General features: G+C 35.5%; 4 long non-coding RNA genes across 5 annotated transcripts; all 4 read left to right on the top strand.

The window, feature by feature from the left end:
* The first annotated feature begins 4,452 nt into the window (after nt 1-4,452).
* On the top strand, nt 4,453-26,413 carry LOC135299984 (uncharacterized). Its single transcript, XR_010361834.1, has 8 exons — nt 4,453-4,702; nt 8,970-9,093; nt 13,892-13,954; nt 14,688-14,787; nt 15,732-15,909; nt 18,094-18,187; nt 23,134-23,170; nt 24,152-26,413. It is a non-coding gene; the product is annotated as an uncharacterized LOC135299984 (long non-coding RNA).
* A 1,024-nt stretch (nt 26,414-27,437) lies between these two features.
* On the top strand, nt 27,438-62,335 carry LOC135299104 (uncharacterized). The gene is made up of 14 exons (XR_010361153.1): nt 27,438-27,698; nt 32,115-32,234; nt 33,447-33,715; nt 33,902-34,783; nt 38,129-38,200; nt 38,759-38,900; nt 39,537-40,917; nt 48,109-48,267; nt 51,808-51,984; nt 52,460-52,580; nt 56,991-57,183; nt 57,406-57,520; nt 58,839-61,587; nt 61,926-62,335. It is a non-coding gene; the product is annotated as an uncharacterized LOC135299104 (long non-coding RNA).
* Nucleotides 62,336-63,434: 1,099 nt separating this feature from the next.
* On the top strand, nt 63,435-67,500 carry LOC135299985 (uncharacterized). Its single transcript, XR_010361835.1, has 3 exons — nt 63,435-63,557; nt 63,672-63,846; nt 67,421-67,500. It is a non-coding gene; the product is annotated as an uncharacterized LOC135299985 (long non-coding RNA).
* A 53,629-nt stretch (nt 67,501-121,129) lies between these two features.
* LOC135299986 (uncharacterized) lies at nt 121,130-140,190 on the top strand. Of its 2 annotated transcripts, none has more exons than XR_010361837.1 (6): nt 121,130-121,244; nt 127,796-127,855; nt 129,105-129,428; nt 136,422-136,612; nt 136,850-136,961; nt 140,078-140,190. It is a non-coding gene; the product is annotated as an uncharacterized LOC135299986 (long non-coding RNA). The 2 variants fall into 2 exon arrangements; XR_010361836.1 differs by having other exon boundaries at nt 129,373-129,428.
* Nucleotides 140,191-144,179: the final 3,989 nt, after the last annotated feature.

Consider the following 144,179-nt stretch of genomic DNA (forward strand, 5'->3'; position numbering starts at 1 on the left):
ATTATTTTTCAATGTGCATGCACATGGCTGGAACAACTGTATCTGAATGAGAGCAATATCCTTGTAAAGGCACATCATCTAAAGAAAATATGTTTTAAGGATCAGGATTCAGAAAAGATTCGAGTGTCAGAAGTAGTCAGAATCATCACTCCAAATGCTAGTAACTATCTTTGTATGGCGTCAAAAGGAGTACTGCATATAATATGTGGGATTTTATAGGCCCTTGTATGAGTTTGAAATATGTTCATGAGGGCTTGTGTGTCTTAGCATCATAGAATCATTTTGATTGCAAAAGACCTTTAAGCTCCCTTGAATTTATTTCTGGGAGGAGAGAATAAGGTTTTTATAACATTTGTATATATTCTGACTTTCCTTTTAGGGACTGTTATCTCTCCCTAGATAACCCATGATAAGATCTTTATACCCATGAGTGTCAAAACAGATTAAATCTCTTCAGTGCTCCTGTGCAAAATGTGTCCTTCAGAGTCTATTATAATGAAGGCTGGGGTAAACAGTGTGAAGTGTTTTGAACTGTTAAATGGATTTGTTTCAAGCAAGCTTTCTCCTTTTCACGTCTCCTTGCTGTCCAGAGAGTCTGTCAATCCTAAACGTTCGCAGAATGCAAACCCCAAGGTTTCATGCACTGTGAGAAACAGCTGCATTTTCCTTTGAGTTGGACAACACTTGTTGGATATGCCCATAAGTGCATCCAGTTGGGAGTGTATGCAAATATCCTGCAACATAGCTGACCAGTTGCAGCTACACACTGCTTGGAATTTGACAATTTCAGTTAAAAACTAAGATCAATATATGAATCAAATATGGGCATTACATTCACACAAATGGCAGCCTCCTGACAGCTTGTCCTGAGCATGCACTCTGTCAGGATCACTGAACAGACTGTTCTGTAAGAATTACTCAGCAAGCATTTTTCAAAGTACAGAAATATCCAAAACTTTCTTGTACTTGACTGCTAGAAGGTAGCCCAACTTTCTGATCTAATATGATACTGCTCCATGTACGTAGTATGATGCAGATGGTGGCAGATCTCATACATTCATAGCTCTGAAGTTATTGTATGCCCATATTGCAACACTTGTATATTTTGGAGGCTTCTGATCAACTCCAAAGAAGGATTTGTGAAACCTTTGAAGCAAATTTTTGTAATTCTCTATTGGATCTTACTGGAGTGTTTGACAGTATCAAAATAATTTTTTCAATGCCAAGAACTGCTTGGTTTTAGCTTCAGCTGGAGTTTCTCCAGAATGTCTGCTACCTCTGTGGCAACTGGGAATATGCTTGGAAAATATTCAGTGAACTGCAGATTGGTTTTTTTTCCTGCCAAAAAAGTCAAGATCCGCTGAAGCTCTGACAGCTGTACCTTGTTGCAAAGAAAATACTCCAAAGAAAAAACAAATGTCCATTAAACTTGATAGCACATTAGTGCCTAATGATCAGTTATATTTTATAAATCAGTTTTTATCACCTACATATTGCTGTCACAGCTACCCTGAGCAATGACCAGGACTTCATTTCTCTTTGCAAATCACTCCATATCTTGTCTTTTAATTTTAGTCCAAAATTACCATTCAATGTAATAGGAATCTAAGGGGAATTTGTTTGAATAAGGAAAACAGTAAGAGAGTTATTTTGAAAATAATAGTGGACTTGAAATAACTAGGGAAACAGTTGATAGCAAATGGCTTATTAGTACAGTGAAAAGGACCTTGCAATGATTAGCAGTTGTATCTCAATGCCATTATTAACTTTCACACATTGATATGGTGTCTGAGAGCAAATAATTTCATTAACATTTGCAATTACCATTACTAAATATGATTCTTTTCTATGCAGGCTTATTGGGAAATTTTCTTTTGATGTAATAGCATCATGACATGTAGGTTAGCTTCCTTTTTCTGCAGCTATTGAAATGGAACCAATTTCATGATCCATACTGATAATAAACGGAATTCATATAATCCTCCTTCTTCTCTGAAGTGCACTGAATTGAAGAGAAAGTGTTATTCTGAAATACTGGCATGTCTTTGGAGCGAATGCCAGAAATATAACCAAAACTTTTCATGCCAAGTAACTTTATTTGGTTGTCAGATATGCAAGCATGAGGTAAGTGGATGCTGTACTGACATGCCTGTTGGATTAGGAAAATCTGTTGTAGAAAAAGGGTCATGTGAGCATGAGATTTAGAATCTAGATTTAGGAAACCTTAACCTTTGTTGTATTTAAGAAATTATTTTCGCTGTATTTTTTTGCTTCTGACTTTTCACTGCTTCTTGGCTCCACGGTTCTGCCCTTCCCTTTTGCCAGCTTTGGTGCCTGTCAGACATTTTTGGGAGCCAGCTGAGTTCCATAAGCAAGATAAAACACTCTCAACCCCCTTGGGTTTTTTTTTTTTAACTAATTTTCTTCTAGATTAATGCTCCAGATTCTCTTGCATGGAAGGCCCAACAAATGCTGTGGCTGGTTCAACTGATACAAGTACACAGCAACAGCAGCTGAGGTGGTGCAGAGGGAGGAAGTAGTGTTATCACTGCCAGCTAGAGAATGTGAGCTTCTGGATATTAGTATCATCCAACTCTATGTGTTTTTTTCTCGTTGTTTTTGTTTTTTTTTTTTTTTGGTTGTTTTTTTAAGAATGAAGAGTGAGAAACAGTTTTATTAAGTGCTTCCAATTGCCCAAGAAGAACTAAACACTTCTAATAGCTGGCAGCAGCTCCAGTCCTCTGAAGTCAGGGAATAAGTATAAACACTTTACAAGAGGATTTTTTGCTACCTCTCACTTCTCAGCCCTAGAGTCACTGAACCACTGCCATCTCAGGGTACCATTAAAGGAATTTGACAAAAGCTCTGACAAAATAGAGAATAAATTTTCTACTGATTGCCTTAAATATCTGAAACTACAGCTGAAGCAATTTCAGTTGAGTTCAGTCCTTAAATGTATAATGTATAATATGGGGGTGAACAATTAAATCTGTTAAATCTGTTTTAGAAGGTAAGCCTCAGGAGGGAAAGTCAATGATAATGCCAAGTATTAAGATATATTGATAAACAGATACTCCTGCCATTGAATTCCTCTTTATGAACCAATACTGTCTATGTCAGAGAATAGAATGACCTCATACTTCTGACCCAAACAGTCAATTTTAGAGAAGCTTATGGGTTCTTCTCAAGAGGGGAATAAACTGATAATGGAATCATATTTCTTTCATATAATGCTGATAATTTCAAAAAAGGAATTTTCTGTTGTCCTGAACACAGTGTGAAACAAACAATGAAAAATAATTTCCTTTTTCACAGTTCAGAGCATCTTTCTGGCTGGTACTCTATCTAATCTTTTTTCTGGCTGTTTGGTATTTGAATGCAATGGTGTGTTTTTGTGTTTTTTTTTTTTTTCTTTTCTTTTTTCTTTCTTTTTGTAGCTATGTGGTCTATATTCTGTGTCTCATGTTTTAAGAGGTGCCAGAAAGCACACCGTTGTTTTCTAGACTGTTCACCCAGAAAGTTATGTCAGCTGAATCATCTTCTGCAGACAGAAAGTCAAAAGCCTTTCTCCTCAGTAGCTGAATAACCAGGCAGTAAATGCAGTCACAGTTCACTTTTGGGGAGGCTAAGGCAGTGAACAAAATGCTGGTCTCAGTCTTGCTGGCTGCTTAGGTGCATATGATTAAAAATACCTGGTAAGGAAAGCAGAGACCTTAAGTCCTCAGCAGCCTGCTTGAAGACAGAGAGTAAATGCAGCTACAGTTCTCTTGATAGCAGTGAGGTAGCTGTCATTTCAAGCTCCCTGTGCAAAAAGATTTCTTGTGTATTTTCAGTGCTGTGAAAAGCATAGATTTCATGAGAAAGATATTTTTATGAGACTCTCATGCAGATTGGGTATTCCTAGTAATAATGTTAGATGGTATTCAAAGCATACTCTTATGAAGAGGCTGCAATTGGTCACAACCACCATTCCTGTCTTGCACTTAGCCCTCTTCTCATGGAGGATGTTTTCCTCCCTATTTTGTGTGCTTTGTATTTCTTCTTTGCTCTAGGACAGAATTTGAACTGAGATACATCCATATCTTCCATTTTATATGGTCACTAAAAGGGGACAAACTGAATAGTTAATAAATAAACTCAATGTCACATGCAGAATGGATGCAGTCCCTGTATAATGACTGCACTGAACTTGTACTTGTTCCAGTATAATTTTTGTGTCCTGAATAAATCAACATAGTCTCTGAAATTTGCTGCAGGTTCTTGTCTGTTTCAAACAGGGATTAAACTGTTGAAGAGAACTTGTAATAATTTTTTTTAAGCAAGGAAAAAAAACAACCTGTGAGTTAAAAAAAAGGAACACAAAAATGGGAGAAAAAGAAAATGGAGTAGCTGAGACACTTCAGAATATTCTTGCTAGTAATTCTGCTCTTGGTTGTTTTCCAGTATCCCTTGAATAACCTCTTTGATAGTTATAGGGCAAATCCTGCATGAACTGGCTGGAAATTATGTAATGACAATGGTCTGTGAATGCAGTCCTTTATTTTCTAGGAGCTTTGACACTCATCCTAGGCAACTCTTTGGAGAACTGAACTGCTGAGCTCTTTGAAAATTTCTGCTGGACACATGCAAGTGACGGCTTAATTCATGGCTGTAGAACCTGGCTAGATGTAGGTGAACTCAAGTCTTTCAAAAGATGGACAGGGTGAGTGATGACTCCATAGAAAATTTAAAGTTATAAGGCTGAATTTAAATTTGAAGTTTAGTAAGTACTAGAATTTATTACTGTAATAACTAAATGTTTTTTAGCACCTTTCCACCACCATCGCCTCTGAACTCTCTTAAGTTTCTTTACAAATTGTTAACTACATCAAAAGAGGAAGGCTGAATATTAAAAACAAAAATTCCCCAAATCCGTTAGTCTGTGCAGACACCCACCATGGAAAATTTCAGCTAAAATTATAATGTTAATGAAAGTTACAAAAATAAATGAAGACAGACTTATACATGTCTAGAGTTTCTTAGTGCATTAAAATTATTTTCTCAAGCAACATTTCAACACTAAAGAAGCCAGCAAGCATTTTAATGTAACAATAGTGAAAACAATTTCTGAAGACTTCTTTGAAGTATTGTTCTTTTATTAAAGATGTGATCTGTATTACTGGTTTCAGACTGTCCTCCTAGATGTGATTTTGCATCTTTGATACTCTTTAATCAAGGTTTTACCTGTGTGTTATAAAATATACATGCTTACACTTACCTGAGATTTTTTGCTTCTGAAGGAGATTCCTGTAGTGCAGGATGGCAAGGTCTGTGGGCTTAGTTACAGCATTGTTGCTGATAGAAGGACCTGGATATTTGACTGAGTGTTAACTAATACCCATTTTCCATAGAACATTGATTTACTTCATTGCCTGCTTAACAAACTTGAGATTAATCTACTTTATCCTTGTAACTCAATATAGAATATCTGCATTTTGGGCAGAAGAACCAGAAAGGGTTTTATGACAGTAAGAAAGGGAATATCTGGATTGCCCCTAGGTGGCAGTGAGGCATTATTTCTTGACATTCACTGAACTGCCTGTTTAGCTGTCTCTGCAAAGAAAAGCTTGCATAGATACAGGCAGCTCTGTCCAGTTTTCTGACCATTTTGGATAGATCTTGAAATTCTAAACTCTGTATTGCAATAAAATATACATGGTTGCAAATCAGTTAGTCTTGGAAAGGCAGACAAAAGTACTGTGTGATATGTGCTGTGAATCAGCAGGTCTCTGATCCATGCTTTAATGTGACTGTGATCAATGGTAACATTGGGGATCCTCAGCAGATGTTCCTTTTTTCAGAAACCAGTGGCTTCAAATGACTTCTTTGCATTTTTGTATCTTTTGTGTGCTAATGTAGCTGCCTTCCGGCACAAATTACATTCCAGGTGTTTGTAGTGAACCTAGTCTAGTGAAGGACATCCCTGCCCAAGGTAGGGGAGTTGGAACTAGATGACATTTAAGGCCCCTTCTAACAAAAACTATACTATGGTTTTATAATTCTATATTTGGGCTAAGTGCAGTGATGGTATATGTGATATTCTGTTCAGATAAATGACTGCTTTTATCACTTGACCATGAGCAATGGACCACACAAAATGCTGCTAATAAAGGGATCAGAGACCCTTTAGTAAGTCCTTGCTGCCTGACAGTATTAATTGTAATGCTGAGGAGAAAAAAATTGGCTCTGCAGTTGTAATTCAAGCTCTGATTTAACAATGTGTATAAATCAATTGCTTTTAGCATGTGCTTGTGTTGACTGCATTTTAGCAGTGTAGCCACTAACTTTCTTACATCTCATCTGGGGAATGCTTTCATTTTTATGAATGTCCTTATTTTCAACCTAGTAAAGTGCTTTTTGTGCATACACAAGAAAAACCATGTCCTTAAATGCTTTACAAATTGGGATATACATTGCCAGCTTTAATACCGTGGGTTAAGAGAAAGAAGCACAATTTTGAACTGGATGATCAATAGAAAAAATTCTAAAACACTGTTTTGGTTGTGATCAGACCACATGTCCTTTTGAATACCATTGGTGTCATATTCTGCATAAAAATCCAAATGAGTTTTTTATATAAACAAGCACCACTTTTTAACTCTTATGTTTTGCATGGGTAGGACTAACCTCTAATATCCCATCAGGAAAAGCATGGCATTAGACACATGGTGGGTCTCAATTGCTTGAGAGCTGAATGTATCAGTAGAAGTGTTTTGTGAATTGTGCCAACCAAAGGAAAATGTAGAATGAATAATCAATTTTAAACTGACTGAGAAGAAAATGATGTATTTGGGATAGGTTTCTAATGCAATATACTTGGGCATTAAAATTTAAAATTACTCTGAATATATTTCTTTTAGAAAACACTGTGGCAATCAAAGACTTAGCAGCTTGATGGATGTGAATGAATGACTCTCATAAATTGAGATTGCAACTGTGATGGCTGCATTAATAAGAATGAGATTATCATAGTGTTAAATCATCCAGCTATACATTTAAAAGTATGTACTGGGAATAAATGCATATTATGCAATATGTCTCTGTCTTCTGCTCTTAGGCCAGCACTATCATGCTACTCACAAATATGAGCATTGGTAGACTCTGACAGTCTACAGGAGCAGTTTTCAGAGGCAGGTTTATTAAATGGTTGCAAAATTGCTCTTGATACTATTGTCAAAAAACTAGGATTTGGCACAGAATATTCATACCAAAGATGATGTAGAAAATAATACTAGTTTCAGAAAAGTTCAGGTTGTAAACTGTGTTCCATTATAAATGTACTGTGTTTTGAAGATGTGCCACATTTTGCTTGGAAGAGCATCACACTGAGATAGGTATGATTTTGTGATCAAATTCCCAAGTTATTAAAGAAATTTGTGTAAAACTGTATTGTTTTGATTAGTATTGGATTATTTTGCATTGTTCTTGATAAGTTACATTTCTGTCTCAAGGTGTGAGGTTTGCTGTGTGGAGGATTTTCAGAGTTAGGACAGCAGTGGCTTTGTGAACTTCCCAGGGAAGCTCTGTGCACATTGTCACCTCTGGTGATCATAGAACAGACAGTCCTGCAAGTCTCCCTACACAGGGCTCAGTTACAGGCTGAAGCCAAAGTTTCCTTATGGAAATATAGCTAAAAATAATATAATGTCACCTAAAACTGTTCATTATCTCACACTCATGGGTATTTTCTAAATGTGACTTTATCCTGTGTCTGTGCTCAACCTGTTCAGTATCATGTGTGTTCATGAGTTTACAACTTGCCAGTGCTGTCTTCTTAGTAAGTGGTAAAAAAATTACTCTAGCAAGTGTTACTGTAAGGCTTCTTTAAGGATTGGTGAGCTGATCTGAGAGAAGAAAAAAAAAAAATCTCCTGGACATTTACATTGTATTGTGAGAAGGATTTGAATTGGAACCCTCCCAGAAATCCCTTTCCACTCAGTAGGATTGTAAACCAAATTAATGGAATGTTTGTCAATGTTGCTTTAATTAAAGATTGCACTTAGCTGTTTTTGACCTTTCCTTATACACACTTAAATACATATTAACAGATGTGCTACTAAAAAATTAAGATATTGGGATACCAGTTAAAAGATTTTAATTACATATATTGTCTTCAAAATATGCTGCTTCAAGGATATGGGTTAATTCTGATAACATTTGAATATTTTTGGGATTTTAAAGTTCTTTTTTTACTTTTGACCAGAAAAAAGAAAGCAAATGGGAGGAAAGAGAAATACTAGTTAAAATCAAAAATAGCCCCAAATTTGAACTCTTATATTTGGAATATGGACCTTAGGACATAGCATAATAATATTTGAAATGCTTTGCTTTTGTCCCAGTGAAGAACAAAATGCATATTTCTAAACTTAAGCTGACGTGTAATGCTCCTGTCTGCATAAAACTAGATTAAGATTTTTTTTTACATAAATTTGAGTCTGCATATGGGTGTATTCCCTTTAATGTCAGTAACTAGATCCTTAATACTTATGTCAAGAGGTATCTTTTTTTTTCTTTTTCTCTGAAAATTCAGCAAAACTGATGATGCTGAATGATCAGTAACTTCCTGCTTTGGTAAACTTTCAAAGATGGATCAGTCAAATGCTTTCACTGGATATCTGTGTTCCTGACCATTCCTCTCTTCATTACTCACTGTGCCTTATTCTTGTAAACATGTAGGTGCATGAGCAATATCAACTGCTTTGTGCTATTTTTCATTTTTGGATGCCCCAGACTGACAGATGTTTTTTGTTTCATTTTATTAATTTATATAGGGTTTTTTTTTTAATTTAACGTATTGTTTTTATATAAATAAAGGAGTTAGTTCTGAATTAGAAAAAAATTTAAACTCCCTGGGATTCTGAGGATGAGCAATATAGCATTATCTTTGTATTTTTACAGACAAAACATATTCCCATTTTCTTTCTTGCTAGCAAAAGCATTCAACTTTCCTTAAAGGAGTTTACATTCTTCCAAACTAATCCAAGTGGAGTAGATCTTATGAGATGGTGAAGCTGGAAGATCTTGATCCCTATTTAATCTAAATCAGGATCTCAGGTATGGCCTCATGTTCTAGTGTGTATAAAATCAATGCTTTTATAAGAACAGCTTTTCCATCTTTTTTCATGTTTACTATATACTGAATACACTACTGGTGAAACAGCACAATTATATATGTAATGCTCCACTTTATAGCCTATCACCATTGGGTGAGAAGAAAAACGATATTCCATAATATGTGATAAGAAAATCATGGTAGGATTCCCAAGCTGGTTCACCTGTATTGTGTCTGTGTTATGTGAGCTTACTGGTGGCTGTGTCCCTACAGTACACCAAGAAAAACAACAAATTTGCTGTTGCTGATTATTGCCTTACAGTATGTGTCCTGCTTTTTGTTACAGCAGAGACACAAATGGGTCCCTTCTGGGTTTGTGAAAGAGAACAGCTTTACAACACAAACCACTAGTAGCTAACAAAGAGGCAGCTCTGCAAAGATTGTCTCTAGTGAAAGTTGCATTTTGATTCTGTTATTTGAATTGCTTAGTAATGGTTCTACAAAAGTATCTGTTATCTTCCTTGGTATCACCGTAAGCAGCTGGCTGTGCTACAGCTGGTTATTTGTAAGGAAATTCTCCAATGAATAAATTACCAATAGCATTCTTTTCACAGAAAGGAAAACCCTTACCTTCTTCAACTTGGATATTCTGTTCTGATTCTTGAAACTATTGTTCTAAAATCAGTATGTGAGTCCAGGGAAGAGTCTGGAGAAAGGGTAAGGTTCTTTCCTTCTGCAGTTGCAAATAATACAGATGACAAGATGAACAAGTTAAAAAACCCAAAAAAACCCCCAAAACCAAAAGATGACAGAAAAAGCTCTGGAATCCATAAATTGCTATTAAAAAATTTAAATATTTTATGTCAGTGATTTTTTTTTCATTAGCTGTTCTCCAATAACTTGACATGTAGGGCGTTGGCCTATAAGTGCATGGTGATGTGGTTTATAAATTTGTCAAGCTTTATATAAACCATGCCTTTTTCATACTTTAATGAAATATATTTAAAACTGTGTGTATTCATGCCTTTCAGGTATGTCTACTCTCGTAGAGGCTGAAAAGAAGGATAAATTAGTCCTCACTAATCATCATGTCCTTACACAGTACTGACAAGCTAGACTGATCATTTGGAAATTAGTTTGGGCATTTATATATTGCAGGAAGATTGCCAAAGCTTACTGAGAAGGAATTAAAACCTGCCTTTCCCCCTACCTCCTCCGCTTCTTCTTCATTGCTTCAGTAGCTCTGACAGCCTTAGTGTCTGGTTCCCCTCCTGCCTCCCCTCTGCCTTCATCTGTTTCAGGCTGTCTCAGTCCTGGATATCCTCTTGTTCTCATTTTGCACTCTTTGTGGTTTCATATTTTTTTATACCTTGCATAGTGAGTGAGAAAAATGCAATCTCAAGGTACCTGAATAAGCATAGGGCATATGTTTCTCCCTAATTCTGGGATTTCCAGAGTAGCTAAGAAGTTTTCACTGGCCTTTGTCTCCAGACTCCCATGCAGACTCCATGAATGCCTCTTTGTGTGGCATTCACATTCTCTGAAAAAATCCCTTCGCCCAGGATTTTTATCCTGGGAAACTGAGAAGCCTCAGAAAAAGGAAAACAATTCTTACCTCATTTGCTTCTCCTCTGTTTTGCTCCTTGGAAATGTGTTTGGAGATTGTTTACCCACAAGTGATTGTTTCATTGGATTCTGGTGTGAGTTGTTTTGGCTCTTTGGCCAATCAGTGCCAAGCTGTGTCAGGACTCGAGAAAGTCACGAGTTTTCATTATTATCTTTTTAGCATTTAGTAAGTACCTTTTCTGTATTCTTTAGTATAGTATAGTATAGTGTTCTTTAATATAATATAGTATCATAAAGTAATAAATTAGCTTTCTGAGAACATGGAGTCAGATTCATCATTTCTCCCTGCCACAAGGGTCCCTGCAAATACAATACCTTTGTAAGCATCACCTGGAATTTATATGCTCACCTAGTATCCTGTAGTCAGGAAGTCCCTGAAGGACTGTTTCTCCCTGACAAATTGTGCAACTCCTAGTCAGACTTCTACAGGGGTAAAAGTGTTCCCATTCAAACCCCTTCCTCCTTGCCTCAGTTTGATGGTCTCTTAATCGTGCTGCTCTGATTCTGTGTGGAGTCATGCTCCAAAGCAATCTGACTTCAACGTGAACAAACAATCCCCACCATTGAGTTGTCGTACTGCATAATGGCAGGTGAACGCCTCAGGCCTGGAGAGAGCAGGTGTTTTCTTAAAATTGCTTTGGTGTTGGAGAAACTACAATGGAGGACAATATCCGAGGAAGTTTCTCAGCATAAAATGACTGCCTGTGATTGCTATTTAGAAAAGTTCTAGGTACAGGTTAAATTTTCTCTTCACCCCAATGTGTAAAGACAATATATTATATCAAGAGAAACTTGAGGATGTTTTAATTATGCCAGAGGATTCTGACCTGACAGATGTTTATATTAATGCATTTGCAGTGTTGGGCAATGCAATCAGGTTACCTAAAGATTTTTCTGGTTGATAAATCTGGTTAGAATTATGGTAACACAGGCTATATGCAAGAAATGTTGTGGTGATGACATAATATATGTCTGAAATGATGTAGTGTTTCTACAAATCACAAGGAGAAGGGATAGCTTATCTTCAGATTTTAGCACTTGCTACTGCAGTTTGAATTATATTTTTATACTTTACTTCCGTTCTGAAAACTGTTGCCAGTCACATATATTTAATTTAGAAGAAAAGCACGTAAAGTAAATTAGGTTAAAAAGCCAAACTCTGCATTTTGTAATGTTGATTTAATAGTAAGCAGCCCAAAAAGAATATAGTAATGATAGGGCATGAATGTTAGCATTATGTATAAATAAATGTCAAGCATCAGTTTCCTTATAAATTTTTCTCAAGAACTGAGTTAGGATGGATGTCCCTTGTGACAATAAGTACAAGTTAGGATGGATGTCCCTTGTGACAATAACATCTGACAAATGCCTGGCAAACAAGAAGTTTATCAGAAAGCAGGTTATAGGAAATCGTATAACATTCGACACCGATCTCTCTTGAGTAATCTTCCCTCATTTTCCTCCACCAGCTTAGTGCAGATGAGATTGATTGTAATGATGGACATTTTAGGCCCCCTGGAGAGAGAGGGCTGGGAACTGGAGAGAACACACATCTGGGAAGTTTCTAAGGAGCCTGGGGAAAGCTCAGTAAAGCAACAGGGAAAAAGAAAGACCAGATGGTGCCCTGACTGCCAGATTCAGAAAGGGAAGATTTTCTGTTTAAATAAAAGTTCCATTTTTATATCCTGATAAGATCCGTGAAGAAGTTAGAGGTTGCAGTTACTTGATACAAAGTAGATGGATGTCTTGCATATTAATTGTTCCTTTGTCCTTCATCTTAAGAGCTTCAGTGTGGTGACATTCTTGAGATGATTATGATGTGTAAAACCATAAAGAACTAATTTAGTGGTTAAATGTGAGAAGTTGGTACACTATGATTTTCTGATTGAATTATTGTAATAAGTGTACAGGTGACAGTTTTGACAACTCTGGTAAATAGAAAAGTATTATAATATTTTTCATTATCTCATGAACTGTGAAGGTACTTCTTAACTGTAGTTCCCATTTTCTCTTTGAATTATTGTTTAGCTAGACTCAAAAATATATATTCTGGTTAAAGTTATAGTAAGGAAAGAATAAATTATGCTTTTAAATTACAGTAAACCAATATTATGATCAATAATTTAATTTTCAGGTGCCTTAAAGATGTCTGTGAAATATATGTGTTTTCTCCTTCAATTTAATCTGTATTTTTAGGAAATTTTAGAGACTATCACATCACTAAGCATAATGCTTATTGCTCTATCCACTAATAAATGAACATGTGGAAATGTGTTTTTGTGAGGGGTGGCTGCTTTTGTGATTCAGAAAGCTGAACTCTGATAATTTCATATTTACAGGATATATCCTCTTAGGTTTGTGGTCAGAACTGTTAGTGAAAATTGTAGTGTTTGTGTTCGTTATGTGTAGTGGTTATATCTTCTGTACACTCTGTCTTGTGAGCAGGAGGAAAAAGCTGTCCTAGAAGGGAGAGAGAAGCTGAGACAAGGGTCTGCACCACAAGTGCAGTCAGTTGTGTTCAAATCACTGTTTTTGGCAATTGAACACTGGGGTCCTGAGAGCAGCTTTGGGGGCTGCAGCCTCTCCCCTGCCCTGATGACTCTGTATAGTGTTTCTAATTCTTTCACAGAGCTATTAATAGACAAAACCAACCAACCAAAAAGATACTAAGCTAGGTTTGTCATAGTTCATACTTGCCATGCTTTCATAAACATGCCATTTGAGTCTCACAAGAAAGGAAAAGTTTAAGGGCGAGCGGGTGGTGATGGGGTGGCTGTCCTGATGGGTGGCTGGTGAAAAGCTTAAGAACACCTATTAAAATGTATGCTTCTGAGTGCTGCTTACAGCTGGGAAATTTTTAAGATATATTTGAAGTTAGCTGAGTGTGAAATATGATTCTGAGGTGATTCAAATTTTGTGAACCGCAGCAAAAATGGCCAATAAAATGGTAATAATAGTAAGAAAGAAAGTTACAAAATGCTTGTTAAAAGCATAACTCAACCCAAAAAGTGGTTTTTACAAATCTGCAGTTGTCTTCTACATGGTTTTTAGCTGTAATATCTCAGAATAACTAACTCAGAGTATTTTAATATAGTAAAAGAAATACATTATTTCATGATAAACTTGTGGTATTCTACACATTGTTCCAATTTAATTTCTTTCCATTACTAAAAGGAACCTAAAAGAAATCGAAATGGTTTTTGAGACCTCGCTGGATTTATCTGCGCATTGAACCAGGTATGTATGTCTCCAATTCTGTTAATTTTTATGTGAAATAGTTGGTGTGTATATGTTACTTATTAGTACTATACTTCGTAGTGTAGTGAGAAAATGGCATGCCAATATTCTTCTTTCCTTAATTTCTAGTGCTGCAGATCTTCTAGGGAATACAGATAAACAAAAAATTCTTATAAAACCCTGTAGATTCTGGTCGTGGAGATTTGGTTGGTAAATTTTAAATGCCTCTAATATACAGAGTGCAATACCCTGAAATGTCAGTTCTTACCTGCCTTTAGTTCCTGTGGGAAATGTGAATTTCACACAGTGGGTATGGTTTTTTTTTTTTTTTTTTTTTTTTTTTTTTTTGTGCTCAGGCTAAACATCCAGACAATGTGTTCTATGTATTCCAACCGTTGCTTGTATCAATGAAGTTGTGAAGTTTAAATAACAAATACTATGTAAAAAATTACATGCTTTTAGACTAATTTTGTTAGGTGCATTCAACAGAATTAATGGCACCTAAATTGGTAGCATTACTGGTAATTTTATTGTGGTTTAGAATTTGGCAAGCCTGTGAATGCTTCTGCCAGCTGGGCCTTTAGACCAGGCTGTTTAAAGAACAGTCACACACAGGAAAAAGCCAATTTTTTTCTAAACATTTAGTTATGTTTTCTATGAATAGCAAGTTTTTTGTTACAAGTATCAAGAACAAAGAGACTAATTCTTTCTAGTTTTCCCTTTATTAATGCAGCCAATTTTCCAATGGATGGAACTTTCACACAGCCACAGAAAAGTGAAAATTTTTATTTTATTGGAAAACCTGATTTTAAAATTGCAAAGAGATGGCAGAAGTAAGTAGTAAGGGTTTGTTTGTTTTTTTCTCTGTTTGTTTGTTTTGGGTGGGTTGCAGAGGGGCAAGACTTCAGATTCTCAATATTTCAAGTTGGCAGCATCCTGTTAAATTGTTTTGTGAGAGCTGGGAGTTTGCTGGCTGATGAATGCATGCTCTGTACTGTGTGATGCCATGCATATAAAAGGGTTTATTGAGCAAAATAAACAATTCTCCGCAGTCTCCATCAGATAACTCTACATTTCTCTGCAGTCCCATAACTGACAGCTATGACCAGCCAAGTAAACTCTACATGTGTATTTGCAATACCTTCTCTCCATTTCATGTAATTTAACCCTAAATGCCTCCTTAATAGTGCACACCAGCCACTTTTTTTGTTAGTTGGAATTTTTTGATAATCTAATTACTAATCCACTACACATAATTGTGTGTTATGCTACATGTAAAGTGTAAAAAATATTTTACAATATTTACCTGTAAAGCTTAGGCTGTCATAGATCCTCTGCTTATCTGTCTAATATCTCATGTCAAGTGCTTGTTTTTTTCCTAATTAGTGTGCATACAATTTTTCTAACCATTACTTTCAGTTAGCAGGGAGGACTGAGGTAGTGTGCGTTTAGTTGTTGCCTTTAAAGGAACATAATCCATGCAATTTATTGTCATTATCCAGTTTTCTTATTTTTTCTATGCAAAAGTGGCACTTACAGAAACACAGGGACCCTAACTTAAAAACAAGTTATATTCATATTTCAGAATTCATTTTATCCCTGCTAAATACATCCTTTTGTTCAACTTTTACCACTGATTTCATGCTTTTATTTACTTGTGTCAAAATGCATAGGAAGAAAACAGCAGACAGAAGAGATAGCAGAGCCATTGTAATTTCATCTAGTATATCAAACCATCTTTTAAACTTTAACATGGTTTTGTTTTTCTGGTGCTCAGTTATTAACAGGAAAAGATTCTGCAGCCTTCCAGCATCCTTCATTACTGCTAAGTATCCTGAAACGAAAATGAGTAGGACCTGTACCTTGATGATAGGCCTGTGATTCTGTGCTCATTATTTTCAAAATCTGCACAGAGTCAATATTCAGATGGAGATGAGAGGCTGATTAAAATCAAGGTAATGTTTTAAGGTATCCAATATAAACAATAGTCTATTGGCAGTTACTTGGTAATTTTGTGATAATGAAGTAAATTCAGAAGTTAAAAAGAGGTGCACAACGAGGAGCATGTTCAAAGCTGTTGTGTCATTTCTGCAAGGAACCTTTCTGTGTCATTTCTGATCACCTTCACCACTCCTGAAAAGGGAAAACTCTACAAAGAGCTTATCTTATGACTGGTAAATTTGAAAACACTTTGAATAAGGCAGAAGTGGTTTTATTCCTGATCTGCATCTAGGTAATTAATAATCAGACAATTTTTTTGCTTTTAAATGACCTTTTTGAAGACACCCAATGAAAAGAGTAATTTTGTTAAAGAGATACCCAGAGTCCATGTGAAGAGGAGCACTGTGCAGAGGTACAGACAGCGTCATGTGCTTTCCTTTATTGCTTTTGAGGTAGCTGTGTAATGGTATCCTGAATTAGTGATAATAGGAAAATGCCAGCAGGAGACTGGGACACTGTTCTATTTTCCTCATTCTTTAATGGTATCAGGAAGAAAAGCTTCCACACAAAAATATTAAGTAATGAGAGAAACACTTGGGTTTTTGAACATTTACAGTACACTATGTTTTTCCACTAATGAGATATTGAAATTTTATCATTTCCATTTGACAACCTTCTCAGCACCCTCATGAATTAAAATCCAGCTCTACTTCTCTAATAAAATTGTTAATTTATTACTATTGTGAACTTCTATAACATGGATCAATATTTATTTTCTGAATTGGCATCCCACTAATTAAAATAAACAATCTGATCATAGAGAAATATTTATGTTTCAATTGAGTAGGAAGCTGCTTGAGTCTTACTTTGTATTTTCAGAATTTGAGGACTCCAATGAAGACTTAAACAGACTCAGGCCTGCCTAAGGCAATGGGTAATAGTTTTTATGGTTTTTGGTCAAAGGAGTCAGTGTGAGGAGTAAGAATATTTCAGTTGTTCCTGTCACTAAGAGAACAATTAAGCCTTTAAGCAACTCGCTGTTCTTGGCTCCAAAAAGCAAATTATTTAGACCAGTTTTGGATGCTTTTAATCATAGACTATGTAGAGAGAATCAGATTATCTCATGGCACTGAGAGATCAGACTCTGACTGCAATTGATTGTCTGCATGGAAGTGTCTAGCACCATGTGAGGTGCCCTCAGGGTATCGAAGACCTCTGTGAAGAACTGGGAAATATGACACAAGATGAATGGGAGACCTTTTTGGTCTTCTAGACCTTTCGGTCTAGACCTCTAGAAGACCTTTTGGTCTTCTAGAACATCACCTGAAGGCCAAAAAGCCCTAAAACATCTGAAAGGGCACTAGATGCTAGTTGCCAATGCATGGGCAAGTGTATCAACCCCTCCAGACAGGGAATTTAAGAATAAACAGCTCACTGTTCTTATTGGAACCCTAAGTGGATAAATAGTGGTAGTGTGTTTTGAAAATTTTGTTTTCTCATTAACTTGCCTACACTTTCTTTTCCAAGCTTTCTTCTCATTATTGACCCTTTTTCAGTTTTGGGGATTTTAGGGTTTTGGTTTTTTTTATTTGGATGTGGCATTGGCCTTGGCAGATGTAAAGATACATATTAGATTGAGTTTAAAATATTTCTTTTCCTATATTTCCCATTTGTAAATGTTTTCAAAATTCTGGAAGATAGTTTTGTTGGTTTATCTATTAATTGAACATGTATGCTGTCCATAATTGTAAAAGCGAAGAGTGCCCCTTGATGTGTGTTTTCAATGTAATAAGTTAAATAGGCAACATTTGTGAAGCAGCTGTTGGATGTAGTCACGACTGACTGCTCAGAAGCACAAGGTAAAAACACTGATCAGAAGCAAAAGTATGATTTACTGTGGGAGAAAGTTGCTGAAGGAAATTTAAACATTAGCTGGTGCAGTGGAAGGCTGTCTGTTTTATATGGTAATGAATAGCTCTCTCCAAATAGGGTCCTTGCCTTCCCTACAATGAGTGCAGATGTGCCGGCTTCTTAGCTGGAGGAGAGCTGATGACTGTGTCTCCCTAAACCAGTGTTATTTTTTGATCATGCCTTAATATCTTAGTACATTTTCCATAACAGAACATGTAATTTAACAACAAACAAGTTGCAATGAAAATGTTAGCAATGGAAATATTTTATTCCCTCCTCTTTTACAGATTTTCTTTTCTGACATAATTGAAAAGTGCTTATGATAAAGAATTTTGTGTGCATATCTGCAAGAAGAATTTTTAAATCAGCTGGTTTTCTGGGGTAAGGACCTCACATGGGAATTCCATGTGAATTGGTGCTTATTAGAGTTTTCCTGATTTCTAGTGTCACTTTTACAATGTCAGCTGGTGCCAGCACACAACTGGAGAAATGTTGATTCATGCAAGCTCTATGGATTAATCAGTAGGAGAATCAGTACCTCAGAGACTCAGAAATGTATGCAAAGTCTGCTGTTCCAATGCCTAAAAATCTCAGGCAGGTATTTCAACTGAAATTCTTGTGTGGTTTTTTCCCACTGAATGGCTAAGTAGAAAGTCAGAGATTGTGGCAGAAATAAAGGTGGTTTATTTTCAGTGACAGAGGAAGTGGGAAAGGAGGCCATAGGGACTGTTCTAATCTTTCCTGCATGGTTATAAGTGAATACACACATTTTTGTCTTTCTCCTTTTTTTTGGTCTTTTGTCCACCAGAAATAAACAAGTGCTGTATCTATTGTCCAGTAGTTTCCTGAATTGAGACTCTCCTCTATGAATCTCTTACAGCAGATTCAATTAAAAAAAAAAAAAAAAAGAATCCCTGTTGGGAATTACCTTGCTTTTCCCTGATTTTGATTTTTAAGTGAAGGTTATTACACTGATCAGTGCAAAATAAGGAAAATGCTAACATGGGATGTATCTAATAATATGCAGGTGGAACAGATATGTCTGAAATTTACTGTTGTCTGTTTTCTGCTGTTCAAGAGCTGTACATAACAAACATAATAACCATGCAGTTAAGCTGTGTTTGCTTTTTTCCTCATGAGAAGAAGGTGAGGATGCTGGAATATGTAAAGGAATATATTGCTTCACCTGATCTCTCGTACATTTCCCAGTACAGTTATGCACCTCCTGTTACCCTTGGCTTCCTACCATCTCTGTAGACTAGATCTCTTGAAAAGAATTGCTAAGCAAAGAAATATTTATGATTGACAATTCATTTTTCTGCCCTTCTTCAAAATTGAAAGCATTGGTCTTAGTAGACAGGAATAAGAATACAGTTATCTTCTTAGAAGAGACTTGCAAAGTGCTGAACCTTTTCCAGCATGGACATTACTTCATTTTAGTCTCTGTGGGATGAAAAAGGACAGTAGTTACCCCACCCCAAAGCAAGTAGTAGGAGGAAATAGACATAGTACAAGACCTTTGGTTAAAGGTCTCTGAGACTGATGGGGTAAAAAGCCCACTTGTACAAAATCATACTAAACTAAAAATGTAAGTTGTTCAAATTACTTTAATAAAATATTAATGAAAAGGATCTTAACTGGGAAAGAAATTTTATTGTATTGAAGATGTGTTAATCAGTATTAGAAACAAATCGTCTGCATGTTCCAATTCCAACAGTTATATCTATGTTCTTTTACTGGAGAGCTGCCCAAATTCTGGCTTCTTAAAAACCCAGGCATTTTCTGAAATTTTAGCCTGTGTTTACCTTTTGTAAACTGAAAAATAACGTACAAGAGGCTTGTGAGCATTATGATTGTTGGGATGATCATATGAGTTAAACTGTTTGGTGGTTTTTCAACTAATTTTCTTAGGTTGTTAGAAGCCTGCCTGTTTAAATGCCAGTCTAATCCACCAGAGCTGGTTTTCATATGTGCCAGGGACAGCTGAAATCCTTGGAATATTTGAGATAAGTACAAATTATGTAAGAGATTTTTTTATGGTTTTAAAGGAACTATTTTCAAACGAATTTTTTTTGTAACACTCATTTTGTATTCTCAGTGGATTCATTTATATTCAGGGATACTCAGCATAAGTACTTTAAAAGTAGACAAAAAACCCCTCGATGCCTGGCATCTGGAATGCCTATTTTAAGCATGAAATTCATCTTATCCTTATCAGAGGAGCCAGAAGCAAAGCTCCATAAAACACAAAAACCTACTGTTAAGCAAGTGCCCTCTCTTGGTGTGGTGCTGGTCTGTTGCCTGGCCCTTGTTTTTACTGAGTGGTTGTTATGATCCAAAGGCGCGTGGGAACCACGGGTCCTCTTTGTGCTAGGCATAGTACAAACTTGTAAGAAAAGAGACAGACCCTGGATGAAGGGTTCAGGTATGGTTTGCATTGAATTTGTGCTATTTGGATCTAAAAATCTTTTAAATTTTGTGTTTATTTACCTGTGTTGTCTGATAATATACTAAGGAGTCACTGTTCATTATGTTTGGAGTGAGCCATTCATTATCTTTCAGACAAAGTTCATGTTATAGTAGTAGCAGCTGCAAAACTACTGAAATGCAGATAGTATCTGGAGAACCCTATTTGATGCCTGATGATCTGGATCTTGGTTTGGCTTTGTGCTTTGTCTTCAGACTCTTTCAAAGATCTTTTTATTAAAAGGCACACCGAGTGTAAAATACCACTCAAAGTAGGGCTGTAACTATATCTTTGTCCTGCTCTTGGGAAATGTTTTTGTATGATCTTGGTTCCCTTCACTTAAAAAACCCAAAAACTTAAAAAACAACTTTGGCACAAATATCTTTGATAATGATGCTTAATGCTTTTCTCTGGTATAAGAGAAAAATAATGAGGCTACCTCAGGAACCACAGCATTAGCAGCAGAAATACAGCTTCTGTAGAGTTTGCGCTTTGTATTTATGAGGTGCCTTTGGTGGTAATCTTTAAAAATTCATTTTTAGTTCTGTTTTCTTCACCCATACTTTGCTAGGGGCTAAAACCTAAGGTCTGGGATAATCGCTGCTATCCTACACTGATCAGCCTCTTAAAGAAAGAGCTTTTTCGTACAGTCAGACAAAGTCTTGGGGTTGCTTCAAGTTTTGATTAATGTTATTACAGCACTTTTTTCCTCTTTGTTTTCCTGATATATATATATATAATTTATATTTTTTTACTTCATCTCACTTATTATCTTAATAGGATTTAATGCAGCTTGCATTTAACACATCCTTTTCAAGTAAAGAAAGGTCAAGACTTTTCACATATGAACAGATGATATGGATGCCTGCCTGAAACACTTATTCATTCAAATTGTTTGGGAATATAGTGCGAAGAGAATATCAGCTCAGATCTAGTTTAGACACTAGACAGATTTTGATCTGGGTTAAAACATATGTGTTTGAAACTAATGTCAATGGCACTTATCTCAGATTTATATCTATGTAATTGAGAAAGTCATCTGATCCTCCGTGGCTGGTCTGTCCCCTAAGATTTCCTTTACTTGTCTCATGTATCACAGAGATTGTCCCTGTTGTCTCATATATAAGTTGTTAGATACATGTCTGTCTTTGATCAAGTTATGTTTGCCATTTTTGTATCAATCTTTACTAGGCCAACCTTGTTCATTGCTCTAGTTTATCTTAAAATTTTTGAATGATATTCAGAACAAGTGAGAGAAATATCAGGATATTTTCATCTGACTCGTTCAGATTTGAGTACCTATATTCATCACTGCTAAAAAAATGTATGGGTTGGATTGTTATTGTTGTTACCATTCCCATGTTCAAAAACATAAGGAATAGGAGTCAGAAGTCTTCGCAAAATAGGGTGGTATATGAAAGGAGTCCCTTAATGTTGAGAGTCCCCGATGAACATTTCTTTGGTGTCTGAGAGCTACGTAAGCTGTGAGGGGAAGACTGCTCAGCTGCAGACTGCTCCAATCCTTGTTGCCACAGCCTGTTGCTTTGTGTTTTAGTGAATAATTCAGTTATGCTGGAAGGGGTTTTCAAATGAGGTATAAATTATCATTTGCCATGATTTTGCAAGGTTCATCTTGGCAGTAGTGGGGAGCTCGGCTAGGTCTTGCAAGTTGCTGAACCATCTTTCCCTCTTCTGACAAACATGTGATATGGCTTTTATTCATCCATTATGACGTTAAAACAGTTAACCTAAGTATCCTTGTTGCAATAAAATTTTACAACAATTTCACTTGTTACTGGTAAAATTAGTGGAGGAGTATAGCATTTTCAGATTATGACTCAGTTAACTGAATATGTGAACTGTCTTCTGGCCTGTTTATCTCTGTTTTAAACCAGGAGCCCAGACTGACTTGTTTTCTAACCTGAAATAGCCTGAATTCTAGAACTCATGTATCAGTGCTTTGCAGTAAAAAGAGGCTAATTTGATATTCCTTTGTCACATACAAAATGAAGCAAATACTTTTGAAGTTGTGGAGACATCCACATATCTAGGATTGATGGGGCTATTTTCTTCAATTTTAGATCAAGTGCTGGAATTACTTCCTTACTAAAAGATTTTCTTAATATTAATGGTTGTAAAATATTTGGAAATGTAAAACTGAATAATAGATTCTTTTTCTTATTTTATTTTTGTTACCTTTTTTATGTGGAAAAAAGAGTAATTTGCAATACTGTGAATAAGGTGAAGTAATACAAGAGTGGTTTTCAGTACATTGATTTTGCTTTGTGATAAAGGAAGTGCCAAATGGTTCAGTGCTCCTAGGTGTATATGAGTCACACTTCCGTTCATCTCATTTTGAAATGAAATGCTCTGGAAATTGAGTATATGAGCAATGTTGGATAGTCAAGAAGATACTGGTAGAATGAAGTAAGTTGCTTGAAATTCATTATTTGGGAAGTGCTTTGCAAAGCAGAACTGTAAAGGAGATAAAATTTTCAAATGGCTTATTAAAATCTGAGTACTTTATATTAATCAATGAATTAGTGATTAATATCCCATTTTATTTTTGTGTAAAGTACAAGATCTGAAAACTAAAGTACACTTATCTCCAACATACATAGCCTTCAAGTGCTTTGTCCATGAAGATGTACCTTGGTTATTCATTAGGAATTTAATTTATTTTTAACTTTGATTGATTTCACTGTTTTGAGATGCCTGATATTCTGAAAGTTGTGTGTTTTCTAGCTAAAATTAGATCTGTATCCTACATATTTGTCTGCTCTATTTGTCTTCAATTTGCCTTGGAAAATAATTTTCATTTCTCATTTAATTTGTTCCTTCTGTCCCTTCTGTTTTTAAGACATCTGAGTTCGAGCTAAAAGGACAAGTGCACAGAGGTATGATCTTTGATAGCATTGAAGTTCCTTAATGTTTGGATAGGTTGCTTGTGTATTTTAGAGAGATCTGAGTCAACTGAGTCCTTTAATGATTTCTGGCACTGAATATCAAAACACACAAAACAGGCAAAAAACCTGCCCCTTACTATGCTGTCCTCGTGATATTAGACACCAAATGCCATTTTAAAAAAGTAATTTGGCCTCAATGTCATTTTCATTTGTTGTACTCCAAATGCCTCCATAATTTCTGCGATTCAATGTGTGAAAACATATGCTATACATAATACATACTTCTTTTTGTGGAGGCTTTGCACTGGAAGGTTAGCAGGGCTGGAGATGTGGGTTGCTCCCATGGGACTCTTGGTATAGCGCAATAAACAGGCCCATGGGGTGCACTAAGTGTATTTATCCCACATTATTGAAAGTCACAGTCAATGTGAACTGTACACTCAATAAATTTGTCCCTGTAAAAAACAGTGTGTTTCTAGGCCTTAAAAAACCCAAAACCCTAGGGTTAAGCAAGCAACCAGAGCAGGGGATTTCAGCATCATGGTTTGCGTTTGCCTTTGTTCCAGACCATTTTTTGCCTCATGTTTTACCCAGGTACTAGAGTGAGTAGACAAGATCATCTCTGCCACATTTGTCACTTGCATAGTGAAGGGTGTTGTAAGCTGAGGTACCAAACATTTTGGGTGTGCAAATAGCCAGCATTGCCTAAGCCATTACCCCTTCAGGATGTGTAGCAGTAGTGATGCCATTCTGCATGGGGTCATGCTGCTGTGCTGTGATTTGCCCAACTCTGTCTTCATAATCCTGTGGTCCATTTACCCTCTGTAGTAAATTGTGCAGTGCAGTGTGGAGCAGTTGTCTTCAGGAGAAATCATTTTACTCTGAGTCAAATTTAAGTGACTGGTGACAGGAGAAACAGTGGATTCAATCAATAACCTCCCTTTCTCCCCCTTTCCCATTTTCCCTATACAGGGAATGATTCATTGTGTGCCCAGATGCTCTCTGGCACATGTTTCTCAATTAAGAAGCTATGAATTGAAAACTGGCATTGACTTTTCACAATACTGCAAGGTCTAGATCCCCTTGGGCTTTCATCCCTCCTGCAACTGAACACTTCAGCCTTCAAAAATTTGTTTTGGCTTTTGAGGTAGGAATGTCATATCATTTTACAATAGTGAGTGTTTCTTTCCACTTGCAGCTATGTGGAAGTCACCACAGGGACCAAGACTGTTCAAGTGTTCAGCAAGAAAAGCTATATCATGTTCATAAATCTCTAAGTCAAATCTGAAATAAAAGTCATGCAGCAAACCGGAAAATGAATTTTATTTTAAATCGAAACAGGGATCAGCAGATATAGCCTGGGATTTGGAAATGATTAAGTGTAGGATTCAGTTAAGAAGTTTCGCCTCTCAAGAAAATATAAAGCAAACATTCTTATTCCTGACCTATAGATCTTCACTGTGTTCAGAATAATAAAATGACTGATCCAATCACGTATTGATGCAGAAGATCTTGGAGCATTTTTACTGAGATGTGAGTCAATAATAGATTTTGTGGTTTTGGCTTTTCTTTCCTGGTTAAATCATGTTTTACTTTCAGCTCCACTCCCCCTGAATTGTAAGGCCTACTGCTAGATGTTGAAATATGGAGAAGGTTGTATTTCACCTTATCCTTGCTTTCATCAGCGGGAATCTTGTGTAAATTGAGATTGTGGTCCTGAAGGTCCAAGTGTGCTTGCTGTATTTCTTGTCTTTTAGACACATGTTCAGTGAAAAAAAACCAGATTCAGAAGGAAATGTATTGAGCAAAGTATGTAAATCCGATGTCATATATGGATATAATTACAAGACTAAAACAATGGTTTTTCTAATTTATTCAATTCAATGTGTACTTGCAGTTTTCAGCTTTGAATCCTAGAAATATTTTCAAAGCCTGCTTAATCCCGTCTTCTAGAGACTCTTCCCTGCACCAACTATTAACCCAACTTTCCCTTAATTGTCATCTTGTCCCTTACTACCTGGTTTTGAGGTTTGGATCATGGATTTCCCTACCATAGCCAAAATGACTTATAGATCTTTTTCAAATTTAAATGCCACTCTACTGGTAACATTGTTGAATCTTGACTAACGGTATAGATAACTTCGTCATATTCAGTTCCTATTTCTCTTTACTTTGTTGTCTAAGGAAATGACCAATAGTATGACTTAACATAGCTTGTAGGGTACAATGAGATGGTAGGAAAGGTATTTTGAGCACTAACATATAATCCCAAAATATCCCTAATCTCACTGTGCATGAATTATGCATCTGCACAAATTCCATTGGACAATTTGAATTTGAAAAAAAACCTCGATGGAGAGTAACACTTGCCATTTCCTGGTGGTGATGCTCATACTTTTGATGTGAAACTTTGCTCCTCTCTCTCCAAAGAAGAATCTGATAGATTGGAGCACTCTCTTCAGTCTGCTGCAAAAGACAGAAATACTGTTAAAAAATTATTTAACTATTAATCCCAGTGTCCATCTCCCACTGGAGATTTTCACTCACTAGACCCTCCTCAGAAAGAAAATAATAGGGAGCAAAGATTATATTTGTAGATGTATGTACACAGAATGTGTGGGGAAGGTCTTTTTCAAGGGGAGACAGTTTTTTTGACAGTGGTGTCAAGGTCAGGCATTTTGCCCTTTGGGAACAGGAGACAAGATTCCTCCCTGTTCAGAAGATTCATATGCTTTTTCAAAGTTTCTCCATGATCTCTCTCCTGCCTTTATTTTTCCTTTTGTGACGAATTCTTATAAATGGAAACTGCATTTCGTCTGCTGTCATGCCCCACTGAAGGAAAGTACAAGAAAGTTTTTTGCTCATATTTTACCCAGATGCTTGATGGGAAAAATTCTCCTTGCTTTGGCATTTTCCTGTGAATTGGAGCAAGCAATGCTGCAGTTGATATTATTTCCATTAAGCTTCGTAAGATTTAAGAGAGATTCACTGGAGCAGTGACCTCTGACTCTGACAAAATTTTTTTTCAAGTCAAAGCTCTTCCCAAGTGCATGATACACAGATTAGCAGATTTGTCAAAACTGTCTTTAAACCATCATTTGCCTTCCTAAAATTCACTTGTGTGTTATTTACCTTTCATTGACCTATTATAAGTACATCTCCACTGGACAATTATACCAGAATCTAAAATTCAGGAAATAATGATTTTGTTTGTCTTGAGCCTCAACCTAACATCATGAGAAATTAGCTTGGAAACTATTGCTGCTATTTCTGAGATCTAATGTTTTGTCTAGCTGTGTTGAAACAATTTACTGAAACATTGGTGTTTGGAGTTTTGCCTCCAAAATAAAAAGCTAATGTAAAGTAGTATCATAGAAAAGGTAACCAGAGATACTTGTTTTATCTTAATCTGAAAAGTAATAATACTAAAACATCCTGCTGCGTCAATTCTGCTCTTAAGAGACAAGCATCTGGAAATGAAGATGTGGTAGTCCTAAGCTTTTATAATAGAATTTGGATCCTGGAACTGGGAGGATGTGAAAAGATGTGCTTACCTTAGCTTCCTGATGAATAAAGCATTTATTATTAATTAATGCTTGGGAAGATAATGCAGTAGTGATGCCTTGAAAAGATCAAAAGGCATGAATCTTTCAGGTTTCAATTCACATGAAATTTATATACATACTGAACTTTATCTGGAGAAGTAATGCCATGAAACTTAGTACTGATGTTGGATAGGGAATTCTGAAAGTAATTCTGGAGATAATATTTCAAGATAAACTACTGTTTGTATTAAGAAGAAATATGAGTATTATGTTAACCTTGGTTTGCAATGTCTTTCATCAAATTATCAATTTATTACTTTTGCTGCCGGCAGTTTCTTCTTTCATCTATACCCAGATACCCCAGGAGGAATGCTGCTGAAATTGAATTGAACAGCCTGGTCTGAAATAAATTTGACTCCCCAGTCTGAATGGCAGGTTACACCAGAGGGTATCCTGAAATCCCTTCCAACCTGAATTATTCTACCATTCTGTGTTATACTGATGAGAGACCAAAACAAGTAACCAAGGATGTATTTGAAATTTCTGGTGTACTGGAAATGCAAACAGCTGCCACAATGCAAGAAGAAGTAAAATTGTACCTTCTAGCATTAACTGACTTGAATAAAATATCCTGCTTTCCTTAAAAACAAAAGAGAAACAGATGGGAGTGAATTAGGAAGAGAAAAATCTGATGTTGTGATGCTTTAATCCATTGTAATACATGAGCCTGAAATTCCTCCTAAAATAAAGTTTCTGAACTTTTATTACAAATAAAAGTTCAGAGACTTTATTTTAGGAGGAATTAGATGCTAGCAGGTATTTTCTAAGGGTTGAGATGACACTGGCCTGAAGAATGACAGCAGGACAAGTCAGCTCTGGAGTGTTGCATCAGTGATTCTGCACACCACAGCCTAAGCCAGAGCTGCTGAAATGTGTTCTCATGACTGGGAGTCCAGCTGCTCTCTAGGATGCAGGTAAGCTTCAGCTGTGGTTTCATGTCTCATCCTCTTTTTTCCCTATTTCTTTCCTCTTGATGGGTATTGATGCCAAAACTTAGTAAAAGGTAATTCCAGTATTTTCTTTGCTTGGCTTGACTGACTCACTCCTCAGTCAGCAGCCATCAGCACCTGTGCTTTGTGCACTGAACTGAATGACCTTTTCCACCTACTCAGGACAAATACTTTTTTTTCCTTAGCAAAGATAGGCACTTTCTTCACCAAGAGTGAACATGTCAATTTAAAGCTAAGTGGAAAAACTGAATTCTGCCATCCTAATTTCAGCAGACAGCCTTAGTTTACATGCCAGCAAGTTGCATGGCGTTATAACATATTTTTATTCAAACAAAAATGAATAGTTGCCATAGTTACCAAAATATCATAAGTTGCTGTGCAAAACTGGGAAATGAATGCATTATCATTACAGAACACAACTGGCAATGAATAAGAACAGCCCTTTCCTTTTGTTTTAACCAGCTGGGTGGTGACATCATGCCAGTTACTATTATATGCAGTGCAAAATCTGAATTGAGTGAATTCATAAACATATAGCTAGTGCATTTCCAGGTATGCCTTTGATAGGTATATATATATCTATATATCTAAACACTGGAATCTTTGTAGAGACAGTCATTTGGAATGGAACTGCCTTTACTCTTTCTCATGCAAGAGAATGTTTTCTTTCTGTTGGGGAAGATATATCTGATTTTCATTACTTGTTTTGAAAGCATGAAAAGAAAAATTTTCAGCATTCTGGTAGACACATTTTGACTTCATAACCTCTCTTGATCCGCTACATAAATGGCTTGACTCAGCTGAGAATTGCACTGCTGCCAAAATTGGTGAATCCTCAATTTAGCTAAACTTTGGCAATCTAATTAAAGCCATTAGCATGCTTCTGTTAGCTTGTGTTGATGGGAATCAGGTATCTATATATAGCCGCCTCTGCTTGTATGCTTTCTTTCCACAGTTCATGACTGACCTGGATGGTCAAGACATATTGGAGAGTCTACTGCCAGAGTTACAAAAATATTTCTGTAGGCAGAAAGAAAGAAAAAGCTTAGAGATGTGCCTTTTGGTGATTGTCTGAGATGATAATAACTACAAAGAGGATGTAATTCTCATTGTACAGAACTGGTCAGGAGGATGTTTCATATAGTATGGCTTATCACAGACCCATACATTTACTATCATTGTGATCACTGGCAAGGACTCCTTAAATGGTTGTACCTGACAACCATTACAGAAATAAAATAAATGAAAGTATAAATAAATAGAAAAAAGTAAATATCATAAATACTGGTAGCTTAAATATAAAATATTATTCTGCAAGTCAAGGACAAGTGAGAAAAAGCTGGCTAAAGGAACAAAATGAACACAAAATAATTCTTCCAGTGTATTTGGAAAAGAAGCCTACCAGATGGCCTGTACTGTGACAGCCAGACTATAGAAGGAGCATTCAAAGAGCATGAGGCCATTTCAGGGAAGCTCCACGAGTTTCATGCATTCATGTTCATTGTGGAAGAAGCAAAATTGTTTGCACCCTGTAAAGCTCTAACAGGAAAAAAGGGAATCAGCAAAGGATATGTTTAAAACACACAGACTGCAGAAGAGTATGTGGTACAATTAGATGGAAGGAATCCCCCAAAATCATCAGGCTGGTTAATTTTCACATACTAGTTCAAATACAGCTGAAGTATGGAGCACCTTGTGCTTGTAGGCTCCCTTTGGAGCAGCCCTGGTATCCAGAGACAGGAGAATGGCATCTCTTACATCCTAAATAAAAAAAAAAAAAAAAAAAAATTGGTGGGAGCAAAGTGGGAAACATAGGCTGGCCATTCTGAATCCTGTACTGGGCAGACCAGCGGAAGCTTTGGTGAAGGGCAGATTTCAGCACAGCTCTGTTGGCAGAGGTTGTGCCTTTTTATGGCTTTTTAAAGTGCTTTCAGAGCAGTAGCAAGCATATCAATGGGATAATGTGGTCTGCTAAAATAATGTACTGAAGTTTCCAAAAGGCAGACATTCTCCTAGAGCTTTTAAGGCATTGGTGGGGCAAGAGGAAAGATCATAACATGGGCGATTCATTGGCTGAAGATAAACTGATGACTTGGTCACAGACAGTGAGAAGATGTGCAGATGTTACTGTGTTATTCCAGGTACTGAGGGGGTCAGTGGCAGGCAGCACAGACTCATAACATGGCTTTATAAGATCCAGGTATGAATGAAGTGTTAGGCAAAATCTAATACAGACAAATGTAAATTGATCCACTGGGAAAAACAGTCTAAGCTTGCATTAACATGGTAGGCTGTGAGCCTGCCATCTCCCAGCATTTTCCAGTCTGATTGTCTTAGGTTTTGGCAGATTTAAGTGGGATCCATACATGTTTGTAATGAAGGACAGAAAGCAAATCACTTTCTATATGTGCATTTCAGGAGAAAAAGATAATTTTCTCATTCAAGCTGTAGTCATTTTTGAATGAGAGAGGAAGGTCTTGAATCCTACTGTAACCTGTTCCATTAACAGAGTAGCGCAGCAGTTTCCATTTTTAGATCACTTCACAGTGTGCAGCAAGGGAGCAATTTCATTGCCTTCCCAATACAATCTGGGCTTGACTGTGTATATGGCCTTTTTAATTAGCCCTCCCCTCCCCCCCCCCCTGCCCCGTCCCCGCACACATATTTATGCAGGGAAATTTATTCAAGAAAATGCACTTTTGGGTACATTTCCAAGTTTTGTGTGTAAAATAGCATTAGATGTGAAAGAAAGCAGAACCATTTCAAATTATTATGTCACCCAGACAGGAAAGAAAACAACATGATGTAGAAAAAACAAATGATTGAATATTCATGAGAATAAAACCTATTTAAATCAAAGTTGTTACAGTCAGCCATTTAAAAGCAATCCACATGTTGAAATTTTTGTGCCGTATATATTTGATAAGCAACTGGAAATTGTAAACAATGAAGTAAAAGCCAGTCAAATCACAGATTAACTAACAGCAGTGAGAAAATCCCCAGCATTTAAAAGTGCTTTTGTTTCCTGAAATTGTCTGTGCTGCTTTAATATATCACAGGGCTAGAATATAGCCTTGTTTAATAAATATGGGATCTTGTTCTGGAATCCAAATTTCTGACGCCCCTGGGAGTTTATGGTGTTGGCAGGTAACTGTATCACTGGTTATTATAGCAAAAAGTCCTGCTTATGGCTGATACCAGGGACTGGGGATGTACGTGACTCATTTGGAGACATAATCCTGCACTAAAACACCACACATTAATTGCTTACTTGGCACTGCAGTTCTGTCTGAGTGAATGTTGTTGCTTGTCCTGTAAATCATTAAGAAATCCTGTCTGTCTTCTATAGAAAAAAACCCATGACACAGCAAGAAAACCAATGTATATAGAAGCTGTGTTGTCTGTGCTCATGTAGGAGAATCAAAGCTAGAATAGAAATTGCTTGCTTAATTTGTTGGGGTGTAATCTTCTCTCTCACCCTTAGCTCCTTGTAAACAGCTTATGCCCTTCATGTGGCTTAGGAGCTTTCATGGATGGTCATTATCCCTCACATTTCTAACATATCTATCTATGGGCCTATGGCACTAGTACATTAGAGCACTACCTGAAAAATAGTAGCAAATTTGTAATGGGAATAATAATTTAATATCAGAAAATGTGGCAATTGGAAAATGGATATAATGGTAGTAAATGGCAGATAGTCACAGAAATGAGACCTTCTTCTTATTCTGAATTATTTGACTGGAAACATAACTGTAATTTCATGTCACTTAAGGCTTGCTTGGAAAAGTTAAAATCTTTAACAGAAGGCTGTAAATAATATTGCCACACTAGACAGATGTTGTTTCAAGCTGTCCTCCTTGCAAATATAAAGATGTCCTTTTGGTCAGGGATCAGAGACAATGCAGTATAATTGCTCATCTAGCCAGGAGCCTGAGGTAGGGGAGGGTGAATGCTTAGAATGACTAACAGTGTAAGTTCAAGCCAAACTGGAAACAAATTGTTGTTGAATAAAAAAATATAGGTGATGGTGTAAATTTTTTAAACAATATTTTAAAAATACAGAAGACAAATTTGTCTAATCATGCATTATTTGAAGACATAGTACATCTAGCTCTTTGCAAGGTGTGTAACATTGTTGCAAAGTGGTGGGATAGTATTATGATTATTTGGCAAGCCACTAAATCCACCTAACTGTGAAATCTCTTAGATATAAGTGCATTGTGTACCCAAATTGTGCAAAAGTTAACTTCTGCATATAGTGTTTTCAATTATGATTATCCAAAACCAGTGACTAGATAAGATTATCTTTGATTAGGAGGGCTAACTGTAGATACCAAGCTACTATAACTAATTATTGCAATCTTACACTATTTACAGATCTTGGAAGGAAAAGCTCCCAGCTCTTTCCAGTACAGAGCATCTTGGGATCAACAGCTGAAAAAATGAAGCAGGAAATTCATTGCTTGCACCTGAAATGCATTACTTTTCCTTAATAAGGTATTTTTTTTCTTTAGACTTTTTCCATCTTTAAGGATAGAAGTGAATTTCCTAAAGGCAAAAAAACTCTAAATTTATTTGTAGAAATGGTATATTTTATCAGTGTAAGGATCGAAAGAACCTCAGACTCATTGGATCTTGAGATTGCCTTAGGAAGAAGGACAAATAGACTTGGTGCAGATGTTTGAAAACATAAAAATGGGTTTTGAATCAAAAGAAAATTAAAAGCCATACTGATGTTTCAAAGTGTGCACTTGCTGACTGATGAATATGTGTTGATATGCTGAGGTAAACTGTAGAACATCAAATGCACTTACAAAGTAAATTTTGTTGCATTAATTTAAGATCTTCATGCTAAAATAAGAACCATTATTTCAGTAAATTTCATTGAATTATAGCATGTATTCATCTACGCAAGCCAACTGTTAAAGAAGTTTATCTGGTTTATCTGCTGTCTTTATCTGGTTGTAAAGCTTATTTATACCTGAGATCTTTATGTTGTATAATGCTAAAGAAAATGATTGATGAGTGATATGAAATTTCCAATGATACTTTCTGTCTTTGTTTGTCAGTCTCTTAATTTTTGACTATTTTGTTTGTTGAGATGTTCTGCTTTTTAAGAGTCATCAGATGTTTCCTATCTTGTCCAAAGAGGAGAAGTCTAAACTAGGGACATACAAATAACTTTTGTCTTTGTTTAGAAATGGTATTTCCCAATCCAGTTTCCCCTGAAAGCTGTGTGTCACTTGTTCACTTCTGCCTTCCCTTCCCCCTGTGACAGGCTGGAGAGCAGAATTAGAGGCACAAAAATTTAAGATTGAGGGTTTGGGATAAGAACAATTTACTGGAAACAGCAATGAAGTAATAAATGAACAATAGCAGCAAGAATATTAATAATAGATTGTACAAGGGAGGTGAATATTTCCCATGCAAGTGGTCATACCATGTAAAGGCCTATCTTCAGGAATAATCAGTATTAATACACATAAATCTGTTTAATGAAACCTGTAGTAGAAAATAGCACACAGTGGGGATTTTGTTAACTGACATTCTCTTGAAGTATGTGAAAAATTTTGTATGTCATGTAAATGGCACACAGTTAATATAATTCTAAGTGAGAAAAGACACTAGTAAAAAATAAAAGCAAAATATTGAACGATCTACTTTGTTAAAACTTTATCTTGGCCAATACTTTTTCTTATTATATTATAGATAAAATACATGCCTGAAGGACAGCATCCTTTGGTAGTGACCCACACTTTAACCGTTTGTGGAAAACTGTTGCCTGTAGAATGGACTCACATTGGAGACGTTCATGGAGAACTGACTCCCATGGGAGGGACCCCACAGTGCAACATTGTAAGGACTCCTCTTCCTGAGCAGTGGCAGAAACAATGTGTGATGAACTGACCATTACCCTCTGTGCCCTGCCTCCCTGCATCTCTGCTAGGGAGGAGGTAGAGGGGGAGAAGAAGGAAGAGGTAGGGGGAAGATATTTTTAAGATTTATTTTACTTCTAATTATCCTGCTCTGATTTTGTTAGTAATAAATTCAGTGAATATATCCAGATTGAATCTGTTTTGCCCATGACAGTATTTGCTGAGTGATATCTCCTGGACCTTATCTCAACTAATGAATATTTGTTGTATTTTCTCTCCGTTGTCCAGCTGAGAAATGGAGTAATAAAGCAGCTTTGGTGGGTGTCTGGCATCCAGCCAGGGTCAACCCACTCAAATGTCAATGACACTTTGGAAACTCAAAGTCACAGGCACCATATACTACCAAACCTGTGTGTGTGACTTATGGAAATGGATTTGATTGGTGTGCAAGCTAACAAAATAAGACACTTGATTACCGATGATCATGAGTGAAGATATGGAAGAATTAAGATATAGAAAAGTGAAGATGTCAAGTAATGCATAATTAAAGTGACTGATTCATGATCAAAGCACAGTTTTTACTCCCTGCACTTAGGAATCCTTCCCCAAGTATTATTGATTCTTGGTTCAGGCTTTGACTTTGTACAGCTCTGCTTCTCTAATATCTAGAAAGGCAACTACTGCCATTGCATACCAAGGAAACGTCTTGCATCGTGGGTCAAAGGGTGTCAATCAACAGGATCACCTTTGTTGCTATTACAGAGCCCACAGAAAATTTTACCGTCTCCAATAACTCTATGGAAAGAGCACTTCAACCTGCACAGAATAGTGATATAAAACTAAATAATTATCCTGCTAAGATGAAAACAAATGAGGAAGAAGAGTGAAAGCATACATATACACAGGCATAAATCAAACTTTGTCTTTTAGCATATTGATGCATATATTTTTGTGAGGGCTGCAGTCACAAATACTCTGTTGTAATTAATATTGTGCTCCAGTGAATTAGGAATAATTTCTGCAGTAAGTTCAGGGGGCCTGTGTATGACCCTTCTGCAAAGGTGAGTTGAACTCACAGGACTACTGATCACACTCCTGGGAAACTGGGGGACTGCTGGAGGACCATTGTGCTGTTCAAGTTCTAAGAGCCCACCTCTTGAGAACCTAAAGGTATTTTGTTGCCTGTAGATTTCTATAAAATAATAGAGTTTTTTTCTCTAGGGTAACACCATATTTGTTCCAGAAGCACAAAACTAAAAAGTGAACAGTTATTTTTACAAGGGCTAGAAAAGAAACAACAGTCTTCTGAAAAACCCAGGAATACAAAATTATAATTAGTAAAATAAATACAGGTGTGACTTGTTGGCTGATAAGTATCTGCTTTATTATTGGCTTCCTGCTGGCCCATTTGAGGACTGTCTTGCTGCTGTGCTGATTTAATTCCTTTATGGAAAGGTTTTAATGTCCTTTGTTTTGTTTTAATGTCACCTTGCTGCATGACTGACCAAAAAGAAGATATCTGGTGAGGCTGAGGCTATGAGAACTTGGGCCTTAGTAATGTGTTTTGTACACAGTGTAACTTTGAAAATGACAATTCATAAAAGATCAGATTATCGTTTAGTCTATGATTTGTGGGATATTTCCAAGTAGAAAAACATGCCAGGGACAATTTTTTGAATACAGACATTATTATTGACTACTGTGCAAAAACCATTTGGTGGTCTGTGATTTCCACTGTGGTATTTCCTGCCAGCTTGCTAGAAGTTGCATCAGTTTACAAAATATGCATTTTTCTTCTTATAAAGCAGACTTCATGGGAATGCATTTACTATTTTTTAAATCCTTTAATAGCAGATATAGCTTGTCAAGGATAAAAAAAAAATCTCGTAAATATGTGATCATTTGTTTATTCATTCACAATTGTATCTTACGAGATGCATTGTGTATTCCAGGGGCTTTGAAGATATTTTATCTGCTAACTCTTTAGGCAATCAAAACAATTTAAATAAGTGGAGTAAATTTCCGCTTATTTGTATTTCTAAAAGTATTTTAAAAAAATCTAGTTATGACTAACAGGCTGAACATATTTTGTAAATGTTTTATAATTTTTTTTTCTAAAATGATTGTGAAGTACATAATTAGGTGTAATGTATACCAACAGGCAAGCTATAACTGCTGAATGTTAAACAGTTTCTCATTTTTAGTTACACTTTTGGCATTTAATTGACCTTTCTAAAAAGAAAGAACGCATGCAGATATGTACCTAAAGTGTACTTGGAGTAATGATTTTTTCCCAGCCTTCATTGTATTTAGAGATATAAAGTCAGCAAATTTTTCTTTCCTTTTATGAGTTTGTTAATTAATGGTACTCTTTGGGTGTTTTTTTTCACTTTTTAATTTTTTTCCCCTTTATTTGTTAGAGACAAAATTATGGGAGGAAAATGATTTTTAAGAAAAGCTAGGGGCCATTCTTGGAAGCTATATGCACTTCCTGGGTGTGTCTGGGCAATTTCTCTTTGAGCTCTGGGCAGGCACATGGATTGTAAAATTCATGTTTATGCACAAAATATGAGGTCTGGATTAATATAATAATCATCTTGTTTAGAAATCGGGTACTGTAGCTGGAGTTTGGGGAGAAAACATGCTGAGATTGATAGCTGAGCTATCCAAGTACGTTTTGCATCTCAATACAACTAAGACTGCATATCTCAGTTTGTACTGAGTTGTTTGTAGGGAGGCAGTATTGTGTATCACACTTTTAGAAGTTATCTTATCCACTTAAGACATCTGACTGCTTTATATAGATCTCTAAATGCTTTATGGTTCTGTACTCTTAGTGTCATGCAAAGTTTTCATCTTTCTAGGGGGAAAATGATGTAGCATCTCTTGACCATTGCTCCCAATCCTTACATGCTGTTTAGGAATTGTGTCCTTCTGGGGGTTTTGCATGAAGTGTCCCAATTACCTAGGGATACATGTTCTAGTCATAGATTTCAATAAATGCCTTCTGGTTCTTAGCCTGGAACTCTTGAACCTTGTCTCTTCCTACAGTCTTTCTTCCACCTATCAGTATTTTCATTCTGGAGAGGTTTTTACTTCTCTTTACATTTAATCTATAAAACTAGATGAGACCACTCTTCACTGGTCAGTGAGGTTTCTGTTTCTGCTACTCCCTTTCTTTGTCTACCTACACTGTAAACCTTATTTGAAATATAAACTTTTGAAGTTAGGAAACAATCAGGTTGTATTACATTTGGTAATAAAATGGGCAGAGAAACAGGAATGCAAAACTTTTCTGTTGTTGAAGAGAACAGAGAATATAGGAATGACCCTGTTAAATTGTTTTCAATATTAGTTCCATTATTGCAGTTGACAGCTGATTCTCTGGTGCTACCTTTTTGTTTTTCCTGTTTAGTATGTGGAACTGGGAAATATTTCAACATTTTCCATAGAGAACATAGACTTTTTAGTAGTTTAAACATATCAGACAATTCACATACATGTATATGTTGCCTAAATGTGCATATTTTTGTTTCCATATTTTTAAAATTTTATGCTATGTTTACCTGAGGACATGAGTGTGTGTGTGTGTATATATACACACACATATATATACCAACATATATTTATATAATCTTCAGTTTTATTTTTTTGTTAGTTGTCTTTTACAGCCACTTTTAATTTGAAGGTTTTATGTTAACAAATTTTTCATGTACTCTATTAAATATTTTTTAAATACAGTGTCCCAGATTGCAAGCAATTTGGTGAAATGTTTACAATGTTTTACAGTGATCTCCAGTAAAATTGAAGGAACCTGATATTAATGCTCTTTAGTTACAACCCTTATGTAGAAATGGTGAAAGAGGTGGTTTACTGTTGATCATAGCAAGATTTATGAATTTTGATTTTTTTTTCTAGTGTACACTACAGAAAAAGTTCTTGGAGAAGCCTGTGTCTCTACCTGTGTGCATGAAAGAGAGGACTAGTCTAATTCCTGTGTCTGGCTGAATTAATCGGTCCTTTTTCTCTTCAAAATGTAAACCTTTTGACAGAAGTTGTTGATCCAGACATTTTTCATAGGAGTATATAGTTCTTGTCTCTCATTTGGACCAAGAGTTTGAGTTTCATGGCCTGAAAATACGCTGAGCATCCGTAGTACACGATAGTGTCTCATCCTGGTGTGGTCAAGAATATCTTGGAGTCACAGGATGTTTATTTCTGGCACAAGATTTTGCAATCTTTTCTTCTGAAGAGCTTCTATTTTAAAAAATTGTCATTTTGCTTTGAAAATGTCCTGATCAGGTCTAATCTTGCATCATTTAGAAATTATTAAAACATCTTTGACTGAAAACCAAAAAATGTTTGTTACAAATTGTTATAATTGTGAAACAAGTGAACTTGGCAGTAATATCTGGACTAAAGATTTAAACATATTATCAGTATATAATGGTTAATTAATTGCAAAATTGTCATCCTTTTTATTTACTTTGATGTATGTTTCATTCCTGCTCACAGAAATTGATATTCCAGAGGAAATTGGCAACTGCAAGCATGAAGCTGTCTAAAGAAAAAACTACATCAGCTGAGGTAAGATAATCAGCTAAGATACATACTTTTTAAAAATAGATTTTTGCACCAATTATTAGAAGGGCAACCTCTGGCTGGACTCCTAATCAGCTCATAACCTCTCTCTCTCTCTCTCCTGAAAATGAGAAAGAGAGGAAGATACTCATTCAGCAGGCTAGAAATGTTTTTCAAAAATATTAAAATAGTTGTGGCTAACCTTCTCACATATACCTATTATCAAAGACCTAACATTTTGACGCTAGCAGTATTTAAATGCTGTCCTGGTTTGTTTTTCTCTATGTGAAGTTTAGGAGGGTTTTCCACATGGTTTGTTTTAAAACGTGTTTTATGTGGGAGGCTTACTTGCATTTTTCACTGCAATAAACTGTGCTCTAAAACTACAAAACATACTGCTGTATGAAAAAATGCTGTATGAAAAAATATTTTTCTGTGTAGGCATTTTTTGAAGATATTGTTTTTGTGTAATGATGTAAACTTAAGAATTATACTGACTTATTTAAAGAGATATCAATCTGTTTATGTGACTGCAATCATTATTGATATTTGTCTCTTTTTTAGAGTGTGATGCAAGACTGAAACCATTCCTTTCACTATCATATGGCAAGGACCAGGGATGCTCCATTGAAGCATCCAGTTTTCTACATAGATTATATGAAAAGAAAAATTCTGCTTAAATGTAAAACTTCAGAATTAAAATTCTGTAAGATATTCTAGAAGTAATTTTAACTATTGTGACTAAGACTATTTTATAATACTAAAAAATCATCAAAACAGGAAGTCATTTGTCCTGCTCTACACATAAAATGGATATTCTGCAAATGGCTGGGATAGGAATTCTAACCTCTGTCTAAAAGAAAGCAGAGTAAGATTTTTCTTATCGTATCTTTTTTTAAAGTGTATCTGTGACTACAAAACTGTATTCACAACACAGACGATGAACACAGGTATAATGGTACTTTTAATGTCAGTCTAGATTTCTCAAGAATTAAATCTAAGTTGTTTAAAAATTAATATATAGCAATTAATTTGTTCTGCATAATGATTTAGCAGCAGATGGAAAGTGGTGAAAAATTCCTTGTTTTGCGTGGCTTTTGATTTACTAATTAACTTGTTTTAACCCATGAGATTTCTCACTTTGACTCTTCCAGTTCTGTCCCCCATCCCTCCAGTGGAGTGAGTGTAGTGACAGGTTGCTAGCTGGGGTTAAGCCATGACACCATCTGAGCAGGAAAGTGACATGTGCAGAACAAACTACCCTGAAAGGCTTAGAAGAAATGGTAACAGGAGAATGAACTATGCTTAAAACTAACCCTAGTTTTGTTATTTCTATCTTTAGTTGGTTTGCACAAGGCTATGTTTCCTCTGCTCTTTTCTACATTAAAAACAAGACAAACACCAAGATGGAAGCCAAGCCAAATCCAGGACATTGTTAAATGTATCTATTTTCAATTTCCATGAAAGAAGGGGAGCCCCTCCCCTCTCAGGTCACTTCTTTTTTGTCTTAAACCTTCATTTAGGAAAAATTTGTAATAACTATTGTATATTTAAAATCAAGTTAATTTCAGAGGTCAAGAGGGAAGCAGTCTTTGTGCACTGGCTGAAAAATTCTCTCCCTCCCGGCCTGTTATTCTGATGTTCTCTGTACTGAAGCTGTGCTTTCATGCTCCTGTGGTCTAGACCTTAAAAACATCTTTTTTTAAAGCCCTGAAGTATTATGTCTGTATTAACCTTATCAGTGAACTATTTCAATAACAACATTCTGAGTATCTCTCCTAATAAATAGTACAGGGAGAAGCAGCTCTGCTAAAAATCCACCATTGGGCTCTAAGCAATTAGTGAGAAGCAATCAAAGTACAAGAGGATGAGCTTAGTCATCATTGCCCCATTTGTCAGTGGTTGCCCTGCAGTCTTTATATACCATAACTGAACTTGTAGACCCTAGGAACTACTGGGATTAACTTTTGGTCCTAAAGATGGGGGTTAACCATCCCCTTCCCCTTCATCAGAGATGTCCAGGAAAGGCATCTGCAGTGAGGGCTGGCAAAGAGAAGATGTATGCCCAGGGCTTCCAACAGCTACATCAGCTCAGATGGAGGGCTAGCAGGCTCCAGTTTGAATTACTGGCTCCCATTCATACCTTAAAACTGCCTTTTCTAAGCAAAGCACTTAGATTTAGTGCATGACAGCTCAACCTAACACTCTAGGAGAGGTAACTTGTCACACATAGACTATATCACTACCACAAAATTTGGCTGCTTTTTTGTCTTAGTATGAAATTCAGGTTGCCAGAGTCCTTCCTCCCAAAAATGGTAATGTGTAATGAGTCAACCAGCCTGCAAATCTTACCACAGATTATACAGTTTTCTCAAGTGCTCTTCATTTCTCTGCATCCCATCTGTCCAGTTTGCTGAAATTAGAACAAAATAAGGACAAATAACCTTCTAGATATTTATATTTTTTAATTTTTTTTTTTTTGTTTGTTTTTAGGTAAATAATATTAGGAAGATATACAGGGGACTGTACAGACAGTTGTGTGAAAAATTTGTGATTAATTTATGGTGTTTTTTTAAATTTTTATTTTTAAATTTTTTTGTTTCCCAGCTGCACATCTATTTCACTTTGAGTGCCTGTGCTTTCAGACTTCCAATAAATTCAAGAGTTTTCTTCATGCATATAAATATACCTCAGAATGGCAGAGCCATTAATTTATATAATGGGTAAGTGATTTGACAGAAAGTTGCCTAATGGTAAGGAGAACATAAACCATTGGATAAAAGCTAAACAGCAAAGTTAAAGCATTCAGTTGTTAAACATAATTGTCCTGAAATCTCAGAATACTGCTCTGCTTATAGAACAGAGCTGTTATAACATTCCTTGCCTTCTTTAAGTCCAAGCTGCTTTAATTTTATCACATGAAATCCTGTATCATATCTGTCTGCAGTCTTACTCTACACGTGATAAAAAAATTATGTCTTTTTTTGTGATGAATCTTTGAGTCTACATCTTTATTTTGTTACTTGAGCTTTGATGTTCCTGTGAGCAAAAGTCAAAAGAGACTTCTCAGGAAATTGTGCTTTTGCTTATAAAGCAATTTAATATAAAAGTAATCTAAAATTTGTTCTATTCACTAATTACATGTAGCTGCCTTTTGGCTAGTCAGAACAAGATTAAATTGCTAGGCAAGGGTCCTGTCAGTGTGAGTGATGGCAATGTACTTGAGATTGTCACTGTATGTATCTGTTTATCTGTCATGAATACCAGGATGAACTATAAATTCAGGTTCTAATAAAGTAGCCACAAAATAAATGAGGAAGGACAACAAAATGGAGAAGAAGGAAAAAACCCCAACTTTCATTCACACTATTCACGAATGTCAGAGGTGTTTTTCATTTCAAATGGCAGGTTGGCAATCTGTAGTTCATTGCTGACAAGCAAATTTGCTAGAGTTTTAAAAATAGGCAGGTTTTGATATTGTTGATTCTTTCTAAAACTCAGTCTGATTTGTTTGTAGCACTGAATAAATTAATTATTTACTGCTAAAAACCATGTAGACTGACAGTTATTTTTATCCAAGAAAGCTACATCAGAGAAAGTGAGTGTTACCCTTACCATCTGGCTTTTTAAATACTGGAAAGTAAGAGATGCAATAAATGCCCTACGGGCAAAATCCAGGAGTTTTTTAATGGTACAGGGGATAGTTGGTGTAACCTGAATTGTAGGGCATAGTAAGAGAGAAGAATTAAAGACTAAAGGTTAGCAACGGTGTTTTGTGGCACTTCCTGTTGACAGATGCTTTAGGGCAGAAGAAGAAGGTCATTGATCTAAAGGTCAGCCTCAAATAGGCATGTCTGTATTTTTCTATCACTTGCTTGTGCAAGATTTGGCATTTTCCTTCTCCTGCAAATCTAGCCTCCTAGCGGAAGTCAATACCCAACATGGATATAGTTATGAATATAACCATATGATTCAAATATTGCTTTACATAGGATATGTAATAAAACTATCAGAGATATGTATGTATAATATTCAAAGTACAAACATGTTATTTTATTTACCTGAATTAATTAGAAAACAATGGAATTTGCTGCACAACTTCCTTTAAAAAAGGATATGTATTAATATATTGTTGTTACATGATTATTTATGCAACAACACATTGGCTTTATAGTTCTTGGTACGGTAACCACATGAAGACTTTTACCTCTGCCTCCTGCTGTGATCTTAGATTAGAAGCAAAGGGAAGATGAAGCATACGTGAAAGTAACTTGTGGGACAGGTTTCAATAGAGTGATGCTATTTGCTGTAAAATCTGGTAGAAGAAGGACGGATGCAATTTGTAAACTTTTAGTTTGTAACCTCAGGACTGAAAAGAGTGATTTCATAAAAAAAAAAAAGAAGTAAAAAGAAGACAAAATTATTTTGAGGTATTGTATATAGAAATTTGCCTCAAAATAATTGACACCTGTTTTAAAAGCTCTGAGAAAAAGACAAAGACTGAAGGAGCATAGTCTTTCTGGCTCCAAATCAATATATTTATTTTGGTTTCTGTTTATTATTTTGTCAAAATGATGCTGATAACATGGTCAATTTTCTCTTCAGCCTATGGGCAGCTGTGATCTTCCTCCTTCCTTCTTTCAGGCTTTCCAGTAGGTACACATCTGTTCCTTAGTTTCATCTTCCCTGGGGCAGCTCTTGAATTATATTCAAGAAGTGGCAGAATTTCTAAGCTGCAGAGCTTCATGGAATGTCTGTTTTGTATTTTCCTGCTCTACCCATGGTAGTATTGGATCTGTGTTCTGGAATGTGCAAAGACTCATGACTTGTTTCTACATTGAATTTACATATTTTGTTTTAGGAATGCAACTTCCTGGAAGGTACACATTAAAAAAATCCACTTGGGAAACTAAGATTTCCAAAAGCAGATATGGAAATATTTAGGGAAATTAATAGTTTGTTGTTAATTTTTCTGAGTTGGCTCATCATTGATGAAGAAAAGTAAGTCATGTATGATCCATTAGTAAGAATATTTAAAGTTTGTAGAATCACGGCTGTTCTTTACTTGTCCCATTGATTTTTACAATCTTTTAAATTTGTGGTGCTCTGATACCTTTGACTGTCATTCTCCCTGTTGAGAGTATGGATATCAAAGACTATGGGTATATCAGTCACAGCACCCCACCAATTTTGTCTCAGTTTCTCTCTTCCCTCTTCATTACTGGCTGGCAATATTTCCTGCTTAATTTTTGATCATACTTTATACCTCAGACTTGATGAGAGAGAAACTTTTGCTAGGTCATATGACATTTCATCATATATGTTTAGGCAAAACAGTGATTTTGTCCTTCTATCTAGTAAAAATACATAGTGAAATTTTTGTGATGGTGGTATCACCAACAGTTATGTATCTTCAAACCTAGTATTCTCATATTGTTTCACTGTCACTGAGATTAGCTATTTTTCTTGTGTCACCTGGGTGTTTTTTCTAGATAGAGGCTTTAAAACTCTCCATATTAAAATGCAAGAAAAAATATTGTTAATCAAAATATGTTCTCATATTCAGTACCTTCAAAACGCAAGCAATGCTTTTATTTACCCCCAAATCTGTAACCTGAATAACAGTGAAGAAGAAAGTAGGTCATGCTGTCTTACCATTGTTTCTTTAGCAGGTGTGTTTTGTGCCTCATTAATATGAGTACGTGTCATCGTCTGCTGCTATTTCTAATTATATTTGATGGATCACAACATCCTTTCATTGCAGCTGAAGCTGATGAAGAATAACTTTTGATTCTGAATCTGGGAATGCACCCCTACTTCAAATTCTTTAAAAATGATTCAGTAGATTAAATCACTATTCTGAGGTGAGCTGACAGACATTCATGCAGACGTAAGAGAAAGACGTGCCTGTGGAGTCTGTGGGTTGCACAAGCCTTTCTTCCACAGGCTATCATGGTAAAAATGAATTGCATGCATAAACATATTGTGAATGACTGTTGTTCAGCTCTCAACATACAGCAGTGTATTATTCTATGAGCAACAACAGCAACTCGGGTACTAAAGAGGTTTTAAAAAAACCGCTCCATTAAAAAACTGGACTGAATTTCAATGTCCAGTGTATCAACAAAAGCAGATCTTTTATGCTTACTTTTCTCTGAGAAAGAGATCCCACTGTTTTAGGAAAAAAGGGGCATGTGCACATGACCCTTCTTGCTGGGACAAAGAATCTGTTTGCAGTTTCTTGTATCTGTGGCAGCCTCTTTTTTCCCATTCCTTTGCAGATCTTTAAAGCAAGACCTAGCTTCCAATTATGTATTTTTGCAATCAAAATGATATGTCAGAGCAACAGACAAATGCACACGTGGATTGATTTTTCTGAGGGGAGAGGGAATAAATTTATTCAGTTACTTGTAAAATGCCCTCCTCCCAAGAAAGTTTGACATTTTGCTATTTTCCCCCTTAATTGAATGAGAACTCTGCATTTTTGAGTGGAGAAATATTATGAACTGTGGAAGGTAAGGAGACTAAATTAGGTTTGGGGACTTCAGAAAATAATTATTTTATTCAAAAAAAAGTTTAAAAATATTTTTACCTTTCTCGAAACAGTGTAATTTACCATTTGGAGACAAATAACAGAGCTATACCTCTAGAAGAGGAAGTACAACTCTGAAAAGGTAGTTGATTAATTTCAGACTTCTGAGGCACTTCAACCATTCTATCACATTTTTATTACTAAATAAACTACTTTTTAAAGCATATTGCTGTCAAAGACAGTATATCCAGTTAACTTGTGCAATCATGAACAATTATACCTAAGCCCTTGAGGTGTAAATCTTTATGCCACTAATGGAAATCTTGTTCTGAGAAATCATTATTAATGTTTTGTTTAACTCATAAAGAAACGGCCAATAAAATAGGCCCATAAAATAGGACTGAAAGTATAAAAGGCTTTCTGGCATCATTTGAACATTGTATTCACCACAAAGAGAAATTTCTGAAAGGCTTATCTAACATGATGATAGTAAGTAATCTAGATTGTTGTTATCTGCTTTATATTTCTCTGGTGAGCCAGACCCTATAGGAGCTGTGAACAATGTCAACAAGTCATGGATCTCAGCCCATTTGTATAAGTAAAAAATCTAGTGAATAGAAAAGCATCTATCTTGATTGTGTGAACAAGAATAGCACACTGAAGTCAGTGAAATTGTATTGTAGAATTCTTAAATTTATGGTAGAAGGATGACACTTCCACACATAGCTAAACAATAGAAGAAATTTCAGTACAATTAAAAATGTACTACCTGATTGTGTAAGTAATGCTGTTAACTGCAAGGAAAAATCTATTCACAACTAACTGAAATAACTCTTCCTGAAACCTGGCTATCTCCACAACAAACAAAAGCCCCAAACCAAACTAGCCCAACAACAACAATAACAAAAACTAAACAAAGAAGAGACTCTCCTAGTCTTATTTAACAATATAATTAGAGAAACATATATTTTAAGAATTTTTCATGACATAGGCCAAGAAGTCAGAGAAAAAAGTTGGTAAGGGTGTGATGCAGATTTACAAATAGACTGGAAATATAATATGGATTGTAAAAGAAAGATGAAGGGAATAGTGACATTTTAAAAGCTAAATTTGAGTGGCAATCTGTAAAGAACAAAGAGAACACTGATTAGCATTACTGGTGTTTTTAAGAGCATATTTATTTGAGTAGTCTGGTTTTCTGTGTGTGTTGTCTGTAATAGATTCAAGGAATGTAATGAAGCAGATACTGCAAGTACAATCAAGTACAATCAAGAAATAATATTAGGTTGAAAGAGCATAAATGTGTTTGTAACTCAAGAAAATAGGCACTGTTTCACCCTCTTTCACCATTTTAGACTTTATCTGTTCTGTTACAGAACATGAATACTGCTCTAGTTTATTTGTTTAAATTCAAGTTGTGATAATGAAAGTGAAAATGCAGTTAACTATTTTTCTGCAAACCCTTTCTGACATCCAAGCTACATTGAGATTTATGTTGTTGTAGTGAATATTTACAGCAATAAAAGAACAGATGTGTTTCTTCTGAGAGATTTGAAAATGTTAGCATTTTACTTAAATTATCACATGAATAATTGTGCATTTAATTAAACCACCTCTATAGAAAGATCAACAATTAATTGAGTGATGGCTAAGCTATGTCCTTATTGTCTTTGTAAGGAATGCTCTCAGTATTATTACTGAAAAGTAGAAACATAAAGAAAAAAAGTTCAAAGTTGATCTTAAGCACAGCAGTAAAACATAAAAAATCTCACTTTGACTACACTGGAAACAGCTGATCTATTTTCATTATTGTTAGTAATTATTATTATGATTATTGATAACATATACTTTGCAGTCAGAATGTTTCTGCAGCCTATAAACAACTTATTCCTTCTCATTAACATGTTTCCATGCTGCTATAAGAAATACTGCAAAATTTTTGTGTGAAGTCAGGTACATTATGTAAACCTGTCTGAATGTGTTCTGGTAAAGCTAGAATGCAGAATCCTGCAAATAACAGCATAAATATTGCTTGCCATGTTTCAGACATTCTTATTTAGCCACACATTTGCCAGGATATATATTCCTTTTTCACTTGAAGAATTCTCTCGCTCACATTTGTGTGTTGCTTTGTGTGACAGTGCTTTGGTCTGTTTATTTCTTTTTCTTTTTTTTTTTTTTTAGTATTTTATTTTCTTTCTCTGTGAGATTTTGTTTCGATTAATGTCTGGAAAGAAGGTATTCAATTAAGAAAAGAAAAAAAGGGGATCTGAAAATAGTTTATAAGCTGACTGGTTCTAGTAGCTTAAATCTGCTGTTATTAAAGATATAAAACCTCTGCATCTTCTGTGTGTGTGTGTGTATTCCTTCCTTACATGTTTACAGAAGTGATTAACAGTAAGCTATTTTTACATTGGTTGTACTGTGGCAACATGAGAGTATACTGATAATGCTATTATTTTTTAAAAGACCTTAAGCAATCTAATTACACTGGCACAATTTCTATGCTAATTTACTGCCACTACAGGCATGAAATTGTTCTACCAGTTATCTTAGGATTTTTTTATAACTTTGGGAGTAGTCACATTGGTGGTCACATCAGATGTGATCAATTTAATAGACAATACAGTCTTGTTAAAGGCTCATTTTAATAAAATGCCAGTAGATTGGCCTAGATATTTATTGAATCTTATACACACTGCAAGGTCAGCAATATCTCATATTGTTTGCTGTTTTCAATCTGTTTTCAATGCCTCCAGTAATTATGCTGTGCATTTGGTGTTATTTCTGTATCTTCATCTGCTGATCATTGCCATTAAAATTGCATTTTGTATTGACATTTCTTCTGAGCATATTAAAATTTAACATAGATATTTTTTCTGATATAGGGTCACCAAATTGATAGTAAATATTATTGTTACTTAGTTTTAAACAGTACTTGCATGGTAACTTCCTCAATAATGCCTGCTGCTTTTTCTCAGATGCATTTTTATTTTTCTTCTGCCAGATTAAATTACAATAAAAATGTTTTTAGTAAGAAGAAGGTTTTTTTTTCAGAGTAATTTCTTTCCTTTTCAGATATTTCAACATGCTGAAGTTCCTGTATGAGGAAAGAAATATAATATTAAAAAAAACTAGTGGTAATACATACTTGAATAGTGAAAAAAAAGCGCCTTTTTTAATAATTTATGCACCAAAATTTTCTGATACTACTCAATAGTATTAAAGATACCTATTTTACTTTAAATAAGAGTTCTGAATGGGACAGAATTCCTAATTTTGGGAGTATATATTTTTTAATTACTACTCTGCCTTTAATATGTGAAGGTATTCCACAAAGGAAGAATTATTCTTTCTCTTTTCATTGGTTTATTGGAGACAGGCCTGAGAAACAAACATTTCAAACCTACTGTACTTAGGTGGGCTTTGTATGGTACTGAAGAAATCAATTTCAATTCTGAGACAATGCGTCTGAGTTTTACAAGGGGGCACATGAATGAAGACTTGAGAATACAGCTAAAGGAAAAATCTTCTGTTCAAGGTGAGAATAGTAAAAACAATCCTTCACATTATGTTAAAGGGTTTCCAAGAAGGAAGCAATTTAATTTTCAAATAGAAAATATAGTAGGTAAAATATAGAAACTGAGTCCTGCAGAAATTTGTTTATTGTGTTCTACATTCTGGAGATGTGAAGAGAAACTGATAGTTTATTTCAGTTTCTTATTTATTTTTTCCCAGTGGTTTGAGAGAAAGTCCTCCAATAAGACATCAGTTATTCTCATAATTTTGATGCATCACAACTAAGTGGAAATGAAAATTTTTCTCTTAGCTACTTGGCACATTCAGTTGTATAAAGTCACTTTTAACTACCTGGGATGATCAGCTCCAAAGAGTTAATCTTAATTTGATTAACTGTGTAGGTAGAAAATTGTCCAATTCAGTATTGAGAGCTAATTAATGCAATCATGAAGGATGCAGTAAATACAGGAAAAAAAAAAAGGTATTTCAGTATTTCTTCTTTTTCCATGACATGGGGAGTCTGCTCTACTCCAAAAATAGTGAGATACCATCTGTCCCCATGAGCCACGAACTTTGGCAAAAATTATTGCACAATTATTTTCTGACTCTAATTTATAATGTTAGACAGCATGGTAGTTTACTTTGATCAGACAGGTGGTTTGATGTCTGTGACTCTATTTTATGCAAAGATTCTGGTGTTTTCTATGAGTATGGGACAGACAGTAAATGCATTATTTTGGACATCATACAAGTGCTGCAGTGTCTGAATATAAAATATTCTGAACTTTGATCCAGTTTGGAATGTCAGCCTTTTGGACCGGTGAGATTCAAATCTTGTTTGTTTTTTTGTTTTAGTGAAAACTTGAGACATCAAAGCAGGTCTGTGGCTGTTACATTGAACATTTACACAAGGAGCAGGACTCAACAGGCAAGGTGGTGGGAAACTGGGAACTCTTTGGGGCAGGCTGCCAGGCCACTAGCTGTAGTACAGTGACTTTTGAGTTACTGTCCTTCCATGTGTGAGACTCCAATAAAAATTAAAGTCATCTTGACAAAGGTGTACTGCCAATCTTGTATCTAAATTATTTTTCTGTATTGTGACCATATTTCCATCACAAATGCTGCTGCTACACTTAGCTTTGTCTTTTTTAATCCAATAAATTTCAAGAATTGGTGGAAGTAAAAGCGCTCCACTCAAGTACTGAAATACAAAAAAAGTCACTGTTATACCCTTGACCTGAATTCTTTGTACAATTCTAGTCATCTAGATGAAGTCTAGACAGCAGCTGCTGGAGTAATCAGAAAAGTAGGGAGTTCATTTTACCAGACTGCTGAAAAATTCTGTCTTTTTCCATCTAGCTCATAGATCATATAATTGCTTGCTAGAAATTTATCAAAAGAAGAACAGTGCTGGTCAAATGCCGCAGAGAAATCATCCCAGTCAAAGAGCAAATGCCCACGAATCAAAAGACCAAGGACAATAGAAACAAATCCAGCAAACATTAGAAGAGTAGGGCTCTGGTAGCCATAAGAATTAGATTTTGAAATAGGCTTTCTTTTAAGTCTGTTTTGGCTATGTCCAATTTGATAAGAGAGCACTTCTCAAAGGGACTGGGCTGTACGATACACATTGCCTCAGAGAACAAGGAGTTAGACATGATGACAATGGAAGTTTTTTTCGTTGTTTTATTTGTAAAAGAGTATCTTAAGCACCTTGTACCATGCATAGGTATTATTTATAGGTGTCTGCTCCGATTCTCTTTCAGCTCAAATATATAGCATGCCTTATATACAGAAAAATTCTAGATGTTGTCAATGTGGTTGCATTATATTGCTTTGGGGCTTATCTTGCTCCAAAAGCTTGTAATTCAGGCTGGTATGTTCAGAATGGTTTAGGATTTGGGTGTCTAAATCACACTGATGTCAGACATAAATAATCATCAGGAGTTAGATATATTGGTTTGAAGTCTGCACTCCTTAGCTGTAAATAGATTTGTGACTTAACAGTGCAGTTAGGGATTTTGAAAAATGGCTGTCTGATCTTAGTTCTGTATTTCATTTATATTTCTATGTAAAATTAGAATTGCCCATTAATTAACATAAATAAATGATGTATGACCACACTGATCTTACTGCTTTTCCTGTAAACTAGGGAGTTTGTTCATGAATTTGTCACATTTTGGCAAGAGTGAACCAGTTTTCCCCTAAAGTTGTTCCAGCTAATTGGTATGAAAGGGTCAGGATTCAATGCATTAGTTCTTTGCAATTGTCATTACCTTTCATGTTGTTTTTTAAAAATTTTTTTCCTATTTCATGACCCCAAAATCTTGTTTCATTTTAAGAGGTTCTGAATTTAATATGGTATTTCTGGTATAAAGCATATAAAATATAAAAGTATATATTTACCAGAATAAGGTTCTTACAAAAGTAATCTCTTTGACTTGAGTAAGATTATTTAATTGAATGACTGCTATTTATAATCAGTAACATGGATCACTTTAATTCTATTTTCCAGAGAAATATGCTGTTATCATGGAAAGTTGCTATGATTGTATAAACAAAATTATTAACAACTTTTTTTTAATGTTTACTGTTTTTCATATTTATACAGAAAAAACGTGAGCTAAAGAAGAATCTGACAGCTAGAATGAAAGTTGTCTGCTGACATAAGAGATTAATATTTTTTCAAGGAGATATGTATTCTAGTTTCAATTAACTTTAATTTCAGTATCTGTTCTCTAAAGTGCTTTATTTTCTAATGTCAAAAGGGGTTAATGAACTGTATTTTCACTTAAGTTAATTGCTCTTTCATACAGTTTCTTGAACACTTTGATATAAAAGAATTCAGGATGAGTCCCTGCACTTAGTAGGTAAAAGGGCAGAGATCCTGGTCATTATTTTAATTCTTGTAAATTAATTTGTCTTGAAGAATTTCTGTCTGTGCAGCCTTTAGGCTGAAGTTAATTGTAAGAGTTTCTAATTGATCTTCCTGTGAAGACTAAAATGACTTTTCTCTGTTTCCTAAAGGGAAGAGAGTGTTTGCCCACTTGCTATTCTCTGTGCCCATGTGTAAGATGTTTTTCTACAGCTTTTTTCACTTGATGAATGTTCTACCTCCTCCACATGTGCTCGGTGGTAGGATGGATCATGCTGGTTTGGCAGAGAGCAGCTCCAGCTGCCCTTTTCTCCATGCTTCTTACCAAGGCCAGTGTGGACTCCTTGGCAAGTCCTGTCTCTTCTCTGCAAACCTTTGTGACTCCCACCATTTAATCAGCACAGGTTTTCTTATTTAGTTTTGTTTCATGGATAAACATATCACATATTTTTGGAATTAGTGTTAATCCATATGTAGTGCGGTTAGCAGTGTAGGAGTGCACATATAGCCACAATTGATGAATATTTCTGATTAAGGTTGTTTTTGAACAGGTGATGTGCTTTTAATGTATTCTGTACAGCTGCTTTGGATTCAGTACTGCATGATACTTAGGCAGGCAGCTATCAGAATCTACATAACTCATAGTAGGGTGTTTGTTAAATAGACCTTTTTTTTCTTTTCTTGTAGTCTTTTGCAGATACTCAGATCTTCAGGGACTTAGCCACACTTGTGCTAATATTCCTTAGATTTTTGTACTCTAAATCAACCAGTAAAGAATGTGATCATCTTTGTGATTTTACTTATAAGTAAAACCAATCACAGTTTTGACCCAAGAAGCTTTCTTCTCAGGAAGCAGCACTGAAGGTAAAGGTCTATAAAACCTCATCTTCATTATTTTTGCCCACATAAATAAGATATAATTCTGGATGAACTCTTTTTTTAAAGCACTGAGAATCCTGTTATGCCTATGTGGTATAAGCCAAAATATAGTAATGTTATTGCAATTGAGGCAGTGATAAAGAATCTGAAAGTGGCAAAGATGAAAAGCCCATCAAGCCGCATAACTTTTCTGTCATTCCCTGGAAACATCTGTATATATTTCTGCCTGTGTGTCTATATTTCTTTATATGTGATTGTGTATATACATAAATTATTGTCTGGATATTTGTATGTGTGCAAGTGTACTAAATATCCTACAATTTGTTTTTCTTTTTTCCCCTTTTCACTTACCCAGGACACTTTCAGATTATTTTATCTATTTTCTCTTTTCAGTTTCTTGTTTGATTATGCCACAAATCTTCCATAGATCTAATCCTTGCTCTTTAATAACTGCTTGCAGAACAGTACGCTTCTCTGAGAATGTGTAAGTACCTTCAAATAATCCAAAAGCAAGAAGAAATCAGAATAACTTTAGAATAGCTCTACATATGTGTAGAAGTGGTTGCAAAAACGTTTCTCAGGTAAGTAAGAATTCTTTTGCTGTTAACTCTAGGTAGTCTCTCTGTATGAATTTGAGCTACATCAACTAAACCCACATTTACATACTGTTCACTTTAGTTAGAACTCTGAGTTTAAGTTGCCTTTGAGAGAGCAAATGGCACCTAATCCAGGAGGAAAAAAACTACAAAATGCAAAGACTTCTGAGCAATTATTAGGTCATAAATTGTTTGCATTAGCTCACTATATTGGGAAAAATTTCTTCTCACAATCAATATTTTTTTTTGCTAGATGAAATAATCTAGGAAACAGAAATGGCATTAGAATTTCTTGTACTTCTAAAATATAATAGATTACTAACAAGATCAAGTTTGGTAAATGGATTATGTTATTCATGTGACAACAGGAAATGTGCATTTGAGTAAAAGCCAAATTGCTGGATACTGGAAATATAACATTTACCTTTCTCCTCAAAGAGAAAAATTGTATAGAAGTTTTATATGGCCTTGGTAATTTTTCCAATAATGTTGAGCAAATATGATTCAAGTCTAGAAATGCTTGTTTGCAATATCTGTGTATGAATTTGCAATTAATATTATAGAAATGAAAGACTTGTAGCATATCCTAATTGAACGAATTACCTTCTAGACATTATTGCCTCCTAGGCTATAGTTTAAAACCTGATTTTAAAAAAATCCAATAAATAATAAAAAATTTGTGTATTTGCTGTATTTGCAAAAATTTTTTAAAAACCAAAATATTTTTCTAAATCCTCAACATTTTATATTTCTATTTCTAATTCCTATAGCAATTTTTTATAGAAACAAAAAGTGAATCCTGAGTTTTCATTTATCATAATAAAAGTTTATTATGAAAATGTTGTATGTAAACTTGGAAAAATCTTAAGAGGACTTGTACAGGACTGAGGCTTTTTTCTGATTTAAATGAGGCTACAAAATGAGAGCAGAGATAAAGAATTTTTAGTATTATGAACTGCTTAACATTGGAGTTCATAAAGTTGCTTGAGTCAAAACACTATAATTGAAAGGCTACAGTCTGAGAAACTAATGCAAAGAGTCACACATCTAAGGCAGAAGGAAAATAACTGGTAACATCAAAAGGGCTCAAAGAAAGAGACATTGACAGGGGACCAGTAAAAGAGCATAGGCTAGCCATGGTTTATTATTAATGAATGCTGCAGGCAATACAAATTTTGCAACATATTTAGGCAGTTGTACATTAAAAAAGATGCCTTCCATATTTGTGTAGCTCCAGAAAGAATCTGATTTCTTGCTAGAGTATTAGAATAATGCATTTGTTGCCACGAGACTTTAGTAAAATTACAGTCTTACTGAGGGATAAGAGGCAAAGCTGTTTGTGTGGTTAAGCACAATTATACTTTCTGGATAGATTGGAAGTAATTCCTTGTGGTTCAAGACAGTAAGGCAAATATTTTTGAAGACATATTCTCTTAAGAAGTTATCATGTGCTTATCAAGTATTATTAAATATTGTCCTTCTTTTGCTACACTCAGTACTGACCACTGTTGAAGACAGAACACCAAATTAGAAAGTCAATGTGGCTAATCTGTTCTTAATGTGCCCATTACACAGCTATTTTCTGCAAACACATTAATGTGTTTACACAGAAGCCAGTCTTGATTATAATCTAGAACACTGAAGGGGAAAAGAAAAGAAAAAAAAAAAAAGAAATATTTTCTTCATATGATTGTAGAAAGTGTATTTAGCTATTTATTAGTTTTATAGGTTGCTCCTTCAAAAAGAAGCATAGAAGAAATTAGAAGAAATTGCTTTAGTATTTTAGGTGATTTACTGATCCTGGTAAGGTCCATTAAATACTAGAAAAAAATCAACCTGATTCATTAGATTAAATTTCTGTAAATGTAATTAAATCCTGTCCTAGATTTGTTCATGTATCAGTAAACTAATTCCGTTTAGTCAAACATTTGCTTTGAGTCTGAACAGAATTAATTTCCCTAGCTGTGAACTATAGAAAAGCAGCATATAGTCAATTGTTCAAGCATTGAGGTTATTGACTTAAAAGGCAGAGTTACAGCAGAAATGTTGATATATTCAGTAAAAGGAGTCATTAGAATAATTACATTTAATTTGAGGAGCAATTAATTTTTATTACATAAAACAAAGTAGAAGAGTAAAAGAATTCTTAGTTCTTTCTGCCTCTTGGGGTTTTATTACAAAAAACCTGGAATTTTTTCCTCAAATTCCTCAGTACTGTTGATGGGGTGAGACTAAGATGAATCAGAGTTTGACAGAACAAACACATCCTTTTTTGCCACTGTATAAGTGAAAACATTTCATTGGAAGGCATCTGAGAGGACTGGGACAAGTCGTATTGCCTACACAGCAGAAAGGTTTCAAATAGCTGTCGTAAGACTGCTCAAGGGTCTTGACTCAGAAAGGGTTTGTGAATGGAGAAGGACAAATAAAAAATATTTGGAACAGATTTTGAGCACAATCCTGATCCATTTTCAGTAGAGATTTGCATCTAGAACAGGAACAAGCCAAGTTTTGTCTACAGTCTCCTTCCTGTTTTACTTCTGCTGTAAGCCAGGAAGAGGACCCATGAGCAAGCCCAGTGCAGAGCTGAGCTTGCCCTGCAGTTGTTTCCCAGGGACAGGAGCTCAGCACCGCTGGGTAGGTGGGTCCCAGCTCCTCACTCACAATATTCAGTGGAGTTTCTCTCTGGGATTATGTGAGCTTGATAGAGGTGAAAGAATGCACAGTACAGAAACATGAAAGAGGCTCGTGTCTGATTTCATGATTAAGACATCCATTAAGAGATGAGGATTCTAGGGTAATTTTAATTATTGATATAATGCCATAAAAAAGACTGAGAACATCATTTTCCTCTGAGTACCCTGCATTTGTGAAAGCCTGAACTCAGATACTTCCCCTCTGCACAGAGTACCTCTTGAGGTCCTGCGACAGCTATTCCTGTTCTCCTTCCAGTAATGTGAATCTCAGCCCTCTATTCCTTTGTTTTGCCTACAAGTCAGTTAGAAACGAAAAAAATCAGGGAAAGATTCAGAAATTATCCTGATATGATCTTAGATGATTTTTTTTAAATACTGCAAAAAAGCGCATTTTTTCATACAACCATATTTTAATTAAGTGCAAAGAATATCTGGCTAAGTTTCTGAACTAGAGGAAGACTTATTTTCCCTGAGTCTCTGATCTGAGCATTTTAAGATGTAATCATAATTTCCTGTTACTTTGAATAAAAGGGATACACCCATGAATGCTAGACATGAATAGAGAATTCATTTTCAAAATGCAAATCCCACATCCTCACTGAATTTATCTTTAAACTACTTTATTACTGGTATCCTCAGGCTGGCTTCTTCATGCTTCTTGTTCTTGTATGTATGGGGGAGTTTAATATTCACAGCACCCATTCAACTAAATATTATCACAGAAGGACTGCCAACATCACCACTATTCTGTTCTGTGCACATTTAATTGCACCAAATCATAGACAGAATAAAATATGGGGAGACACTTCAGTACTAAACTCTACTTGTGTAATGTTTAAAGAAAACCTTGTAAGCAGGATTAACTGCAGAGCAATGTCCAGTTTAGAACATCAGATAAAACACTAAGAAGCATGTGTGAAGATCTGGCTGATATGCAGAATTACAGGCAGATTAAGCAGAAGTAGAAACAAAAAGAGTTTATCACAACACATTGTCTTTTGGCACTTACTAACTGTGTCATCACACGAGTACTGAAAGGCTTATTTGAAATTGTAACTTAAAGAAAATGCCGGAACAAATTTTTGCTTATGAAAGCTAAAAGCTGTAACTGATTATGAAATACAGTAAATCATAGTTGTACAATTCATATAAGGTTTAGAGTCTTTCAGTTTATTTGCATCAGTATTATATGTCATACTTATTTAAGCTGCATAATTTATGATACAAAAAAAGTAAATAGTTGATTCACACCTGGATGAAAAAATGCATATAAAATTGATATCCATAAGGAAAAAAACTTATGTGGGTCAATTTACATTGGTCACTGCTTTTTTTTCTAAAGACAAAATCAATTTAATATACTACAACATAAATTTGTAAGAATAAAATACTTTTCTTTTGCCAGAGCCAGACCATCCAGTTCAGCCTGTAAGGATATTTAATTTATTTCAGCTACACTGCTCTATTTTTCACTCTACAGATATTAGGACAGAACTCTTGAGAAGCTGTTTCCTTATAGTTTCCTACAGTGTTAATAGACTTAGTGTGTATCAGCTAAAATGCTTTTTTACCAATTTGTTATGGATTAAAATAGTCCGTTACTGTAAAAAAAGTAGTATGAAGAAAATAAAATCCTAGAAGGAAAACCAGGATCCTCTACCAATTTTAGTAATTTATATTGTGGGGTTTTTTTCCTTAGCAAAGCAGAACAGTATGCCAGCAATTCTTGTTCAGAAAGAAAAAAGCTTTCAGTAAGACTTGAAAAGCCACAAGAAAGATAGAAACCAAGCCAGAAAGGACAGAAGACTGACAGAAAAAACATAACAGAACTCTAGTAGCCTGAGAACAGAATGTGTGAATGAGGCTGTGAGGTGAAAGACACAGCTGAGGCTGTAAGTACTGCAGAGAGTCTGCTGAAGTTAACTTTGCATAAACTATGCAGCAAATATAAAATGGAAAAAAATATAGCTGAGAAAAGGGTCACTTTAGAATCTGTTTAGCAAATTCTGGGACTGAGTAACTAAATGAAAATAGCATTAAAGTGATGTGGGCTATAAGAAATGTCATTGCAAAAACAATTCAGTCCTCCATCTACTCTACTATTCTCTTTTTAGCAGTGACTCTCAGTGCCATAATGTGTTTTAAAGAAAGCTGCAAGAAGACATGTGCTAAGCAATTATAAAATCTGCCCTGAGGAAAAAGTTCCTTTCTTCAAGCCATCAGTTAGAGGTTTGTTTATGCCTTTAGGCATGAGTTTTAATATTTCTTCCAAGTGCTTTTGTTTCATAAGATTTATCATTTTTCATAAAATGTTCATTATTATTATTATTATTATTATTATTATTATTATTATTATTATTGCTACTGACCCTCAGGAAGCCAAGGATGTCTGCAACATAAATTCTACCATATAGTTGTTTATTTATGTGATAGAAATATATTTATGACTCTAAAGGGCAGCTGAAATAAGTTTGTGCTTCCAAAGACTTACTGAGGTCATCACTGACAAAACAGAAAGGTGAGAAGAGTTAAAAAATCAAACGGTATTTAGAGAAGAAATGAGATGGACTGAAAATAGCTGAAACAACAGCAGCTTCAACAGACAGTTATCATTCATATAGTCCTTGTGACTGCCAAAAGTAAATGTGATAGAAATAACCAGTTGTTACTTAAAATTGTTTAAATTGCACTTACCCAAACTTTCTTAGGGTCAGCAAGACTATGTATTCACCAAACTTCATTTATTCATCCAAGTCTTTGTAAACTGTGGTAGTATCTACAATGAAAATGCCCCTATGAAGAGACATTTACAAAGGTTTTTTTGGTACTGCTTTGGGAAACTATATGCAAGACAGTTCAAAATGGCCACTATAGTGCTGATAGGGCACTAAGGATTAAATAAAGCCTCACAAATTTTCGTTTTTTTAAAAAACCCACAATATGCAAGTATTTGTGTTTCCCTTTCACTCTCTGAACTCTTTAGAGGTACTTGAGTTTTTGTAGTAGACAGGAAATTCTCATATTTTCTATTTGTAAAATGAACAATATGATTAATAAATAACATAAAATATGTGTGTAAAGAACAGAAACCTTAGATAAGTATCAAGTCTCACAGGAGTTCTGGAGAAAAAAACCAAAACAATGTAAGACCAAGTAATTCTATGGTGACCCACGCCAATCTATTTTGAAATACATGTTGGTTGCAAAAATCCCTCCTAGCCCAAATCTTCTGCATCTTTAAAAAGCAAAGTGAGAGAAAGAACAGGTCAGAAGAGGATGGATGTTAAAGACAGGTCGGAGGAAACAATAATACAATGACAAATAAAGGTCTTAGCTGGGGTGTTTAACCACAGAACTCCAGTGGATGTAATGAAAAGCTATCTTGCTTCTGGTGATGCTTAGGGAGCAATTAGATAAAGATAACCTTCTTGAGTTCCTGATGCCAAAGAGCTCTATTGCTGATGGCAGTCTTTTAAATAGCCTGTGTGGCCTTCAAGCTTATGACCTAAGAAGAAAAATCTTTATTCCTTGTGTCCGCTTTCTGCAGCACTGCCCATCCCCTGGCTCCTCAAAGAAGAAGTCCTTCCTTTATTCAAGATATAAATAGCTATCACAGGAGACACTCAGAGGAAGAAGAGCTAAGAAAAAGTTAAAGTATTGAGTTACTCTACATCCTTCCCTCCAGTTCCCACTTTATCCAGTATTTCAGAACCAGAGATACTTCCAATTCTCTTTGCCATTCTGTTTTTCTTTCCTATGCCAAAATCAGGACTGCAGACTGGCTGGTAAGATCTTGTAGTTTAGGCTGTTGTGGTAGGTGAAGTACTTGCATGTAAACTGATCCTTATTCTATTTTTACTTACCCTGGTAACAAATAGCACTGAAATGTGTGTAATATGGGTTCTTTTGTGCCTGTTTTTTAGTTTTCTATTTTTCACTCTAGTGACTTGATCAAATATTTTCTGCTGATTACATGACAGCTGGGAGAATTTGCCATTTTCTTTGTTTGTATAAAATTACAAAGAACTACAACAAGTAGCTAACATTTTATTCCTTTAATTGTAGCACTCATTTAACTCTAGTTATATTAACAGTTTCAATTATAATAGATGTAAATGTGATCTGAGCCTTGTAATGGGTAGACTATTTGTTTTACCTCACATTTTATACAGCATTGGGTTTCGCTCTGGATATGCCAGAAAAGGTTTAACTATGGAAGCAGTGAAAGTGAACAAGACAGACTATATTCTAAGTCTGATAGATATCCAGTCATGAGCTATTGGCTTCTGACTTCAACTTGCATTGAAGCAAATTCATTTCTAACCTTGAGACCTCTTTGGCACCTGCATCTAATCATACCTCCAAGACCCTCTTACAGTCAACTCTGTTCTCATAAACATAGGGGGAATACCTTAGTGCAATACAGAACTACACAGGGGGAGGTCAGGACTTTTTCTTCTTTTATCATCCTGCAATATGCATTTCTCTTACTGTTTGTCTGCAATTGACATATGTAGGTTTTCACACATATCTGAATTTCTTGATGCAATAGAATAAATGTTTTTCCCCAGGTAGGTTGTCTACATTTTTATTTTGAATAAAACTGATGAGTAAAATTTCAGTCAAGCTTGCCCTAAAATGTCAGAGAAAGTTAGATAAATTGGGGAGCTTTGAAACACATTTGTTCTGCCCATATATTGCAGCCTTCCAGCTCAGGTGTAGGAACTGACCTCTTGCTGACTGGCTGTAACTCATCTGGCCAATGTAATAATGCTGTGGTTTAGGGTTGAAGAGGTGTGGAATATTGTAAGCAACTAGGTGTACTTGCAATGAAATTTCTTAAAAGCTTTTAAAAGGAATGCAGACTTTTTTTCTTGGACATTGTGTGCACACAAGACAGAATGGATCACGAGAATATTTTTGAGGTAATACATGGACTTACAGAACTACAAAAGTAAATGTGATCTCTAAATGCCATTCATCAGAGTGGATGAATGGCATTTAGACAGACAATGTGCAGGGCCTGCTGCTGTCTGTGCAGTGGGAAGTGTCACTCAAGTGGTAACTCAACCTTTCTTTGGCAAAATTAGCCAAAGTAGCAGGGTGCTTTGGTGTGTAGTCACTTTCACATGTAAGAGCACCTTCTAGTATTTTGCCCTTCTAGTCTCCTTGGGCATTGTTGCCTCTGTGGTGGACATGTGGCCCTTCTTAACAGAAGTGATGCCATCAATTGAAGTGCTTGTATCAGCTTTCTGAGAAAAGCACATTACTCTCATCCCACCCATGTGTGGGTTTCACCACTTGCATAATTACCAAGCTTTCTTCCTCTTCTTTTCCTAAAGAGAGAAATAACAGTGCATCATAATTTTTTGCCTGCTCACATTCTCTATTGAAGTTGGAGAACTTACACATTAACCCTTGATTGAAATCTGCTGTATCAGAACAGCAGCCTGTTAGCATTGTAAATATGAATGCTCTTAGGCATTAATAAGCTTCATAAGAAGGGTGTTTTTGAACTTCATTAAAATAATTTTCAGTCAATTTTCAACAAATGCCAGAGATTTTTAAATAGTCATAAATATGGCATCTAGGGCCATAAAAACATGACCATCTCTAGCAGCAGGACTCAGCCTTCCTTGAAATAGTGATTTGGAGACTGTGAGAGAGATGTTGTGATTGCAGTAAAAATTGAATTCTGCTTGGGTTTAAGACTGTGTCAATAGTAATATAATCCACAATGTCTGTAAAGTGCTGCTTATTATGCTACCATCAGCTGCCACTTTGCAGAATACCATTAGAGAGTGATATTTACTATAAGAAAATATTCTCAGGAAGCAGAGTAAGCTGCAAAATAAAATCAATGATAGCTCAATTTCTTTAGATGAGTCCAGTTTTGAGATGCAATTGTATCTGTTTTCACTGGAATTAGCTGTGGACAGGGAGCATTCACTGTATATGGGTTTGCCTTAGGATATTGTACAATAAAATATAGTTGGGCTGGAATGCATGAGAATATTGGTACAATGCTTAAACAGATAATAACATTGGCAGATCTTTGGGGCTATGGTTTAGGTGCTGTATTTGTTTCTTCTGTGCAGTAATTTCTGACCACTAGATGGGACTGTGCAACCTCATGCAATTGTATTAACAACAATATTTGAGAGGTTTTTTTACTTTCAATTAATACTTTTCTTTCTCCCACTGAAAGAGTGCTTTGTCCCCAACCTTTGAAAAGAACTAAACCAGCAGAACCTCTAGTAAACAAGGATCTCTGTAATTCTGGTGAGAGCAAAAAGGTAACAAACATTAAAGTCCATCCAAAGATCTATAAAAAAATCCAGCATGCATTAAAAACCAATTTTAAAATTGCAACAAATAATCTTATCATCTTGAATCTGCACTACTACTGCATATTTAGTCTTCATCATATTTCTCCTTGGTATTCAATTATCTTGCCTGTTAACAGCTAAGCCTGACTCTCTAAACTATGCCTTATACACATTTCTTTCTAATCTTAGGCTCAGCCAGGGTTCTGGGATACTTTATTCAGATTAAGACACTGTAAGGAGTAAAATAAATGAAAACCGGTTATCTTTTCTCAGCTAATTCATTGAATTCTTCTTTTGTTTCCCAGTGATTAGATTCACAGTGATCTGGAGGCTGTAGCAGTAAAGCACTTTCTACTTTGATGAACTCAGCAAGTTTTATTTCCTTTTGAAACAACTTATGGCAGATGGAAAACTGATTTTGGTTGTCTATTATGATTTTAATGATTTTTTCCTTCCAAAATATTTTTGTTGGTTTGAGGGGTTTTTTTTTCCTTTTTTTTGGTCCCCTTTATTTTTTTTTTGCTTGTTCTCCATCTGAGAATAGTAATTGCCCCATGGCTCTTTTCATTTGATGTCTAAAGAGGTTGACTTTCAACAGCATAGAATAACACACTTAAATCCCAAGGCTATTTTAATCTGGAATGTTCAGGAAAGGTCTTTACCTTGTAATAGGGGTTGTTGCTGAATTTATTTTGTTTCTTGTTGAAAATGTAGCTTTCAAACTCTGTGACTGTATTTAAAAAATATAAATAAAAGGAAACAAAGTGAAACTTTATTTTTTGTTTGTGTGTCTGGAATATTTGATAACAGCATCTGAAGCAAACTTAGAGATTTAGGGCTAACTCTAGCGATTTTACTCATCCAGTCCTTTTTGTGGCATATACTGTCTAATATACTCATATGTCCACAATGCATATCTAGCTTATCTTTCACTATTTATGTTCAGGCTCTAAAAGCCATCTAATTTTTGGTTTATTGTTTCCCACAATTTCTACTTTGAGAATTCATACTTTGAAATAACAAGCCAAAGGTTAAAAACATTATTATTCCATTTTACCTAGACAGCACAGAATAGTGACAATACCATTAATGTACTAAAATAACTTCCAGCTGACATGAATATACATTGTAGAACAGTGGCTCCTCATGAAAATGACATTTTGGTAGATGAGCCCACCATGGTTGCTGAGATACTCTCAACAAGATGAATTCCCATGTTCCAGTAAATGTCCTTTCCTTCTAGGGTCCAGACATGTCTCAGAAATGCCTTATAGTTATTAACACAGAGAGCCAGAAACAGAGGAGGCAGATTGAGCAGGTTGTATTTTACCGTTGCCAGGAAGACAATAATAATTAATAAGACAATGTAATTAATATGGTTTCTTTTTCTTACTGCTGTGTAAATGATGTGTGCATGACTGTATGCCATAGATAACTGGATAAAAACATGTATTCTGTTTATTTAATGACAAACTAAGTGTGGTTGCAATATATTTATTTATATTTGAAACTAACTTTTTAAATCTTGACTGATACTCTAGTTTCCTTGTGGTTGAGGAAATCTGACTAGCAGGTTCTTTGGCATCTTCAAAGATCTACAGGAATGTCTGACTCAGCAGAGCTTAAGAGTTGTGTGAATACAGAAAAAAATACAGGCTGTTCTGTGTGCATTATAGAAAGAGAGCATGGATGGTACATGGGTGTGTGTGTAAATATATATGTTTGTGTTTGTGGGCACGCTTTCACAGGTGCATATTGAAAGCTACTTCTCCTGTCATTGCCCCAGGTGTATTTAGAAAATTTCCTGGCGTGTCAAAGATACCTTGAAAAACTGACAGAACTCTTCCAGCAGTGGCACCCTTTTGTTGGTCAGCTCTGCATATCCTGCCTCATAATTGGCTTTGAAGGCTTGCTTTCCAGCCATACCCCACAAATTGGTATGCACCAGTGGAGAAGAAAGAATATAAAACAGCTGCTATTTCCTAAGCAGAGGTGCCTGGAATTGCAACATGTGCTTACCTGTTTTCCATTTTCTTATCACTGACTGACAGTGGGAGGAAGGAGGTCTCCTTTGTGTGTGAAAAGGGATGACTACAGGGTGAGATTTTTTCACATCTGAACATGGACAGAATCAAGTCTACCTGAACTCCTCGGATGCAGGAAGCCAGACCTGGCTTGACAAGTGTCAAGAATATTCTTCAATCTTTCCCTGAGCTCATGAAGCAGGTATGTGGAAAAAAAATAAAAATCAAACTTTCTCCCACTTTAAAACACCCTTTTTAGAAAATTTTTACAGTTCTTTTCTTCAAACAATAGCTTAGAGTTTTTTCAGTTTCCTCCACAGAGAGAGATTATGACTGCTGCTCCTGTTGTTTAACTAAAGTAGAATGCAAGCACTGCTGCTGATTTGGAAATTGGAGACCTATTTTTCCTTATCCTTTATGTTTGCAAATGCCTGGCTGTTTTATTTAGCCTTGTTGCTAGAGAGAAAATTCTGTCTTTAGACAGACCTGCTTTTGCATTAGAAATCTTGATTTTCAGAAAACACACGATTACTGTTGCTTCTTAGAAATCACATATTTTTATGAGTAAAGCTGAAACATTATCTTTTTCCATTTGTGCATGCAAGCTTGAGGTACATGACATTCTATGCAAATTTTTTTGAGGTTACATGACATTTATGACATTGTTGATTAAGGCGAAAGCTGTATTTTGAGTACCACCCACCCCAAATATTCATGTGGAGGTTATTTCACAGGGTGAAGTTAGTTACTCCTACTCATCAAGTTTATGCAGTGTCTAGGGGTCTAGCAGGGACATTACCTGCAATATGCTTGTGGCATCCAGCTTGTCTCCACTGAGGGTGCTGAGCAGGTGTTTTAGCCCATCAGTAACATGGGGTATGGATGAGAGCTGCTTCCAAACACCAGCACTACAGTCTGAGGGGCCAACAGCTGTAATCCTTTCTTTAAGGGAGGGAAGTAGCTTATTCATTTTATCTTAAACAGAGCAAGATAATGAAAAGTGTTTGGTAGCAGTAGTTTAGATGAAAGTAACTGGGTTAACAAGGTTGGTTCACCTTTGTAATGGTTTATACTTTAAAACCTTACCTGATTGCAAGATTTAAATAAGTATCTAGAGATGTGAATGTGGACTTGGACAAAGGAAGGAAGAATTTTGAGATTTGTTTGTATTGTAAGTGGATTAACCATGGATTTAATTAATTTTTATAGTTTCAGAACCTATAACACTGAACCTTATCTGATGGTTTGGATTTTATAGAGAAATACTTATTTGACTTGAGTTACAGGCTAAGTGAAGCAAATATCAATATGTTGTATTCTCTGGGGCGTGTAATCATTATAAATTGGGTACCACTCAGAGACACCAAAACACTAACACATTTCTTCAAAAGGGTAAAAGGGTACATCTTCCCATTAGCTGCCTGAGCCTGTTTGGAAGTTTGCAGTGAAAGAAAAAAAAATGGTACTTGATAGCCTGTGTCAGCCAGGAATGATTTTTGGACTTGCAAGTCCTGCAGGGTTTTATAACGTGTTATGTTTTGTAACTGCTTCAAGGCTAAAAATATAAGACTCTTAAGAATGTATCAATATGTGTGGTCTCACTGGAGACTAAGAAAACCAAAATGGTTGAGGAAATGTTTGGGGATATCCCAGTGGACATAGAACTTCTAAACTGTGTGTAGCACAGAATCCGCAAAAAGTAAAATTGAGGTGTGATTCATGCCCCTAAAACAGTTCTTTTAATCTTTATGCAGAGAAAAAAAATCCCCAAACAAACAAGAAAAAAAACAAAACCACAAACAAAACCCAAGCAAACCAAAATAATCCAACCCGAAAACGTGGATAGCTCAGAAAATAATCAATAGCAGAACTGTCAGACAAGATGCATTCTTTGTGGCTGTAGGAAAAAACAGATTAAAAAAAATAAAGATATATATAAGAACTGTATAAGTGCCAACAAGACGAGAAGACTGATACTGATATAGGGAGGGTTATGTTTGTTTGTTTTGGTGTGGGGGTGGTTTTTTGGGGGGGGAATTGGTTTAGGGTTTTTTGTGTGGTGGTGTTGTTGTGGTTGTTTTATTATTATTGTGATACCATCACGTTTGCAGCAGATTCCTTTAGGAATAAAAAAACTTAGTACATGCTCTCATTCATGTAGTCATTCAGAGTGCATTTTAGGAGACACTGTTCTCTCAGGCTACCACTGGTCATCTTAAGGCTTAGCCAAGAAAATGCTAAATTGTGTAGATGTCTGAATGTGATGAAAGAAGTGTAGAAAAGCATGACTCCAGACTCAGTGCAGCTGTAGAAGATGTAGACCCGATATGTTAAAGCATACTAAGAAAAATGTTAAGTTGAAATGAAGATTACACACTTGGAAAATCCTGTAGATAAAAGCGAGCATACAGGCCACATTTAACAGACCAGGTCTGTAGTTACAGATTTCTGTAAGGAACTTGGTTGGTACAGTCCTTTTCTCATATGAAAACCCTGGAGATGTGTGTCCTATGCATCACCATCACAAATGAAAATTAAACAAAGAAATGTCTTTGGCCTTAGACTCTGAGAACAAAAAATAGTTTCATTTTTTTTATTTAGAGAAGGTGACGCTTAGATGAAACTCACTCTAAGGCACTTATTGCATTGCCAAAAGGTGCCTGGCAAACAGGATCTAGTGAAGAGAAGCATCATTTTCAGAAGCAAATGCATGTTTTTCCAGAAAACAAGATTTGAGGAAAAGTTGGGTAGTTTGAGATACAGATTCTGAGGCTGCTTGATAAAGGTGGGTGGGTAGTACCCCAGAGGTTCTATAGGTTCTCTATCTGCACATTTCATACAAAGCAGGCAAACAGACCTGCTCTGGAAAGGGAAAATGAGGGGTCATTCTAGTACCATGATGTCTCATAGGTGGTAAAACAAGGCTCTTATCCTCAGACAATCAAATTTGTAGTAACGAAGATTCTGTAGAAAGATAGCTGAAGAGCTGCAGAAGAATATATTAACAGGGGAAAAACAAGGTGATGCAGAGCTAAAAAACATTCTAAAAAATTTATTTTATACACCAAGAACATTGATATGAAAGAATTCATAAGGAGTTTTTTTTTTTTTCCATGCATCAAGAATAGGGGATAGTTAAAGTAATTTAAGAAGAACAGTTCTTATAAATAGCTCCAGGAAAGTGGCTGCTGAAGTAATGGATGCACAGAGGCATTTGCACTTAGGAAAAAATTATTAAACGTCCGTCTCCACTTTCCATTCATTTTGGGCAGCTGTTCTCTCTTTCCTGTTAGAAATATGTACTCACATAAGTCTGGGCTGTGCAAATCAAATGCCTCTTCATCAGATATTAACTATATTATGTAATAGTTCATAATGGAGTTTAGGAGATATGAGACAAGCCATTTCCTCTCTATTTATAAGGTCTATTCATCCTTCCTTGTTTTCCTTGGCATTGTGAAATTGCAGAACAACAGAAAAGGTGTGTGTGTTGTTATCTGTTGGCAATTTTATCAATCTAAAAGTGCAAAGTAGAACACCTTACCTTGTTAAGTGATATCAGACCACTTAAAGATCTGCAGTTAAAGGTGCAGATAAAGCAGGTGTGGAGATATGGAAGCTGCTGGAACAATCTCTCATGGTCACAGAGCTTATCAATCCAGAACTGAATTCCGAGCTTCATAACAGAATTTCTGTGGAAGAACCAGACTAATAAGGTACTGAGAGCCTTTTCTTTTTCCTAAATAAGATGGGATGAATTTTTTGTATCCCACAAGCCTTTTGAGATGTTCTGGCCATCCTCTTAGAAGAGCGGCAAGAAGATGGACTGTTGGCCATGTTTGGCACAAAACCAGGTACTCAGCAAATCTTCTCTAAAAGCTTGTTTACCTATAGCCCCTAAATGAATGCAAACTTTTTCTTTGGTAACATAAATTTTCTTCCTGCTCTTTCCAAAATGACAGGCTTAGGCTGATAAATTGTTAGATGAGCTCTTGCAGCTCTTTCCTTAGAGGAACTGGATAATAGCTGGAAGTCGGGGGGTACTCTATTTTATGATTGCCAGGCTGCAGGGAGCATCCCTAAGGAAGTCTTGAAAAATTGTGTACTGTCAAGCATTGCGAGCCTGCCTGTGGTTGTCATATTTTGATAATGGCAGATAGCTGAACCAAGCTTCCCAGGGGAAGGCAGGTCTCTTCTCTGGGGAGGGTGTGCACAGAACACCTGCAGCTCACACATCTTTCTCTAAGGAATCCTTCATAGCAAGACAGTTTTGTACTAAATGCCCAGACCATCCTAAAAGGGACATTGCATAGGGTGATTGATAAACAGAAGTGAAGGTGGAGGATGACACTAAATACCAAGGGCATCTGATGGGCATAGACTGCAGGCTTCTGCTGTATGCATCCCAGAGCCACAGGCAGACTGTCCTGTGACAATCCCAATTGACTTTCTGTTTGTTTTTCCACATGATCACAGCCAGGGCTGCACAGTCCTGTGGGAGCACAAAGAGACCAACATGGTCAGAGACTTCTGGCTGACATCTCAGATACAGCGACATGTAGCTAGGGAGAAGAGTTGCCACAGCCATGTGGCTTTAGAGAGGAACACATGCATGGTTCTGACAAGTGATGTTGGCTGGACCTCATTACACCAAAGTCTTCCAGGTTGCTTATTTCCAGAGGAATATTTTATTTTGTGGCTGAGAAAGCTGGACTTGCAGTCTAAGCAGAGGGGAATGCTGTCTGCAGACTCCAAAGAGCTTGATAGATCTATAAGTGCAGATGTGTGGCTCCACCCCTGTCATCTTCTGGTTTTAGGTGAGAGGCAAAATGTTGCTGTGCTCATTTTGTGCTATTGTGGCAGTAGGGCAGGGGTAGTGATATTGGTGTGTGTAGTCATACTGGGCTGTCTTGTGAAGTATGTCTTGAGAAATATAAATTGTTCCTAGTGCAGGGAGTGATCAAAGTGCCAGGAGTACTCCTCCACAGCATAATTTAAAGGACTAAGTCCTAACTAACATTCACGCTCAGGCATACCAGGATGCACTGAAAGACCCCACTGTAGATGAGAGATTTGGCAGTACAGACACAGCAGGCTTGGTCTAACGAAGTAGTATATATGCAAGGTGTAGCACAGCTAGAGTGTGAAAAGAGAACTGGTGAGCCGAAGGATGCCAGAACTGTGAGTGTTAAAGAGAAAAAAAACCCCCAAATTTGCTTAAAAACCTGAATGTTTGAAATTAGAGGCTGCAGTTCCAAGATATTAAAAAAAAAAATTACATGCACTGGCTAGAATTTCTCAGTTTTGGCTTTTTTCTAAGAAAGTAGGTGAAATTTATGTTGACTTGATTTATCCTCAGTGCAGCCCAAAGCACAGTATTGCACTTCATCAGGTACATAATGTTTTCAGCAAAGCAAAAGTGAAGCATATTTGTGTTATGAAAAGCACTGCAAAGTTGAAATGATTTATTTGAAAATGCTGACACAATACTGTCCACCTTCTTGATTATTTAAAAAAAAATTATAAAATATTATTCATTTGAATAATACTACAGGCATTCTTTCATCTTGTTCAGTTCTGCATATTTTGATGAAAAAAATGAACCAAATATGGAAACTTGCCTATACATTTATAGAACCACAGAATCATTTAGGTTGGAAAAAACCTCTAAGATTGAGTCTAACCATAGTCCTCACACAGTCAAACTCACCATTAAACCATGTCTCCAGGTGCCACATTCCACATTCAGGAATGGCGACTCAACCACTTCCCTGGGAAGCCTGTTTCAATGCTTGGTAACACTTCCAGTGAAATTTTTATTTGTTAATATCTAACCTAAAGCTCCCTGGTGCGACTTGAGGCCATTTCCTCTTGTCTTATTGCTCGTTACTTGGAGAAGAGACCAACGCCCACCTCATCCTAACCTCCTAGAGACTGACAAAGTCTTCCCTAAGCCTCCTTTTCTCTAGGCTAAATAACCCCAGCTCTCTCAGCTGCTCCTTATCAGACATACTCCAGACCCTTCACCAGCCCTCTTGTCCTTCTCTGGACACACAGGAACCCCTCACTGTCTTTCTTGTAGTGAGGGGCCCAGAATTGAACACAGGATTTGAGATGCAACCTCACCAGTGTTGAGCAAAAGGGGACAATCACTGCCTTGGTCCTGCTGGCCATGCTTTTGCTGATCCAGGCCAGGATGTCATTGGCCTTCTTGGCCACCTGGGCACACGCTGGATCATGTCCAGCTGCTGTTAACCAGCACTCCCAGGTCCTTTTCCATTTGGAAGCTTTCCACTCTTTCCCCAGCCTGTAGTGCTGCATGGGGTTGTTGTGACCCAAGAACGGAATCTGTTGCTTCACATTTTGAACCTCTTGCAACTGGCCTCAGTTCATCAATCCAGCCTGTACAGATCCCTCTGTAAAGCCTCCCTGCCCTCTAGGAGATCAATGCTCCCAACCTGGTGTTGACTGCAAACTGACTGAGAGTGTATTCAATCCTTTCTACCAGATCATTGGTAAAGTTATTAAACAGGACCATCTCCAATACTGAGCCCTGGGGAACAACACTAGTGACTGGCCACCATCTGAATTAAACTCCATTTACCACATCATCATTTGATCCTAGGATCATTTTAAAATTTGAATTGAGATTGCTTAATAACTTGCCTCATCTGTGAAAATTTTATGTTAAAAATCCTGTGCAGCCAATACTTAACAGGAGACTTATGCAGTCTTGTGTCGAGGACAATGTGCTCCAAGGGTATAAATGAAAAAAGAAAGGGTGATGAAAAGAAGAAAGGATTATTTGTTTGTTAGTCTGGTCATCTTGCTTGCTGTAGACAAGTTATATTTATTTTGCTCTGACCTAAAGCAATTTCTGTGGTAATCAACACCGAGAAAAGAGCGTAAGGCAACCATGAGCGCAGGATTCATGTGGTAGCACAGATGCCATTCCCAGCAGGTTTTCAGTGAGTGAAAATTCTGCTCATCTTTTATATCCAAGAGCAATCTTCTCTAGATTTGCCACTCAGACATTTGCTCTCACAGTGTCTTACATAGCAAAATAATGACTATGATGGTTAAGGAGTATAATCAAAAATTCTCTGAATTGGCAGATTTTATTATTTTTGAAAGAGCTTACACATTTTCTGTTCAATACTGAAACCATAACAGCTGCTTTTAAGGAAGTAATTTATCACTGAGAAAAATGATATATTTTTTTGTGTTTTATGTGTGTTCTTAATCAAAGTTCAAATTTGACGGAAAACTAATGCTTAGCCCTGTGCTTCATAATGAAGGTGAAATGACACCTAAAACCTGCTTTTTTGAATTCACACAAGTTAAGTTTTTTGGGAGGGATTTCAAATAGAATAGAATAGTTCATTTCTAAAATCAAGAATTTTTCTTTAATGGCTTGATTATAGCCCTTGATGGCTCCTGGGATAGAATTCTAACATAGCTAGGTTTGTCCTTAATGCATTCAAACCTCATCAATGTTGCTTAAATTATATTCAAGCATGAATGTTAACTAGTAGAACTGTAGTCTTTGGATTGTTATAGTTACTCTGGAATCATGGTGGAAAAATGAAGATGAGATTCTTTTATGGTTCTGACTGCACTGTTCAGCTGGGACATTGTGCAAATCACTTGAGTAATAGAGACTGAATCTGTACTAAGTAAAAAGAAGTCTCCCAATGAACCTTTTTAGCATATAAAGGAGGGTAGTTTATTTGCTATGATACTGAGTTTTCATTAGCAATATTGTCTCCTCACTGTCTCTTACACAAAATAGCACAGAATTTCAGGAAAACCAGAAAGGCGTGTATTGTTGGCAAGTAGCACAGCTTTATCTTTTTTATCATCAAAGAAGGAACTGTCTCAAGATCAGTCCAGAGAAGGGAGCCAGCCAGTGCATGGGTTGTTATCCACATATGACTTCTATTCTGATGTATATTTGTACATTCACATGGCTTGTTATATATTTGGTGAAACTTAAAACATGTCACTGCAGTGAGTTCTGTGTAGTGTTGTGTGATTTATGGGTGTGGGGGGGTTCTCTGTGAGAGATCAGTAGGAAGAGCTTCTCAATACTTTGAGCTAGAAAAGTCTCAAGATCAAATGCATCCTCTGTTTTTGACATGTTTTTGCTCTTTTGAGTGGTTGATCTTTTTGTCTTGCTTTTTTCATAGTTGATAATCTGTCCATAAGCTGCCAGCCTTTTTATTAGACTTTCCCCCTTCTTTTACAATAGCTTGACCTTACATAGTTTTTAGTTCTAGACACTTTTGCAACAGCTGAGTTCAAAGAGTGCTTCTCTGCGTCCCTGCTGCTCTCCTGAGGCACATCTTTTAGTGTGTAAGTCGCCCTGCAGCTTTACTTCCCTTTGTGGTATACTGTGGAGGGTGCCAGGTCTGAGGTGCTTGAAGCCTCAGAGACTTGCTTATTCCCAGGAAAAATATGTTTGATCAAGAATGATGATTACTGAGCTACTCAATTTGAGTTTAAATTATACCATCCAAGGATAGGTTAAGATGCAGGCAACTTGCTTTCCCTGCAGCAGTTTAGCATCTCAGTCTAAATCTTTATTCACTATTAGTTAATGACTGGAAACCAATGCATTGATTGTGTTGCTACCATGATATAAAGGCCTCCTTTTTTTCTTGTACTGTTACTTATATAATCTAAATAATTTCCTAACTTGGCTGATATAATTAGACAAAGCAGTTTGAGTCATGAGTTCTGACTAGAAAAAATTCAGCAAAAGAAGAAAACTACAGGATATGGCATAATATTTTTTTACATTATGTCTTATTGATGACAGAATTGAAATAAAATTATATGGAGAATATTACATTAAAAGTTGAAAACATATACATAAAAGACCCAACCCCAAATTTGTAAAGGAGAATTCTGTGAGAAAAGATGGAAGAGATAGTGAAGGAAAAGTCAGGTCTCAATATATAAATAAAGAGACCTATGTTTAAAAAGGGCAGGAAATCAAGAGAAGATTTTCATATGCCCCTTTCTGGGCAGTAGGTTTTTATCTCAGATGTGTAATATCTTGAAGTCAATGACACTGAGACTAACATAGATGCACATCTGAAATTACACTCTACCACATTGTCTTGGGTATAACTTCAAACTTCTCAATCTTAAAATGCCATGGGCTAAATTGTAGTTTATTATGTTTCAATACATCTAGAAAAAGCACTCAAATTCAAAGAAATTATAGTGGCTACTAACCAAAGATCAACATTATAAAATGAAATAAAAAAACTGACAGTTCAGAATACAGGAAAGCACTGAAAGTGAAATCCTAAACCCTTGTTTTTTATTACCAAAGAGAATCTATGAATGCTGTTCTGATAGTCATTAAATGAGTAAGAAAATGCACCTGAGAATATAATTATTCTGTTTTGGTTAAACACAAACCTTTGACCTTGCCGCATTATTCACTCTTTGAAATTGAGGAATTCAGAAATATTACATTATATATTATGCTACTCTTTTAATTTTTATTAGCACTTTTCTCCCAATATTATTGTAAAGTCAACACAGCTAACAAAATGCTTAGTTATTAATAATTGTTTTTATTGCATATTTGTGTCAAAACGAAATGCTGTTAGAGATGTTATTTGAATAGTTGTTGTTGTTTACTGTGTTTTTCTTCAAATTTGCTGGAGGTCTTTTTTCACAGGGGAAAAAGCTTACTAAGTATTAAGTTTAACTAATATGGAAAAGAGAAGCAGATACAAAATTTGTTGTGAAAATTGTGCATGATAAACTCACTGCTTTCCAGCCATAGTGTCAGAATTAGTTGCTGTGAATGTGATATTGCAGGGCAAACCATGTCAGAAGCCTTTTTTTTTAACCAAAACACTGGATAGAGTTTGTTTCTTACAGCAATGTAATCCAGGCTTACTTTTTACAAATTTAAAAATTTAGACCAAAATCCCCATCTTTCAGGACTTCAGCTGGTGTTAGAAAAAGAACAAATATTATGATTGTCAATATGATTGTCAGTACCTTCCTTTGGGAATGGGAAGAAAATGCATACTTTTCTAAACTCATGAAAATGTACTATTCATTAATGATAAAGCAAAAGATACTGCTGCTGTCCACATTTCTTTTCCTTGCAATCTGAACTTCATTAAAAATGAACAACAATATAAAATAAAATGAAAGCTCAGCACATATTCCATATTGTATTTTCATCATTTTACTATTTGAGAAATAAGTTCAGGACTGGATTCAGATTTCATATACTTAATAAAGTAACTGTCACAAAATTTGAAAATGTAAACAATATTTGGCATTTCACCCATTATTTGAATAAGGGCTGACATTAGCTTTGGAATGCTGATTTTCCCATATAGTCAAAGCTCTTCTTTTGAGATGCAAATTTCTTTTCAGTTTTACTTAGGTGTGAAATTTCCTTGACAGTCATGAACTCTCTCCTGTCTTTCAGAGCAGTCATATGAAAATGGATAAAAACTATGACCACTGGAAGAATGCACCAAATGGCAGTGAAACACCAGGCAAGACTTATATTAGAGTACAAACAATAACATAATCATCATTCTGGATGCAAGGTATTCTCTACTGCCAGTAGAGTCTATAAAGGTGGAGAACTATGAGGAGTTCTCCAAATTTGGACCACCAATGGTGCCCCATCCCAGCAATTTAATTGAATTTAAATTGCTTTTCAAATGTATTGAACAAGTGTAAATCATACTGACAAAATGATAGCTCTTTCTTAGTTAGGTTAACACACATCCAGTACCAATATATTTAAATTATATCTGGTTTTGAGATTTAAGTTCAACTAGGTAGTTTTAGTCATGTTCCTCAGAAATACCAAATTTAATTCCTAATTGCCAAATTCAAAGGAGACAACCTTCTTCAAATAGCTAATATCCTCTTTAGACAATTCTTTGATTCAAAGAATCATAAGGAGTATTAAGTGCATACTTCAAAGTGCTGAGTAAATGAATGAGGACTAAATATGAAATTTATCTAATAATATTATAGATGGTAAATTTGATGTACTTTGCTTCCCTATATCTTTAAAATTGAGAAAGTCAAGTATGTGATCGATTTATTTATGATTCAGTCTTGAACATACTGGAATAACTATAATTCGGTTAATTTCAGTCATTCTCTGATTTTACTAAAGGCTATTTGAAAGTCATTTCAGAAATTCCAGAGCAGAATTTTGGTCTGGACAACTTGGAAAAAGTGGCATAGATTCTTTTCTATGTTTAATAATTTAATGACGACTAATGCACAGGTAACCTGAACTTCAATGGAGCCTCTGCACAGTTGTGCAAAACAGCTATTACTGACAGGCCACCAAAAGTGCTTTAGGTGTTGTTCCAGTAGTTAAGAACAGGTGGTCAATAACATTTTCCACAGTTTCTAAACAAATTTAGTAGCTGCTGCTTGTGTAAAACACAAGTGTATCAAACACTGATATACTAGTTTATAAAATGACTTTGTGATGGCATAAGGACAAAAAATGATTAGGGGAAGAAACTGATCTTGGCAACATAATACTATTCCATTGAAGACATTAGGTACTCTGGATTTACAGCAGGATAGAAGATATCATTTAACCTACAATTCATAACTATTGATTTTGATTATTAAAGAGAATGAAGGTCTCAGTCCAGATGCTCCAGAAATATTCTCCACCATAATTTACATTCATAATCAACTTTTTCTGCATACTTTTGCTCCTGGTTCCTTCTCCCACCCACTTCACTAACAGCTGAGCTTGCATTGGTGAAGAAGAAATGCTGCAGACTTGCATAGATCTAGCTGTGCTTCTCAATTAGATCAATGCATTCTCACCCAATTAATTTTAGAGCTTTTGGTATCATTGGTACCTCCAGATACTACAGTGAGGCAGGTTCTGTGTGTTCCACATCTGTGAGTAAGTGACAAATTAAGGGAGATGTCTGCAGCAATGCTGAGTTTTGAAGAACTTGATTTTTAGTATCTTGTCTTTGTCACAGAATCTCTACATTCTCAGATTAGTGTAAAGTTGTTCAATGCAGGGTTATAGGAACCTGTATATTTAACATTTTCAAATTCTTAAACTACCCTTAAGAAATGCTTAAATAAAGCATGTCTATTTAAATAACTTTTTAATTTTTATCTGTAAATGCCTCCTTTTACACACAGATGTTGCATTTTTGTATTCTAAAAGCCAATGTCTATACATTTTCATTTGCAGAAAAAAAATGTTCTGTGCCTAGCAGCTCAGAAGATAGCAAATACAAAATTTGAGAGATGAGAGGGTATGAATCTTCAAGTACTTCATGGGCAGGTGGATGTGGGGAGAAACCTAGAGTTCTGTTTAATGGTTTGATTGCTATAGGAGAGGTTAAAAGGCTCTACAAGCAACATTCACAGCTGACTGCATTTCTTGATTCTGGCAGAATTCAGTGCAAATTTAGTCAGATTTTCATTTGGTATAGCTCTCTGCTTAAACCACTTCACTGGCTATTACAGACCTGAAACACCTAAGTTCATTAAGCAATTTAGTAATTAGAAAGTTGTGATTTCATTAGGCATTTCCTCAGCAGAATTTAGAACTATATATATGAGTGTCTTTTTGTAGTTTTGTCTGTGTTGCTTCATTGTCTAGGAAGAGCCTTCCAGAGGCCACTGTATGGAGATGAACTGGCAGCTGTAGCTCGTTCAGCTGTTAGTACACAAAACTGCAGCCAATACTTTCAAAGTAGGTGAGGCATATATAAGGAAAAAAAGTCCCATTGAGGTTCTGTAATCCAGGGTGGTTGTGACATTCTTCATTTCTTCCTCCAGGAAGATTCTGGGCAAAGGGTGGAAAGGGGAATTGAATTGGCTTTGTCTCTATTATGAGCTTATGACTTACTCTTTATTATGAGTATTGACAAATAAAAATGAGACTAAATGATGAAGTAAGGAGACGCCTCCCCTTCCCTTTTTTAAAAGAAAGCAAACAAAATTAATATTTAAAACTGGTTTTGGCTAAATATGGAGTATCAGTTGAGTCTGACACAAATTATCCACCCTTAGGAGCTCTGTACAGACTTAGTAAATCTTCAGTATCTAATGGCATCCAATCCATCAAAAGGATGGAGTGGTGTTAATGGCAATCATGATAATTACATCCAAGGGGTTAAAATCTATTTCAGTGATGCTTTCTGGTTAATGGAATTGATCTTGACCCTTCTCTTGCAGATATCCCTACACAGATTTCTATATAAAGTCAATGCTGTTCTCAGCATGTGTTTTGGTTAATTCTCCAGCAGAACATATACCCCTGCTGATATATTTGAAGCAGTACATGTATAGATAGGGAGTTCTAACACAATAAGCTGTGGTAAGACAAACATAAATTGCTTCTATGTGTGTCTGTATAAACCTCTGCCTTCTGTTTTTTCCAGTAAAATCTCTGAAACCCAAACCCACACAAATCTGCAACCCTCTGTGGAAGACACACCTGATTTAGAGCTAGTCCTTGTTGAGTAACACCTCATTTTTTCTATCACCTACATGATTTGTCTGTGGAATACCAAAGGCACCTTATACTATAGAACAAATATAACTTCTTCGTTGTACTCAACAACTGGGCTGTGTGCTGTATGCAAGTTCTTACTATTTTGTTCATTTCCATGGGTATAAAATAGTTGTGTACAAAAAATGGGGATTTTATCTTGGATGTAGTTGTTGGCAAAATATTTTTTTCCATGATAAAAAGCAAAGGGTCATCTCACAGGCTCTATCTTCTATTACTTTTGGCTTATTTTTTGATTTTAGACCATGTTTCTGATTCATGCCACATTTACTTAAGTACAGCTAAAAAACAATTGTTAAATACATCACACTGCAGGTGAAAAGGTAAAACAGTAAAGTGGTGCCTAATAAAACTAGTAGAGCAAGGTAAGGCTAACCTGTACATTGTGCACTAATAGAACTAAGAAAATGAGAAATATACACAGTGACATTTTTCTATTCATGATTTACTGTAGTATCTTTAATTTCATTTTAAGCTGATGGAGGCAAATCAAAGGAGAAAAATGTTGTTTCAGTCAAGCTAGGAAAGAGACCTAGGGACCCTGAAAATGTTGCGAGATTTGCAACAAACTCTTGTCTCAAAAAATATTTCACCTACCCCTTCAACTTCAAAAATATTTTTATTGTTCTATTTGTTGTGCAAAATGCATCACTGTTTTCAGTGACAGTGTTAAATAACAGTCTACAAAAACCATTTAGAACATGAATGTTAATGTGCTACTGTCATGACTCTGAATTATTGTGATCTTTCATTTTACTTATCTTATGTGTTGTTAGAATGCTTTAGTATAACCAAGACATAAAGAGTGCTGAAACCACATTGATTTCAAATGAAGGGATGGTGACAATTCCTGCAGCTATGAGTTACTTTTCTGCATGGGAGTTTCTAGCTGGTGAGCTGGAAAAAGAATATTACAAGTGATAAATAATGAGCCAGAGAACCACTCATCCATCACTATATTTTGCAGTGATAATTTTCTAATAAGTAGGAGTCTGTAATGCTTCTGAATTCTTCCCCAAGTTCCTTAAGACATCTAATTATTCAGTATGATACTTTATTCAGACACAGCTGAATTTAAATATGAAGATTTGTTTTGAGACTGTGAAATACAGTAATAATCTTATCCCTTAATTTTCTGAATTTCACTTCATTTACTTATTAGCTTCTTAAAAAAAAAAGGATTTTTAAACAGTCATTGTAATTATACATAATTTGAAAGCTGCAGTCAGAAAAGTAGTCCTTTGTAGTAGATAACACTGAAGTACAAAACTAAAACTAAGTCCAGAGACTTTTCATTATGAAATTCGAAGAGGAGGGAAAATAAAATAAGTAGAAGTGTCTGAAATATCGTAAGATCAAGATCTGAAAGAGGAGATATATATTTTTTTATTTTAGAAACTACTACATAATTCTAGTACAAAGAATTGTGATAACATTCTACACCTTGTGTATTGGAGCTGTTTTGAAGCTGGAGTTGATGCCCACTGCTTTCTCTATCCATCTTTTCCTGTCCTCTGGCCAGTGGAACATAGGAAGGGAGAGTAGAAACCAGAATCTAGGCAACAGACAGTTATCTTTCACAGCCTAGTAAATACAACTTTTGCCATTGTTAATTTAACAGGCTTTTTATTGACCTGACAGGACTTAGGTCTGAACTGATTTTAACTTCTTTCAACAATTTTCTAGAGTTGACTCTTGGTTATCTGCTTAAACTTAACCACATCTTTTTGATATCTGACACATGTAAAGGGAGTAAATTAACAGGTCTAGCATACCAGGTATTGTGGTAGTCCAGCAAACAGCCCTTTCTGCCAGCTGAGACAGTGGCAGGTTATTCTGCAGCTTTCAAAATTCATCTGAAAACCAGTGTGGATGGCATAAGAGAGGGGAAATACTGTGATTAGAAAATAATTAAAAACAGATTCAAGGGAATCCAAGAGTGAGGAGTAAAAGACCCTGTCAGCAGCATTGTGGTGCTCCTGGTGGACATTTATGAATTTTGGTAACTCACAGTGACATGCCAGAGGACAACTCTGCCTGGAGAAGACCAGGAGCCACCAATCTTCTTACTTAGAAGGATATTGGTAAGGAGACTATGACATGAGAGAAATTCGGTGGATAATATTTTTTCTTTCATTACAGTTTTAAGACCTTTTTATTATTATTATTAGACTTATTATTAGATCTTATTGTATCTAAATTAATGAGAAGTATTATACTTTGATTGAATAATTTATATGCTATCTGAGCTAACAGTAAATTTTTGGTTCCACTTAAAAAGTGTGTTCTGCTTTTACCAACAGTACTTAAACCATAAGAAACACTTTTGGTAAAGCCTTTGTGGAGACAATGTTATCCTGAGCCATGCTGAAAAATATTTCCCCCCCAATTTTTTTTCCCTTCCAAGGTTATGACTTGGGGAAAGCAGTGGGTATACCGGGCTGAGAAGAAGTGTGTGGTGTAAGAGATTCCAAAGTTAGAGAGAGACTTGGGTGCTGCAGTGATGTGAGGAACAGTTCTTGTTGTTAGACAAGCCTCCTGGTATGGACAGTGAGATTCAGACACATTTAAATTGCTCTAAGATACACAGAACGCCTGTGAAAATATGGTTTTGTAGAAGGTTGTACTTTGTATCCAGGAATTAGAGAAAACACAAGAGATTTTGGGGTAAGACATTGGAAGGCTGAGGAACAGGGTTGCATTGTTTTCATTCTTGGTTTGGGAAGATGCAGAAATGGGGCACAGGGAAGGCAGGAGAATGTAGTTTTATGCTATAGGGATTTGCACTGTAGTTACTAGAGCCTTGAAATTTGACCAGTTGAATGGCATAATTTTTTGCCCCCAACTGTTTTCTGGTTAAAAAAAATATTAACAAAAGTCACATTCATTTCTTTGCAAGTCTGGAAAACCAAAAAGTCTTTAAATGCTTGTACTCCACTTAGTTTATCTTTACATTTGTGTAGGAATCTGGGACTGAACACCTTTTGCTTGTTTCTTGCTACTCCTTCTACATGTGTAACAGTCCTTTGCTTTTGAACTTTTTGCATTTCTCAAAGGAGAATCCTACATTCACAGGTCTTTGTTCTAGGAATTCAAGCATGCCAAATTGCAGTTGTCAACCCTCTCCACACCACTACATTTTCTCCTGAATGTCTTTCATTTTCAGTGATGTAGTCAGCCCTGACTGGTAATCAGTGCTTTCCAGGTGGAAGGGGAGCAACACATCCAGCGGTCAGTATCACTTATCTCTTTAAAGTCCGTACAGCTCAATCACTTTCTGTTAAATTGTTCAAAGTAGCATTCTCAGGAGGATGCACCCAAGTCTGTGACTCCATCCACCATGAAATCTGAATGTACTCAGATACATGTGTACTGCAGACTGTACTTGGTTATCTGCCAGGAGCAAAATTTCATAGATGTACCTAAGATACTGTAATCACAATAAATACCCTTGAGCTGTGTGACTGTGAGGTGCTAGAAATCCATCTGCCTGGTTTGTGTACATGCAGGTATTTTGAATCTTTCTACCAAGGGAGCATTTAACATATGTTGTTTTAGGGACCTCTACCCTCCACTGAAATATTTTCAGATTTTCTTCCTAAGGGATCATCTCCAGGTACTACCATATGTAACCATCACACAGCTGGTCTTATGGATTAGTGGAAAGGAGCGTGTCATGGTAAACTCTTTATAATAGGGTTTAATTTGAATTTATTCAAATTGGTACGCTATTATTATTCATCATCTTTAGATGTGGAAAAGTTTGACATGGTAAGAATAGCTATGTAAAATTTAAAAACAGGCTTAGAAAATGTATCTCTTGTCAACATCTAACTTGGTTTAAAAACAGCTGTAGTCCAGCTGGATTGCTATATATTTTTAAAACATTGTGGTCTGGTATTGTTACATTTTGAACAACTGAACTGGACCAGAACTTAATTTTTTTGTTTGTTTGGATTTTTAAAAATTTTGTGTTATGAAAGATACTTTTAATGTAAGAGTCCTACATGAGACTTTCATTTCATGGAGATGTTGGAAGGTATAGAAGTCTTTTTTCACTGACTCACAAAACTCAAGTAACATATTCTTCCATGTCAGACCACCCCAGAGGACACAGAGCAATATGCCTTCCTGACTTCTTTGTGTACATTTGTCTCTTCAACAACAGTTTTCCTGAGCAGAAAATGCTCACATGAGCTCTTAAGATCCAGTTTTTAGTTATGGTGAAGAAATCTGAATCCCCATGAAATCTGAATTTGTGGATCTAGAATTCCTGAGTTCAAGTGGAATGAGAAAAGGCAACCATTTTAAATCAGTAAGTAGTTCAATAATGTACTTCCACTGACAGAAGTATGTGAAATAGGGTCCAGATCCTGTTAGATTGTTGCATCAGCAAAAATGAATTCTAGTTTTCTCATTGTATTTATTGAAATCCAGATACATATTTTCAACATTTCACTCTTGGAAAATACTTTTCTGGGGTTTTGCTCTCAGTTTTGACCCGAGTTGGATAGACATTTGTGTATACATAACTGCAGAGAAATTTTTGAACCTTAAACAATTCTTTAAAATAGTAACTATTAATTTTGCACTTCTGAAATTTTGCACTTCTGTAAGTTTTTTAGAACTATACTAAAACCAGCCCTATAAACACTTTCCAGAATGAAGGATCCAATGCAGAATTTCAGCCATGATTAAATCTTCTGGAAAGGAGTGTTTGTTATGGAAATGCTGACGCAACATTAACAGTAAAAGCGTGTGTAGACAAAATGAACAGTTTGATAATGGGACTTAAAATGAGTTACAAAGTTTTTTGTGCAGTAGCAGTGATGGTGGTGGCATTACTAATTTATTTAACCTTTATAACTGTCGATTAGCATGTACATTTGTTCAGCTGTTAAAATTCACTTACAATTGTTTTAGTTTTCTAAAATAAAATGTGTTTCTATTCCAAAGTTATAATGGGCCTGCTAATGGGGTATTGACTACTGCTTCTTGTCATCCATCTCCTGATAGAAAGGTGATCATTACTTTTCACTGAACAATTCTCAGTCTTCTACACATTCACATAAAATTCCTTTTACAAGGACTTAATTCCACTTGCATTTCAAGATAGCTCCAGCTAGTGTTTAATACTCATTTGCTGTATAGTATAAAAATATATTTTCAGGGATTTTCGAGGATTAAGAACTGTTTTCTTAACTTTTTCAGATTTGTGAACCATATGCATGTCTTCAGACTTGAAATTTGGGTGCTGTCAATTAAATTTCTTTTCAAATAAGGAAAATCTTATATAATATTGATTTTTAAAAATATGTTCTGGTGGAATGTTTCATTGAAATGAACTGTTGAGAAATTCTTGAGAAAGAGTGAAGTTGAAACTATACTTCTTTATTTGCATTTCTACATTCTTGAAATAGAAGCCAAAGAGAAGTTCCCAAGCATTTGGTTCTATCAAGCTCAGCACAAGAAGCAGAAAATGTAAGAAAACTTCATTTCCCCACTGTTTCAGTAGGTCCTTGGGATACTTTCTGCATTTATAAGGGGTCATATTGCCTTCTGTTTCCTGGACAATCTAAAAAATCTTGAAAAATCTACCCACCTTAAATGTATGTGCATGTGTATGGTTGAATCACCAATGACTAAAGTTACACTTTCTAAAGCTGCACTTTTTAAAATGATGCTTTAGGACTCCCTGGGGTTAAAATACTAATTCCCTGTAATTCTACTATTTTCCTGAGTTCAATTGCATAAAATCTCTGCTTCAGTTAGCAAAGAAGGGCTGAGCACAGAGACACAATTATTTTATAATATTTTTAGATCCTCATGATGTATACTGGAAGAGCATTGCCAGAAAATTTTAACAGTCCAGTTCATATTCTGCTTAAACTCCCCTTTAGCTTTTTGAGGAGCAGCTTTCAGCAGGGCTGTAAAAGAAAGGATGAGAATAGAGAGTAGAGGTTTTAAAGGTTCAGTTATAGAGAGAATCTGTTCAGTGTTCAGAAATTTTCCAGATTTCTAGACAGGGTGTAGAACCTGTAACCAAACCAAAGAAGACTCTCTGTCATGCAAGTTTAAAGTTAGCTTTATCTATGATCCTCCACTTAAAAACATTCCCGGTTCCTGACCTCAGTTCCCATGGCAATCCGTGGCAACTCCAAGTGAAGAGTTAAAAGCTTTGTGTGCACGCTTTAAACGTGAGTGTTCAGCTATGAGATACTCTTCATAGGGACTGGCCTTTATTTTGTTACAGTTCTCATCTTCTGAGTTTTCTCAGCAATTATGGATGTAAGAACTGGACATATTACATAAAAAGTGAACTTGCTAAATAGATATATTCTTTTTCTTCTCTTTTTTCTGTCTAGGGATTGTCTGAGACTTTGGTGTAGTCTTCCAGCCTGCCTCTATGGTAAGCTTTTACAGATTTCTTTTCCCCACTTAAGGAATTTCTTTCATGTCAGAATATAATGAAAGGAGTCATGATGTGGTGCAAATGATAGTTCCTTATGTTTAATCAGCTGTAATCAAGTAATTCTAGTCAATACTGAGAAACAGACTTAACAGTGGTTACCATGCACTACTACCTGAGAAACAGTGAAAAGATGCTAAAATCTGTATTCAAACCTTACCATGTAAGTAGACACTAATGTTATAATTTTCTGATTGTCTCTTCTTATGAGTCCACGTAATAAACACATGTAAATATAAAATTTAAGGCACAGACAATTATGGACAGCAAGAGCAAACAAAATTAGCCATCTACTAGAGAGTTTTTCAAAGACATTAATTTAGAATTGAGTAATTGATTTCTTGCAAAAGGTCATTGTGCCAGCAAGTTTATAATAACTGGGAAGATGAAATAGAAATTATCCAATGAATGAAATTTATTTTTAGATACACTTTTTTTTAAAAAAAGCCAAACTGCTAAAAATGTGGCATTTCACTTGCATTACATAAATCAAAGCTATTGATATATGTCTGATCTTTTACTCCCCCTGAGCAAAAGTCATCAGTACAGTACTTTGAAATTCACAGTGTGCTACTCTCTAAAGAGATCTTGTTGCAGAAAATCTAATATACCTCCTCCATATGAAATTATTTTCATAGCTAATTGCAAGACTCTCATTTGACCTCCTGAGATCAGTCAACCATTGGGGTGGGGTCTTAGTCAGCATCAGAGGTGGTAAAATTTCCTAGCACCCAAGTTTTCTGCTTTTAATCTGTCAGGGTACACCTGAAAAAAGGTGAGAGATTCTCAGGCATTAATTGTAAGTTGTGTGGTCCCATATACTCATGCAAGGCATAAGGAAACTGAAAGGAGCACAGCAAGAAAGGCAAAGGTTCTCCTACCTTATCTTGCCACTCTGGAGAGAGATCCAAGCAGGGGGAAACCCTGCAAAGCATGAACTGTGTGGGGATGTCTGGTTACCCTGTGCATTATTTCCCTAAGATTTATAATTCTTGTGGCAGTAGGCTTTACTACTCTAATAAGGTACAAGTTACTCTGTATAACTTATTTTGCTGCATGTTAAATACATCACCTACATCCCAAAATGACTCACCATACAGAACTATCTAACCATGAGGCAGATTCTGAAGAAATGTGGAAATGATTCAATTATCCTTGTCTGCTCTTGTATTAAGAACTTTTTATTCAATTACTCCAAAACTTGCTCTCTTTCTTGATTAACTTTTAAGAGCAAATGGTGCAGTAGAACAGCAGTGTCATCACAAAATTTATTCAAACCTTAGGGACTGAAGATGAAGATTTGATTTTATGGAAATAACTGAAAATGCTCTGTAAATGTTCCATGGACTACGATACTACAATGCTTCTACAGTATACACAGATTTTTAAATTAATCTTATTTTCTGTAAGAGGAAGAAAATTATCATTCCATTTACATTCTAGCAAAGAGAAGAATGTAGTAAGGTTCAATAATGCTGTGTATTTGCTCCCAACAAAAAGTGATGTAATTGCTCATTGGAATGTTAACAAAAATTATTATCACAGTTGTCATTTTTAATAGGAACAATATCTAGGTCTTTGATCTGTAACACAGAATAGAAAATATTGTTTGCTTACTCTGCTAGAAAAATTAATAATGCATGTTATGGCACAGCATGTAGTACTGCAGAAAGAGATTATTTTGACAACCATTTTGGTCATCTGCTTAAGTAGCTGCACTTTATGTTTTGATGATCCACCTTTGTCCATGGTCTTTTCCTGCGCATTGTTACCTGCAAGAGTTAAATCTTACTTGCTTTGATGCTTGTATTTTTCTCGGTCTCTACTAACCTGATTTTCACAAGCACTACAAATTTATGCTGTCTCTGGACAGAGCACTCCTTCTGCACCTCTGCTATCTTGTACCTGTACCCACAGTGATGCCTGAAGACAGCAGACCAGTTCTGCAGTGCAGAGGGCAGGACTCCATGGTACACTTGAGGGAAGCACTTCATCTTATACCACATAAGGTCCAGAAAAATCTGCTTTTTAAAATATAGTTCACATTCCCGCTGGGACTGCAGAACAAACAGATGTTGGAGTGTTTTATTTGTAGAAAACACGTTGAGTACCCAGAGAAATGTATATATATTCTCATAAACTTTATCATCTGCCTAGTGTTTTTCATCATTGTATATTATTCTTCAAACATTGGGAAAAACTTGTGCACTATTAAGAGAGAGCTAAGTTCCTTGAAGGTGGTCAGATGTTTGTAGCTTCCAGTATTGGCAAAAAAAAAAAAAAAGAGCAAGAACAATACCAGATCTGTAGATCAGTTTACTTCCCAAGCCTCAGGTACAGAGAGGAGTTTTAGACTGAATCTTTGTTTGAGAGGAAAATATTTATAATAACATCTAGTCTGTCATTCCTATTTCGTTAGTTCATCTGGATCTTTACACAGAAGGGCCTCTATGTGGTATAGGATTGTGTGGTTTACAGATAAAAATATGTTTGAAATTAAAGAAGGTGCAGCATATAGTATGATTGGGGAACACCTTTTACATTTATTTATAAGCAGTGTCATTTCAGTAGTCAATTATCTCCTGTGTATCAGAACTCTGAGGAACATAAATTGTATCAAATTTTATGAGGTTCAGTTTGGGAAGTCTCAGCCTGTTCCACCTGGCCGTGGAACAAAGGTTTTTAAAGCCACTACTTCAAAAATTTGGTTTATTGTGGTTATTCTTTTAAAGTGATTGTGGTGAGATGATGAAAATATCCAGACATTTCTATCAAAGAAATTATATGTGCCTTGTTGGTTCTGTGATGAGAGAAACAATGCAGGTCTGGGCAGATCAAACCGTTCTGAAGTCAGACTTTACACAAAGTCTTTGCACATTTCAAAGCAACAGGGAGATCATCTAAGTAAGATGTTGGGGCAGGAACAGACAAAGTATTGGTATAATCCTATAGAGTCCATGGAATATTTGCAAAGCATTTTCTCAGTTGTTTTGCATGAAAAACAAGCCTTCCTTCAGATCCTCCAATGTCAGTATTTCTGTAACTCTTGTGTTAGCACTGCTGCTCTAGTGCTCTCAAAATCTGGATAGTACAGCTTCATGACTGACAAGTGCAGAAGAAAGATGCCAGAGGCAAATTTCTTGCTGCTCAAAGAAGAAATTTGTGTTTCCACATTAGAACTGTCAGCCATGAGCTGTTAAGATACAGAAGAACCAGATACAACACTGCTGCACGTATCCTGTTCCTTTATAATACTTGAACAGATCATCCAGGCACCTAACCACTCACACAGCTTCCAGCTACCAGGGGAAGTAACCATACTCACCAGATAGATTGTTCAGACATCACAAGATATTAACACAATTTTACAATATATCTAAGCCATTATATATCTAAGCTGTTAATTGGCCACATAAGAAGTTTATTTAGATCCACAATGCGTGAAAACACTTTGCAACTTAGTAAAGAGCCAAAATTAAGGAAGTTGAATTTCTCTAGGGCTTGTGGTTTTGTATGTTCTGTATTTTATTTTATATGTTTAGAACTAAGTTGAATACTGAGAAAAATGTACAAATCCTACTGCTTACTTCCATCTAAGCATCACTGAGTTCTACCCACTATCATCACACAACCAGAATAATTTGAGCTCCTAGAAAATCTTGAGGAATCACTCTTGTAATCTGTACCTATGGATGAAGGTCTCCTGTTTCCTCTGAATAAGTAGAAGAAGGAATGCCAGGGTGAGGAAACCTGTCAAAGTGATCAAAAAGAGAAATAACATTTCAACACTGTGAGACAAAATTAAACTTAGAATATATGTGTCCCATGTGCTGGTAATTTAGTTTGGTTAGAATTACCCTGATGCTATTGAGTACTAAGAAGGATTTTATCTGACCAGAAATGTTCCCCTTCATGTTTTACAGTACCTGAGACAGCTTTGCATCTAATGTTATTGAGCTCAGAAGCACACAAAATTGTTACTGCTGTCATTACATGAGTTAGGGTGAGGCAATGATGGTTGTTTTATTTCTATTGTTAGAGGACATTGTATTAAAGGATATAGAAAAGTGTGTGAGTTTTTAATACAGTATTTTATTGATGTTTCATACAGCAAAGTCTGGTACCTGAACAGACTTTATAGAATTAGAAATCTAGAAAGCAGTCTTCCCTCATTCTCACTTTTATTTGTGTTCTATATATGTGGAGAGATTTCAGGCCAGCCTAATGCATTACTCACTGAAGAATCTTTCCAAGAAATAAATTCAATAATGAAGTAGTTGGAAGCCCTGTATATTCACATTCGTGAATGGGAAAAGTATCAGCAAAGGCATGTTGTTATTGATTTTGTAATAAGCTGCACTAATTAACTAACTAATAGGCCAGCTGGAAGTCAAAATGGAATTTTTTTTTCCCTGCACAGGTTGAGAGAAGCAACATTACCACTGGAAGTATTGGAATTTTGTTTTATTTCAAAGGCATGAGCTGGGAAAATAAATGAGTCCAAAGCAATTGTGTAGTGGGGTTTTCCAAAGAGGAAATAAATAAACTGAACCACTACAAAAAAACTTTTCTCTGAAAAAACATACATGTTTTTACCTGACTTGCTTAAATTAGTTTTGTTTACCGGGAGTGCCATCCATTATTTTGATATGTTTTATGGTGAGTGAGTATCCTTGATTGCAACTACATACCAAAAGAAGGCATTTTGCCACTTTTTAAAAAAACCATCTTCAGAAATGTCAGACACCATTTTAATGTCATTGCTTGAGAAAGTACTCCAAGAATGCTCCAAAATGAGCTTTTTTTGGGATGTCAGCTATTGAATTAATAATACTAACAATAATATTAGTCTAACCATATTGGAATCCCGTATTTACAAGTGTTCTTGTAGGCAAATAAGAAATATATTAGTCATGTGCTCAAAGCCAGTGTGCCCCATAAGTATGAACATTGGAACATTTCTCACAGAGAGAAATTCTTACTTCCAAGTAAGATTAATTGGACTGATTTCAGTTTGGCTGGTTTCTCATGGACAGAAAAATAGGACACAAGAATTGCTGTAGTCTCTTTGCTTCTTTTTACTGAAATTTCTAATAGAAAACTCTAGTACTCTGAAGCACAGGTGCTGAATCTCCATTACTTTGTAAAGTGTATAGTTTACTAGGCATTTTGGAAAAGTAACAGAAAATTACATGATTGTTTTGTATTGTGGTATGAATTCGTATATTATTCTGGAGACCTCAGCAAAATTTTAAATGTTTCTTTATTAGTGTTTAGGTGTTTCAGTTCATGAGTTTTGAGGTGAGATGTTGGAACCACCATGGTCATCCTGTTCCTTTGCACAGAAGCTATCGAACTTCTGTGTGTGATATCTGACTGGAAGATGCACAGTGTTCAGTAGTCATTGGTTGTAGATAAAAACCCCAAGCCTTGAATATCTTACTTTTAATGATAAACAATGCTTATTAAGTTATACCAATGGCTAATTTTGGTCTGTTATAAAGATGGCAAAATTTTCTATATTTAATTCATTAACCTTTAAGTCTACAAATTGTACACATCTCATTGTATCTTAATTTGGGAAACAGAGGAGATAGAATTAAAGGTCTGCTTTCTTTGTCTTTTATATCCAGGTTGTGTGCTCTTTTGCAATGTACTACATTGAATTCACTTCCTAACTTGCCTATTATTCAAAGATTATGATTCTTTGAATGTCTATGGAAGTTTATCTTTTTTTCCCGATTTATTGATATTCTTCGTAAAATCTGAAGGCCATACCTGGATATAATATTCTAATAGTGGTCATATCATTAGCACAGTATACCCAGAGATAATGTAATCTTTATTCTTCTGCCATGGCCTACATGATAATAAAGTGAGTAAATAATCTCAGGATGCAAACTCTTTGTGCCACAGCCCTGCAAGCTCACTCTGTGATGTGATGTCTTCAGAAGTGAAGAGTTGTGCCTCATAAATCCATTCCCTGTTTTTCAGAAAATTCACTTATATTCAGGAACCTGTGTTAGTGGACATTAAGATATTTCCTTCCTCCGAGACACTTAGATGAATCCTTCAAAATGCCCTGAGCCCTCCTCAAGCTCCCGAGAAATGGTGAGAGCAACAATTATAGGCAAGCAGCTGATCTTAAGGAAGCAATAGGCTTCCTGGTAGCACAGTGCAGAGATCCTCCAAGCTAGCTGGGGTTTTGTGCTTCAAGCCAATTCTATGAATATCTAAAATCATCAAAAGTATCTAAATCATGAGTAATTATATCTCAGTATCTAATATCTAAGTATCATATCATGAGTATCTAAATCACCAAAATACTCTGTGGCAAAATGATCTGCGCTGAAATGGTGATGTACTTGCAGAGCAGGGGCATCCACCTCCAGTCACAGCTCTGGCAGTGACGGCACAGTAGTGTCAGTTTGTTTTGTTTTGGTTTGTTTTTGTTTGTCCTTTTAAAATTATATTTAAAATTGAAATAGTCTAGCTATATCCTATGATACGGTATATCATAAGATGTAATCTATACATAATTAAGATGTAATCACTACCAAAGGGTAGTGAGCTGAATAAGAGAATTTCAAAAAGTCTCTAAACCTGACACTTTATTTTCTTAATTAATGTAATTTCTGGACTTCAAAGTTTTTTTAATAATCCCTATTATTACACCTCAGCATGAAATCAAAACCTGCCTGAAAAAAAATGTTTCTGACCATGCTTATATTTTATGCTGTTGGCACTTTCTCAGAGAGTGAGAGTGCATGTTGCTGTGTTAGACTTTGTAATTACTCACCTCATAGCAAGCAACAAACCTCCAACTGACGATGATGATTTATCTCTAATACTTTGTTGTTTTATTTTGGCTGGTGAATGTCATTTTTATATCTACACTTTGCTTCTATTTGACCCTACTCCAAATGTAGTGAAATCTGCTTACAATTTTCTGCTGCACAACAGAGCATGAAATATGAAATATATGTCAGGAGTTAAATATGAAGTGAAGAAAAATGTCTAATTGTTTTACAGGTCAAGACTCTGCATCATAGTGTTTACTTTTATTCCCACCATTATTGTAAACTCTGTTGCCTTTCTGCTTTGGGGATGACAAGGTAATAAGATGCAAGTGTTGACTTTTGCCTACCAAAATTTCCTATGCTGAAGTCCTGACAATATAAACTGAAAGTGATATAATGAAAGAACAGGAAAAATATGCCTTCTCTGGCAGAGGTTAATTGAATTTGTCCTTTCTGCTTTGCTCTATCTAGTTTTCCGTTTTGTGTTTCCTTCCTTCTTCCCAAGAAGGTAGGAGTATTTGTGGGCAGGCTGCAGTGCCATCCTTCATCATTTTTCAGAATACATTTTCATTTCACATGTTACTTCCATCTTGTGTGGTCTTTGTGTCCTGCAAGGGTGTGGAATGTTATTAGGGATTTCTGCATGCTTCATATTTCTTGAGAGTATATTTCTTCTGTATGAACTCTATTGTAGGCTTTATTGATCTTAATATTTTATCTTCAATAATTCAGCTGGAAAATATTAAGAAAGAATGAAAATTGCATTATAGGCAGAGCAATCCAACTTATCAGGTTTATAGTAAACTTCTTTTTCACAAAGTACTTTCAACTAATTTTTTCAGGATTTTCAATTTTTTTTTTAAATTTTATATATTTCTTTTTTGGTAATAAGAATCTCATAGCTTGAGTCAAGAATGTTTTCTTTCTGTGGGAAAACATTCCTTACTGCACTGGAGTTTAATTTGGCTTGGTTTGCAATATTTTATGATTCTACTGGCCAGAAAATTGGTATACCTACATCTTAGATGTGTTTTCAGAGGTGTTTAACACCACAGGTGTGTCAATAACTTTTTTCTCCCAGTTTAGATGTGTGTTATTACTGTACTTTTCATCATTTGTACAATCTCAAAACCACTCAGTAGTGCCTCTGAGTAGGTAAAGGAAACCTTCTAAGGATAAAGGGAAAACCCATCAACTTCTTGTAGAACAAGACTATAGTGAATTGTCAAACTGGATCTTGCAGTCTCTAAGTTAAACTGGTTGTAATTGTTACAGGTATATTGTCTTTAGAAAACACTTGATATCAGTTTTGCTCTTCTGATAACAAGGATGCTAAAGATGCTAAGACTTTTTGAGCTAGAGCTTGCAGCAAATACCTGTTTGCATGATGCCCAGTTCTCACAACACCAGCACACTTTACTGACATGACTCTGGCAATTACCTCACCATGTATGGTGTCAGTCATTCACCATAGACAGTTTTTAGCAGAAGGATGAAATGAAGCACTGACCCTACTTCCAGTTGCATAAAATCTGGGACAATTCAGATAATTTCCTTACCTTCTGTCCTTCCCTTCACATGCAAAATTTATATTTGTTCTCAGTCAGTACTAGATAAGTACAACAGTAAAAGCTGTGAATGTCTTTAGTCATTATTGTTTGAGTGTGTCAAAGGTTTACAGACCCTGCTGAGTGGTGATAGAATAAAAGATGGATCATTAATGTTCTTAATAATATATAACTTGTCATATTTGCTTTCTAAAGTTCAGCCAGTTTTCATCTGTCTTTTTGCTTTTCTGTCAGCTCTGACATAGTTCTGCATTCTTATGTCACTTTTCATTTTGTTATTCAGCTTGGCTATAATTTATAATTAAAAAGCCCCCCAGTATTGATTCACTGACTTATTGATCTGTTCACCAAATAGTTCAAATGAAGTCATTACCCTATTGACCTCTGCATTTGCTATTTGCTTTCTTTCATTTTAGTAGTCTGGATACTGCAAAGTTTTATTTTTAAGAGGTGTGAAAACAATAGGATTTGCAAATTGTAAGCATGCTTCTCATTTATGCATTTAAAATTTTTCTCCCTCCAGGATAGCTATGTTGGAAGAGATTGTTGATTTTGTACAAGTGATATAGTATCAAAGCTCTCCTAGAGATTAGTATCACACCAACTTTGTATAGGTGTTCAGCTCCTCTGTAGCAAAAATTTCCCTTTCATATTTGGAAGGTTGGCAAAGATTTTTTTTTCTTGTTTATATTGGTAGAAAGGTAATGAGGTAAATAATTCTATGTACTCCCTGACAAGGTAAAAAAAACTTTTTTTGTTTCTTTTTCTAAAGGAGAAACAAATATACTTCTTTGGTCTTCACTCATGTTTCTCCATCAGAAATGACCACAAGTCTGAGTTCTCAGTTTTGCCTGTTAGTCTTGGAAGAACGTAATTTCTTTCAGATGAAACTGCATGATAACCTGCAGTTTCTGAGCAAGCCCCTTTAGAACACCACAAGTCACTAATTGCTCTGCAAATATAGATCAAAATGAGACAAAATATAGATTTAAATCAGATTCTCTGACTAAAACAAGGAACAAAAAGGTACCTATTTATTATGACAGCAGTTTTAAAAAATAAGTGTAATTCTTTGTAAAAAATTGAATAATTTTGAAAACCAATGAGCTTAATTGGGACTTTTGCTTGCTTGCTAATATTTTTTAAATGTGAATACTGTACTTTTCCCAGTCTATTTTTTTGGAGGAAAAGTATGCTATAGTAAAATCTGTGAAAGAAATACAAATGAGAAATTACCAAAAAAAGAAATCTCTCCATATGCATAGATGTCAGATACTTTCTGAACTTTTATTACTTCTTGTCCATTTCACAGGGAAAAAGGATTTGACAAACCACTCCATCATATTTGCGTCAGTGCCTGAAGTTAGATACACACTGTTATTGTGTATCTGAAAATGCTAATACATCTACAAATGCTAGAGAGAGCAAGGAAAGATGGATGAAAATTTTTGAGGACCTTAGAGCATCCTGTTGTGCTTGTCAGGTTGTTTCAGCAGGAATTTTGATACCAGCAAATTATCAAGAAACTTATAGATATGTTTTTTAGCCCAGTATTAATGCAGCCCTGGGAGAGTTGGATGTGACATATGCGAGGAGATAATAATTTTAATACATTTCCTCAGGGCAGTAAAGACATAAACAACTCATAAGTCTGTCCATTGGGCTAGTGTGTCAGCAATCTTAGATAACACTTCGTAATTTGTAATGAAAGTGTCATTTGCCTTAAACCCAGTGTAAAGATTTGGCATTTCCTGGTCATTTGTTAACATACGTAGGAGAGAATATGTGGGTGTTTCTTTCACTTTCTGTTCTCCTAGGTCAGTTTTATAATTTTGTAGCCTAATTGACTAAAAAATAGTTATTTTTTATTTACAGCTCTGTTAGTCAAAGAACAATCAGTGTTGTAATTTTAATTTTTTAAAAATTATTTTTTAATTTAAGACTTCTTGTATCAGCATGATAAATCTGTAAGTGATTTGTGCTTGGGTATATGCACTGGGGAGAAAAGGGCTTGGCATTTTCAGAGGTGATTTGTAGTCTGGAGTAAATAAATCTAAGTCTCTGCATTGTCTAAAGTCCCGATGAGACCACATGGGAAGACGTAAAAAGTTAATACAGGGCCAACTTAAAATTTCAGATAAAGCACAGTGGGAGAACTGTAGCTCATTTGATTATTACTGGGGATGAGAACCCAGCAGGTTTCTCTATGATTTGAAAGGGTCAGATAAGAAATTACAGAAAAAAAAATTCATTGCTGATCACTGTACCAGTTGCCTGTGTGTGAGAAACAATGAGCATACAAAACTCTCCACAGAATAATCCTTTCCCCTTGATATGTACTCTATTCAAGTGCAAGGTGAAACTATATCATCTGTACAATTTTTTGTACAGACAGCCTGAAATGCTGAAAAGGAGTGATCTGGTTTCAACAGGGGTAGAATTAATTTCTTCTCAGTAGCTGCTGCAGTGTTGTGTTTTGGATTCAGAATGAGAATGGTGATAACATGCTGGTGTTTTGATTTTTGTTAAATCGTGTTTGTTCTAAATCAAGGATTTTTTTTTCCTTGTGTCATGGTGTGCAAGTGAGGAGGCACACAAAAAACCAACAAGGAACTCCAACAAAATAACCACCACCACCAAAAAAAACCCACCCTGAAAAAAACCTCGGGGGGGGGGGGGTTCATAGGTGGGACACATTACCTGAACTGATCAATGGGGTATTTCCCACCACAAAATATCATACCTGCTATATAAACCAGGGGAGTTACCTGGAAGGAGAAGCCAGGATTTGGGAAGCAGGGGGTCTGACATCAGTTAAAGGGTGGTGAGCAACTACATTGTGCATAATTGGAATTTAAAAATACATTATTTATTATTATCATTATTATTATTATTATAAATTATTATTGTATTTTGCCTTATTTTCAATTATTACTCTCTTCTAATCTCAACATACAAGTTTTACTTTGATTCTCCTCCCCATTCCATCAGAGTGTGGGGAAGAGCTTGAGTGAATGGCTGCATGTGTTTCATCTCCAGCTGGGTTTAAATCATGACAGGGAAAAGTATTTTTCTCAGTGCCACAGCTCTTGAAATTTAACTTGATTGTCTATACTGAAAGCAAGAAAACTGGTTGCCTTTCAGCTTCTGCAAGGAATCTGTCTTATGAGTTCTGTGTTTTGGCAAACTTTTCTGCCTTTAACAATGCATTATCAGGTGATATCTCATTTCCTACTTAAATACTTTCAGATATGTTTGACAGTGGAAGTAGTTTATAGTACTTATTACGTGCATGAATTATACCTTTAGCTGTACCTAGAAATCTAGATGCTTCTTTAATTAAAGTTTCTGTCAGGCTCAGGGCCAAGATTTGATTTGTATCACTAGTCTGCATCTTAGATGAATATCCTTCATGCCATGCAGTTGAATGTACTGGCATGAGTTGCTTTCAATCTATCCTTTATAATTAATTAAGTATCCATAGGTTCAAAGAGTAGCTCTACTTACCTGGAATATGCCAGAATCAACTAAATCCATACTCACCTGCTTCAGTGCAGATGCATGAATCTGAGCAGTCCTTGCTTTGGTTTGATGTATGTAGAGAGCTTGGTCTAAGCAGAAGCTCTTCCATGTAACAGTATACTTTTTTATTCCTTTTTAATTTTGCAGTGGAAAAAGGCACTTGTATTCAGGAAAGTTCCGTGTACCTGTAAGTACTGCTGTGCCACACTTGTAATTGTCAGTGATCAATAGCAGTTTTCCTTGCTTTGGTTTTGATGTCACAGATATGCTGACAAAAGCATTTGGTTATGTAAAAAGCAGAGAGGAAAGAAAACCATGGGAGTATATTCAAACCATGGTTAAGTTAGGCAGCTCTCCCTATCCTTCCTGCACCATTGGGGCTTGTTCTTCATTTCTCCAGATGTTCAAGACAGGAGATTCCTTTTTTTTTCTCTGAATTGCACAAACGATAGCCTTCTTTTCTCCAGGGTCTGCTATCTAAATCTAAGGAGACTATTATATTAGCTTCAGCCTAAGATAGATTGTTCAAGTTATAATATGTGAATATTCATAATGTCAATGTGTAAATTCCTCTTACTTTCTGTTTCAGTGCCTAGAAAACAGAAGACTTTAAAGGGGAATCAATATGTTACTCAACTATGGGCGGTAATGACCTATAAAATTACACATAAAAATATTTGTTCTTGGTAGGATACTTTTGGCTGACTTTGGGATATTTACCTGCCCCTATGTGAGGTGTTGAAATGCAAGATATATTTGTTTTTATTTGTTATATTTCATTCACCTTGAGTGACTGCTCATATAATTAAACAGAATGAAATCCTGTGTCTGATTAAATTTTGAGAATCTCATTTCATTTGGAAAATAATACTGCATTGGTTTACTCTGAGAAAAATGCAAGATTAAATCCTAACAGGTGTTTCCTTAAGGGGGAAGGTTTTGCAGCCCCGTTGAGTCCTCAGGTTATACAGAGCACTCTGTGTTTCTCAGGCAGAAATAATATTTTCTTTCCCACAGTAGAGGAAATCAAGTTTTTCAAACTCTCAAGTTTGTTTTAGTGTTTTAACTACTGAGCAGTGCTTTTTTCCAAAATATTTCTTTAAATTGAAGGGAGGTCAGGTATAGATGTAGTTTTATATGTTGAGATGTCTAAACTACCTGAAAATTTAGAAATTTTTATTTTATCATCATCCAGTTATTGAGACTATGCACAGACTTGGTCAAAATACAAGCAGTACAGGCGTTAAAACATTTAAAATAAATTATTGCATGGGAATTAGATTAGTGTGGATAGATAGAAGGTAGGAGAATAGAGATAGTGGTGAAGATAATCTCACCCCTAAGGAGTTACAGCTGCGCCAGCATTAAGAACAAGCCTGCCCTTAATAGGCCACAGCTGGATCCAATTAAGAGGGGTATTATAAAAGAGCAGGTTGGCTGGTCAAGATGGAGTTTGTTGGCTGTGCTGAGAAGAAGATAGAGTCAGTATGGTGAGGAGCTGCCCATGAGCTATCACTGAGAAGGTATGAAACCTTTGCAATAAGATGGCAACAATTGGTGACCCCGACGTGATCAAGGACCCAGAAGGGTGCTGGGTTCCCCCGAATGGCAATGTGTGCAGCAGGACACAAGCTGTGTGACAGAAGTGGCAAATGGCATGGCCACAGCAGCAGGGGGTGCCTCAGAACTATCATGGGCCCCAAGGAGTATGGGGGAAGGTTTGCGAAGTCACTGCAACACAAGCACTGGAACAACAGCAGCATGGAGCTCTGAGAGGCAGAGTCAGAGCTGCACAGATAACATGTAAGAAAAGCCTTCAAAAATTGTATAGTGGCCATCTCCACAGTAACCTGATGTGATTGGGAGTGGGTTGCAGGGCAAGGTGCAGCCGGAGATGGAGCCCAGCGTAGCAATTAGAGCAGCAGGGGAAGCTGCCTGGTCCAGACCTGACAGATTTTGACACCTGAAGTACAGGTGAGCTGCTGGAAACACAATGAGAAATAACATATCGAGTGCCGAACAGATTGTTTGATATAAGTGGAAAGAAATGTAAAAAAAGACTGTGAAATATAGTGTCAAAAAGGGGGCAAGGCAGCTGCAGATTGGGCTGCCACCTGGAAATCACTTTATAAGACTTTAAAAGAATGGAAAACAGAGCGAGACAAGAGACGCTTGTAATGATCAACTAATACAACAAAATCTGTAGAAGGAAGAAGAGAATTATTAAAACAGCAGTGGGGACTGGGTAAAGAGTAACTCTTATTTATTATGGTGTATTTGTTTGATGATGAAACATGTGCATTTTGTTTGTGAATTGCAACTATGAATCTTTGATTAGGCATAAGTTTAAAAGTTTATATTCCATAAGTGTAGGTACACTTGACAGATGCTGGATCAATACTGTTCAATGTTCTGTGGCTGTTGATAAAGTTATGTGGCTGTTGATTTGTTGCTATCTTTATAGGTAGCCTTTAACTTATTCTTGTGAGTTGCCTTATGAAATTGTATAGCTCTTGATATTGTCAATATTCTAGAGATATATGTATAAAGGTTACTGATAATATATAATGTAAATTTGGGTAATGATATGTAATGTAGGTTTGGGTAAGTATTTCAGAAGTATAAGGTTTTCTGATAATATGTAATGTAAGTTTGGGTAACAAATCAAGGTCAGCACAAACACATTCCAAAGTTAAATAGAAATTACTCAAAAGATGATTGTACTGGGTTTACTATCTTTTGCAAAGGGCCCTGCAAAAGATAGTAAACACAACATTAGTTTAATTCATTCTTGTGAGTTAATCTTTGATTAGGCAATTAGACATAGATCTAAAGATTTTGATGATAAGTACTCTGAATTTAGAGAATGAATCAAGTCTATACTGTGAAAAAGCAAAACTGAACTAGAATTTAGAAATGTATACTTTCACTGTGATATAGAAGTCTAAGCACAAGGGCTTTTGGTGATGAGCCTTAAGTTGATGTCCTAGATTTTGAAAAGCAAAACAAAATCAGAACTTAGAAACATATGTTTTTACTGTGGTATGTTGCCTGAACATTCATGTAACTGTTAGTCCCAGGTAATATATGTGAATATGTTATAGTGTCAGTTTACTTGAACATAACTTTCTAGAGATACTGCAACTTTGTAATTAAAAGAAAAGGGGGAATTGTGGATAGATAGAAGGTAGGATAATAGAGATAGTGGTGAAGGTAATCTCACCCCTAAGGAGTTACAGCTGTGCCAATTATCAAGCATTAAGAACAAGCCTGCCCTTAATAGGCCACAGCTGGATCCAATTAAGAGGGGTACTATAAAAGAGCAGGTTGGCTGCTCGAGATGTGAGATGGAGTTTGTTGGCTGTGCAGAGCAGGAGAAGAAGGAGTCAGTGCTGTGAGGAGCTGCCCATGAGATATCACTGAGAAGGTACGAAACCTTTGCAATAAGATAGCAACAGATTAGATTCCATGTCAGAAGATTTACTTACATATAAAATGGCATTTTAGTTAGAAAGCAGTAGAAATTTTATTGGGATCCAACACCAGTGCCACAAACAATTAACAAGCATTCTTCTTATTTCTGTAATTTACTTTTTGTGTGTTTATCCAGAATCATGAAACTCTCTAGGAAAATATTTCTGAGCAGAAGAGGGGTTATGTGTGCTTGTGTATGTGTGTTGGGAGGAATGAGAAGCTAGGAAAGGGGAGACAGGTGAAAATAGATGAGAACATCAGTATGGCTAGGGAGTGCTAAAGGATCTCATATCCATTTTTGCACTGTAAATGCCACACTGGACATTGTAAAAAGCTGCTCTATCTGCAAATACCTTAGCAAATGGTTCATTGAAATCCACTGTCCTTTGTAACTCTGCCTTGTTTGTAAGCTCCTATCATTTATCATGGGAGCAGCTGTCACAGCAGGGCTATAGGCTGAGACAACCTGAGATGCTGCTGGTTTATGCTTCTGTGAAATTTAGCTTAGATTTTTCATACCTGGTCAGGATGGAATCCATTCAGCATGGAAAATAGTGTTAACAAGAAGAAAGTGCTGGGAAAGGATCAACAATATATTTGTAAAACAAAGGGAAATGGATTCAGCAAATCAAGATTGTGTAGGACTTGGTGAAAGCCAGTGAAGTCTGAGAGGAATTGAATTTGCAGAGGAATTTCCATCTACAGTCCCTAGGTTTTACTGGAAAAGTCATCCTGATGTATGAAAGCAGGCAAAGTCAGCAATTTTTGCTTTGCAAAAAATAAGATACTTTAAAAAATTATGTCTATCCAAGACCCATCTTAAAAAAAAAATCTAATTCCTAGATTATAGACAGGGAATTTTGTTGTTGGTCATGTATGAGAGGAAGCTAGAACTTTTTAGACTGCCTCAGAACCACAGTCTCCCTGAAAGCATACAAGTTTGTCAGACAAACACTTTGGGTGTCAACTTCTCCTGAACCAACTAGCAAAAAACTATCATCTAGATTCAAATGCTTTTACTTAAATAAAAAGAATTAGTATAATTATGTTCTTTCCTGTAATAAGGTAAGTGTGCCTTTCTCCCTTCACGCTGTTACTTATCCTATTTCCTCTTTGCAAATTGTTTGAGGTAACACTAGCAAATGTGCAGTGGGAAGCAAAAAACCCAAAAGGAATAATGTTTATTTTGCAGAGCTTCACTGATTCAAATAGAGTGAAACCTGTGCTATCCTTTTTTTCTAGACATGTGCATTTTAAGTTCACCATAAATTAGTTGTTTTAAGACCAATGAGATATTTTAGGTTACTGATATGCAGCCAGTGTCATAAAAGATGCACAGAGTGAGGGGTCAGGGCATTTCTCCAATTCACCTCACAAGAGCTGGGAAGCAGTCTAGAGTGATGCAATTGGAAGCAATATTTTGATTGAGGTCCTTTTTTCATACAAACTCTTTAAAGCCACATGATCTCGCATAACAGCTGGAGGTAGTAACTAGGCCTGCTACTTTCACTAAAATGAAGAAATTGTCATTAGCTAAAAGATGTGTTTTGTGGAAAAAAATAGAATATAGGAGAAAGAATAGAAGACATAAATCTAGCATATGGGGTTTTGGTCACGTAATGGCTAGAACTAGTCCAAGAGCTAGCAGTGAATAGGATAGAAGTGAAGTAAATCAAAGAAGATGGTTGAAGTTACTACATTTGCAGTTATTTATAACCTTAGAAAATAGAGAACCTAAAAACTTGGCTGGAAATCTAGATGTATAGCTTAAGTTTTTAGTGTGATGTACCTCACCTCTGAAATCAATGTTTAACAGCTGATATTGTAGAATAAAATGATAGAGGTGGGAAAAATATTTGCAACTTCTCTGTGCCCAGGCTCTTAGTGAACTCTTGTCATATTAAAACTTGTTGTTGATTACGTGCATCAACGTATTTGTATTCATTGCTATATTTCCTTGCTGCAGGAAAACTGGTTATTAAACTAAAAAAAAAGTGCTCTACTAAGTATCAAATATTTCACTTATCGAAAACTCAAAAGTTATATATTTTCTAATATTTATTATTAAGTATAAAACTTGTACCTTTATAACCAGGGTTTTTTTTTGCTTTAAAGAATAGGTTAAAAAATATCTTTCTATGCACATGGGACTGGTAGTTTTAAAGCACAGTAGTTCAGTAGTATTACAAGCTTCTTAAAAGAATCTTCCATGTTTCTGTCACCTACAACCTGAGTGTTGTCTGTTGTGGAGTGCTCAGTGGGAAAGGAAATTTTACTCTTCCTTGCAAAGCCCTTCATTTTTCTGGCTGTACTATCTCTCTGCAGGTAAGAATCTTTATTTATATGCATCACAAAGCAGAAAAACATGATTTTGTAAATCTGAAAGGCTGATAAACTGAATGTCTAACTACACTTGTTCATCATGAGTTTTGAATGATTCAAAAGGGCAAGTGATTTTCCTCTACTGGCTTTAGTTTGTACTCTGGTCTTACTGAAATCTAAAGCTTCTCATCTAGTAAGCACAGACTCCACATTCAGTGGGGGTTTGGAAGAAAAGATTCGTTTGAACTGCCATCCTCCTTGACCAGTTGAGTTCTGGAGGGATGGAAAATGAGAAAATAATTTATGTAACCAGACTTTTCTAATTGACTTTTACAGCTCTACCATGGTAGAGGAAACAGTATGAGGCTCTTTTATCATCATTAATAGCAATAGCTCATCCTTCAGAGAAGATGGCTACAATCGAAACCATCTGTATCTTTTCACATTGCCAGGAGAAGCCAAATCCTAGACCGAGGAGGGCATATGCTCAGGAATCTCACACGGAGAAAATCATCTGCCTTTAAGTCAGTGGTGCAACTGTGAGTTTCTCCTAAATGCTATTACCTACAGATAATTACTAATTTGAATGAGCTGTCAGAGACCAAGGGGAGAGAAGACCAATATATGAGAAAAGATTTGTTAGGAAATAATGTCTTTGTTCTGTTCTGTCTTTCACCATAAAACTGACAAGAAAGGTATATGCTAAGATGAAAGTTTACTGAACATTTAGGAGGTGATTCTGTTTTGCTCTGCTTTGTTCTGGTGAGACCCCACCTGAATATTGCATCCATCTCTGGAGTCCCCAGCTTAGGAAGGACACTGACCTGTTGGAGCAAGTCTAGAGGAAGGCCAAAAAGACAATTAGAGGGATGAAGTACCACTCTTATGAGGAAAGGCTAAGGCAATTTAGAGTGTTCAGCCTGGGAAAGAGAAGACTTCAGGGTGACCTCATTGCAGTCTTCTAGTACCTGAAGGGAGCTGACAAGAAATAGAGATGATTTACAGGGGCCTGTAGTGAAAGAACTAGGGGAAATGGCTTCAAATGGAAAAAGAGGAGGTTTAGGTTAGATATTAGGAGGAAGCTCTTTACTGTGAGGGTGGTGAGGCTCTAGAACACTTTGCTCAGAGAAGGTATAGAAGGGTTCAGTGCCAGGTTGGATGCGGCCCTGGGCAACCTGGTTAAGTGAAAGATGCCCCTGTGCACAGCAAAGGGGTTAGAATTAGATGGTCTTTAAGGTACTTTCCAACCCAAGCCATTCTGTGATTCCATGATTTATGAGCTATTTATAAAAACATCCTAGCCAAAACCAGAAACAGTGGTTTGTATAGTTCTAAATATATAAACTGTTTGGATATTGTTTTCCCTTGTTCTTATGTCAGAAAGACATGGTCTTCTGTGATGCAAAAAAATTAAAATAGGGTAAAGAAAGGGCTTTCAAAAAGGTCAATAGATCATTTTGGTGGAAGATATGGCAGCAGAGAAGACAAGTATGACTTCTCAGTGACAATGCCTTGCCACAAGTACTGACAATGACACCTTTGCAGATGGCATTGATGGAGGAGTTTTCATGTGTTTCCAGATAGGTGGAGTACGCTGCCCTGTATGTAAAGGTACCTCTAGTGGTTTAGTTTAAAGCATTAGCTTTGTGGCAGCATGAGATTCTGTTTTGCCTAATTTTCCTTGCTAAGAAGACAGATGAATCTGAACTCAGTATTGTGCTGCAGCCGGTGCACACTGCTGAATAAGACATCCCTGGACTCTCTGCAGGACATCACACGTGCTGTAATCTTGTATTTTCCCTTCATCAGGCCTGGGCTGAATAACTTTGGGAATGCATACTGTTATTACTGTGTATGTGCATGCATGTGCAGATATGAAAGTATCACTGAGGCATTCCTTGTATGACTTGTCATAACTAGAAATGAAAGTCAGGACAAAAGTACTGGTTCAGCTGAAGCAATTCTTAGTTCATAGCAATAACACAGATGCTCTTTATTGCAGGATGTTAGGCTTAGGTCGTTGCTTTTAGCATTACCTGTGCACTTCCAGGTATTGTCAAATTTCACACAGACAATAGCATATTTCCTTTTCTTCCATTGATGTTACTCTGCAAACTTTTTACCCAGGATAACAGAATAAGAATACAATTGGAAGATGATTTGTCACTGCTGTTAGTGCAATTTTTGAGGGCTTTTGCAGTCATTCTGAAAAATTTGGGATAACAGCACTTTGGGATGGTTGGCCAAAGGTTAAAATTCATTGAAATATGTGTTGTTCTTATACAGCTCAAAAATGTCAACTATTGTTATAAGGAAAACATGCATGTGAGAATTTTTTATTGGCTCTTTTCCTATTTCAGCTTTCAACGCCTAGTAGTGAATTAGATCTATATTATGCCCAGCTGAGACTTTTAAAATTAAGTCTATAACTTGGTACACAATGTATTAGATATATTTATAATCTTAAGTCCTACTTATATATCAATGCAAAAACTTGACGTACCAATAGTAAAATAAAATATCATTAGTTCCAAGGGGAAGTGAGAGCAGTGTTTTTGATAATGTCTAAATAAAAATAGTACCAATTACTTATGAGAATATTGTTGTACAAGCTGTAAGAAAGCACCTCTTTACTTGAACTGTTATGTGTAGACTCTGTCCTATAAATATACATTTTATTTCCACTATATTCTTTGTAATAAGAAACCAGCAAATTTAACAAATTTTGCATCTTTGGGTTTGATATTTTTTCAGTTGAATTTGAAATGTGCATTAAAATGACACACTTTGTCTTAGAAAATTCCCTTTAAATTCTGACATAAAGTGAGGGAGTGCCATTCTAATCTCACAGTTCTTAATTATCTTTGGTGGATAAAAGAGAAGTGGAATTTATACCATATTTGAAATATGTGTATATAAATACACACACACATATATATATTTATATATATATAAATGCATGAAATTGCAGAAGATAGAAGCCAGCCTCACTCAGAAATTGCTGCTAAAGGAGTGGGATGAAATGCACTAAAAGTATTGTGCTTGGTCAAACAATTAAATGTCACAGTTTAGATGCAGGAAAACAGATGTGCAAGATGGGCTAGCCAAATGGTAACAGGTTCGTGAATATATTTTTTGGGAAGAAACCACAAAAATTCTCCCCAAATAAACAGCTTAATTTTTACTAAATATGTGCTATTTTTTATTTCCATGCCACCAATAGCAATAATTCTGTCTCCTACCCTGCTTCTTCCTGCAAGAATTTCCTTCAATTTCTACCAAAAGTTATTAATTTTCCAACCTGTATCTGATTAAGCAAATGGGGAGGAAAGAAACTAAGCTAGTAGACAAAAAATACTGTTCCGCATAAGGCTCTGTTTTTATTTGGATTTTCTGTTGAAATACCCAATGTTTGTCAACTTAGGCTACAAAATGTTTCAAGAGCCATTTTTCTCTTATGTGCCCTGGCCAGCTTTAAATTGTTTACCTGGCAACTATCTATCTATCATCTATCTTTCCTACCTTCTGTCTAGCTGTCTTAGCTAGAGAATGTACAGTATGGTGGTCTGCAAATAATTTTGTTGAGGTTTTACTTTCATTATGTCCAGTGAATGAAACACTTTTGGCTAATATTAGGGAGTTACCCAATGACTGGTTTGCACCCACATGAAAACAAAAAGCCATTTTCTAATGGTATGAATCTGATGCAACTTCCAAAAAAGTATTTATAATTTCAGCTCTGGTAACTCTCTCGCTGGCATAACTAGAAGGAAATAAATGAGTGTCCTTAATTTTACTTTTTTTTTTGAAGTGATCTTCAATGTATGCCATGTCATTGCCCTAGCTGGACAATCCACCTCAAACTGAGAGTTCACTTCTCAGATGAAGGCTAGAACATGAGAAATGTCACCCCATGAAATATTAGGAGCCTTCATGTGAGAAAACTGGAGAATATGCAAGTAAAGTTCCTAAGCCAGAGGCACAATAATAATTCTTAATAAAAAAAGGACCAAATAGAATAGTTAAAACAATTTATGATAGAATTGTCTATAAAAGAGCCATTAAATCTGGACAAAAAAACCCTCAGCTCAGAAGCCTGGGTTTACCCTAATAGAAGCACTAAATAATGACCTCCTCCACTGAAAAAAAAAAAGTGAACTTTTGGAAAAAGACTAGTATTAAAATGTTATATTGCAAATGCAAATACCTTTGATTTTATTCTTTAATAGCGGTATATCAGACAAGCCACGACAAATGACATTATCAGGAAAACAAAACAGATCATTAACAGGATAGTAACTTTGCCTTGTAAAGGACACTCTGGCAGTCTTTGGTACTGCTTGAACTCCAGCTGACATTGCTGCAGGAACTATTAAAAGGTTTTATACTCAGTACCATCTCTGCTACTGGAAGGAGATGATGGTAGTCAAGGCAATTCCCCTGCTTAGCCAGCCATAAGAACATTTCCTATCCCCTCAAGCCATGTATTTTGCATATGATCTGATGAAGATTTTTTTAAACTAGTTTCTGTCTTCTACCTTTATACATAGATTTATGAATTGCAGCCTCTGAAAGGATAAAATCATACTGCCATGCCACAAACTTATCCCATTTATTTTCGTTGATTCAATTCAAATATCAAGAAAAACTCTCATTAAATTCTGGAAGGACAAATGTCACTTAAGGTTTTCAAGCACAAGCTAAAAATTTTAAATCTGCAGCTGATTAAACTCCTTGTGAATTTAACTAAGTCCTTAACCCTTTTTTTTTTTTTTTTTTTTTTTTTTGTTAATACTGATACTTTCCTGGGATCAGGTTACTTGTATTGATTAAGGATGAGATCTGGTTTTTCATTATAGAGAAAAAAAAAGCCAGTAAGACTGGAAGATGATTTGCTTCATTCATTTAAGTATAAACATGGGAAATATAGTGACTTCTACACTTCTTCAGTATGGAGTAAGAGTTTTGCTTAAATCTGAATGTAGGAGAAAAATGTGTATCGTTTATTTGGTCTTCAGTGTTTCAGCTGAGACACCAGAAAGCAGTATCTGCTGTAATATCAATTTCTACTTTGTTTAGTCTTATGTGACATTATTGACACCTTTATGATACCTAGATGGTCCTGAATTCATAACAATGATAGAATTATTTAGAGTTTTACTTTAATGAATTGTGGCTGATACCAAAATAATTTCTCTGCAAGATACTTATTACTGTCAATCCCTTTTGCACTGAACTCTAGGATACCAAACATATAAAACCCTTTCAGCAGTTATCAAAAAGGCATTTAGTGAAATATGGGTCTCAAAATGCTAAATGTATCAGCGGGCCACAACCAAAGGGATCGGAAAGAAAATGTAGGAGAAGCCAAATTTTGTGGGGAATCATTGCCCCTTGAAAGAAAGAAAAAGAACAGTGTCAAAATTCAAGTATTCAGGGGCTTTTGAACACGTCTCTTTTTAATTTTTGTGGGTTTTTTCCCCCACTACTTCAAATATATGCAAAGACATCATAGATTTTCAAATAAACTAGCAAATATTCCTCAAGAGATAGTTTTCAAGTGCTGTAGACATCAGCTAGGATTAATGGTCTAGAAAGCAGCCTGCCCCTCTAGTAACTCTCTCCACTGATCTAAACTCTCTGGAATTAATTTTTTATGGTCAGATTAGAAAGATTAAAATAAAACAGAGCTGAGTGTTGAGTGGTATAATCATTGTAATATAAAAGAGAATATTTGAGCTCTTTCGTTTCCCTAAACCACCTATGCAAACACAGTTTTAATGGCAAATATGATAGAAGTGTTCTGTCCTTTTTGTAAAAGAATTCTGTCCTCCTAATGTAGAGCCTCAGTTCATCTGAGGCAGCTCTCAGACCTTTACTGAAAGGATTACCTCTTTGAATTTGCAGTCTCTTTCAGAGCTGGACTGGTTGTTACACAGCTGGCACTGTTATTGCACAGCCCCATTTTGGTAATCTGTAATAGCCATCTGTGCACTCTCAAAACCCTTCCAGATAAAACCCAAGCATTTCTACAGTCCAAAGGTGTATGCTAATATTTCAGGGTGGATTTAGGATGAGTATTTAATGGGAACATAAAATTATGCTATAAGGAGAATATTGATTGTTTCTATGTATTGAAAAAAAAGATCCAGACCTTCATATTAACCAATTTGGCCTTTTTTTAGTCCAAACAGATTTTATTTCGAACTGCTAAAAATCAGCCTATCCTTACATTGGAATGGCTTCTTGAGCCTCTTTAAAGAAGAGGCTTTATAATTTCTTATGGACTAAGATGATTCATTGGATAGTTAATTGAGCTTCAAGATATAGAAGTTTTAGAAGGAAATGGAAAGTTTTATCCTCTATGTCTTTTATAAACCTTTTTCTAAATGGAGATTGGGGGAGATATAATTGATAGCTGTTTACCACAAGTAATCTAGTTTATTTTCATTCAGGTATAAAAGATGAATCAGCAACAAGTATGGACTGAACTTACTGTTTGGGCTCTTTTTTTTTTTTCTTTTAGTCATTATTTTCTTTTCTAAACTAAAAGGAATTTTAACTTAAAAGGTGGGGGAAAAAAAAAAGGAACACATTTGCACAATTCTATTAAGCGTTGTGTATTTTGCTCATAGGTGAACTTTGTACTGTACACAATAAATTTCTATATTCTTTAATTTGGTTTGCAGGATAATGCTGAAAAATGGTATAAAATAGAGTTAGAGATGCTTGCTTCTTGTCACAAGCTAAACATTTGGAATAGAGGACTCTAGTGTGAAGTTGGTTATTTAGATTCTTTTATACACAAAAAAGTAAAAGAAATTCCATTGCAGATTTAACTTAAACAATTGCTGACCCAAATTTTACCTAAATTATGACTTTACTTGGAGACCAAGATCTGCTTTTGTTGCTCAGATCAGTGGGTAAATCTAAAACTGCATTCCCACTGAAAGCTGTCAAAGCCAATAAAAATGTTTTTTAGAACATTTTTCTGCAGTGGATGATGATAGCAAGCTTTGTACGAACAGTTTCCTCAGGGGAAGACAGTAAAAGGAGAGGGGAATTGTCCTTGCCCCTTCCCTGTGTTTTACTACCTCTTTGTCTCAGGCTATTCCAGCACAATTGCAGACTCTGCAGGGAGAGAACAGGATGGTAAGGGAAATATGAAGCGTCTTAGATCCTTCTACACTTGTTCATAAAGGAGGAATTTGGTTTTTTTTCCTCCAGACAGGTAGATGTGTTGTTACCTGCTGAAGCTTCTGTTTTCAGAGTGCTCTTTTCTGCATTTTCAGAATAGCAGGCCTTGAAGAAGTCTTTCCACATGTTATGCAAAGTAAACAACCCAGTCTATTTGAATCTGAGTGGTGGGTTATTTTAAAGTATTAGTTGAGTTCCAGAAATTCAGTAGTTCAGAAAGTAAAATATGATTGCTATATCTGGATGAAGTAGTCCTGAATCCTTTGCATGGTTTTTAATGTCTTTTCACATAGTAGTGAACCCAGAGAAGTTAATTTCTGTTGCACATCATATTGTGACAGTGTATCATGCACGTATGTTTGCTTCTATGGCTAAAGATCCAAATATCTATACATCATAGAAGTGACAACAAAGATTTTAATATTCATATCTACTTCTGTTTTCAGAAGTGAATGAACAATCAGTTCTTAAAATTCTCTTTTCTTGTAGCTTGACCATAAACCTAGAAAAAAATATTGGCAGCTAAAGATGTTATCGCAAACAGAAACTACTGAATCTGTTTTCTGAGCTTAGTTACATAATAGAACAGACAAGGTTTTCAGAGTAGACAACCCATATAGCTATATGGAAGCTCAGGTCAAGGAAAGCCTCAAAGATGTGTGAAGAGTCTAATTTCTTTTGGAAACTCTGATCCTGCCATTAAACCCTGTGACACTCTCAAATAATGTGATGTTGTAAAAGCCTTTCTTCCAATCACAGTAACAATGTTAGAGTGATAGTAACTTTCTGTGCAGTAATAAAAAGTCCTGTTTAATATATTTTTTAATCAGTCATTTGAAGTGTCATTTATTTTAATCCCTCTAAAAGATAACCCTATTTAAGGATTGCAACAGGATTGGAATAATATTCAGAGAGAGAAATGAAATTTCTATTTTACCATAAAATATTTGTTGCAACTCCTATTATACTATTTCAGTACCAAAATTAAAAAGTGACTCTGCCTATACTGGTTTGCTTGATTATAGATCTTTATGTATTTGAAATGAAAAGAAAATGAAATAGGGAATGAAATTTAACAAGATGAAAATTTATTAGCAATACACATCTTCATTAAGATTTCTGTATCAAAAGATTTGTGGTCCATATATTCAGTAAGAAGCTAGAAAAAATAAATCACTCTGTTTTCAGAACATTTTGATTTTACTGTTCTGGGAATTATCAGCCTTATTTATAGGTAGTATTCAATTTGATTTATATAATGATTCTACAAAGAATGTTTTACAGTGCAATAAAATCATAGAGCTTAACACTAAGGTGACCTTCATCTGAAATATGCATATGAAAATACTGAGGTCTTGTAAGGATAACTGTTATTATTTTTTAGCTACACTAAATAATCATTTCCATTTATACAGCAGATATTGCTGATCTGCCCCAATAACTTGCCCAATAGTTTGTTGTCTAACTTGGTGGTAAAATCAAAAATCTAAACCATGGAATGATTGTCATATGGCTTTAATGATTTGATGAATCAGTATTGAAACAGATGAGAAAAATAGTTTCCTGTCACTGAGATTGTCCTTCTGAAACTTCTAAGTTCTTTTTATTTCACTCTATTTTGCAATTTCATCTGGTTTTTTGCTGCCTATTTTGGACATATTTGGGAATGAATATATTATCTGATTTTTTTACATCACTACACAACAACAAAATTTATGATAATCATTAGCACTGAGAATTCCACTGTTATCTACTCTTCATTCATAAAATGGTAAGTCATGAAAAAGAAGTTTTTGGGGGAACTAGAGCATAAATCTTTAGATCTGGTGCTGTAGAGGTCAGGAAAACTGTGACAAAAGTCAATACTGTTATGTAACAAAATAAGTCCCAACAGAGAAAAGAGGAAAAAAAAAGTTGAGAAATAGCACGATGAATTGAAAAAAGAAAAAAAAGGGAGAAAAATCTATGAAAGAGTTTGGTATTCAAATCCTCAAATATTTCCTCTGGAGAAACACTGCTCTGAGTATCCCTTTGTCTTTTCCTGTGCTCTGAACTAGGTATCGTTGTAGGAACACTCCAACTTTACTTACCCTGAGGCAAATTACACAGGCTGGCAAAGACGGCTATTTTTGACTTTTATGCTTTATTGTTTGGAAATGCAAAGATCAGTTCCTACTATTATTTACATGTGCAAAATGTAGGTATTGCTTCATTTGCTTTAGAGAAAATGTATCTACAGATGTCCCTTCCAACCCTAACTATCCTTACTTATGATGTAATAGGCAATACTTTGATAAAGTCTGTGTTTTCACCCCTTGGAAAATGCTGAGGTACTGAACATAGAAATAATGACTGTTAATTAATTTTTTGTAGTGTCTTTTTTTCAAACAAGCCTTTCAACATAGGAAGATGCTGCACACTTTTTGAAAACATGCTCTCTTTTTGATGGAGACTGTAGGCAGAATGATAATATTTTTAGTGAGTGAATCAAAACATTTTATATCGTTAAAGTATGATTTTTAAAATCTCTATTCTTTTAGAGGCCTATTTTCACTTAGAGTAGATATGTATATTTATATACCTCTGAGCCTTATTTTCTGATTGTATAGGCTTTTAGTCTTTGTGCTAGTTTTTTTACAATGTAGTAGTGGCTTTCTAGTTTCACCACATTGATTATGAAAAGATGTCATCATTTCAGATACAAAGTAATTTCTATCAATTGTGCTGTAGGGAGATTTGACTCACCATGTACAAAGAATCTTTCTTTAGAATTTTATATGAAGATACTGGGAATGTTTGCCAGGTTAAAAAAAAGGGGGCCCAACAACCCACAAACAAAAAAACCCTCAAAATGCAACAAAAACTATTTTTTAAGGAACTGAAATCTCTCTTCAGTGGTTGTCAGGACAAATTGCTAGGCAGCACCTGGTCAGCATATTGCATATTGTTGGTATACACATGAGATCATATGGAAGCTTGTTAGTTCTACCTGTAGTGTAACATCAACATTGGGGACCCAGCAGAAGTAGAACCCTGGTGTTCTGCTTCTGGGCAGGAGGTTAATTCTTAGAAATGATGGAAATTTAGCCTATTTGTGCAGCATGGATTTATCAGCCACAAGCCTTGCTTCCAGGTTTCCATTTCTCTCATTCTTTCCCCTGCTCTGTGAGTATACATGAATTTACAAGAGTTCATAGATGGCTTTCTAGCAAAAGCTTCCTTTGTGAATAAGACTAGCAAGAACTTGTTTGGGCAGGGCACAAGGTACAGTAATAAGAGAAGGCAGCTATGTAAAGAGTGTAGGGTAAAGAAGGTCTCTTAATCAGTCTAAGTATTAATATAGAGCCAATTACAAATGCAGTAAGAACCTTCCAGTACTTGTACTCAACCTGGGATGCAACTGATAGCAACATCACTTTTTTCAATACTAAAATAAAGTGCTTATTTAATAGTTAATCAACATAGAGCTAGATTTAATAGGAAGCAATGAATCATGCTACAGTCAACACTTTAATACCTATAATTATTAAAGAAATAAAATTACTAAGTAAGTCAGAATCACTTCCCCCCCCTTAGCCTAATTAAATTCTTTCATTTATGTATAGAGAAAACTCTTCCAGAAATAGAATAGATTTGCCTTTGATCATACTATTGCATGAGAGAAAGCCCCAGTCAATGAAAACTGTAGAGAAAAGAGCATTGATAAAAATAGAGTCGAGCAACAATAAAATGTAAAGAATAAGAAAGAAATTGCCAAATATTTGTGTACCAGAAGTATTTTCTTTATGAACCCAGACAGTGAAGTAATTATAGGGAATAAAAATTGTATTAAGGCAAGAATTTTCTTGTGCACTCTGCTGTTGCAAAAAAGATGAATATTATATAACTTTGGCATGCCCATAATTTAAGACACTCATTCTCTTCTCATAATCTGCTGAAGCCTTATGTGCTCATCTTTTGCCTTCAATTCATTGTATTTGGGTTATTGTGTAATCCCAACAAATAACCAATTATATGAATTTGGTCTGTTATATTTTGTTTCCATTTAACATATTTTGGGCCTCTGGTGTCTAACTTTGCCAGCAGTAATCTCATTGCTTTGTTTAATTAATTTAATTTGTCATACTTTTATGAAAATAATTAAACAAGGATTTTGTGCATTCTCTATAGTATTTACTTTACCTTTCACTGAGCTGTTTAGACTTAGATTCAAAGTGCTCCATCTTTGCTTTCTTCTTATAATGAAAGAAATTTGAAGAAGTACTATTAGCACCTTCTTTTAGTGTAGTTGTTTTTAATTGGGGGTGACCTTTGCTAACTCAAGTAGGAGTCTATCTACTAGCAAACATTTTGCTTATAAGTATTTTGCTTATAGGACCTGTTTTAGGATCTCCAAATTCTACTTCTCTTTCACAGCTACCTTAAATATCTCAAGACTGTTGTTATAACCCAGTCTTATGCGTCCCAGAAATAAACGATGTTCTAACAGTCAATGAAAAATGTTATGTGGAGAAGTGTGCTAGCTCCTATAGAAGGCTGTAGAAAATCTCCTATAAGGATTTAGCACCTACAGAAGACTGGAAGAAACAGTGTATACCCAGTCATACCTAAACTGTGGCCCATGAAAAGAAAAAAAAATTGACAGATGTGTATGTAGGTTATGTGAATTGAAACTAGAATAATAGGAAATTTTACAGAATCACAGAATATTCTGAGATGGAAATTGCAATTCCAATTCTTATGTAGCCATCAGGAAGCTGAAAAAGATATTCTAGGCAATGCAGCTCAGGTACAGTGCCCATATCTCTTGACATTAGGGATTCCCATTCAGGAGACATTCCCACTCAGGATTAGGGAAGACTGGAAACATGGGAACATATGTGGGATACATATTGACTCAAATTTGGCCAGTTTAGTCACTGTACCTATCCAGTGTACCACAGCTTGTCCTGCTCTTTCTGTGCCAGCAGAACTGTAAACCTGGCAGAAGGTTTCATAGCTGTTTCAAAGACCAAGCACAGCTTTCCTACCCATGGAAACCAAGGCGAGAAAGGACACATTCAGAATTTTGATGTGTGTTTCTCCTGCCCAGCCATGCTGGGCTCTGTTTCTAAATATTTTATGTTAGACATAAATTTAAAATTATATAGAGGGAAGTCAACATTTTTATTATATGTTGAAAGATAACTCCATTTACTTTTAAGAATGGTTAAAATTTATTTTCAGCAGTTTTTAGCAAACACAAGAAGAATTTTCACAAAAAGTCATTACCTTTTAATTTAGGTCAGTAAAAATAGATGTGTTTGCATTACAGGACACATTAAAGACCCTGGAGAAGCAGTTCCTGTATACTGGAAAGCTATCACATATATTCAGTTTGACATTAAAATATTTTTTTAAATGCAGAGTCCAGCAGCATGCATCAGATTAAAAAGCAACAATCCAGATTACATATTTTAACCATATTAGTAACAATTTTCTCTTTTTTTGCAAAGTTTCAGAAGTCCAGAATGGAATCTGTTAGAATATTAAAACTTTGAGATAGTCAAGTCTGAAATTTTAAATTGACAATCAAAAGAGTTTCAAACAAAACCCATTTCCTCCTTTGTCAAGAACAATAGCAGTTTAATATGGGACCCTTATTTGTTCCTGTTACTGCACTAAAATAATTAAATGTGATTGTGGGCCATGGAGACTAGGTCTTTGCTGTTAATCCTCTAATGAGGGTGACATGATACCCTGCAAATCTTCCTTTCAGGAAAGAGAATGAAATCTTGAAATCAGAGAACAAAGTGTAACAAACACTCTGGCAAGGAGATATGATAAAATAAAATGCAATTGAAAAAACCCCGTAAAATTTGGAAATGGAGTGACTACAACCAAATGAACTGAGATGAAATGAGGTACAGTAAAAAGGACCAAAAGGAAGAAAGTAAACAGAGAGGAGAAGAAATTAAAGAAATTAAATGCTAAAAAAGAGAAAATTCTGAAATGAATTGCAAACAAGAAAAATGAATGGGATGACATGAAATGCGGGAAAATGGACTGAAGCTTGCCCAACTGATTCTCATTGAAATCACAAGATTTCATTCCCTTTCCTGAAAGAAATCAGAACAGTGTAGATTCACATAAATACACAGACTTGTGCAATGGGTTTTCAAAATAAAATACATAAAAAATATGACCCATAGAAATTCCTATTTGTCTAAATATATACCTGTGTTTCTAATTTTATTTTACATCTCTCTGAACTATTTCATTACAGAATTCTTTCTCAATCCAAGAACTTGCCATCAGAAAAAGATACTTTTGACATTGTGCCTATGTGAAATGCACTATATTGGTTGAAGCATTCTTTTTAAAACTTGTTTTATTTATCTTTTATTTATCTTTTTATTTATTTATCTTTTATTTATCTTTTTAAAACTCATTTTATTGCTGAAATAATAGTAAACATTTGTGATTGTACTAGCAGAAATAATAAAAGAAATATAAAAAATGAGATACAATTATTCCTTCTTGATTTATTTAAATCCTGCTGCCATAGTGATCTTCTAACCATGCTTCTGAGGTAGTTTTATTGCAGGCTCTTTCTGGATTTATTTGCTTTCAGGTTCTAGCTCTGCTGTTATGTTCTTTCCTTGTAAGCACCTGCAAAAACCCTGCAGTTATAAAGTGTTATTTGTTATTCATCCTGTTTTCTGGGGCAAGTGGGAGACAAGAAGGACCATAGGTCACCATAAACTTTTCAGGTCAAGCAGTTTGGATTTCAGAATCTCTCATAGCTGTCATTCTCCTGCTTTCTGAACAGCTAACACCATATCACAAAATGTCAGTAGTTTTGGTGTCAAGAAAGGAGTAAAAAAGCAAATCCAGAAAATAAATGTAATTCCTGTTTAATCTGAACAAAGGTCCTGAATATTGTTACAGTTCGGCAGGAGTTTCTGAAATTTATTTTCCAGTTGGCCTTTACAACAGTCTCTTAAGATATGTGGGGAGATCCTTGCTGACTAGAATGCAATACCATCGATGTTCAACAAAAAATGTTGCAGTTTATTGCCAGCTTGTATTTTGCCATGTGTTTTCATTGTATGTTTGTTTGTGAGTAGCATCCTTTACCTGTTTAGTGACTGCTCTCAAAGTCCACAAAAGCAAGAAAGAAAAGGAAACTGTAATAATTCTGAAAAATATCAAACACTAGATAGGCATTTCTAAGGTAAGGTGTAGAAGTAATTTGTAAAGGTAAAATCCTTCCTGCTGTATCTTCTGTCAGCCTTCATATGGATGAATTTTCGCTATTGTTAAGGACAGAGAGGTTCAACACAGAAAATAAGATTGCAGTGTAGGACTCTAAACTTGTTCATATTGGAGAGTTTTTTGTCAGTCTTCAGCAATGTGCCTTTTTTTCTGTACACCAATTTCAGCCACATTTTTTACATGATGTCCAAGCTAAAGCAGAAGTCTGTGAAATACCAGCTGCTGATATTTTTGCAGTTGCATGGGGGAATTTGAGCCTTTTGTAAAATGTGTCCAGCAGGTTATAGGAAAACTGGGGGAGAAAGGGCAGTTTTGAACAAAAATGCAAATATCTTGCTATTTTTCATGGCAGCTAACAGAGATCTAGTTTCTTTTGCCTTCAATGATAGATTCTACTTTAGTAGAATTTTAGAGCAGTAAATTAGCTTCTGGCATTTTGTATACTGGACAGCTGCAATGCTCAGAGCCACAGAGATGACAATTAGAAAAGAAATTTCATGAATAGCATGATAAACTGAAGGGGAGAGAAAGAGTTGTCTTAGTCCAGATCATTTTTTGCAGTTGAAAAGATTTCATCAGGCTAATGTCAAACAATGTTCAAAGGAAATGTGCTTTCTCTTTCCATGAAAAAACCCTTGCTGAATTTTCATCTGTTCTGGGCATATTTGCCCTATGTGCTATGTTTTCCATCTTATCCCAGGTTAAAGTAAATTAATCACCATTATTTATCGACTAAGGTAGAAAAGTAATTTTTTCTCCTGTAAACACTATAAGATGCTATAGCTTCTTGAAAGAAATTAATTTAAAAAGTAATTAAATTATGTGTTAGTGCTTTTTTTTAAAGTATCTTTAGGGAAAAAAAAATTTCTTATACAATTGCATGAACTGTTAAATCTATTATACCCTGAATTTGTTCATACTCTTTTAGAGAGGAATTTTTGGTTTGAGTTGTGGCACTGTATTATATAAACAGTGTTTTTGCACTACTACTTCTTTTTCTCCATTTGCTTTTGGAAAATTAGAAATGCTACTTCATTAGTCTTTAATGGTAAAAAAAGTAATTATTTCAATACTTCGATTTGACTTCAATTTCCAATAGATAGAGAATACGGCAAGAAAGAATGATTGCCTGGATATCTTTGATAATTATTGTACTGAAGAAGTCAGTTATTAGGCCAAAAAACCCATTTTTGCTTGACTTTCCTTCTGTTTCATTAAAACTGCACACTATTTCTTTACAGTGGTTTATGTCTCAGTTTCCATAAATTAGTTTGTGCAATCTGTCCCTGTGACCCCAGGAACGATTCTCCTTCTGTTTGTGTGAGGCTCATGAACAGGGATGCTGAGACTGGAAAACTTAGTAGAGCTGATAATTGATTATTTGCCCTGGAAAGTAAACATCAGCTGTGGCTAGCATTGAGTTGGATGGGTAACTTTCCTGTATCACAGCCTCAAACATCACCACACAGCAGGAGGGAAGGGAAACTTGTCAGCTGCTCACAGATTAGAGGAAAGAAGGGTTTTTTCTCCTTGTCAGACTAGCAAATTGTAATGAATTTCTAGCACTGAGTGTGAGATAGAGACTGATGTGCTCCTGTTGGTTCCTTCTGTAGCACTGACCTCCTAATATCAAACCAAATCTGAGAGAGCACACATGTATGGGAGTGAGGAAGGGTTGGTGATTAACATTACAGATTGTGGATACAACTAGAAAAGGAGATGTGAAAAGGTGATATAAGGAACAAAGATAGAGTGGGCTTCTTGAGTTACTTGAGGCTCTGCTCCCTTCCCTACTCTTACATTTTCACATATATTTATGTTACTTAATATCTACCTCGCCCTCATAACAGTTAATAAAATGCTTTTCAATGCACTTTGATAAACCTGAGATCTGCAGGAAGAGGCAAAAGCATAAACTGTAATTTTCCACAAGATTAAAGCAGAAGAGATCAGACATTCAAACATCAGTTCTATTCCTGCAATCCTTACCTTTGAGGTAAAAAGATGGCTAGGAAAGGCTTTCTGTTTGGCTCCATGATCCCTTGCCAGGTTTTCTCTAATTTGCAAAAAACGTGAGTGCTCCCTCCACAATTTAATTTCCATTTTAGAAGGTCTTTCTGTGAAGGCCAGGAAAGTACACTTCTTTTCTATTAAGTTATTACAAGCAGAATTTATTTTAGCATGACCATAGGCAGTTACTTTTCATAACTGAAATAATTCTTCTTTCATCTTAATATTTGTTCCTGTTCCTTCAATATTTGCAGACTTTATCAGCTTCCTTTTTATCTTTTACTTCTGTAAACTAAACAAGCCAGATTCTTTTAATCTATTTTTCAACTAAAGAAAAAAAATTCCAGTCATCTAATAATTTTATAAGTCCTGCTATGAAATCCATTCCAATTTAAATTAACATTTCTAGAAAAAAAAATAATAAAAAGGGACCAGAAACACATGCAATATTCTGAGGTTTTTCCAGTTTGGCAACTGATTCTCAGTTAATTTACCAGTAGCTTTAAAACACTAAGGGTCGTAGCCTTTCTTGTGTTTGTTAAGTTATGGAATTACCTCTAATTCCTTTCTTGGCATTTCATGTCATAAAAAAGTAATCACAAAAGCATTTGGTCCCCTATTATAATTAATTTTTGTTTTCTTTCATTTTGTGTGAGGTTTTTTTAATCTAATTTATAATAATAAATAACCCAACTGGTGTTGGCTTTGGTAAAAGGTGTCATCACATGCCATCACAACCAGAGAGTATATTATAGTGTAAATATAGTGTATAGTAAAAAAAACTTACTGTGAGCATAAATGTGGTATTTGCTTGTCTCCTTTTAAATATTACAAGTAACTTTGAAAATAAATGCCAAGGTTTCCTGTGTCTATAAAATGTGCTAAATGTTACATATAAACACAGCTGAGAATATGCTACTGCAATAAAATATTTTTCTTTGTTATCCAAATAGAGTAATGTTATACCAGTGGAATATTTATTTTAAAAAAATCAATACAGCTGGTATATCAAGTGTTTTATACTGATCTGATACTCCCTGTGGATTTAAGCATGTTGCCTGTGGCCATCCTGCAGCTTTAGAGGAAAATACCTAGAGGTTATAAAGCTGACTGTGATGCTGTACCTTTATTGAGTAAGACTGAGCAAACAAGAATGGGAAAGAGCAGATATTTGATCAAAGTAAGTTGAGCTTCTATTATACTTATTTTTCTTGCCAGTTTAAGAGTTAACAGAAGAAAAGCAATATAATGAAAACATGAACACATAAGGTAACAACGTATTCATAGACATTCTTGAAAGAAAAGATAACACATAACACAATGCAATTGCAGCAACTGTTAGAGAAAATGACATGGTATGTATAGAAGATAAGATGTAAACTCCAAGCTTAGGCTTTGATCATGTTTCCTTTGGGATCAGCAGTTCATTCCATGAGGCAGATACAAGTGGAAACGGGAGGGAGATATAAACCGTTTTCACCTATGAAGTATTTACTAGTCATGATGACAGGTTTCTTATTGCTACTGACAGGAACGCTTTTCAAGATATTGCTAATGCTTTCCTTTTGCTCCCCTGTCAAATACCAAGCCTGCCTATTTAAGCATTTTGTTTGATCATTGTTGTTGGATGCCCTTGGTCCTAGATTATCCCACTATATGAATTACCATGAAAAATCCTATATTTATTTTTCAGAAAAGTACATATCTAAATATACAGAGAGATAGATTGGCAGGGCGTGGTGGGCTGAAGAATTTTCATTTCTACAGAGGGTTATAAAAGACCACTTAGGTTATAGTGATATTTTGAGTGGGACTCAATTCATAGACTTTGTTGACCTGTTGAATTTTATTTAGGCAGTGCAGATCTGTAAAAAAAGGGTCAAGAACAACATAATTTAATATTAAGAAACCATACGCAGATACGATATGTTCAGTGGATCTTTGCTTCACCAGAAGAATTCCAGTGCCTAAAATACCAGGTTTAAATTCAGTCCCAAGCATTTGAATTGCAGTCTTATTTGTGTCAGAGAATCACAGAACCATTGGGCCTGTGTCTGTCATAGAATCACAGAATGATTTATGTTGGAAAGGACCTTAAAGATCATTTAGTTCCAACCCCCCACTACCATGGGAAGAGACACCTTCCATTAGACCAGGTTCCTTAATGACCCATTGAACTTGGCCTTGAGCATGTCCAGGGATGCAGCAATTTTCTGCTGCCTGTTGTGCTTCATATCCAGTCAGTTGTGTAAAAAAATAAATCCAGAAATGCTAATTAGCTGAAGGTAATGACAACAGAATGTGTCACTAACCACTGAAATATAGTCTGTGAATTAAAAAAAAAATCAATAAATCATCAGACTTTGTTAAATCAAATCAGTCACTATAATAAACCAATGACAATGCAGTGATGTATAGAAAATATTGAGTGCAAAATATCACCTATCATTGTACCCTAGACCATAATTCACCAGCAGTTAAGATAGAATGTAGTTTAATAAAGTCTGTCAGCAGGTGCCATTATACCGAAGAAGACTGACTTGATAGAGTCTATGCATCCAGTGAAACTCCTATTGCTTCTTGAGGCAATTGAATCTTTTGCTGCTTGCAGTCCTTTAATTGGAGTTTCCCTCCATTTTTGGGACTATCCCTGTTGAAAACTGAATTATGCAAAAAACAGGAATAGCTTTTTCTTAATATATTCTTTTGCAAATATGTAGATACTTTGGCTTCTAACATGATGCTTTTCCCCACCCCCACAATAGTCTGATAAATAACTCTTCAGTATTTTTAATTATCAGAATCAAATGTTGGTGGTTCTTCATTCACTATGGGTTTTGCCTATTTGTTTTGCTATTATTTGATTTTTTCCATGTACATAAAGAAAAAAATAATTTTTGAAATTGATTCATGACTAACTGCAATCATGACAGTGTAACTTTTATTTCTTCAGAATGGAGTGAATAACTGCTATATTACTTTTTAATTTACAAGCTGGATGTCCAGGGAGCACAAGGAGGTAAAACATATTTTAGAACTTAAACACTGGATGTTTATGAGTACAGTAATAATAGTAAGGTAAGAAATAATAAATCGGGTAAGGAACAATATAAATAACTCTAAATTTAACCTGAGGATGGTAAGACTATATGTGACAGGTCTAAGAATGCAACAGTCTTGCAAGCTGTTACTGCTGTGACAACATAGATTTTGTCAAGAACACAGCCAAACTAGGTGTTGTACACATTCATTAGCAGAACAAAAGTGGCTAATGTGTAATGCTTGTTTTTGTGACATCTGTGACACTGTTGGTGTCCCTTAGCAGTCTGCCTTGTACACAACAGGAAAGTATATTTGCAACAGAAGATCGAAAGATCACCTCTCCTGTCCTCCTGGAAATCTGTGTCCAACAAGGTAAGCCTGCAGTTTGGTCCTTTCCATTTTACTCTTATTTTGTGTCGAGGGATTTCCTATATTAAAAAAAAAAAGAAAAATATGTGAGTAATAAAATTGGGTACACTTCTATCAGCTCTGAAAAACCTGTGTTGGTTGAATTCAGTGCAGTGATTAATTTAAAAACAAAATGCAAATCAGGCAATGCTGCTCAGCTGTCTTCTGTAGAAATATTTCTGTAAGATCTAAAAAATATTTGTAGCATTTTTAAATTTCATAATGAGACAGGCAGTGGCATGGCAGCAAAGGGCAACTTCCAGCTATGATGTTCCTTTTCAGTGGTCATCTTAGTTCTGAAGGAATGAGGTGTAAGCCAGCAGTGCTGTCATGCTGTTGGGCCCCGCCAGCATGGGGGGGGAACATAGTTAAACAAGTGGCTGGTTTATGAGACCAGTGGGAGAGGTTGCTAAGCACTGAACTCTCTAGTTTAAGATAATAGTTTAGGTCTGGAAATTAACATGATGTGTCTTGGATTATTTTAATGTATAAATAACTAAAATGAGAATCCTCACTCTCTGCTGGCTCTTGCTGAAACTTGAAGCTCCTGATACTTCTTTCTGGATTTCTACTGTTTTGTTTAGTTTTGTTTTGTATGTGATAATCATCCTAAACAATGATGAGTCTGAATGGTTATTCTGGCTGCTTTGATTAGGTACCAACTACTACGAAGTTAATGTGTAATTTTATGGTTTGGTGTACTCTTGAGTATCCTTGCATCCAATAGGACTTTCCAATATTTCTACTATTTCTGTTTCTGACTGCAGGAGTTGGGTTTCTGTAAATATTCCTAGGAATCTGCCTATAACATAATTTTTCAGTGTAAGGGAAACACCTTTGTAGACTCATCCTGCATTTCTTGTCCATTCAGACTTTCAAAAGCATATGCTTTTGGTCCTGAAGTTCAATTGAAGAAATAGCATGACTAATATGAGGTATTTTGCTGTCTTCAATACCTTAAAAATAGTCACTCCTCTACCCTGACAGCACCGATTTACTGATTAATGGCCCATCATCTTGCCTTTGTATGAAGCAATTGCACTCAGCTCCTGCTGAATTACCAAAGGAGCTGTATAACAGCCTGCTGCACGCTATAAATGTTTCTATCATTCAAAACTCAGTGAGAACCACCAAATAATATTAGGACAGCAATTCCAGTCTCCTGATGTGCTCCTGAGGCAGTTGACCTATTGTTCCCAATAAGGACAATTTGGTAGCTTGAGACTGTACACATCAGTAGCCTCCACTGGACTGATCTGTGCCTCACTTATATAGTGTATTCACACTTTCAGCTTTCATTTCTGTTGTGGGGCCCCCACTGAGAAACCAGCTTAAAAGGATTTTCACAGCTCTTAGGCCCTCTTTATTTCCACTGAAACTCAAAGTAGATCTTAACTAGTGAGTAGTTAATTCAGTTGACCTAAATCAGTTGTCTGCAGGCCTGGTGTCTGGGACGGAGAAACTGTAAGTGTCTTGGAAATGGAGATGGCAGAATACAATTCTAGTTGCTACTGAAAGACTCCTAGAAGCAGGGTGGAAACATGAGGTTCTGGAGGTGTCATATCCTTTCCAAACCCTTCTGTTAGATCTGTAGTGTTCATGCCACCTTGGCTCTTGCGAGTATATTTGTTTTATGGACAAAGCATTCACTCATCACCTGAATTACCACAAGCTACAGTTGTTTGGAGTTTGTTTTCAAAGAATATTTTGTTCTTCTTTCCCTGCACTTTTTTTAGGTAGACAGCTGGTGCACCTTGCCCACCTGTTTCACTACGGCTGCCTTGGCTGTAAATTCCTCCTCTGATTTTTGCCTTCCTAAATTATAGTAGTTGTGGAGAATATAAGATGCTGCTTTCTATGTCTTCTGCAGCACTCTTAACTTTTTTTTTTTAAATTCTTCTCATTTGTATCCCAAAGGTAATAGCATTTGTTGGGAGGAAAGAATTCAAAGTGGAAGAATGACAAGGAGGATATTGGATTTACTCAAGTGACTTGTTGCTGGGAATGCTAAATCCTGGCACACAACAGTGAGCAACCATATATTATGCTTAGTGTTGCTTATCCTGTGTTTTGAGAAGTAGAATTTCTGTGTAGAGATAACATAGGTGTTCATAGAGTTTTGGAGGCCCTCTCCAACACATGCTTGAGCTTCCTGTCTTAGCAGTCAAAGCAGAGGTCATAAAAAGCACAGAGAAAATAATGGAGGTAAATTGTGCATGTGCCAGATCCTTTGATATGTTGAGGCTGGGGAATAAGTCACACATGCTTTATGCCCCTGCTAAGATGGAATGAGCTTTGCAGTGTATGTGCCCCAGCTTGCTCGTGAAATCCTCCAGCCAGCAAGGTGGTGGAATCAATCTATTCTTATCACTTCAGCTGTGGGTCAAGGTCACCTTGGTTATTTGCATCTATGTTCACACAGTATTATATTTTATAATTAATGTTGATAAATTCAATAGCACTTGTGGCTGATATCCAAAACTGTCTTTTCTTAAGGCTGGAGCTAGAAATTATCAAGTGTCTAGCTAGCTTTCTGACCCTGAAGTTTGTATTTCACTCCTGCCAGCACTGTGTTTCTTTATATGTGCACATGTCACCATTTGACATATAGCTTGTAAGGTCTTCAAGATATATGTCAACAAGTTAATCAGTTAGAGAGAAGGTTCATTAACTGAATAAGAACAGATGTGTGCATAAGGTAACTTATTCCTCATTAAAGGAGAATGTGTATGACCTTTGGAGCACTTAAGCCTCAAATAACTGATAGGTAGATGGTATGGAATATTATCTTTCTTTGAGGATTTTGTCTGAGCCATTTGGTGTTAGTTTATGTTACACATAGCAGCTAATGCTCAATAAATCTTTGTCATACTGTAAAGTGTGTGATAGATTCTGACAGAACCTAGCTGATATAAATAATATATTTGTTATAAGTAAATGGTTTACCATGTTTATCTTTTGAAATTTTTTATGGCCATGAAGTAGAGATTTAGAGGACTCCACTGCTACAACTATGCCTTAAATTAGCTTTTACTCTCACTATTAAATAGAGACTTGGATAAAGAGCAGGAATCAACAAGATTGGATTTGTTGGAAATTGTCCTCAGTGACTATTTGCCATTTGATTACTGACTGATGGTGATTTACCTGCCCTCTTCCTAGGCCACTTCTCAGCAAAACTGCAGATGAACACAGTCCCATTTTCCATGGATATTTTATTATTGAATGTTTGTTGAAGATAACTACCAGTAGGATTGTGTCCTGCAGTGGCAAATGCAAAAGTCTGGGCTGAAAAACATTGGGCTCTGACATTCATCATAAATTTTTTAGAGATTGCTTTTCTCAGCATCTCTACCCTTCTGGTTTGTTGTGCTTTCTTTACTGATAAAGATTCAGCACAGACTCTGAACATTCCCTACAATTATAATCCCAACAAATAAAATAGCTCCAGGCCATTTAGATAAAGATACAGCCTTTTAATCTTTCCTTTTTCAGTTTGCACCCTGTGGAGAAGGCCAATGAAAAAGGTTCACCACTTTCATTACCCTAGTTAGAGCTAATCAGAAGACTGTGAAATCAGATACCCTTTTGTCTGTGTGGTAGCGTATAATCATATTCTGCCTTAAATCTTCTTTGAGCTTACTAACCCAAGAGTTCTGTCAGCTTCAGTTCTCTTAGTTTCTTTCTTGCCCCATGTTAGACTCATAATCTATAAATCTATTCCAAGTTTCATCCAGATGTAAAAGAGAATAATTTTAAAAGCAAAACTCAAAAAGCAAACACACAGACTGCCAAAGGTATTAATGCTGTCCTCAAAACCTCATGATTTTTTAAAAATCTCTAGCATTCATGAATGTGTTTTTTCAGCATGTTAATAAGGATAGCAAATACCGTGCTGGTAACAATCTGAAGAAAAATTTTACTCTTTTCTTGCTGCAGTGCTTTAGAATTAATTTCATAATTATAAAACCATATTTCTTTTCTCTTGAATTTAAGAATTTACAGAAAGTTATCTGTAGTTAATTTGAAGCTTTATTGTAAAAATCTCTCTTAAAACCTCTGATACAGATTTTGAGACATATTTGTTTTATATGCCTACATTTTGTGCTTTGAATTTTGCCATTTAAGTGCTCATCACTCAGGTCTGGCCTCGAGTGTGATAAAAAAATATCAACAAAATATCCCTAATGTGACTCCAGTGTAAGTTTGTCTCAGAATAGGCATCTCAATTTTCATTCTGTAGTCGTAAATTTCACTCTAACACATTTTGCAACATCCTTGAGTTTATTCCAGAGAACTTTTTTTCTAATTCTTCCCAAATCTTACCCTGGGTCTGGAAATTACTTATCTATGGAGGGCTTTAGTTTTAACTACCAGTAGATCCACAGAAAATTGCCAGGGTTAGTTTAGGCAAACACGACTCCTATCAGTTGTAGTGTTACATTTCTTTATTTGCTGGATCTGAAGGTAAGGGCAATCTCACTCTATACTTCAACTTTACTTACTGTGAACAAGAGGTGATAGAATATAACAAGCATTCTACATAAAACATTATTTCAGTTGCTATGTACTAGACAAAAAAAAAGGCAAACATGCTGCAGATTTTTTCCTTAGAAATTAATGTCTTAACATCAGCTTTCCTCATTGTAGCTCCAAAATTAATCTATTTAGAGTGCACTTATAATAAAGAGGAAATGTTTTGTAGATGCAATTGTTCTGTTGCATGAAATCACATCCAAATAGTTGTTTTTCTGGGTTTAAAGTACTTTGTGTAACTGCAGTTGTGTAATGAAATGAAGATTAGTATACTGCATGTATGAGACTTGCAATGTAATTGCAAAGAAAAATTACTTTCCTTGCATTCAGCCTAACATTTTAGAAAATGTTAGGCTGAATGCAAGGAAATTCATTTGCATTTATGAAGTCAATCCCAAAAGGAGATTTTTTTTCTTTTTGGAAAATGTGAACCTAAAACTGAAACATGGAAATTAATTAAGGTGTACTGTGTTGAAGTGTATCTGGACAGGCAGAATCAAAAGTGCCAGCAAAATAAAGATTTTTTTCCATTTTTTTCCATTCTAAACTGAAAAGAGAGAACACAAGAGGCTAAAGAAAGGTTCCAGTGATAGTTAAATATATGACATAGTTCATAAATCTGTATCAGAGTGCTAATCTTCTGGTATTTAGATTAGTCAAAATTATTTAGCATATTTTATTTAGCAGAAAAATATTTTAAACAGTCATTGAGCTGATTTTATCACAGAACATGTGTTCATTGTTGAGTTAATCCTAGGGACAGAATGTATAATCTAAATTTTTATCCATTTGATGGTAGATCATCCATCATTAAGTTTCAGAATTCACCTGTCAGTGACAAAGAAATTTGATATGGTTGTTACTTGTTAATCACTCTAATATACTTTTTAGTTAAGGATATATGAGAACAAGAAAAACACTGAAGACAACTGAAAAAATCCCCTTACCTGCATAGTCATGTATTGATGTTTAATATACAAATATAAATTTAAACATGAATTAAAAACTGAGTTTAGGTTAGGGGCAGTCCAAGCGAAGTAATGTTAAACAGATGCAGGTCAGAGAGCACAGCTGACCCTAAGGAAAAAGCAGGCCAGGAGAGCAGTTAGAATGGAAAAAAATGTAGAATGCAGGAAGAAAGGTGCAGTTGTAGTTAATCTGCTAAATTAGTAAAACTAATTCCACTCCCTGAGAGGTGAGCAGGAATTTTACTTCTGATTTCAGTGGGAACAATTCAGCAAAGTTGGTCAAGACCCTGACTCAGTCCTATCCTACATCTTACAATTATTTGAACTCAGTGGTGGGCTGATTAGAATTTATGTATAACTTTTTTGCTAAACTTTGCCCTGTTCTTTTAGGAGAGTGCCAAGGCAGTAGGAAAGTGGTAAGAAAAGTACTTGTAATAGTAGCTGTTTAAAGTAATAGGCTAGTTCAATGTGATGATTGGAAAATATGTAAAAATCTTGAAGGACAATCACAGAGGTAGCTTGTTATAGTGCTTTGGTTTACTGTAATATTGATCCTAATTCTTGTACAGAAAAGTTGAATAATATTTAATGATGAATGTCTTGTGTGAAATGCTATAAAAGGCAGAAGCAAGTATAATAATTTTGTAATAACTCATAATAGTCAATCTTCTGTGCTCCATCCCCTTGCTCTAATTGGTGATCCCTGAACAGACAGCTTCTCTGGGAGCATTCCTTGCACCAGCTTCTAAGTGCTGTCATGACCTGGCACAACAGAGAAAAAGGGCTTCTGCTGGGTCCTAGTCCTGCTAAGTAAAGAGAAGGAGTGGATTACAGTAGCTTCTTCATGGTGAGACAATCCAGTCAGAAGATGGAGTAGATAGAATTATGAGTGTTTGCGGAAGATCCTCAGCATGTTTCATTCTAATGTGTGTTACCTCTTGGAAATGTTTCTTCTGATTTTGATTAACAAGAAAGTTGACAAACTCCTTTTATTTCTGACCTATTTTGCAGCTGTTCTCAAGTCTTCAGAAAATAGAAGAGGGACACAGAAATATCACTTCCTATGGGCAGGTAAGTATTGCCCTCCATTGTTTCCTCTCGAGTTGAAACATGGTATAGAAGTTCCAATTATTTAGTACACACATCTTGAAAACCCATCTCTAAATAATGTATGTTGACTGTATTCAGGCTGTAGCTTCAGTATTATGATCTATAGGATAATTGCAATGGATGTATATAATTCAGACAGATAACGGATAAAAGGGAACTGCAAAAGTATGCCTGGGTCTTTTATTGATTTCTGCCACAATAAGAAGCTATTTTTGCAATATAATTGCTGGTAATGTTTAAAGGTTTTGTTAATTTTGAGATTAACTAAAATTAGGACTTTTTCAGTAACCTGTGTGATTTTAACACATGGATCACTGTGAAACACACATGTAAAATTCTTAAAAGGCATTCATCAGTGTCCAAGGTTCTGCTTACAGATGAAAGGAATGATTCTCGAGTTCAGGAAAACAAAACAAAATTATTTAATGGAATGTCAAGGTCATTTAAATGACAGTGTTTGTAGAAAATAACAACTTGCTCCTTGCAGATTAAAAAACAACAGGGATCAAATTCTGAGATCCATCTAACAAGGGTTTTTCTATTGGCAGACTATATTTTTTCCAGTTTTCAAACAGGCTAGTTCCTGGGGTAAAAAATGAAAGAAAAAAAGTAATCAAAGATGTATGTTTCCCTCTGGTAAAACCAGGATAGAAAACAATAAAGAAAATCAAGATTTAATTGTTGAGGGTTTTAAACAAAAGTCTGTACTGATTCAAGTAAATTTTGAATTTATGGCTCACCAGTGAGTAAGGAACTCAATATGATAAAAGTGATTATATTTGTCACATATGTGACAAATATAAAAAAAAACCCAAAATCATGTTGGTATTGTTTTGCAAGAATGGAGTTGTTAGCACTCTGTTCCAATTCCGTTTTGGATCATTATTTTCTCCTTACTGAATTTCACCTGCCATTCAAAGTAGATGCAATTTGTGTTATAAAATATTGTGTAAAATCACTATAGCCCCTGAAAATTCACCTTAGACCTAGCTATGATTACTGGGCCTGAAAAGACTCCTGCATGGTGTATGTTCAATTTGGAAAGAACTTTGTGATCCTGGTAAAGTGATATGTGTACATGAATATATAACATCAGTAAATGTTAGGTAAAGTGTGAATTTCTAGCTAAAACAGTCAAATGGTACAAGATTAGCCAAACCTTTGATAGGAGGGAATGAATCTTTAGATCTTTTTCCCTCTTCATTTGCAGTTCTGTCAGTCACTCGATCAGAACAGTTTCTGTGGATGGAGATAGGAGATGAAAAGGAGAGAAGAACGCTGAAAGGAGAAATTATGTTTTAGCTTAATCCTCAGCTGAAAGAGCTGTAACATTCATGAAGTCAGATTGTACCACAATGGAGGAGCATATTCCTTCCATCACAAGAAACATCCCTCCTTCACATCTCTCATTCATCTCTCTCTTGTGTCTCAGTATGGGAATACTGCTCTTACAGCTGTGCTTTCCTTCCTAATGATAGACTGGCTCTTAATACAATCAGGAGATCTCTGAAAACCTGGGGCATTTCCTCCACTGGTAAGTGCATTAAGATGGGGAAAGAAGAAGGTGGAAAAAGTCTGACATGTGTCTGGGGCTACTGATGGCAGGTATCACTTTGACTTTATTATTTCTTCTTCTAAAAGCTTGTTGTCTTCCAAAATACACATAAAGACTCATTAAGAAATAGAATTTTTAAGCAATGAAAAAAATTACTTGTTTATTTTTTTTTCTTCTGTCCCAGTTATCATCTGGGATGCTTGACTTATTTTTCAAGCTTGAAAAAAGGTATTTTTAGATAAATCTCATTATTTTTCTCCCCACATGTGAAATTTAGCACTGAGAGGTGCATGACTTTTATCAGCAGAAAACATTTTTGCTATGTAATTTCCAGGTGCTTTTGCATTGGTCTTTTTTATAGGCTTCTATGATTTGAATATATTCTTTGAATTGAATACTTGATTTTGAAATTATGTAATGTTTATTTTTTTAAAAATCTTTTTTTTTTCCTTGTGCCATCTCCCTACAATTTTTCTTCTAATGCTGTACCTCCAACTATTAGAAGTGATTTGAAAAGTTGCCAACATGTCTTTGAAGCCTGAAAATTATTATGTAAGTTCTAGTGGTTAAGTCATAATGATACTTAGCTCCCTCAGCACAAAAATGTGCATCACTTAACAAGTTACATTTTTTAAAATCATTAAGCCAAGAATCCAAAATAAGATACTGAGAGCCAGTTCCATTATCCACTTAATAAAAAAAGGTCAGAGATTGTTAGTTGTTGATTGTTAACTGATCACTCGTTGATCTTGCTGAGAATCTGATGCCAATTTGCTTTTGCTTCTTTGTGAGTGAAGTGCATATTCCTTCATCAATATAGAAATTGTCAATACTTGTGGATTGTTTGTATTTTTTTTCTCTTAAAAGGGTGTAAATGACACTCCTTTATTCATTCCCTACTCAGATAAATGACAATATCACTACTATGTTCAAAACTCCCAAAAATCACACTTTTTAATGTTCCTTTAAGGAGCAATTAAGATAATTTCTGGTGACAAGTGTCTTGTGTTAGACATAGTGAATTCAACCCATATTCCCCCAATTCAAACTAAAGAAAACATAGAGATCAGATTTGGTGGTAGTAGGGTAGAAGATGTCTCAACAGTAAAAAGAGTAATTCTACAAAATGAATAGTTTCAAATGGCATATTTAATTTTCTATGAAATATATGTCATCTGCACAAATGTGCATTAAAGAGGTGCTGTCATGAATTTAAAATTTGCTGGAAAAGCAGAATTTTTCTTTTTATACTGTACAACCTAGAGAATAATAATAATAAAAAAGTGACATCAGGTGCTTTTAATGTTCCAACTTGTCAGTAAATGTTATAAGTAAAAAAAACCCACTAGTTATATCCAAGAAAATGAATGCCAGTTTCAAAATGAGATTATACATTTGCATGAATATTATGCAATTTGAGTAACAATTATAATGTCTCATTTTTTTCAGAGATTTTAATGTGCGTTACCAACATGTCTATTTCTAGATTTGGTCCAGAGATATGAAAAACAATTTTCAGAGGACCTTTCTGCATAGTTATAAATTATAAAAAAATCTCTGCTGCTATTTTCCTGTCTTGGATTTGCATAACTTATGTCCATGTAATTCTGTGGGGTTAGGTGTCTTTAAAGGCATCAGCTATTGAACAAAGATGTTTCCATTATTTTTGCTTCATAGGATTTCCCTTTTTAATGATAAATTTTTTTGCTTTCACATCTTTGGGTCATTATGACTATGCAGTAATTTCTAAAATGGCAGTTTGAGGGGTGCCAAAAAATGGTTGTCTGATGGGAAAAGACCCATAAAATTTTTAGTGCAGAGCCAAGGAGCACAGTGGAAGGCTCTGTCTCCAGTCTTGTTTAATTACCTATTTAGGAATTGTCCTGTGGATGTGATTAATACAATCAATAAACTGATTAATACAATCAGTAAACTGTCTCTACTAATACATGATATATTTCCATACTTTTATTTTATAGATAATTTCAAACGTGTTTCCTTTCTGACCTCAATTTTATGTGCATTGCAGAAACTTCTTTCTCATTTAATTAAATTTGATCATCAATTTGATAATCTGATAAATTTGATTGTCTAATTTCTTCAATGAAGATTGAGAATGATTGACCCCAAAATCTGTGTACAGCATGCTTTATGGAAAAAAAGCTAATTCCCTAGAAAATAGATTTATATTTTAGAATACTGTCTGAAGGACTGCTGTATTTCTGCAAAACTTATATACCTTATTTCTAGTGCATCCAAAAATGCATCTTTGTGCTTTCATAAAGACATTGGGCTTTCACACAAAAAAAAATCATACTAGAGAGCAAGGTGTATAATTTAAACTATTATTTTACAGTAATTATATAAAACCTGCATTATCAATATTACATATTTATAAAACATTTTAACCTGTATTCATTTAAAAAAATGGTTTCAAAGATCACATTAGAAGACAAAGATTGGAGTGACACATTTACAAAAAAACTTACTATAAAAGCCCATTGTTGCTTTAAATTTAAGTCCTCAAGACTCCAAATCTTCCTGTACTGCATTACCATCAAAGACAGTGACATCTATGATTTCCTTCTCATAAGAACATAGTGACCAACTGCTACTTTTTTTGCCTTCGTAGGCTTTTTTTGTAAACTATATGGTAAAGGAGGGGTAGCTTTTTATATTACTTGGCATGTTCCTTGAAAAGATGAAGATGATACACATCAGAATAGGGACACTGACAGATGAATTGCAGCAGCGGTGTCTTTAGCAAGCTGGATCAACTTGGCTGTAAATATGCCTGAGTCAGTGACTTCAATCATTGTAGTTTGTAGATAAACAATGAAATGTCAGACGTTCCTATTTATATGCTGATATCCTGGCTAGCTCACCATTCCTTTTCCCTTTTCCCTTTTCCCTTTTCCCTTTTCCCTTTTCCCTTTTCCCTTTTCCCTTTTCCCTTTTCCCTTTTCCCTTTTCCCTTTTCCCTTTTCCTTTTTTTCCTTTTCCTTTCCTTCCTCCCCTCCCCCCCACTTTGAAATTCCATCATCCAATGCCATTAGTCATTGCATTAAAGTCCACATAAAAAGCAATTTAATTTTTTTGGGGGTTTATTGGGGTTCCCATTACTTTGGTAACAAGGCACTTGCTTTGAATTTCCAGAAGGATTTCAGTTCTTTGTGCCCAATTTATGGCCATTTTTTTCTTCTGTCACAATATCCTAGATATGAAATTATATTTTTCTCTTTTTGATACAGTGACTCTTGATATGTCTGCAGAGGGCAATCATATCAAATCTTGGACTTTTGGCAGGCTAAAACTCGGTTCTTCTCTCCCTCGGTATCTATTTCTCTGTGATATCTATAGCTCTTTTCTGTATCTGTAGCAGGAATGATCAGAAGATTTGTGAAATTTTAAAGCCCTTTGAGCCTCCCGTGGTCACAGAAATGCTCCTTTCTCTCTGCAGGGGCTGAGAAGCCCTTGCTGAATTTGCTCAGACAGATCTTGTTCTCCCTGAGCATGGTGTGGGGTGCTGTGGTGCTGAACAAGGCAGGAACTCTGCCGTAGTCCCACAGCAAAGAAAATCTTGTAATTCTCATATGGTTGTGTTTGAGGATCCCAGGATGCGGGAAGAGATGAGAATCTTGACTCCATGTTTCAGAAGGCTGATTTATTATATTATGGTGTTATATTATATTAAAATGCTATACTAAAACTATACTAAAAAGAATAGAGAGAAAGGATCCTTCAGAAGGCTAGAAAGGAATTGAAAGGAATGATAACAAAAGCTTGTGACTCTCAGAGAGTCTCAGAGACTCTCAGAGACTCACAGCTCGATCTGTGATTGGTTATTAAGTAGAAACAATCCACATGGACCAATGGAAGATGCACCTGTTGCATTCCATAGCAGCAGATAGTTATTGTTTATATTTCTTTCCTGAGGGTCCTCAGCTTCTCAGGAGAAAATCCTGGCAAAAGAATTTTTCAGAAAATATCATGGTGACACTCTTATACCTGCGAAGTAATAACTGATAAATTTGGATGTTGGTAATCTGGCTCAAGTGCACAGTAAAAGGTGGTTTAGTTTATAACCTCATAATGCTGAGTATTCTGACCTGAAGTCCTGCTAGTGTGGGAGCATCCTGGTGCCTGTTTATTTTTGTGCAACTAAATTGCTGAGTTATAATTTGTAGGAAAACATGAGTTTTAGAATGCAAGTAGAAGATAAGTAGGTGTGATTAATTTTCAGTCTTGTACTGAGCATATTTCTTTTGCAGTTGCAGAAACCTGAGCTGCATAGGTTCAGGTTATAATTTGAACAGTTCATTCAAGTAGCAATGTGGTGAAAAATAAGGTCTCAGGAAGGTCTGCCAATGAAGACTGCCACTCAAAGACAGAAATATTTAACAAGTAGAGATAGAGATCTTTAGAAAGATATCTTTGAAATAATTTACAATGTAAAATGAAAATAATTAGCCTAATTTATGTAAATTGCATGTCATGCCACTCTGTGTAATGTATATGTTACACTGTTGAAGACTGTGGTCTCATCACTGCACTGAAAATTTTATAACTGATTAGAGTGAGATGAAGATTTTTTCAGTAGTCCAGTCTAAGCTCATTTACTGCTATTGTGAGACAAGAGATGCTCTTGTCCTTTCATTACTTTGAAACTCTCATCATGTGAGTATGATCAAATTGTTTGAAACTCACATGCTTATCCAGAGACAATAGAGGGTGGAATTCACTGAATAAATTCAGTGAATACAATGCAGATTTCTTATGTATCTATGTAAAAACACTTAAAAATATTGGTAAACAAATCTGTCTGAATGCAGTTTTCCATGTTTAATTTTTTAGACTAGCTTAGACCATGCAGAAAATTTTCAAAATTAATTCCTTAAAATATTTAAGGAATTAACATAAACATTAAAACATTAACATTAAAAATAAAATAGCATTTATGAAATGTTTTTTGTTTGTCTTTTGTTAAATTTTTTTAAGTTAACACTGAAAAAATGAGAAAACACCTCTGTCTTTTTAACCCCCACTAGAGTCTTTGAGATTACTTTGCCTACTTAAAAAAGAAAACTAAAATAAGCAATTAGATGATCTACATTTATTTATTTATATCAAAGCTTTATGATATTTCATTGAGGAAATAAGGCAGTGAGGCCACCTTATCAAACATTCAGAAATTCAGCATGACATAAAGTCAAAACTGTACCCACTTAAATATGAAAGTAAGAAAGATTTTGATTGTGTGTAATAACAGCTGCACAGGAAGATTGTTTCATTTTAGCTGATTTAAAATAGGATCTATAAAGAGAAAAGCTTTGTAATAGTGTTTGCTATTCTATTTTCTTCTGGCTTATTTTTAGAAAAACTGGCTTTTTTTGTAACACTTTGCAGGATACCTAAGTCTCTTACCAACAACTGATGCTTTCTTCTTCCATTTAAGAAAGGAACTGTAATTCGGAGATGATAATGACAAAAGATGTTGGGAAATTTGGTGCAATGGGGCTTGTCTTATGTCTTTTTTTTTTTTTTAATGGGGAAACCAATCTGGACATGTGTCAGCAAAATGTACAAACCTAAAGAAAGTAAACTTTTTGAAAACCAGATATATTCACAGAATGGGAAAGTTAGAAGGGACCACAGTGGGTCGGTTTGGTCCAGCCTCCCTGCACTATCAGGGTCATCCCGCAACACATGGCACAGGATTGGGTCCAGAGAATTTTTGAGTATCTTCAGTGAGGGAAACTCCACACCCTCTCTGGGCAACCTGTTCGAGTGCTCAGTCACTTCACTGTAGCAAACTTCTTCCTCGTGTTCAGGTGGAACTTCCTGTGCATCAGTTTCTGCCAGCTGCCTCTTGTTCCATTGCTCTGCACCACTGAGCAGAGCCTGGAAACATCTTGTCAGCCTCTTTTCAGACACTGATAGACAGTGATGAAGTCCCCTCTCAGTTGTCTCTTCTCAAGGCTGAACAGGTCTTTCCTAATTAGAGAGATGCTCCTGTCCCCAGTGATCCTTGCTGCCCTCCACTGGACCCAGATAAAAATGAATGATTTAATGGAAAAGGAAATAAAAGGCTGTAATGGCCATGTAGAAAATGCTTTAATGTTGTGCTAGCAAATAAGAAAGTAAGACTTTAAATTTACATTTCATTAAAATGAATCAGTGTATAAAAGCACACAATTTTGAAGAGTACGAAAATAGTGTTTTGAGCTGTCTGGTTAACCTTGTTTATCATAGGCATACTGTAATATCAGCCAATAACTGTGGAATGCATGATAATTTATTCTTCTATTCTTTATATTTATTTGGATATAACTTTTGAAAGTGAGGTCATAAATGTTTCCTTAACTTACTAAAAGACATTTCTTTGTTTTTATTCAATAACCATGCTGCCATTAAATCAATGAAAAGCCCAATATCTGCAAGGTATAGATGAATATGTACAATAAGGTATGCACTGGGAATTATAACTTACATACCAAACCTCTTTTCAGAAAAAAGTTTGGTTAAAACAGAGCCAAGGTAAAGACAAAATATATGAAGCACAGGTGAACTCGATACAGAAAAAAGAAATCATCCCAAAACAATTGTACCTGAAGGTGCTAGAATGAAATAACATAAAAAGTATTGCTTAGTAAAAAAGTGAAACATCACGTAAGCAAGAGAACATAGAGTTTATTACCTGTATGTTTTCATAGCAGGGTTGCTTGAAAGATACAATTGCTATTGATCTATTTCTGTTGAAAAAAGTAACATCACTCATCTATTCTAGATAAATTCAATCTCCTTTATTTTAGGAGTTGAGGTACTGGAGTGAGTGGACCAGAGGTCTAACTTGCTCCGTATTTTTATTCTGACCTTAGGAAGGATATTATTTACTGTATCTGTAGCAACAGAAGAAAAGATAATTTCTTGGTTGTTTAATTTAGAAAAATTTTCTCTTTTCTGTTTTTCTAGGTCTTAAACTTCTGCTGGATAGAAATCTCTGCTTTAATCCTGCAGTTTTGTACATATTCCAAAACAAAGATTATTGACACTTGTAAGAATTCTGGGTGTTAATTAGCGATATGTTACTTTTGGATCTCTAAGATTTTGGCCTCAATAGCTTCAAGGAACAGTGAATTCTGTTCTGCTATGTGGAAGAAAAGGTACTTATTATGAATTTAGCATCCTTTAATTTTTTCATACCTATTTATTACAAGAAATGGAGATGGGAAGCTCCCAATCATTTCCAGACTATCAGTGCATGTGTTTTTTTTTCTGACGTCCTTACATTAAAACAAAGAGTAAGATTTTTGTATCACCTTTTAAAGTAAAATGATTCCAACCTTACTGAATGTTTTTCCACTCATTTATTAATTTCTCTGGAACTTTTTTTTTTTCAGAAATTTGAGCTTCTTTTTCTGAACCTCTGCGGGTTTGACACTTTTTTTGAAACCCTGTGATCAATGCTGCACATAATATTCTGGAGGAGATGACATTTTAGATGGATATGTGGTAATTTCTTGACTGTGATGGCACATTGAGCAATTGATGTTTTTTATTTCCTCCTTTTCTCTATCTTCATTGTCAGTAAGTTTGAAAGGCACATGCCCTGTACATGAGTACCACACAGAAATTGAAAGGAGATATGATCACTCTTTTTATTCTCTTCCTTCGTATCACTGTTGAATTCAATTACTGCTGTCTTTGAAGTTTCTGGCTCAGAAAGAAATATCTACTTCTTCAGTGAGTGATTTGGTCTGGGGAGAAGTACTGGGATGGTGGCTGGGGTAAGGGCTCATGCTATTTTCCACTGAAAAAGCCATGCCTCTCAAGGCATCAGAGCTACCTGGGGAGCTGGTGAGGACAGATGCCAGCACAGCCTCTGGCTGCAGTCAATTTTAGACCTTTTAGAGGTCTAACCTGCATGAAGCAGCTTGGTGTGACAACCTAGTCCTCTCATGGCAAGGGGTTTACTGCTAGAGGATATTCATGGTCACTTCCAACACAACCCATTTTATGTTTTGAGGGAAAGGAGTTTTCCCTTTTGTCAGAATATTTTACTTGGTTGTGTTATATATTATCTTGTTTCAGGAAACATTGGGAGGTTTCATCAGAAAGTTACATCTTGTTGCAGAATTTCTAAACATAGGCAGTATCCTTCATCACTTCAGCCTTCCTCCTCTGCTGTGTTTTCATTTTAAAGGGTTTTGAACTTTTATACTAAGGGCTCCATTCCTTGGTCAGATGCTGAGGCATAATTTGTGCATTGAGGGATGTTTGATGTGGGTGGGACACTGAAGAGTTTCACACCATCTGTGTATCAGAGGTACTTCTAATTAACTTGGTGGAAGTAGCCTTATAGGAGCAGTGCTTTGCACTCTGAGATCCTAAGTGTGTGTGGAAGGGGAAGAGGGAAAAGAGGAAGAGGTCAAGAGAAGTTATAAGGAAAGGAAGGATGTGGAGTGAACATAACTGCATCCTTAAAGAGAGGTGTTTGCTGTATTTAGAGGGTGTGGCCTTAGACAGGAATGCAGACTCCCAACCTGTTCATTGATTTTGCTTCAAGTAGTTAGAACGTTTATCCCTCATTTATCCCAAAATGTATCCCTCTCCATAGGCTGTGTTCTAGGCTGCAGAGTGTCTTTTCCACTGTCTAATCCACTTGCTTTACTAACATTATATGGAGCAGGCTTGCAGCTATGCTGTGTGATTTTTGTGGGTTTTCAGACTCCTCCTTCTCCCTATACTTCGTAGGCTGAATTATAGGAAACTAAGTCAGAGGTATATACCTCATTAAAATGAACAAACAAGAAAAAATAGATATTTCAGTGCTGTAGATTTTAAATTTCTTTTAGATTTGGATCTAACATCTGTCTCAGATAGAAAGGCTTTTCCTAATAATGAATTATACATTAATAGTCATAATCAAAAGAAAACATCATGGGAAATTGTCCAAATCCCTGAAAAATGTCTAAATTTCTCTTCCATTTCACATTTATCCTACAAACTGGAGATTACCTAAAAATGAAATGTAAATTTTGGGCTGTTACATGGGTTCTTTCAAGCAGTTTCTTCACTCCTTTCTAATGTTGTATGGTATAAGTGAACTTGGAAAATACATTTCTTTTTCTTTTTGGTATTATTATTTTAACCTTTTTCTTTTTGAAGTACTAAGCTTATCATGAATTCTAAAATCGAATCTTCTGTAAGTGTTAGTAATGAGACAGCAGAGCAGAGAGGCATGGCTTCTTCCCATAAGGTTTTGCTTTCAGAATGAACTAAGTCGTATGAAGTGTGGAATCTGAGATAAGGCATGAAATTTTTAGATGGTGCCAGCTGGAATAGCTCCATTAAAATCAATGGAAAGACACCAGTTTTCACCACCAGCTTGTGACTCACTCCCAGGGGAAATAAAATGGTTGATATAAATGTTTCAGTCATGAGCCTCTTAAAGTGAACAATTGACATGGCAAGGGCAGATGCTGGTATTTAAAACTGAAGATAATTTGGGATATTGTATTCTGGATGTGGTAGAATCTGTTGGTTTTATCTCTATCACCCAGTATTGCTTTGAACCCCACTCATATTTGAGCTTTTTAGAAAGTAGCTGAATGATGTGAAGTTTCTTAGAGCTGTGGAGTAAACTGTGGGCTGCTGCACAGCATTAGGATGAATTCTTGCTTTTTATAAAGACTTAAGCAGAGAAGGAGAAAATCAAATCTTTTCATTCCTCACAAGGCACACACTGAATTGTACTACTGAGTCCTTTGCAACAATATGACTATTGACAGATACTGTTACTACTAAATTCAGTAAAACCATATTTATGCTGATACATATGCATGCAATTTTTTGTCTTTTACTGTAAGGTGGGTGTGGGATGCCATTTTCCAAGCTGAATGTGGCAATAGCAACAGCCAAACCCATGTGTGATGTTGCCTAATGGACTTGGAAAGAAGGGAAAGCAGTTTGGGGTTTTTCAAAAGTCACTTTCAGATTTTGTGATTCCTACTGTGAGCTCAGGAAGCCCCCAGGCAAGAAATATCTAGACTAAGAAGCAGAAACATAGATTATTTATTTGTTTTAACTTTACTGTTTAATAACATGAAGAAAACAGAGAAAAAGAAGCAGGTAAGAGGCAAGGCAGAAAGGTCCCTTCTCTGGGAAACAGTGATAGACTTTTATGAATCATGATTCTACAAGATGTGAATTCTACAAGATGTTTCATTTCATGGACAGCCTGGTTTCCCCATTTGCATTACCCTTGGATCAGTGCACAAGCAAGTTTCTCACTGTAGAGTTTTATTAATGAGGTTATTGTTAAGCAAGAAAGCTCAACTGCTTTCCTTCCAAATGAAAAAAGGAACATTTCCATGGGCTAAGATTTGCCCTCTAGCTAGGCTCTTGAAATCCCACCAAGTTAAAACTTATCCTCTACCCATTTTAACTGTTACAGTGACAATGAATGGACTTTTTCAAAATATGCCCCATTAACTTTAATATGTGCTAAACTTTGTAGCAGAATTTTAATTTTCTGCCTTTCAATACAGCTGTGCTTTTCTCTCTGATGAAGCTTTTGTGCTGAGGAGAATACTCACACTAGAACAATAATGATCTTATTTTTCCAGAATTCTTAAATTATTCAACTCACAAGTTAGGATCATAAGATATTTCAGACTGGAAAGGACCTCAGGTGACATCCTCATGCAGTTTCCTACTCAAAGCACTGTCAGCTGTGAGGTGAGAGCAGGATACTCAGGGCTTTATCCAACAACTCTTGAAAATGGTATTAAAAATTGTAAGAACAGAATAGAAATTGTAAGAACTTGTAAGTTCTTGAAATCAAAGAAATTATAAATTCACAATTACTAGATTTAAAATATTAGAAGGTGCCTTTTTGATTATTCACTGTAGTACCTGTTTATGGCCCTATTGTCTTTAACTTTGTCTGAGTTTTATTTATCTGTTGTCTTTAAGAGACTCCTGAGGCAATTTCAGAAGTTCACTAGCTACTGTACAAAAATATTTTCTTTTAAAAGCTTTTAACTGATATGATAATTTAATTAAGAGCTAGCTGTTTCTCTTTGGACTTATTCAATAAATAGTTCTGAGTTCACTCACCTTTGTGATTTTACAGACTTTCAAACATACCCCATCATCCTTCTGTTTGCATCAAACTATACCAGAATTTATTAGCTGTCCCTGTTAAGGTTATTACTCCATCTCCACACCTTCTTAGTGCCATGACATTTTTCTTGAGGTGCAAAAGTGCCCACAGCACTGAAGATGTTTGTGTGGGGGAGGCTGCTTAGCCATCCCTTGATACTTGAAGTCTGCCAGAGACAGATGTGTAAACCATAGCTTTTAAATTATATGGTAATGGAACAGAAAGGAACTGTACAGCTGTTGTGTAAGCAAAAAAGGAAATTCACTGTTGATCTTGTGGTGGTGGACATCCAGTTTATCTGGATGTCTTACTTGCTTTTGGGCTGAGTCTTTTCTTTGCTCTCTTCCACTGCATCACTGAGTGTGGTTGTATTGTGATAACTAATGAGTTTGTAAATGCCTACAAAGGTAAGCAATTAATATTTGTGACGCTGTTACAGTAAGTGTAAGGCAAAAGCTTCAGAAAAAAATGAAACCCAGAAAAGATTTTGTATAGATTTCTGGACATCAGAGAATGACCTAGAAATCAACCTTCACTGCTTATCAGGACTGCAGACCTAGCTGGGGTATGCTCATCAAACTCTTATACTTGTTTCTGTTCTGGGACAGGAGGATGTAGGCTAGGAGATATGGATGATGCTTCAGTGTGGCAGGGGGCTGGAAGAGGCTCTTAAGTCTGCTAGAAAAATGTTCCTGCCTGTCTTGTTCATGCTGCTCAGTTACCTGGCCAGAAGATACTCCTCATAAAAGAAAAAGGTTAGTAGACATAATTAAAATTGGTAATTTAACAGAGCAGTCAGAAATATTTTGTTTCTCCTCTTTCCTTGAGCCATCCAGTTTCCAAAAACTCAGCTAAATGGCTTTTTCTCTGACACCATCTCTGAGAGGTACTAGTCCTGGCTTTCAAGATTCATATCACCTCATCAAATAAATTTCTGTGCTACAATAGCTGAACAAAAGTTAAGGGAAATGAAATAATATGTAAAAGAAGTTTTGAAAGTTTAAAGCCAGATTTGATTCACGCAAGTAATACAAGTTTCCTCAGAAAGCAGTGACTTATTTTAACTGGAATTGGAAAATATTGTTTTTTAAAATGTAAACTGTCATACTTTATTTCCTGATATCAGCAGTGATTTTATTGACAACTGTTCAAAGAGGTTTTACTTTTAATCACATGCTCAGTCTTCACAAGGCTATTCACTAGAAAGGAGGACTAATTTTTTTCATGGCTCACATTTATTTTTGCTCAGTGATGGAATTAATGAATTGTTTTAATGAAAGATTAATGTCAAAATATGTGTTGTGGAAACAGAAATGTTTCTTATTCAGATCTCTCTGTATTCCTCTCAGAAAACATCCAGCTTTGGAAACTTTCCAGTCAGAAACTTTCCAAGTTGATACAACTATGAGCAACATGCTACTTTGATTTAAAAAAAAATATTAACTATAAGAACAATACTAAGTATTCTATTGTCAACAAGTCTACAGTCACAGGCAAGTAAAACTAAAAACATTATAGACAAAGTCATCACTACATAAAGGTCTTCTTGACTAACACTGGAAATTCAGGAGCTGGGTTATCCTTTCTTGGAAATTTTGCTCAGATTTTCTTCAAATTAGGTAAGATATGATTCAGTATACATTAGTTCCTATTTAACAAACATTTGATTAAGGTATTTACTTATGAAATTTGCTAAAGGGAAGCCTTTAGAGGTGCAGTATCTCACTTTCATTTCAGTCCTGAGGGACAGGAAGAAACTCATGCATAGTAACTATCATTTTCATAAAGCTAATGATTTCACACTGCTTGTACATAATAATTGTGTATCAAATGTGAAAATATGCAGTAGGTGATTACAAATTGTTAAAACAATGACAAGATGCCTGAGAGAGAAATATAATTTGTTTTTCTAAGCAACGTTTTCAAATTACTCTTTACTTCTTCTTTTAGGTGAATTATGAAATAGTAACATCACTGAGACAGTGGAATGTTATGATACATTAGCAGATTACAAAAATAAAATGAGGAAACAATCTCTAGATTATTTTGTGTAGTTTAGCATCCTCTTTTTTCCTGCATTTAGATTACATTTTCATCACTATTCTAATTCTTCCCTATGTGTAGTGGATACTTCTAACAAGACATTTTAAGCACAAAGTTTAAGTAATGCTATTTTAGTAAGAGTTATGAGAAGAGCTTAGAATTTTGACTCAGTTCTACTGTGGTTCTATTGCAAAGTCAAAATAAATTCAGAAACAGCTTCAACATATTTTGACTTTATGCAGTAGGGGCAAAGGTTTCATGCCAAGCCTCAGTTAGCTTATCTTGGTACCATCATAATATTGTCAGTCTCTAAGTGTATCCAAAGTATCATTACACAGACTGAAAGTCAGCCAGAGAGAAGTGGCACTCAGGCATGTCTGAGCCTTCAAGCCTTCACAAAAATGTCATTGCCACAAAGTGGATGTTGTAGTGACATCTCTGCCATCAATTGGTCATTAAGGGATCCCCTTAGCTGCTTATCCAGAGAAGTTTTATAAGTCCTTTGCACATTCCTACCATGCAGCATATCAGGATAAAGATCATAATGTTTTTCCAAAACAGTGCTTGAGCACTTTAAAATGGGCACTGGAAATATTTTCTCTAGTCATTATCTTCCCCTTTTGTCACAGAATACTGTAGTTCCACTACTGTAATGTAATAGTGTTTTATAATGCATTTAATATCTGAAACACTCTATCAATACATATTTTATGGGAAAAGCTCATATATGTAGCTCTTTTGCCTTGTAGAAGCAGGAAAAAGCCCCTATTTCAACATTTTAATCGGATTCCTAATCTTTAAATAAACTGCATTGTGTTTCAAAATACTAATAAAAATAACTTTTTTTACTCTGTAACCTCCTTGCAGCAGAAAAAAAAATCTGTGCTTGACAATACTAGTCATACAAAGACAAGGAAATCTTTAACAGGAAATTTAAATGTAATCATGTAAATGTGAGAAATATGGGATTGATATGTATCATGCATGTATGGAAAAATGCTTTCTCATGCAGCAGTTCACTGTTTGCATTAACTCTTGCAACCGACCTTCCTCCAATTCTTAGCAAGAATCTAGCCATAATCAGTGTCTTAGCAGGTTTTATTAGGGCCCTAAGTGCCTTCTGCCTGCCTTTGACTCAATAGCAAAATTTGTTTACCCAATGATTTAATAAGTTACTAAGTACCAGTATATCCATACAGTGAAACCCATTGTGCTGTGATTCACTTCATTTATTAACTTCATTTATTAACATTTATCAATTTGCAGTAGCACCTCATCAAACTCATAATGGAATTAAAAGAATAGGATTGGTGAGATCCAAAGAAATATTAGGGCACTAACTAATTATTGCTATAACTACACTAATCAAAACAAAAGTTAAAATCGAAGATGCTCACAGAGACGTTTCAATTTAAGAAAAAAAAATGTTTGATTTGCTGTACTTCTAGGGTTGCTTTAATTGAATATGAAGAATAAAAATGGCTAGAAATTATTTCACTTGCATTATTCTTGCCATGCAC

The sequence above is a fragment of the Passer domesticus genome, chromosome 4 (assembly GCF_036417665.1).
Source record: "Passer domesticus isolate bPasDom1 chromosome 4, bPasDom1.hap1, whole genome shotgun sequence".
Lineage (NCBI taxonomy): Eukaryota > Metazoa > Chordata > Aves > Passeriformes > Passeridae > Passer > Passer domesticus.